Below are 144,179 nucleotides of genomic sequence, written 5' to 3' on the forward strand. Positions count from 1 at the left end.
AATTTTTGTTCATTTTTTTTATTAAATTGTCCTAAAATTATTCTTCTATTTTTTTTTAGATTACATTAATATATAAATTAATAATTATAATCCTATTTGATTTTATATTTTTTTAAGAAATCTCTTAAAATATTTCTAAATATTTAATAAAATTTAATATATTTAAAATAAATATAATAAAAAAATAATAATAAAATTTATATTTTTTAATACGTATAAAAAAATAAAATAAATAAAAATTATACAATGAAAATAGTAATTCTTTTTATTTTAATTAAAAATATTTAAAATGTATTAATATTTTTATAATTTATTTAAAATATTACTCTTGTAATTTATACAAAAATTTACTGTTTAATTAATGAATATTATTATTAACAAATTAATCGCTTGAATTTAAAAATTTATTAAAATACTTTTATTTTTTTATTAATAAAATAATATTTTAATATAATTTTATTTATTTTTATTATTAAAAATATAATAAAAATTTTAATTACTTTTTTATAAATTTTTTTATTTTTATTTAATAGAAAAAGAAAAGATTATTTTATTGACCAGTAAAAATAAAAGTATTTTAATAAAATTTTAAAAATATAAAAATTAATTTATTAATAATGATAATAATTATATTAAATAAAAAAATTTATTAAAAGTAAAATTGGTCAATGATAAAAAAATATTCCATGAATTTTTGAAAATATAAATATAACTTATTATTAGATATTTAAAATCAAATAATAAAACTTTCTAATATATATTATATAATATATAAAATAGTTTTTTTTTTTTTTTTAACAATCTCATCTACCTGTAATAATAATAATAATAATAATAATTATTTTCTCCTTCAGTAATCTAGAACAAAGAAGGAATTTAATTTATGAATAAAATTGAGTATTTTCAACGGTTCAAATTTAGGGACATTAGCTTTTTGGATTGAGTTTGAAGAAAAGTGTTTTGGATCTATTCGACCGGCAAACCCAAACCAACCATTTGTTCACTATTCTTCGCGGGTAAAATGCAGATGTGCCCACCAGCCATCGCCGGGCCATCTCCACCTCCACATCCACCGATACCTCCGCCCACTCTTTCTCTTTCAAAAATTTCGCTGTTCATGTACTTTCCGTTCTCCGTCTTATCTCCTCCCTCCCGATCACCCTAGAAAGCTATACCCAGCCTTATTCCACTCTCAATTCTCACAATTCCTCAAATGAACGCCTCTATTCTCTTTCTTACACCACCTCACAGTCACAGCAATCGTCTTTTCAGTTCCCAAAAACTCTTCTCCGTCCGTCAGTTCCGCCTCTACAGACGCCGTCGGATCAAACCTACTTCCACCAGAAACCTCACGGTTTACAATAACTTATTAGATCCCTTCCAGAACTTCCTCTCCCAGTCCCCCTCCTCGTTTTCTCTCAATCTTCTCGCTCCCGTTCTAGGCTTTGCCTCCGGTTTAACGCTATATCTATCGAAATTCAATTCCAGTGGATTATCGAGCACTTCTGACATCGGTGAATGGATTCTCTTCTCCAGCCCCACTCCGTTCAACCGTTTTGTATTTCTGCGTTGCCCTTCTATATCTTTTGTAGGGAGCGAGTTGTTAGAGGATGTGAATGAGAGGTTGGTAGAGCAGGATAGGCACTTTGTGAGACTGGACAGCGGGAGGATTCAGGTCAGAGAGTCTGGCTATGGTAGATTGGAGGAGAAATTGGAGTACCAGAGAGTCTGCGTTAGCACCGAGGATGGTGGAGTTATTTCGCTTGATTGGCCGGCGAATTTGGACTTGAGGGAGGAGCATGGGTTGGACACTACTGTGTTGCTTGTGCCGGGGACAACTGAAGGGAGCTTGGATGAGAGCATTAGGTCGTTTGTGTGTGAAGCACTTAGCCGCGGGTTTTTCCCGGTTGTCATGAATCCTAGAGGATGTGCAGGTTCACCACTCACTACTGCAAGGTATTGAAACTTTAACTTGTTATCTTCTGGTGCTATGTAGCTGCTTAAATTAATTCCAGTATGACTGGAGCTTCATGCTATTTTTGCATAAACAAACTACGGCTATGTTTTGGTTTAATTCCATCTCTTAAAATTTTATGAATTCAATTGAATTCCATGTTCGTGTATTTGATTTGGACAATGCAATTGGTTGTAACTAAAATCGATTCCTATCATAATTGGTGGATAAATTCCATAGAACTTACATAAATTTTTTTTGGACTGAAATGCCCATATCAAAATGAATTCCATAAAACTTACCGCTAAGGCACAAACTAGCTTTCTATTTATTTACTATTGTTACGACTAGCCAACTATATCAGATATATACATTTGTTTAATCTGAACTTTATAATATCTAAGCTTGTTATGTACTTTTTATGACATCTTTTATGTTGTTATACCAATATTATGAGACATGTAAATTTATTATATATTTATTACTGTTTGTCAGAGGGGTTTATATTTTTATTTATTGTTATAAATTTATTAGTACATTTTTTATAGTGGAAAATTAATTTTTTTTTGTGAAAAATTATATATATATATATATATATTTTAGATTTTACACATGAGGGTAGTTTAGGAAATGAAAGCAAATGAGTTTCAATTATAAAATTAAAACAAACATGAATTATATGCAATTCAATTGAATTTTGCCTTTTAAGTTGCATCAAACCAATTTCTGTCTAGAATTCAGTTAAATTCCTCAAAATTTTGTATAATAGAATTAAACTAAGCCCTATATACAACTTTCTGAACCTTAAGTCTTAAACAAGTTAGGGCTGGCAGAGTAAATCCATTTTGTCTATTCGGCTCTGTTTATTAAACCTTAGTAACTAAGTGTCCCATTCAGCTGAGCGGTTGGAAGTTTCTGGTCTTAATGATTGTGGTCATTTATATACATCCTCAAGAATTCATCATTGTGCAATGGGTAAAATGATTAGAGTCTTGGGTTGCATTCATAATACACAGGTTGGAGTACATTTGGCCAGTTTTGAAGGATTGGGCGGATATCCATATCACCCTCCTAGATCTTGCTTAAGGAGGAGCTGTATTTGGGTAACTGATAGTATGATTATTTCTGTGCTGGATTTTTTTTTTAAAATATAAATCCATGGGGGATGTGTCATTAATAGAAGGAAATACATTTTAAACTAAGATTCTCTGGATGAGAAACTTTTCTACCCCAGGTTTCTTTTAATTTCTATTCCAAGAAGAAGCTGATAGTAGGGCTTCTTAACAACTTCATTTATGTAGGTTATTTTCAGCTGCTGACAGCGATGATATCTCCACAGCTATACAGTTCATCAATAAAGCAAGGCCATGGACATCACTGATGAGTGTTGGCTGGGGATATGGTGCCAACATGTTGACTAAATATCTGGCAGAAGTTGGAGAGATGACACCTCTTATGGCTGCCACATGCATTAATAATCCTTTTGACTTAGAGGAGGCCACAACGTGCTCTCCTTATCACGATGCTTTGGATAAAAAACTCACTGGTGGACTTAAAGATATCCTGCGATCTAATAAGGTTAATGGTTTCTCTGAACCTTCACCATTTTAGAATGCAAGTATTTTTTTATATCATTGTTTGTTGGAAGAGAATGCTTTCCAACTTTGCAGCAATGTAATGCATTATATCGTATGTATCAATTCATGTCAGTCATTTTGTATGTATTTCTCTTTACTCTCTTTATGGTGGTAATTAGATTTATACTTGAGAATTTTATAGGAATTGTTTCAAGGGAAAGCAAAAGGGTTTCATGTGGAGAAGGCTTTAATGGCAAAATCTGTTCGTGATTTCGAAAAAGCCATATCTATGGTATCTTATGGTTTTGAGAAAATTGAAGAGTTCTATTCAAAATCTAGCACACGGGATGTTGTTGGAAATGTGAATATTCCTGTTCTCTTTATTCAGGTGCATGTTTTTTACTTCTGATACATTAAGCTTTGAATTCTGTATACAGTTTGTCTTTTAGTTCATGATCAGCCTTCTAATCATTTTCTGATTCTGTAAAAATTTCAGAATGATGATGGGACAGTGCCATTATTTTCCACTCCGCGCAGTTTGATTGCAGAAAATCCATTTACAAGTCTCCTTTTATGTTCTTGTTTGCCATCTGATATTGTTGGGAAGGGTAGAGCTGCTGTATCTTGGTGCCAGAATCTTACTATTGAGGTGACGAATTTGTCCTTTTCTTTTTTATCCTAGAATATTCATTTGTAGAGTCTGGAAATTCCTTATCTGCTGACCTGAGTTTGGAGGTTCTTGCCATGAAGTTGATCTTTCTGGAGTTGTCAATTCTGGATGCTTTGAATTAATGCACATTTATCATATGATAAGCTCATGTATTATGAGGACTCATGTTGAGGACTTCATAACATCAAATTTCTTTACTGATTTTAGAAAATCTATAGCTTGCTATAGATTTTCTTTATGTTGCTCTGAACTGTTAATTGTTATATTCTTAATTTTCAACATGGATGTGCTTTATTTTCCCCCCTGAAATGCTGGTTGTGCTAGTCATATCTGTTTGAATTGATGTGATTTTCCTTGATTCATAATTACTAAGAGAATGTGTTGTCCCTACAATTCAAGAGGTAATAGAAGACAGATCTCTTTAATTTATGGAATCACCAAGACATAATTTAGGAGTGAGTTTGGAACTATTTTTTTGTAGCTTTTGTCATAAATATGAAAGCTTATGTATTGTGAAGTAAGTGAAGTGAATGAAAGATGTAACCTTTGTGTTCTTTCCTCTGTTCCTCTGTTTCTTTTCATTTATCTTCTCTCTTTTTATTTTTTTCCTTTTTCTAAAACTTAACAATGATTTGACCTAAAAAGTATCCTTATGGTGTCTGATTTGCATGATCAATAAAGGAACACTGAAATCATTTCCTTCATCCTTCCTCTTCCTTTGGTTGAAGAATTTGACTTCTGACTACTATGCATGTTGTGCTTGTAGTGGCTATCGGCAGTAGAGCTTGGGCTATTGAAGGGTCGCCATCCTCTTTTAAAAGATGTAGATGTTAACTTCAACCCAATAACAAGTTTAACTCTTGTGGGAGGCAGGACATCAAACAAAGGTATCAAACTTGAGAAATTTTTAGATGTTGCTGCAAGTGATGCTAATAGGTACACCATAGGTCCCCTGAAAGAGAGGATTAAAGATAGTATTACTACTGTCCAATCAAGATCCAGACAAGATGCATATAGAAACTTTGAAATTAAAGAGAGATTGCAAGAAGTGGAAAATGGTGCATTTCAGCAGACCAGCTCAGTTGATGTAGAATTGGTCAAAGAGGAGGTAGCTGACACCGTAGATACTGGAAGTGGTCAAGTGCTACAAACAGCACAGGTGGTAATGAATATGCTTGATGTTACTATGCCTGGCATTCTGGAAGAAGAAGAAAAGAAGAAGGTAAAAGCAGTAACTTTGATCAGCTTTATTTATCCGTCTGTCTTTCAAAATAAGTATAAAAATAAGTATGTTATTGTAGAAGCTGACTTTTGTGTTTTATTCTTATGATGTATTAGTGTAGACTGAAGTTTGATTGGGCTTTATTGTCACTGCCATTTGCTGCAAATTGGATGGGGATTTTAATTTTTCATTCTTGCTAGAAATGTCAATAATATCTTTATTGTAGGTAACGTTGGCATTATGGAGAGATGGAAAATATATACCTTCTTCCTCTTCTTGTGCTTCTTGCCAAATGTTATTAAGAGCACTTGTTTTGGTTTACTGCTTCTATCAGTTGTTTTAGGCTTGCAATTTTGTGGTTTAAGGAACCTGTGAGACTCATCTGGGACCTATCTGCAGGTCTTGAGTGCTGTGGGTCAAGGAGAGACACTCATGAAAGCTTTGCAAGATGCTGTGCCAGAAGATGTTCGTGGAAAGCTTACAAGTTCTGTAACAGGAATTTTGCATGCTCAAAATGCAAACTTAAAACTTGATGGACTCCTTGGTAAAGTTCCTGCTGTGTCATCTGGGATTAAGTCAAAGATCCAGGAAAAGGCAGGAGGAACATTAAATGATGAACCTACATCTAATGATCCTCATTCCTCAGAGGAGATCAAAAAGCCTGATGACTTGGCAGATGTCTCTGATAACAATCAACCTGGGTCATACAAGTCTGTTACCGGGCTGGAATTAGGACATCGCTCTTCAGATAATTTGCATAACTTCAGTGATTTTGGGCAGCCTCAAACAGTGAACATTCAGCTAGGTGATACTTGTGATTATGTTAAGGATAAAAATGAGTCAGGAAATAATCATGAAAGTGACGATCTTGTCAAAGAAAAAACTATTTCATATTCTAACAGCAGTGAAAAGGGATTGGATACCAGCACCAAGCAAAGTGTTACTAGCCGCCCTGAAAATGCTGCTGGCACTGAGGAAGCAATTGTTGATGAGCTCAAGGTGGATGAGAATGGTGGAACACCTCAACTAGAAATGAAAAGGGAGATGCATACCCAGAAAAATGAAGAGAAAACCCCAAATTCTTCAACAGACCTAAGTAAGATGGCATCGGGAAACATGGTTGAAGAAGCACCTTCACCTGCGGTGTTGTCTCCTAACTCCCTACCAATGGAAAATGACAGCAATGATACTCAGAAGAGGGACAACATAGCAGTGCAGCCTGTTTCTGATCAAAATAAACCAATTATGTCTGATTCTAATTCCCCTGCATTCAATGTTGTTCAGGCTTTAGATGCCTTGACAGGGATGGATGATTCCACCCAAGTGGCGGTTAACAGTGTTTTTGGTGTCATAGAAGACATGATTTCTCAGTTGGAAGAGGAAAAAGATGACGAGAACCAAAACCAGGATAGAGATGAGGTTGAAGGTGAGACAGATGATTCTAGGTCCAGGAAAGAGAATGCCACTGGTGATAACATTGTAAAAATAAATGGCAAGAACGACTTAACCATGCAGCCTGGTATTTCACAGGATTCTGCTCCATGTAAGAAGAAAGCAACTGGCATCAACCCGCAGAATGTTGTGAGTGCAGGAAGGATAGAGGAAAAACTCACTGGGAATTCTGTTATTTATGGTGAGAATGTTACTGATGGTTACTGGGGGGTTACTTCCAGTAACCATAAATATAAGAAAGGAATAAAGAAGAATCAATTAGTTGGTGGCAATTTTTTGGCTGATTACGCTGATAGACAAGTAAATAGCATTCCATTATACATAACAGGAAATCCATATGGGGAATATATACAAAATGAGTACTTCCGCAAGTATCTTCTCTCAAAGATGCCAAATGATAAACCACTTGATTTAGATATGACTACTGCTCTGTTGCTTGACTATTTCCCAGAAGAAGGTCAGTGGAAACTCCTGGAGCAACCTGGAAATATTGGAGAATCTAGACATGATGTTAAAGCTCACAGTGTTGTTGACAGAAAAGATCGGGTTCATTCACCTGTAAATGTGAATGATACAGACAACATTATTGAACCATCATACATACTATTAGATGCCGAAAAACAACAGGAAACTGTTGGAGAATATAGCATTGTGAACAGTTCTAATGAAAATGTTGAAAATAGATTAGAAGAGGTGATGCAGTTGGTGAAACTTATTATAGTGGATGCTTTAAGGATTGAAATTGATCGCAAGCTGAGTGCAGACACCATGAAAGAAATGGAACCCACACTCACTAGTGATCTTGAGCAAGTGGCGAATGCAGTATCTTTGGCCATTGGACACGAAGGCAGTTTGTACTTGCAAGGCAAAGACTTAAGTATTGATGGTGCTTCTGAAAAATTTGGTACTCTTCAAGGAGAGCATATAGTAAGGGCCATTTCTTCAGCTGTTCTGAGCACGAGTTATCTGAGAAGAATTTTGCCAGTTGGTGTTGTTATAGGCTCTAGCTTAGCTGGTTTGAGAAAATATTTCAATGTAGGTACCAGGCCTGATAATGACCTGACATTGAATGGCCAAACAAAGATATCCAGGGAAGAAAGTCTAGATAAGCCTAGCATGAGGGAGGATGATCAGAAGCCTATTACCAGAATGGATCAAAATATTAGTATGAAGGGTACAAGGGGTAGAGAGGGGAAAGAAGCTGAATTGAAAAATAGGAAAAACGATAGTGTCATGGTTGGGGCTGTTACAGCTGCCCTTGGAGCATCTGCTTTACTGGTACAGCAACAGGTAATAATCTATTTTGATGCTTTGTTTCTGTTCTGGAGGCTTTTTGAATCCGTCTCTTGGTGATTATAATTGTGAGAAATAGAGGTTCATGCAAGAGGATATTAATTCTTTTCCTTGAAATGTATATGTTCATTTATCTAAATTACATACTCCGCCATTCTAAATTTGCCTGTGGGTTGTTCTTCATTAGCATACAAGTTTAGGATTTCTTTTCTAAGAATATTGCACTCCATTTTTTTGGATTACAATCAAATATAATGTTGGCAACAAAGTGGATGAGTATCGTTGATTTCATTACTTATCAAACATCAAATCTTAATTTCTTTGATATATTGTTCCTCTTTTTTATTTTTAATTTGATTTTTTTTCTGTTGTGCTTGTATTGAAATTTAGCAATAGAATGCCTGAAATGGCCATGCAACAAGCTTGTATGTGTGGATATGATAAACACCCCTAAAAGACTGATAAGATTTGATAGGGATAGGCTACCACATGCATACATATGGCATGCCCTTGTGTGTAAATCTTTACTAAGGTTTTGAAAGTTTTGTGTTTGTACATTGCAGTAATTTAACTACATGCACATTCTGATTTGCATCTGTCAAAAGAAGTAGAAGTATGACCTTTCTGATATATCATATGTGACCTCGAGTATAAAACAATATTAGCAATTTACTTCCAAATTTATGTGTCTCTGCTTGCACACATCTACACGTTGACCAACCCAATTAAATAACAGGTTGGTGTTAATACCCATTACCCCATGGAGGCCTTGAGCTCAGTTCAAACGCCAAAAAAACTGTTAGAAATGACCTTTTGGTTGGGGGTGAAAAGGGAGAGAGATTATTGAGTCATATCAAGGAGTGCTTCATATTGTCTGTCATATGGATATAACGAATACATAGTTCTCCTTCTGAATGTTACTTTGGGTACAGAAATGGCTTTTTCACTAAAATGTACCTCTTTTTAGCACTTTCCGTATTCATGCTTGTTGATTAATTGTTTCTCCTTTTCTTTCTCTGGTTTTCTTTTTTGATCCATATTGGTATATGTAACTATGAAGAGTCAATACCACGGCAAGGAAACTGAAGAAAGTTCTTTGAAGTCCTTGAATGAGAAAGTAGATGATGTGAAAGCAGTCGACAAGGTTGGTGAATCAATTTCTGAAAAAATGCAGAACAATGTAGTTGCAAGCCTTGCTGAGAAAGCCATGTCAGTTGCTGCTCCAGTAGTTCCTACGAACGAAGATGGTGAAGTGGATCAAGATAGGTCTTTAACTATACCATAAATTTTTTTTCATACTTAACTGGCATATTCAGTATTAATAAAATTAATATGTGTATGCCCATATCATTAGGCTGGTCGCAATGCTAGCTGACTTGGGACAAAAGGGTGGCTTGTTGAGGCTGGTTGGTAAAGCTGCTTTGCTTTGGGGTGGCTTACGTGGTGCTACAAGTTTGACTGACAAGCTTATCTCGTTTCTACGTATGGCTGAACGTCCCTTGTATCAGAGGTAATCTAAGCCCTTGAATGTTCTTCCCTGCAAGCTTTCCTCGTCTTCTTTCTCTTGCAGTTATTTGATTCTCCCTAATCCTGCCATTTGTCTCTACTATGGCTAGTTTAATAATTTAAGCAAAACTATGTTGAATATTAGGAAGTAAACATTATACTGAAATCTTTGGCAAAATACATCTGTATCTCGAAGAGTAATTAGTTGGCGAAATTTTAGTGATAGTCTTTGGAATTTCAAGATTCATTTTTTAGCTAGCTATCCCATTATTTTTCCGTATTTCTCTAGTTCTTAGCTTACTTTTGACTTGAACAAATTCATAAACCAACATATCCATAATTTGGTGTATTTCTGTTTGTGATCGTATTAATTTGACATGCCAGGTGGACTTCTATCCTATTTGAAATGATTCTTTTGCTAGAATTCAGTTCAAATGATCTTGTAATAAATTGTGTTTGGAATAAACATTAAAATGATTTTGTATCCTATAGTTTGGAATAAGTGAAAAATAAAATTTAGATGCTTGTTCTTGTCACTCGTTTTTACAAAGAAACAAATATAATTTAAGGAGCGCTATTTTGGATGTTCAATAAGAGACTTCATTAGATGAATTTAATTATTGCAAAATTATATCACTTTTGGCAGGAGTACTTTTTTTTTTTTTGATAAAAGAATTGAAGTCTAACAATTTTGAAGTTTCCAAACATGACAAGTGGTCAAATAGAATTGAATTTCTTTTTTTATTTTTTTTTATTTTTTGTATACTTTCCTAGCAAATATCATATTGAAATAATAAATAAATGATAATGACCTTTCATATTATTTATGACTTTTAATTTTTTTACATATATTTTTATCCTATAATTGCATTTGATGCTGTTGTGGGCCCTAGATGTGGGTTGGATTTGCAAACCAAGAAACAAGAAGGAAAGTTGGACAGCCACTCTGATACTCAAATTAGTTATAAAGGTGGTAAATAATATGGAAAACAACTAGAAATCTTAGAATAAAAACATACTTGATTATGGAGACATCAACTCCTTAAATATGCCGCTTTTAGGGACTTTGAGAACTATTAAGAATGTGATGTAAAATCTCATTAGGAGTGGGAAGTTCAATCCTATTAGAAATATCCTTCTGAAGTGGAGAGTTTGCTTTGTATTACTTCTCTCTCTCTCACCTTTGGATGAGAATTACAATGGCCAAGTGATAAGCGGTTGTCGAAGCCGTCAAAAATAAACCTATTATCAACCAACAAAATAAATTTGCAGATAGTGGCAATAGGGTCGAACCACAGGGATTTGACACTACGAATTTTCCTATTAATGACTTGGACAAGTAAATAACAAGTAATTAAAAGAGGGGGGTTTGATTTGATGAGTTAATATTAAATAGCAAGAGAAAGCAATAATTTAAAAAGATGAGAATTTCAATGGGAGAAGGATTCTAGTTGAAGCATGGATCTATTTCAGCTTGTTTAGAATTGATCATTGATCTTTTTAATACTCTTATCTATTTCAATAAGTTAGTTTAGGACGTGGAAGACGCTTCTCACAATCCAAATTCCTCCTTAGTTTTAGTTTGATTAGGAAACGTTCGCTACTCAAACTCTAGTTAACAAGTTGCCAAGGAACGTCCTTGGGGCTTTTAGCATCGAACAACTGTTAACTGCATTAGGACTTAGAGGAACCCAACTCTAACCTTGCCAACCGCGTGGTCAAGTTTAGATTATGCAACCGATTATATTTGTGTTTAAATAATCTAAGCAATTACGGACCTAAATTATTCAAACAATATATTACTCAAGCAATTTAAAAGCAACAGGCCTTAATTGATTCTAAAAGCAAAGTAATAATTATAGAAAGATCAAGTTGCATAAATATTGAAGGTAAATAAGAGTTTAATAATGGAGATTTAAATCTCCCAATTCATCACAAATCTGAAATTCACCAACTTCAACTAGAAAAGACTGGATTTAGCCACTCATGGTGGACAAAATCACAAAAGGAAGAAGAAAGAAAAGAAGAAGAAACTGCTGTATTTTCTGCAGAATTGCTGAAGATGAGATGCCCCTTTGCTGGTTTGGATGCTGCCCTTATATAGCTGGAGAATCCAATTCCAATTTGATTAGGGTTTTGAAATCTCAATTTGATTTGGTCTTCTTTGTAGTCTTTGATTCCTCTTTGGATTTTGTATTTGATTGAGAATGGAACTCTCTAAGTGAAGGCGTGGCTCTTGGGACTGATCTTATGGTGTTTGAAGTGGATTTGAACTTCTTTTCTTTGAATTTGGATTTTCTGCTCTTTTCCCGCTTCTGCTGTCAATTCCTGCTGTCAGTGTGATCGGGGCGGTGATTTGGCCAGATCGCTGCCCCGATCGCTTCCTGTGAATCAGTCCAGTTTTCAGCTTTCTGTTTCTGCTTGATTTGGGCAGTGATTTGGGCAAATCACTGACCCAATCACTTTTCTGTCATTTTCTGCACTTTTTCTTCAGTTTTCCAATTTCTTTCTTTTCTGTAAAAATAAAGTAAAAACCATAAATTAAGCTAAAAATTGTGTAAATAAGTAATAATAAATATAATAAAAATATGGCTAAATTATGCTTGATCACCAAGTTATGTCTCAAATGGAGTTGAACTTGAGCAGAAGTCTGAGTCATTGTCATGCCCAGATCAACTAAATGGTTTGAATCATGCGTAAGGTTCAAGCCTTAGGTTCTTGGACCTGTAAACGACTGACGTAAGGTCTTGAAATGATGCTAGTCATATCAACATTCACAAAATGAAACTAGAATGGTTCATCAAAATTGAACATGTGAAATGGGGAGAGGGGGAGGAAGGAGGGGGGAAGGACTCGGAGGACAAAGAGAGCATCAATTCTCCTCAACTTTTTTAAATCCGGCTCAGTCTTAGAACTAGCGAAGACAGAAGGTTGAAAATATAAAATTCAATCAGAGTCAAACAGATGTACTGTTCCTTTTGAATTCTTGTCAATAAAATATTAAATTTATGTTATGAATATTAATATGCTAAAATTAAATTAATATAAAATAAATTAATAAATATTTTATTTTATAAATTAATTTTAGTGCATTTGCTTGTAAACCAAAAATGTCCTTTTAATATTTAATTAACTTGTCTATTTTACCCTTAAATTTTTAGGATACAATTATTCCCCAAATTTTTGTATTCAAGTCACTGATAATGAACTTGTATTTGTTTAGAGTTTCTCTTTGGAGAAGTTGGACATCACCATTGCATTTAGAACGTCAACAAAATTTTGTCTTGTCGAGCGTTGCCACATATGGATAGCAGTAGATTGGGCTTTTGAACTTTTTAAGACTTGTTCATATTTAGAAAATATGTTGTTGTCCGATTTTGGTTTTAGTTGTTGGTTACTGTATACATTAACTTATTCATGCAAATCACTAATTAAGCATAAAATGCACATTAATAGATTTTTAAATATTTATATGATTATTAAAGTTTTAAAATATACTTTTTGGTAAAAATATATTTTCATATGGATTATTAAAAACTTATAAAGTTATATCGGTGTTACGGTCCTGCAAAATTGATCTAATTATGGGTCTGTGGGTTAAGGAATCAGGTGGAAGGGAAGGATAAGAATGGTAAAAATTTAATCAAATTCATTAGAGTATCTGGATCTCTTGAGTTGAGTACTAAAAAACTTTTGAAAATTTTTTAGCTGATGTTTATCAATCTGCTATCAACTTAAATGCAAGTTGGAGTTTTAACTACCTCCTTAAAAATAGAAACTTAAAATAGCATAATGGAGGCTAACCTCCTACAAATTAGAATTTGGAAATAACTAAACAAAATATGGAAATAACTAAATACCTAAACAGAACATGGTCTTTGTCACTACCCATTATTACGCATAAACTCATGATCTATGTCACAGTCAACTACTAAATAACTATCCACTGTTGCATCAGTGATGAATCTATTGAAGTAGTGGTTTGCTAACAATGGGTTTTAGTTTATATATGGGTAATGATAATTGGGTTTAGGATAGATTTTAATATGGTTAATGGTTTGGGATGATTTTGGGTATTCTAATGATAATCAGTCTTGTTAGGGTGATTTTTGTAGGTACTCTACCTATTGGCATTTCTATTGCTATGTGTTACCGTGGCTGGCACTAGCGGAGCCAGGTGGTGGCCAAGGAGGGCCATGGGTCCCCATAAAAATTTTAAATTTTTTAGGGATATTTAGGTAGTTTTACATAAAATCGAAAAAATTACCATTAAGCCCCTGTATGTTTGAGAAATTTATTAATTAGTCCTTATTTCAAAATTACTAAATTAAAATATTTTGTATTTTATAAAATCAAATTCCTTAGACATTTTATCAAATAAATCTTTAGTAGCCTTTAATACTTACACTTTTTAGTTCATGTAATTTTAACTATGCATATTATACTATTTAGTCCTCTCCATTTTCTATTCTTTTTCAATAAAAAAAATTATTTATTATCTTCAATATTTCAACTTCAAGTCATAAACTTTTTCTTAAATTATTTACTTATTATTTAATTTAATTTTATACATTGTTTTATTATTAAGAAATGATAATTTTTTGTTTATATTTTTTTTATTTGACTTAGTTGCTAATCTATTTATGTGATTGAATATTATATTTTAGCTTCCTAAACTTAGAGAAATAAATTTTAAATTTTTGAAAATAAAAGTGTTTTATGAGTAATGTTAGATGATTTAATGGGTTTCATGGACTATATAAAATTACAAAAATAAAATATAACTTTAATATCTAATAGGTAACAGAATTTAAATTTAAAAAATTTTAAATATGAATAAGTGTTTTTATGTCTAATAGATTAGACTATTCAAATTTAGGAAAAATAAAATTAAAAAAAAATGTTGTTTTTATGGGTAATGGGTTAGAATGTTTAAATTTAGGGAAATTTAATTTTAATAGTAAACAATAAATTAAATTATTATGTTATTTCAATAGTATTTTTTTTATGGATTTGCATGTCATAACTAAAGGAGAAAGAACTTTTTCTACAATAAATATTATAAAAAGTATGAGCTATTAAATTATTTATCGTCTACTTGCATTGAAAGATATACTTATATATATTGATAATGAAGTTATTATGAATATATTTCAACCAACGTAAAATGGATAAGAATCATGTATTTATTTCTATGCATTTTATTTTGTTTGATCATTTATTTGAACTGGCCCCCCAAGTTAAATTTGTGCATCCGCCGCTGCTGCCTGGTCATCATGTTTTGGCTGGATTCCACAAATCTCTGTTGTTAAGGTAACCTGGACCAGACATTAGCCTAATTCAAAGGTTTCCTTGTTGAACTGGCAGGTCCAGATTTGAAACAATGTTGTCTTTATTTGCTTGGGTCTTTCTTTTAGTGTGAGAAGGAAGTCTTAGAAGGAAGCTGCAGATATTGTCAACATCCCTTTCTGTTCTTTCTAGTGGATAAAAAGCATATTTATTGCCTATGGTTTACCTATTTGATATATGTTGCTTTTTGCTGTATCAGTCCATTAGTATTTGGAATATTTTTTTTACTGATTCTCTTCAATCATTATTTTTCCCGTAGGATTTTTGGGTTTGTTGGGATGGTGCTTGTTCTATGGTCACCGATCCTTGTACCGTTGCTTCCAACACTTGTGCGGAGCTGGACGACAAGCAACCCCTCCAGATTTGCTTACCTTGTTAGCATTATTGGACTTTATACAGCTGTTATGATACTTGTTATGCTATGGGGCAGAAGAATTCGTGGGTACGAAGATCCACTTGAGGAATATGGTTTGGATTTTATGAAACCACACAAGGTATGGTTGTAAACTATTCGTCAGATTCTTGTGTTTTTAGACGAGCTTAAAGTTGAAAATTTGGTAATTTGCTTAATGTCTCAGCAAGTTCTGCACTTGCCTGGCCAATGATAAGAGTAGCAGTTACTTACATTTTGTGAATGAAGAAGCAAGTTTATTACTCATTTTCAATGGCAATTATCTTTTTCCTACTATGGCAAGTTGCAAATTCTTAGCTGCAAAAGGGGGAACTTTCAGTTCACAGTTCTCTTCTTCTTTCTCCTTAATGGAGTTTAGTTTTGAAACTGGATGAATATTTTTGTGGTCCCTGTAGATTAGACAGTAGGTTATACTGCTGATTTTCTGAGCTCACTTGTTGCAGATAAAATTTTTTTTCATGGGATTGATTGGAGGAATCATGCTGGTTTTATCAATACAGTCTGTAAATGTTTTATTGGGCTGTGCAAGTTTCTCACGGCCTGCAAGTCTTCCTACATCTTCAGATGCCATTGCATGTCTCAAAGTATGTGGGCAAGTAATTATGCTGGCTGGTCGAGGAATTATTACAGCAACCGGTCTTGTGCTTGTTGAAGAACTGCTTTTCAGATCTTGGTTGCCTGAAGAAATTGCCACTGATCTTGGTTATCATCAAGGGATCATCATTTCAGGACTTGCATTTTCTCTTGTCCAGAGGTATCTTCGTCATTTACTATGTTGTAACATCATATAGCACCTTCCTTTTTCATATCTTTCCCTTTTGGCATATTTAGAGGCATATATTCTTCATTCCTCTTCAATTTTGGTTCCCATTTTCTTAACATCATTTTGGGTACTAGTAACTATTTGGATATTTGTTTAAACAAAAATCATTCTGCATTTTTGGTCATGAAGAACTACAGTAAATGTAGGGATGACAATTAAATGCATGGGCAAATTTGGTTCATGCTTATGATAGATTAAAAAGTTTCATTCTATGATTATTATTAATTATCAGCCGCTATGTCATATTTGTTTCTTCCAATTGATTTCAGGTCTCCCTTGGCAATACCAGGGCTTTGGCTTCTCTCTTTGGCTCTGGCTGGATTGCGTCAAAGAAGTGAAGGCAGCCTTTCCATTCCAATTGGTTTACATGCAGGGATCACGGCTTCAAGTTTTATTTTGCAAACAGGTGGATTTTTTACCTATAAACCCAACTATCCTCTCTGGATAACTGGTACTCACTCATTCCAACCTTTCAGTGGGGTAGTTGGCCTTGCATTTTCTGCATTACTAGCAATAGTTCTGTATCCAAGGGAGCCTCTAAAGAAAAAGAAGACCGTTAGAGAATAAACAGTGATTTTGTTAGTTAAGAGAAGCAGTGTTTAGGACAGTGCAGGTCGAACCGTTCGGCGTGGTGGCTTGCTTCAATTTGTACTCTCCAGTCTGCTATCATCAGGATGGCTTGGGGAAAATAAGAGAAAAAGGAGTTTGGGGTGGGGGTGTAGGGTTGTTGGGGAGGTGGCGGTGGTGGTGTTTTTTTTTTTTTTTTTGGTGGGGGGGAGGGGTGGGGGAGAGGAAAGGACGCACAAGCACATAAAGGAATTTAAGCGACTGTTGTGTTGGTGTTTCTAATCCACGAAATATGAAGTGAAATGGCTATGAATACACATTTAGTTTAGACAGAGAAGGGAAAAAAACAATGAAAGAAAAGAAAAAAAGAAGCGAAAAGAAAGGTCAACCGGTGTACATTGTTTAGTGGAAAAGGAAAAGTACGAAAGAGCTTCGGTGTAGAGATAGGTATAAAATCTCAACTCTGAGAAGGAGAGCTGAGAGAACACAGCATTTTTGCAAGTAGTAAAGTTAATTGTACGTATAAATTTTGACGCATGCCTTTCAATGCATAAAGTATACGAGAACCTCTGATGGTTGATTGTTTGCATACGCATCTTCCTCTGTATGCTATACACTTGTGCAATACATTTCATATGGCGCTCCTATAAAGCCTTGGGTAAATAAAGCACAATTAATGAGTTTGTATAATTTTTTTCTTTTTTTCTTTTGTTGTATTATTACCCCATTTTATATTAGCAGAAATGTATTCGATATGGTTTTCGAGCCTCTCTAGTGTTTAGATATTCATGGATTCTGTAATATTGTGAAGAAATTGATTCTGCACATTAAAAATCTGAAGAAATTTCCGACGTGATGAATTTCTTGTCAACCAAACCGCGTATGAGGTTTTGAAGAAAAGGTACTAGTCTCATCTAATACCCTCAATTTTGCGGGTGCATCCTTCAATTTTGGTTTATCTTTTTGTAAATCTTGCAGAAGCGGGTGCCAGCACTGAAGCTAGTGAGCCTTGAAAGTTTAATTCTCTTTATTCAACTGCAACCAAGAATTTATGCATTTAACTACTACAACTCTAAATCTCTTGTCCCCAGTTACAATAAGCTTTGTCATTTCCATTTTTATATCTTATATTTTTCTTTACTGGCTTCTCTTCTGTATGTTTCTGCATTCTTTTCCTTCAAATTCTTCTGTTTTTTTTTTAAAAAAAACATTTAATATTCTTGTACATGAGATGATCGTCAACAAAAGGAACACGTGATGCCATGATTAATCAGAGTGATAGGAAGCATCAAATAGCAGAGCGGAGGATATAATGCCAGGATTCTCCTGAACACAAACATAATCAGACACAACATACAAAACTTTGCTAGCAATGAGCAGCTACGTTGCTCTCCCTGGGAGACTGGGTATAACTGTAACATTTCGGAAAGTGTAACGCTCAGGCTATTAGGAAGAGGGAAACCATCTTGGAGCTCGTCGATCACACTTTTACAATCTGATTCAACCACCAACATGGAGAAGCATAAAATTGAGCTACACAAAGGCCGTTTTCCAGCCCAAAGGCTTCAGACACATCTCGACTCTAGTCTCCAATTACACATGATGATGCACAAGCCATAAGCTCACCACCATCATTTCGAAAAACAACATGAACCCGCCTTACCCTCAAAAACCCAAGTTCGTGTCGCTATTCATCTCAATAACCCCACGCGTTGGAGGGTGCCAATGAGACACATGACGACCTGAACAACTCCTGGAACCTGCCTTGCTGCCAGACCCAAGGAAATGAACTCTATCTATGAACATTAGGGGATTGCCAAAGCGACGCTGTGGACATTAAAAACACCCCTACATCCTTGTTCTTGTTGCACCAGATACTGTAACATGCAAGATTGAACATAATTAATCCTCGCCTAAAAACAGATGAGAGACTTCCAACCACCACTGTTTGAAGTCAAAAAAAGTTTTATGGTATATCTGCTCCAAATGTAGCAGCCTCCATAACTGTTGAATGGTACTAAAATCGCGAAACAGATGGAGAGTTTCAAGTTGATCACACAGTTGATACCTGTCATTCATTCCATCAACGGGCTGGTGTAGCAGCTCTAGACAACAAGATGCACATAGCGGCCTTTCACACAAATGTTACTGATGAAATAAAATAAAAGAAAAGCATTCATGACCCATAACCGATACCTAAATTATTAAATTGCTGTCACATTTTTTAAAAAAAATTTCAAAAATTACTCTTAATAAAAACACTCCTCTTCCGTTTCAGCACTGCACTTATTGTACCCCCCATTGAACCATAACATCATCTTACTTTTACTCTTTGGTTCTACAAATATACCTATACCATATTTGATTCTATAAATTTTAATTTAATAAAGAACGTAAAATATATTTAAAAAAATTAATATATATTTTAACATTTTAATAATTATATAAACTATGCAAATTCTATTTATTTAATTTATAATATCTGTAATAAATTAGACATTATTATAAACATATATAAAATAAATTAATTTATATGTATATACATAAGGAAACCCATGCATAAACTCTATTACTATTTATTTACGAGTAATCAATGACAAATTAATTCCTAAATCTAGACTATTGCCTACAAAACTAATCTATAAGGAGATTACTGACATGCTCACGTCTTATAAAATTGCTATCATCATCGTCATCATCAAAAGAATCACAACTCACTAGCGATGCTGTTGGTTAATTCAAGTCTTTATGACCAAAAAAAGGGCGGATTTTGATTTCCTGAGGCTCGTAAAATCCAACAGAGCATCTTCCCTTAGCAAGTAGCCTGCACTGCAAGCCTGTTTGTGCTGCCGCAGCTGCTTGATCCAAAACTTCCTTGTGAGACATTCAAAGAACAACTCATTTTTCCAACACAAGCCTGCAAATCCAAACATCATAACTTTACTAATACAACTAGTTAAAGAAAACGCAAGGCCTTGGCAGGTTTCGCTCACTACCTTCTGCGCTGCAGATAAGGAATCAGCAGAATCACAAGGACCTTTCTGATACGACCCGCAAGATCCAGTGGGGTTTCCAAAGCTTGCAAACTGAATTGCCGATATTTTCTGCCCTCCTTGGCATGACAATTCCAATGAATTCCCGTCGTATGCATTGCCACAGGCAGTCCCCACGGTGACCGTTTGGATCCCAACTTGTGAAGGGTTCCCACCAAATTCTTCGAACAAAACCAATGTGTTGTTCTTGTTCAGTAATGATCTTGGAATATGGTACCTGAACGTAGAAACGATGTGTTATATTGGATAAGATTCCTGCTGCAACAATCTCGTGATCCAATTACCATCTTTGAGTTGGATTTCCACAATTTTGCACGCATTTCTTTGCAGCATATGCTCCACGGTAATCACAAGTGTCGCTGCATTTGGCGTTAGCAGCTAGATAAGATGGCCAGAAACGACCGAGACTGTTCCCATTCACCCAGGCCATGCCTTGCAAGTCCACCACTACAGGGTCTGTTCCTGGAGGAGTCTGGAAGCTGGTCTACAACGTATTCAAATCCTTCAGTGTGACAAGTTTCCATCTAGTTTGATAGAATTCTCTAACTTGCTGTTCGAGAGATCATTAAAGTTTCCGAAAATACCTTGTACCATGTAAATGGTTGCCCACTTGGGAGATTATTTGACGGCCACTTGGTAGCTGAAACATCACCATGGTGAAATTTGTGGGCTTCACTATTCAATCCAACCCTTCTTCCAGAAATGAAGTCAAATGGACAACTAGTTATTTTAAGCTTATATGCTATGCTGAAACAATGTTTCCAAAATTTTTCCAATTTTCCAAGAATTTTTACCTTGTAAGACCAACTGTTTGATGACAAATTCATAACGTCACTTCCACTTCCGAGCAACTTAACAGGACCATTGATCCCAGTTGGTTGCAAATCAAAAAATGAACCATAGTTCTGCCCAGATAAAAACACTATTACTTGGAAAAAGAAACATATGGCCCATATTCTTAGAAAGTTAGCTTTGCTTCTATGTTCTAAAATCTTCCTTTGCTTTTTTCCTGTCTAATGATTAGGCAAATATTAAAATGAAAAGAAAAAAACTCGCCTTTAATCCAACAGTGGCACTGAGTAAAGAGATAATGTTACTCCCAGAATTGAATGTGGCAGCTTTATTGAACAGAAAATTGTAATGCCCTCCAGTGCCCCACTTGGAACCTGTCATTCAATTAGAATACTAATCAGAGGACAGTAATCTCAGAATGCATGAAATCACACTCGCTACAGAAGGAAATCGATCCTGGAAAATTGAGTATACCAATTAGCTTTCCATTCACAAATGCGTGGAGTACATGGCCTGATGTATTCACACTCAGATTTGCATTATTCCAGGACGTTCCATTTAGATTAACACTGAATTATCACCATTGATGAAGAAAACCAATTCCATTAGCTTCAAAAACAAGATGTCTTATATAAAATTTCATTTGTTAGTATAAACTTACGTAGTCATGTACCATAAGTAGTCACTAGCATCAAAAGTAGTTTCCTTCTGTTCAAGAAGCCTTGTCGTTTTGAACGTACCCTTTCCTTTAAGGGTATCATCCATGGGCTCTGCTGCCCATGACCAAGACAATGGATTTTTTGTACCATTACCACTGCTTGGTTTCTTTATCATTAGAGAGGTTTGTGTATTAACCTGTAAAGGATGCATTAGCATCTCAGAATTCATCTAATGATAGAGTTTAATTGATTTAACTTTTTTACTTTTACCTTTGCAGTGTTGAAAATCTATTTGCTGCAGTTTTGAAGAATGCTTACAGACCAAGCAGGAACAAAGTACTGGCCATCTTGTTTCAAGTCAATGTTTGCAGTCAGAATCTTTCGCCATTATCAAACTGAAATACTTTTTGAATCTTTTAACTTACATTAACATTGTTGGGGAACTGTGTGACTGAAGAATTACCACTAGTGAGAATTTTCTCCCCTGATTTAATTGCTGCATGGAGTTGCTTCAGATGTCCCCACTTGGGCTGGTTCAAATTCCCTGAAAGTTTCAGGATTCCATGAACAACAAACCAGGATGGAAATTACAGCAGAAACTTTGGATTTCAATTCTTGTATTACCATATTCATCAAGTGGGGCATCATAATCATACGAGGTTGTTATATAAGGACCTCCAGATGTGCGTCCAAAGTTAGTTCCTCCATGATACTATATTGAAGGGAAGCAAGAACATTACTTTTACACAAAAAACCAAGAAAAGACAAAGTCATCAGAGATGTATGGATTAACCATGTAATAATTTTGGAAAGACCCCATTGTACTGGAAAAAGCGAGCAACTGCAAATGCTGCATCTTCAGCAGTTCTACGAGGGTCTTGAGCACCCCAACTTTTGAACCTGAATTTCAAGCCCATTTCATTGCTTAGCTTATAAACTCTATGGAGGTATTGATATGAAAATAACATGAAGACAATAACACATACCATCCAATCCAGTTCTCAGTCCACATTTTGGGGCTGCTTGGATTGTTTGGAGTGAACTGGTCGCAGTAGTAACCATTGCATGTGTTGATCTGCAACAGAAAAAATTTGAGTTACTGATAGCATGTACGTAGGGGAAAAAAAAACCAGACATGGCGAATGAAATAGCAACAAATTACAATGGGTTTTGGAGCGTTGTTCTGCTGACACATAACCCAGGGGATTCCAACGTTAAGAGATTCAGCCATTTGTGCTCACCATTGAATGTAGGATTTCCCTGCTGCTTTATATGGTGCCATAATATTTCCATATTCGTTCTCTATCTGTTACACAAGGATACAAAATTCCAAGAAATTTATAAAATGAATGAGAAAAGAAAGAAAGAAAGAAAGAAAATGAAAGACTGGAAACCTGAGCAAATATGATAGGTCCCCCTTGTGATGCAAAGAGATTGGCAGCTTTGCACAGGTTCACAATCTTTGCAGTGAAAGTTTGCATCTCTTTCCGCATGTGATAAAAATTAAGAGTTTGAAATATATTTTACGACAATCTCTTGATATAATAAAAAGAGAGACGATACCAAAGTAAAGGAACCTTGTAAACAAGATTGTCTGTCCTTAATGCAATCCCTTTCATATTGTGTAGCCAGACAGGAAAACCTCTGACATCAGAAAAATTAAGCAGGAGCGATTTTTAGGACTCAATATTTCATGATTGTACGTAATTAATAATTACATTATTATTATTTGATTACTTTTGTTTAGTTGCCAAAAAAAATATTATGTTAATTTACCCACAATTCCATTCAGCACAAGCATATGGTCCAATTCGTAGAAAGCCATACATTCCAGCTTCTCCTTCTTGTACCAGATTGAAGAACTTCACCACGTCCAGGTTGCCAGAGAAATCGTACTAAGCCATACAAATATACTTTTTTAAAAAAAATTGTAAAAATGCTTTAGATAATTAATTTTCATGAACCCTTTAACTTGATGCTAGTCAGCCAAATTCTTTATATAGAGAGGTTTAAAACAAATATTAAAAAATTTCAAAATCTTCAAAACTAGGTTTATCAGTCGAGTGATACGTCAAGTGCTCGTAGGAGTGTATTGCTGAAAAGCAATAGAAACCTGTTTTCGGCGAGGCTCATGGAGATTCCAGAAGACGTATGTTTCAATAACATCAAGTCCACCATCTTTGGCCTTTTCTATTAAATCAGGCCACATCTGTGAACCACACAAACACATTTCATTGGTTAATCACCCAAATTACAAATCCACACCCTTTGATTCATCAATAATTACTGATTAATACGTAAAAGAAATTATAGAAAAATTATGCTTAAATACTAAAAATTGATATTATGATATCTACAAAGACATTCTTCATCTTTTATTTATTTATTTTTTATCTGATATTTAACGGCCTCTTGTTATAGTCACACTTGTTTTTGTTACTCAAATTCGAGTCTGTATGTATGGACGTGTCAGAGTCTCTCTCCACACTAGATAACCATTTAATTTTTTCGGCGCGCATATGGGCAGGGCTGCGAATTGATTGGACCAATTATTTTCCTTACATCATATCACCGGGCTGAATCACTTTCTATTGGATCTAGGCTCATGGTTGGGACTTATCCCGCATGTCTGAATTAAGACTTAAAATGTTGGATTAGTCAGCTGAATGAGAGCTTGATGAGTTTTAAGCCAATACTCTTCTTTTAATTTCAGTCTCATTCAGAATGGAAAAAGCACGATAGTTATAAAAAATAATGTGAAAAAAATATAGAAAAAAAGTTTAAATTAACCTCTGAAATTTTCAATAAAGTCAAAATAAATCCTATTCAATTTTTTTTCATAAATAAAAATCTCAAAATTTATTTCAGTCTAAATAAATTATGATTTAATAAAATATTATTTTAATAATATTTTTTATAATTTTAAATATCAAATTTATTTACTATTTTTAATAAAAATATTATTTTTGATGCATGCGACTACATTGGGTTGCTTACCTCATGTTTTGTCTTAAGTAGCTTGTTTTATTCAGTTTTTTTTTTCTAAAAAAATAATTAATTATGTAAAAAATAGTAATTTAGTTATTTATAATGATAAATATTTCTAACGAATTAAGTACAAAAAATTCATTGATGAATAGGATTAAATTTTATTATTTTCATAATTGGAGACTGCTGTCAATCATTTTCATTAAAATAATGTCATTATCATTGAAGATATCATTATAGATTTATTTTGTTAATTTAATCAATCTCTTGTTTTCATCTAAGTGGAAGGACGAAAATAAATACATAGAATATTAGAGAAGAATTTGTCAAATATTTCTCAACTAAATTAAATTAACACTTACCTGCTTTGTCTTCTTTTGCTCTATGACAATTAAAAACCAATTTAGCAATTTTTAATTAGGGATTATAAAAAAAATATATAATTAAACTAAAGCTTATAACATGTTTTTTCTTTAATAATAGGATTTTGTGAGATGTAATGTGTGTGGATACAGGCATTTTGCAGGCAAAATGAATAAGATCAAGCCATTCTGAGGGATTCTCCATGGAGATGTATTGCTGCTTATACAGGGTTTAAAGATGGCATTTTGTTCCGAACCGAAATAAATTAAATTTTTAAAAAAGACTGATGGAAGAATAAAATTGAATTTATTTAGTTATTTAATTATTATTTTAATTTTTTATTAAAATTTAAATTTTTCGTATATATATTTTTTAAAGTTTAATGGTATTATGATTTTAATGTACAGTTTCTATAAAATTTTATATATTTAAAATATAATTTAAAAATGTTATACAAGTATTAATTGTTTTTAAATATAAATAATTAAAACATTAAAATATATAAACTAAATAAATTTAGTATTATTTTGAATAATTTAAATTGAAATAAACTTAATATTAATTAACTAATTAAACACGTACAAATTTATATATTAATTTACAGTCTAATGAAAAGAACCAATCATGCTGTGCAACATATGCACCTGTCAATGGGACCCACCTTACTTTTGTTTTGTTTGGCTTGTGATTATTAGTTTTGTAACCTACAACATAGAGCAACATTCCCTTTTGTTCTTTTATCACTCAAAATTCCTTAAATGCCCCTAAATAATTGCCTTATCTTTATCTATCCTAATTATGATATGCCCCTTTTCCTGTACTAATAATTTCTCTCTCTTCTATTTGGTTTTGTTTATTAATAAATACCTAACGAAGATCATAATTTTTTTTTAAATAATAATTAAAAAAAAGTCTCGTATCTATACGTATTTTTCAGGAGATTTGGTTGCATAATTAAAAAATAAAAAATCAAATCATGATTTTTGCATCCAATCTTATATTTTATTAGCCGAAAAAAAGAATCTGCTTTTTCCAGGAAGATTATTTCCTCAAAAAGAATATTCTTCTAAATAGAAGGGAGATAAAAAAATAAAATTTATTAATAAATTTATATATACGTTTTAACAAAAATTTTAAAGTGAATGTTTTAAATATTAAAAAATATAAAAATATTTTATTTTTTTTTAAATAAATGGAAACGAAAAGGTTATAATTTTGTATAATACAGTAGTAGTTTTTATAAATAGAAAGTTATAATTATGTTTAAGTTAAGAATAAATAAATTTGATGTATAACGGCATGTGGTGATGGGCCCTGAATTTAATGGGGCTCACTCACTCAGCTGCTTGCTGGTCTCGGTAATAATTGCTGACTCCACTACGCACAAGATTTTGCCACGTATCCTTAACCTAGACGGTGGTAATCACTCTTGGAATCTTGATATGCTCATTGGTGGGCCACATCCCAATAAGAGATTACAATCATCAGATGTGGACGTGTTATAAAATGGACCCACTTGATAAGTGACACGATGAATTTTATGATTATTTAAAAAAAAAACTTAGAAATATTTAGGTTTAGCATTATATTAATTAATTTTTTAATTTTAAATTATTAAATAATTTTTATAATTTTAAAAAAATTATTCATAAATACAAATATAGAAAGATAATATTTATTGGTGTATTTCACGATAAAGATTATAATCTATTTATATATCAGAGACAATATTTAAATATAAAAAAATTAAATTTATAATTATAGAATTTTAAAAATTAAGTAACTGATTCATCCGTTAATATTTACTTTTCTATATTAACATATTTATTTCTTATAACTTATAACACTCCTCCTGAAATTGGAGTATAAATATTAATTATATCAAACTTGTTACATATATAATCTCTCGAGTTAATTTTTTGATTATCACATCACAATTTAGTAGATACCGAATTTGTGAACCCAATTTCTTTCAATAGTTAACATACCTACAAGATTTCACAAACGGCTTGTATCATAACTCGACATTCAAGTTTAACACTAGAACGGGAGACCACATTTTCTCAGCTCGGTAAAATACTTTATACACATCATAAATATAGAAAATACCAGAATATAGAAATTTCAAATACAGCATTAATTCTTTTACAAATTCACAATGATTAGTAGACTAATCACCTCATTATGAATAGAATTTCAAATTTGCAGAAATAAACGAGCATCATTCCTCATCCAATCTCTACGAGTTTATCAGTTGGAGAATCCTTGGTAAGATCATCCATTTCAATGTTTCGTAAATAAATACGGATAGACTTACTCCAATAAAAAAAATTAGATATATTTAATTTATGTTCCGTGATTTTAGTCATCACAATAATCGCATCAGTTACGATGGTTTTAATTTTAGTCATGAGAACAACCAATCCAAAACAATCAAAATAAACAAATGATCAGACGTTAACAGTACCTGATGAACAGTACTCGTGAACAGTACCTGGTGAACAGTACCCATGAACAATACTCGATGAACAGTTCCCGTAAACATTGCCCGATGAACAGACCCCTAAATCTCCAAATATTACCTTTTATGGTAACCCAAATGAATAGAGCCCCAAATCTCTAAATGTTACCTTTTATTAGTAATTCAAATGAACAAAATTTTAAATCTCTAAATGTTACTCTTTATGGGTAATCCAAATAAATAATGATGACCGCTGGATTTCTTCACCCCGGTCCGGGGCCTCGGCCACAACCTAAAGCCCACAAAGTAAAGGCCCACCTACTTGGTACTCAAAGCAGGCCCGGCTCATCCAACCTTCAAGGCCAGGCTCAACCAAGCTTCCTCACTTAGATCGACCCAGTCCGCGATCGCAGGCCCTTTCCTCTCTGGCCCAACTCTCAGCCCAACCCAGGATCCAGAATGATACTCACCAGACAGCCTGGCAGATCCGCTCGAACGTACGCACAAGGAGAATCAGAGGCCGTTACGCATGGGGTAGGCGCCTGATACCCTCCTACGCCCGAATCTGTATGGCAGAGACGCGTGGCCCAATCCTGGAGAGGCCTTTACACGTCACCAGCAAGCAAGATGAAATGGATAAAAGGGGAGTCTCCTCCTCAGAAAGTTTAAGTCTTATCTCTCAATACAAAAACCCTTGTAAAATCCTACTCTATTGGATCTCAGATCATCAATTGGCGCCGTCTGTGGGAAACGACAGAGATCTTTTCATCACCGGAGTTTTCACTCTTAAAGAAACCCACTGAGATCCATGATGGCTAATCACCAAGAAAGTAACCTTAACGTCCCAAATGACCTAAGCTCTGCCCAAGAGGGGCAATAATTCTCCTTTTCTAGTCCTACGACATTAAACAACCAAACACCTGTTCCTCTTAATCACTCGCCAAGTTTGGCAGGGAATACTCCCGCTGTCACCTTGTCTAACCAAGATCTTCAAAACATGGCTTTCCAGTTACAGAATACAGCCCACTGGTTGGGGCAGATAATGCAACAGAGAGGCCTCAACACCCCAGCAAATACACTCCCGGTTGTAGAGGAACCTTATACCAATGACCCCCGACCTGCAACTGACCGTCTTCAAACCAGCAGCTGCGATACTGAAGAAAGAGGAAGAAGAGCCGGCGAAGAGGAAGGACCGGAGGCCCGAATCCATGGGAGGAGGGCGAGAGAGATGATAGAAAATGAGGAGGTGGATAACTATTCCGCCGAAATAACCGGGTGGACGGGAACTGAAGCAGAGGAGGAGGAGTACCACCTGGAGAAAAAACTCAGCCCAGAAGATGAGAAGGTAGACCAAAAGTTGAAGAAACTGAGAGAACAGCTCCTCGCCGAGCTAGGTAAGAAAGACCAAAGCCAAACCTCTTTGCCTACTTCTTTCCGTTTCTCCAAGTGGGTGCAGCAAGAGACTGTCCCTAAGAAGTTTATGATGCCATCAATGGCGGCTTATGATGGAACTGGTAACCCGAGGGAGCACGTCATGAACTATAAGACCTTCATGGAGTTGCAAACTCTATCTGATGCCTTAATGTGTAAAGTATTCCCAACGACGCTCTCGGGACCAGCGCGGGCGTGGTTCAATAGCCTTGAGGCCGGAAGTATCAGGAGTTTCGGAGACCTAGCCATTCGCTTCATCAGTCGATTCATAGCCGGGGTGCCAGCGGAGAGGAAGACGAGCTATTTGGAGACAGTAAGGCAGAGAGAGGGTGAATCACTCAGAGAGTATGTCGCTCGTTTCAATACGGAGGCCCTGCAGATTCCCGATGAAGTGTACATACAATAGGTCCATACACCTGCTTTTAATAAAACTAACACGATATTGCAGGTAGAACAAAACCCAACTTGGATGACCCCATACCTGAGATACTTGGAAAAGGGCGAGCTCCCCGAAGATAAAGATGAAGCCAGAAAGATAGCAGCTCGTGCCGCTAACTACCAAGCAATAAGGGGGACCTTATACAGAAAAGGAAAATCCAGTCCATGGCTCCGATGTGTGATCCCGGAAGAGGCTACAAAGGTAATGGAAGAGATACATAGAGGCCTATGTGGAGCCCACGAGGGAGCAGGAACATTAGCCAACAAAGTATTCAGGCAAGGATACTATTGGCCCACTGTTAAAAAAGAAGCAGAAGAGTTTGTCCGGAAGTGCGACGTATGTCAGAGATTTGCTAATGCCATCAGAACCCCTGCCACTCCTCAAGCAAGCATATCCAGTCCATGGCCTTTCTCACAATGGGGAATCGATATCCTGGGACCGTTCCCCAAGACTACGGGGCAAAGGAAATTCGTAGTGGTGGCTGTAGAATACTTTTCAAAATGGCCAGAGGCAGAAGCAATAGCCACAATCACAGCTCGCAAGATGATAGATTTCGTGTGGGGGCATATCATCTGTAGATTCGGCATACCTAGAGTGCTTATCTCAGATAATGGCAGACAATTTGACTGCAGTACCTTCAGAGCCTTCACGACGAACATGGGCATATGGCACAAATTCTCCTCTGTGGGCCATCCTCAAACTAATGGCCAAACAGAAGTCACTAACAGAGCTATCCTCCAAGGGTTAAAGAAATGGCTAGATGGCGCAAAGGAGAATTGGGCTGAAGAACTCAACAGTATCCTGTGGGCACTCCGAACCACTCCCAGAGCACCCACTAAAGAAACACCCTTTGCACTTGCTTATGGCACAGAGGCCGTAGTCCCAGTTGAGTTGCAGATTCCCACTCACCGAGTCCAATTCGTTAGTGAGAACACTAATGGGGGCAAGTTAAGAAGCAACCTAGATGCTCTTGAAGAAGTTAGGGAAGAAGCCCAAATCCGAACTGCTGCTTATCAACAACGGGCAACACGATATTACAACCAAAAGGTTAGAGAGAGAAGCTTGAAAGTGGGAGACCTAGCCTTAAGAAACCTAGAAGCTACAGGGAAAAGAGGGGCCGCAGGCAAGTTAGCACCGACCTGGGAGGGTCCATTCAGGGTGACAAAAGTGGTCAAGCCAGGGGTATACCGGATCGAAGATATGCAAGGAAACCCTGAGCACCACGCTTGGAACATCCAGCACTTAAAGAGGTATTTCCCTTAATATATTTGTAAAGAAAAACATTGTATTCTGACACACATGAGTGAATAAAATTGTTTATACAATGTGATTATCTTTGTGAATAATACTCCTCCGTGAAAAAGAACGAACAGGGCTCAGAGAGACCCCTTGAAAAACAAGACCTCAGTTAGACACAAAACCATTTGAGATGACGAAGCGACAGTAAGGCCAATGTGCCTGAATATTGCGCAAAACCTCAAGGAGGTACAAAAACGATCAGGATCCCGTAAGATCTCTTGAAGCAAAAAGCAGCCGGCGGGGCCCCGAGGTCACCCCGGAACAAAAACGACCAGGATCCCGTAAGATCTCCTGAAGCAAAAAGCAGCCGGCGGGGCCCCGAGGTCACCCCGGAACAAAAACGACCAGGATCCCGTAAGATCTCCTAAAGCAAAAAGCAGCCGGCGGGGCCCCGAGGTCACCCCGGAACAAAAACGACCAGGATCCTGTAAGATCTCCTAAAGTAAAAACCAACCGGCGGGGCCCCGAGGTTACTCCGGAACAAAAACGACCAGGATCCCGTAAGATCTCCTGAAGCAAAAAGCAGCCGGCGGGGCCCCAAGGTCACCCCGGAACAAAAATGGCCGGTGAGGACCTTAAAGGACCTCCCGGAGCATGAAGACCGGGATCCCCTGAGAACTCCCGGGTAACCAAACAAGGCCAGGACCCCCTAAGAACTCCCGGAAAAACAAAACAAGAACGGTCGGTGAAGGTCCCAAAAACCTCCCGAAGTGAAAATTTCTCATATCATATGCAGGGACAACTTATAAAAATACTGTTCCAACCTCACAAAAAAGAAGGGCTCAAGGCTATCAAGGAAAAATCAGATTCCGACCTCCCGAAGAGGTTCCGACCTCCTGAAGAGGTTCGGGGCATAACAACTAAAAAACGCCGACCTCGAAATGACTGCTAATACTTAAAGCCTGGGTAAGAAGAAAAGGCCAAGCTCCCAGTTCGGATAGTCCTGTACCCTAACGCTCGAAGTATAAAGGCCGAGCGAAAAGCCGAGCTCCCTCTATAAAAAGGCTCATAAACAAAGAAACCAGCAGGAAGATAAATGAAGGTAAAAAGGCTATACTCAAAGCCCAAATCAGTTTGTCTAGAACAGACATCCGAAGTCACAACCAAAAAGAAAGGGTTAAAAACAGAAAAACAGACATCTTAGTCGCTATTCAAAGATATGAGACTTGATCTCTCAGACAATTAGCTAAGAACTGAGCTCACAACTTAAGACTGATTCAGTGGGGAAAAAGCTTATGAATGAGAATACGTAGTATAAATATTACAAGTATGAAAAGCAGAGATAAATATGAAGAACAAGAATAGTTCAAGGAAAAAGGAATCAAAGTTTCATTAAAATAGCTGTTACAATCTATTTTTCGGACGAAGTGGAAGGAAAAATAGTCCTCAAAGGACTCACATCTGTGAGAACATCCTCGCCTACACTATCTTTATTTACAACTACATCTGGAGGAAGCACGGCCTCCTTTGGATCAGGCCTCTCAACATTAACAACAGGGGCAATCTGTGACCCTAGGTGGGGGTCCTCCTTCTCAGAATTGGGGCCATCTCCCTCTGACCCAAGAACTTCCTCGTCCTCCCCCTCCGGCTCGGATTCTTCTGAAGAAGACACAGATGGCCGGCCAGCGACGCGAATCCCCTCTGGGCATAGGGAAATCATCTTCCCCATATAACACCGGCTCGCCATCCGAGTCCACTTCGGGCTTACGAAGCTTTTTCAAAGGAATATCAGGAGCGCGTCTAGCTTCCCTTAAACCACGATTGTAACCGGTTACGTACATACGGAAGGCTTTCTTAAAAATAGCCGACCCCATCTCAGCGGAAGCTTTATATTCATCAAGATGTGCTTCACAAGCCTCAGCTACAAACGCCTTCAATTCAGAAGAATCCTTGTAGTCCTGAAGGTGAACCTCACAGGCCTGCTCGATCTTCCTCTTCAGTTCATCAGACTCCTGGTACTCCGCTATACATTGCTCACGCTCTAGCTGAGCCCTGTCTTCAACATGTTTTACTACCTTGAGCAGGGCTGAATACTTACGTTCCAAGGTCCTGACTTCATGGTTGAGCTGTTGGTGGCGAAGGTTGAACTCTTCAGCTGACGAAGCCAGGTCCCTGATACGATCAGAGCTCGTACTCAACTCCCGCTCAAGGACCTCCACCCGAGCTAGGGCCCCTTCCTTCTGAGCTTTCACCTCCTTCAGGTGAACCTGCAGTCCTTCAGAATCAGCCTTTAAGGCCTCATATTGACGCTGGACCTCAGTTCTCTGGCTCACAGCCTCATCTCTCTCTCGAAGGGCCCCCGTCATAGAGGACAGCTGCTTTAAAACTTCTGCACAATGAGCCTCCACGGCAGCTGCTCTCTCATCAGACTCCTTGAGAACCTTGCGAGTATGAGACAGCTCTGCTTCTAAAGACTTGGTGTGCTCTGCTGTCTCAGCCGCCTTCTCCTCAGCCTTTTCAATGACCTCCAGCGCAGAGTGCAACTCTACCTGGAGGGACTGGGTATGCTCCCGAGCTGCTGCAAGGTTACCCCTGGCGTCACTAGTTGCAGACAAATTTTCATCTAGACGTGCCTCTTCAATCCGACGGTCTACAGACTCCCGAAAGGAGCGATCACGAACATCCACCTCCATAAAGAGGCCCGTCACCTAGTACGGAATAACAATCATCAAGAAAAAGAAATAAAGCAAACTAAAATAGAAGTGGAAAAGTAATTTACCATCAGAAGCATCTCCCTAATCGTCGATCCGAGCTCCTCATGAGAGCGAGACCGAAAGGACGCTTGTTCCTTGGTATAACTGGCTAAGAGACCAGTCAGGGCAAGAAGACGCGGATCTGAGGCCTCGGAAATTCCGCCGAACATTCGCTCTCTAAGAAGTTCGGCAACAGCACTGGCCGGAGATTCAGAGGTAATGTCCAACGCGTTTAGAGCGTTGTCAGAAGAAGACAACAAAGGCACAGCAGAAACACCTTTCTCCTTCCCAATGGGAGGAAGAGCTGGAGAAGATCCTGTGGCGGCCCTGGATTTCTTCCGAACAGGAGATGGGGAAGATGTTCCAGAAGGGGCTGGGCGCTTATCCCCGGTCTTTAGTGGAATGCCTTCAGATCCCTCAGGCCCAGTCCCCACAGAGGCATGGGCATCTTGGGTAGGAACATCTGGGATTTGGTCCTCTATGAGGATGATCTCCATCCCTGTCCCAGAGGCCTCCTTGTCTTCAGTAACGGGGGACTTAGATTTTCCCCCTGACACCCCTTCAGGAGAATGGACAAGACCCGACTCCACTTGTTCAACGACTTGGGTCTGCTCCACAATGGCTAGGGAGGTTTCCCTCGCGCCCTCCGAGGAAGCTGGAGTAGATTTAGACCCTTCAGCGGGCTTAAGAGTTGAGCTCGATCCACCACGGCTAGATGGCCGACATGATTTGGTGCCGTGAGAGCTTGGTTTAGAAGCTCGAGAAGAAGCTTTGGCAGGAGGTTGGCTAACCTTTTTGGAGGAAACAGCTTGAACCACCTCCGCAGCAGCCTCAGACACCGAACGCCCAGCCGAAAAAGCGTCGAAAACTGCGTGCATATTATCCCGAGACAGGACAAAGTTCTTGGGGAACTTGATTTCATCCATTTTAACCTCAGAAGCTGCAAAAAACACGAAATTATAAAGAGTCAGCATACTTTCTGATATCATGAGCAAAGAAGAAACAGAATCGCTAGACAAAGCAATATACCCGTGTCCCGGATATCCCTAAGATTGGACACGAACATACACTTCTCGACGTCATACTTCCTTTCAACGGAAGTCAGTCGAAGCAACCCCACCTGCTCAATAAGGCTCAATTGGGGCAGCTCGTTGCAACCCGGATGGACCTCCTCCCAACTTAGATCCACCTCCCACGATCGGGCGGACTCTAATTTCAGCTCCGCCACAAGGAAATTCTCTACCCATCCCTTTATGGAATCCTTGTAGCCCGTGAAAAGAGACAACCCACTACGGGGGGAAAAGTAATAAAAATTCTGAACCGCCCTAACCAGACGGAAAAAAGTGACAAACAGACACGTTGTGGGGGTAAAACCCCAACTCAGGCAGATAGACTCAAAACAGGACAGAAACAAAATAGAATTTGGGGATAACATCCGAGGGGTTACCCCGAAGTACTCGAAAACCTCAATAAAGAAAGGGGTAAAAGGAAACGGTAGACCGAAATCCCTCTGTTTGAGAAAGAACACTATACAGCGACCCCTTTGGGGATCCATCAAACCAGGAGGAGGAGGGTTAGGAAGGACTATCCTTTCGTTTTGAAAAGGCGCTCGAATAAGATACAGAGGAGTATCTAAGAGCCTTTGGGAAATGTGCTTAGTTATGTTGGAAGAAGTAATATGCGACCTAAGATTAAATACATCGGGGAGCTTTGGACCTTCCATGGAAGAACAAAAAAGCGTACCTGAAAATGCAATAGGGTGAAAAAAGTAGAAGGAGTTGCAGGACAACAGAAAGCAGAAGAGAGCTAGTTTCTTCAGAAGACAGAACGAAGTCGAAATGAAAGGCAATAATGAGACGGAACGTTGATCTGAATAGTTTTGTCTTGGAACGGTGCGATCATTAATTACTCTCGAAGTTTCCCCTCTCAACGGTTAGATAATAACCGGCAAGAAGGTAAAGGGGCAAAAAGATGATCGCTGGGCTTATCCACATCCATCAAGAGCCAGGTCCACGATGACAGCCCATCATTCAAAAGCCCATTCGCCGTTTACATAATACAAGCCCAACTCGTCCGAACCTTAAAGACAGGGCTCTACCCGGATTTCCCAGTTAGTGCAACTTAACTTACAAAAATTTACCACTTCACCACCCCTATGGTAAATACCGAGGAAATAAAGGGGCAAGTCATGAAAAGGCTAAAAAATACAAGCAGATAGGAGCATGATAAAGGTCAGACCTGCTCACCACTTAAAAAGTTATAAGATTTGACTTATCGTTATTAAACAAAGGCTACGAGATCGGAAAGAAGCGATGAGGGCACTTCGGAATTATACAGAGCTGAGGGCTCAGAGTCCAACTCATGAATAAAAGACAAAGCTCACAGGTCGATTAGTCCAACCCGGGAAACATAACTTGAGAGCTCAGTTGGCTAAGGAGACTCAAAGCTCAATTCATCGAGTAAAGACAGAGCTCACAGGTCGGATATTCTAGTTCGGAAAAAGTTAACCGAAAGCTCAGTTGGCTAAGTGAGTCCGGAGCTCAGCTCATCGATTAAAAGCAAGAGCTCACGAATATGGTCAGTCCAGCTCGGGAAAAGCAAAACAAAATTTAGTTGGATAAAACTACGAAAAAAGCAGTCTCAGTACTTCACCCATGACAAAGGAAGAACAGCTCAAGTATGAATGAAAAACAAGAATTTCATTAAAAGAAAAGTTTCATTACAGCGCATTACAAATACCCACATTACAGAACAAAAAGCTATCCTTAGAGGATTTACATGACCAGATACATCGTCTGCGTTTACATCACTATCACCTATCATTATCCTAGTTTTCGATACAGAGGAACTCTTGAATACGGGAAACGAGCTCGGTAGGTCGGCCGAACCCTGCTTCGTTATTATAGGAGAACTGAATAAGTTGATTCCCATAAGCATTTCTCACTGTTCCCCTATGGACAAACATTCGGTTGCCCAAGTGTGATGCGCGATACATACGAACAAGCTCAGATATTATATGTTGTTCGTATGTCACGCATGAAAAACATAAGTTTTCGAGTTACGGCTTCAAGAAGATCACATAACATATATTCGAAGGCATCGACGGAAGCTTGACTGAGTGCAGCAGATCTTAGCCCCTCATAATACAAGTACTCCACACCAAAGGGGACAATAAATTGATCATTTTCGCCACCTCCATTTATATCAAAAGAAGACAACATGGACATCGGGGAAATTTCCCTCTCGAAGGAAGGCAAAGTTAGAATAAACCCTTCAACAGCCCAGAACCTCTTTGGAGACCGGACAACAAGCAGAGGAGGAGGCCGGCCAGACGACCTGGGTAAAGTAGTTTCAGCAACTTGCCGAATGGTCCCACCCATCGACCGCCCTACCAGAAGGATCTCCAAAGCAACGTTCAAACTCCTTAGAGGTAACCTCAAATTCTCAAGAATTTTGAACTGACTCATCTTTATCTCAGGTACTGTAGAAAAGTTCCAAAACAGAGATAAGTTAGAATTATTTTCTAGCAAGATGACAAATGCAAGATTAAAGCAAACCTCCGGGGCAACAAAGCAATGTAACCTTAAGCTCACCTCTATCCATTTGAAAAAGGCGTCAAATGGACCATTCGCAGATAAAACAAGAATCTCTCGCTCCAACAGAGGGTTTGAGAATGAGGAAGAGCTAGCACTGATATATATACTCAGAGCCTAAGGCCTTAGCACAAGGCAGAGTTATGCTAGACTCTAAGCTAACGATGTCCGAATCTTAAAAGACATTCATGGAAGAGGAAAGAAAAGGCATGACCAGACGATGGTGACAGGAAAGCAAAGATAGTAGAGAACACGGAGAATAGAGAAAAGCCAGAAAGGGGAAAGAGCAGATAGGATTCAAAAACTGAGCAATGACAAAAAGATGAAAGGGTGTTATGAAGGCATCTGAACACGAACAGGCGCGGTCATAATGGTTCTCGGTATTCACCCCTCGGCAGTTGGAGCAATAACTACCGAGAAGGTGAAGGGGCAATTGATGACCGCTGGATTTCTTCACCCCGGTCTGGGGCCTCGGCCACAACCTAAAGCCCACAAAGTAAATGCCCACCTACTTGGTACTCAAAGCAGGCCCGGTTCATCCAACCTTCAAGGCCGGGCTCGACCAAGCTTCCTCACTTAGATCGACCCAGTCCGCGATCGCAGGCCCTTTCCTCTCTGGCCCAACTGTCAGCCCAACCCAGGATCCATAATGATACTCACCAGACAGCCTGGCATATCCGCTCGAACCTACGCACAAGGAGAATCAGAGGCCGTTACGCATAGGGCAGACGCCTAATACCCTCGTACGCCCGAATCTGTATGGCAGAGACGCGTGGCCCAATCCTGAAGAGGCCTTTACACGTCACCAGCAAGCAAGATGAAATGGATAAAAGGGGAGTCCCCTCCTCATAAAGTTTAAGTCTTATCTCTCAATACAAAAACCCTTGTAAAACCCTACTCTATTGGATCTCAGATCATCAAATAGAGTCATAATTTTCTAAATGTTATCATTTATTGATAACTCAAATGAATAGAACCTAAGTCTGTCTTGGGTGATACTCTGATACCATATAAAATAATAATATTTGTTATATTTCACAATAGAAATTACAACTTATTTATAAATAAGAGACGGTATTTAAACAATGAGAAAAATCATCCACCAATCAATATTTACTTCATATATTAACATATTTATTTTTATACTTATAACATGTATAAATTACCTGTAACAGCTAATTTATACAAAGTTTACTTTGAAAATATAAATTTATGATAAATGATAAAGCTACTTTTAATTTATAATAATGAATTAAACATAATTGATAATTTAATCTTTTTAGGCGATCAATAATCATGTAACTCCAAAAACCTGTGGGCTAGGTCCACCAACTCCATAATATAATGGAGAAGACTCGAGAGTTTAAGATATAATATCATTTGCAGAGAGAGATTTGCACTATATCTCCAATTTTCTCTCAAAATTTTCTTGCAGAGCTATGCTTAGTAAAAGAACTCATCCCATGATAGGAAGATTATCGGAACTATTGGTTCCCAGCAACCGTGCCGGATTCTTGGACGTTTCCACTAGTCCAAGAACTCCACTGGATTACAGAATTCAATCCCCTAGAGGTCTAAAGAATTATGATCTTGGTGGGGTTGGATTGGGCATCGTCGCTGCTCTTGAGAAGTCTAGCAGTGACGCAGGCGGCCGCGAAGTTTTGGCAAAATATGGAATTTGCAGCCCAAATATGAGTCGGTCGGATCCTATTCCTCTTAATTCTGGTAAGAGATGCGACTGTCGTTTTAAGCAAACGGAGATGGAAAGCTTGGAAGATTATACTTACGTCACAAGTTATGGACCTGATAAATCATTGACGAAGGTGTATTATGATGACGGACAAAAAGGGCACGACAGAATTGGGGTCTTTTCCACGGCGAAAGAACCGCCGGCGAGATTTGTCGATGAGGCTGCCTTGTACGGAAGCTCAGATTTTCTCAGTTCATGTCACTTGTGCAGGAAAGGACTCCATGGGAAAGACATTTACATGTACAGGTACAATTCAAGTTTGTGTTTTTTCTTGCTTATCTTGAAATTTTGGTTATATCATAATTACCAAGCAAAGATTTGGTTAAGAAATGATGGGTTTTTTCAATTTCTTGATTTGGAATAAACCCAGAAATGTGGAATTGAATTTGGAAATTTTTTTTGCATTGAATTGTTACAGGGGAGAGAAAGCATTCTGCAGCAACGAGTGTCGATCGAGACAAATCATGATAGACGAGCGTAAAGAACAGTGCAGATCAGAGGTTGCAAGATCTGCAGATGTTTCAAGCTCAAGAAGCCCTATCTTCTCAACTGGAATTCTTGCAATTTAGACTTGATACATAAAACATATGTTCATCATCCACTGCTTATAACTCCAACAAAATTATATGATTTTGAAAAGGATTTTTCTTTTTTTTTTAACAGAAATTCTGGAAGAGTTTATGCTGTAACCAAAATTATGAAGCTGAAGCTGCAAATTAGATATAACTTTTTTTTTCCTTGTTCTGTTGTTATTTGATTAAGTGTGATATTAAAATGTTAAAAAAATATCTTGGGCTGATGAATTCTGATATTTCAGACCAACTTATGACAAAAAAAAAAAAAAAAAAAAAAAAAAAAAAAACACCACAAAATTTTTCATGAGAAAACCAAAAAAAAACTGAGAATATTCTGTATCGGTCTACTACCAACTCACAAGAGAGCAGGACCAGTATATGGTAGAGGGAAAACGCCTGAAGATATTAATCAGCGGCTATTTAATTATTTTTTTTGAATTTTATAATTTCTATTAATATTCAGACAAAACTTAACAGTTTCTATTAATCAACGGCTATTTAATTATATATTTTCTTTATAACGTATCTCCAAGTATTTTCTTTTAACGTTTCATGTTTTGAAGTTGGGTATATTAGGAGACTTATGACTTATTAGCTTGATTCATTGAATTGTTTTATTTTTTAACAAAATTTTTTGTTTTTGAAAAATAAATAAATAACCCTAAAGTTTAATGAAACAAGCCAAACAGTAATATGTTTTTTGAAAAAAGAAAAGGGGTGGGGACATCATGCACTTGCTTGTGGATCCTAAAGCACAAGCAATTAAGCTTGTACTACAGACACATCTTATAGCCTAAAATGAACGCACAAAGTACTACAATTTTTCTGAGAAAAAAAAGTAGTACTTCATTTTTTTCTTTTGGGGGAGAAAAGTACAACATTGTTTTACTTTTGAGAAAAAAACAAAACAAAAAAAAAAAGAGTACAACAATATTTTGTGATTAGATTAGTAATTCCATACTAAAAATTCATTCTTACTCTTCACTCCATAGAATGGAAAAGGTGAACTCCCTTTATTTGATATCACATACAATCTCTTTCAGCTTTGTTCCGATGAAAGGCAATGGCAATTGTGCTGCCAACGTCAAAATATGCTTTGGGTAATATAATCCCTTCATAACAGTTTCATTTTATACCCACCTAGAATTTCAATCATTTATCTTCGATTCAAAAAAATATATATATATTTTTTAAAGAGAAATGATATTATATTAAAAAATATATGATACTTTATAAATTAATTTTAAAAGAGAGTGATTTCCAATGATCCATAGATTAATTATACACAAAAGAATAATTTGTTTTATAGATGTGGAGAACATCGACATTAATAATGTTATAGTAGAAAAAATAAATAGTTGTATTTAAATTTATTAATAAACTATTAAAAGGAGTAATCTGAATGTTTGCATTATTGATGGTTTTATATTTAAAAAGCTTACTTTCTAACATAGTTGTATCACAAAATCCCATCCAACTCATATCGCATAGTCCACATCCATGCTCTACTAGTGAGTGACCTTTAACTTTATCCTTGCTTTATTTGGTTTTACTTCCCCACTTCATCCATCTTTTCTTTTTTATTTTCCCAATAGATAGACGACATGTTCATTTAAAAAGAAAAACTACTTGGATTTTTAGGTGTTCATTTTTTCTAATTGTAGATTATATGTTTACGTGTTTATTTAAATCTTACTGACAGTTGGCAATTAAAGGCTTTTGCGCCCGACATATTTGAAAGCTGGATACGTTTCAGCCTTATACTTGTGCCACAAAAGTACCAACTGGACCGTATCTAGAGCTATAAAGGTTTGAAGCGAGTTGTACCCAAAATACATATCTTTAAAAAATAGAAATTACAGATAGCGATTCTCTGTAAATCCCAACTTTAATTAATAGGAGAGATTTAGTTATTCTGCATAAAGTTGCCCACCACGAAATTTTATAGATGATTGTCGCATGACACGGGCTTCATGTTTCGCGTCCTATAAGCCAGCTGATTCAAACCTAAACAAAGCAGGAGCTTAGAATTCGACACCCACCATACTAAGCTTGCAGCAGATGACTAATAGCCCTAACAACCATCTTAAAACCACCACCTATGGTTAGGAAATGCATTCCATCGACTATGTGATTGCATCTAGAGAGGGAAAAAAAGAAATTCATACCTTCCCGAAGAAAGTCTTAATGTTAGGTTGTAATGACAAAAACATTATGCATACACATTCTAGGCGCATATGTAGCATAATACAGGACAACTACTTGGCAGAATAACCACCATAAAATATAAAATTAAAAACAAAAATAAAAATTAAAAATCCTATAAGGTTCAACGGAGATTTTGGCAACAGTGTCCTAGTGGTAATACATAAGCTGCTGGGTTGTTGCGACATTTTGAAACATGCCATCATATATTGCCTGACTCGTTCCAACAGCACCCATTCCCATCACCGCCTGCTTAAGGGCATGCTGACCTTGTGGATGCATAATGGCTTGTGCACCAGCCATTTTGCTCAATGCCATCTGCCGTTCATAGGCCGCAAGGTCAGCTGCTGAAAGACCTGGCATATGTGCAACAGCTGGTGGGGGAAGAGGGGTAGAGCTAGTTCCTGGTAGAGTGGGCTTGCTACCCCAAGAGCACTGCATCATAAAAAGATTTAGAGCACTTGAGCCATGAACATGCTCAAAAAAATTTCAACTCAAACAACATAATGCCCACCTTGCACGTATCAACATTGCCATATGAAAGTTTCTAAAAAGGGCTATATCACTATATGATCAAAGCATATGATTATTTGATCTAAAAAATAGGAAAAAAAAAACCCAAAATACCTAGTCTCACCATTATGGGCATGTCAAGCACCACATATACTCGGACAACACTACTTGGTTCTCTTAATCATTCAATCAAATATCTTGCTTAGTTATAAAGACTATTTTTAGCCTACCGTGACCAAAAGGTAAGATCTACAACTTAGAAAAATAATCAAAACCCATTAATAAGGACGTACCACAAGTACCCATCCAAAAAGTAATTACCTTAATTGGTTTCCCATAGAGAATACGAGCATTTCCCATCTTAATAGCAAGAGCTGCTTCAGCATGTGCACTGTATCTCACAAACCCAAATCCTTTATCACGTTGCACGCGCACATCTTCAATAGTTCCTGCACCAAGTGCATGGAAAACCCGATGAAGGTCCACAGACGTAACCTGCAGATTTATTTGTCAGTGAGAAATTACCCAATAACCTCAACTTTTGTCTACAGAAGAATCAAAACCACTAACATAATTACCAGATATCGTTTCCATTACAAAAGACACTTGAATCAGTAAACCATCTAGACAAAATTTTCTCAAGATGAGAGAAATTCATCTCACCACCAGAACATTGTGGTGGAGGATTACTATTTTCATCTAAACACCACCCAGTTGTGATGCCAAATACCATTGCACCGAGCAAACATTGACCTTTCACATGGGAGCATAGCTACAAGTCTGTGAAATGGTTTCTTAATGCTAGCTGGGGTGAATGTGAGATCCCAAGGTGATCAACCCATATTGAATAATGAACTGAGCAATAGCATTGAAATACAAATTAAATATTCCCTTTATCCAGGTACATTTACGATGGTCCAAAACAAGAGTATATTGTATAAACTATAAAAATTGCATAAACTAATGGACTATGTGGCTACTAGATGCAAGTTGGAGAGAATTCCTTGCCTCAGGAGCCAGATTGCCAACATAAACAGTGGTATACTGAATATTGTTCTCCGGCACATCATCAGTCTTTTCTTGACTTTCTTCTGCATTGAGCAAGAGTATTATGTAAGCTCTAGTAGGTCAATGAGATACACGAGCAATACAGTAACAGCAAAGTGATACCAACAAGCATGAAAACTGACGAGAAACGTGACCAAATGGAAGAATATTTTAATACAAATCTCCAAACCTAGCATCTGCATTATATCATTTACAATATATGTTTCATATTGCACATTACAAAAGAACATTATTCTGTTGCAAATAGCTATCCACAAGGCAGAAAGAAGTCAGGCTCAAAACTGATATCAAGAATAGGAAGGAACACAAAGTAGTAATATAGATCCCAAATCAGGCGATATTTCATCCTTCCAGTTGAAAATAAAATTTAGTCACATGATGAGCATTCGAAATACTTAGCCCTCAAAGTATAACAACATAAAACGTCCACTTATGAGAAGCTTCAGGAATCAGAGTACACAAGTCAACAATTGACATCAACTAGAAGAACTTAAAGTCACATGATGATCAATAAGCTCACCTGATGTTCCATTGGTTAGATCTACAACACTCTTGGCATCAGAACTCTGCCTGTCATCATTAGAACTAGCACCTTTTGTCGCCCAGTTACAACGAATTTGTCTGCTTCCGAGCCACTTCCCTGTAATATCATATTTACAGAACACAATTACAAATGACAAAGTGAACAAAAATGTCACCTACATGCAAACAAAAAGACACAACGCATTCAAGTACCAATAAGTAGATATTATAGTTCATGATAAGAAATTGCAAGACCCCCATAAGATAAATCTCTCACATGCTCATAGCAACGCCATGCATGTAAAACATACTTAAAGAAGAATTAAGGAGAACCTCAACACAGATTCCCATTCTATCTAAAATTCAACCAACTATTGTGATAAAGCAGTCGACAATAGGATACTGTAATATACTCCCACTGTAGCACCACCACCACAAAATGCACAATCTCAAATGCCGATATGACAAATGAAAAATACATACTGCAAGAGAACAAGAATGGTAATTAAACAGCATCAAAGCAATGAAACTTAACATACCATTCAAATCATTTATTGCACTTTGAGCATCCTGAACACGAAAAAACATATAAATAAGAATCCAACATGAAACTGGAGAAGAGCAAGTACTTATAAAAGAATAGACCATAAGCTAAGAGCAAAGCAATTAAGTACCTGCTGACTTCTGAAAGAAACAAATCCAAAACCCCTTGAGCGTCCGGTCTTCTGGTCCCACATAACCCTTGCATCCCTGTAACCAATATACAAATGAAATTACCTCCAAATTAGTTTGAATTGCCAAAATAGATATAGGCATTCATAGAAAAAGATGACCACCAGCACAAAACGAGAAAGGGAACTTACGAACAACTACGATAGACAGAAAAGCATGCATACAATGTGGCATCTGTAACTTCAGGGCTTAGATCACCAACAAAAACATTGAAATGACCTACAGGCCAACAAGTAAACGGTACAAAAATAAGAAAGAATTCACAGCATCAGAAGTGATCACTTCCAAGATCATAAGCAATTAATCACTCAAAGCATCAAAAAAAAAAATGTGATCACTTTAAATTTCCAACACAAAATAAACAATATACAGTTCAATCCATTTACATACCTGTTGTATCCTCTCTTTGACTGCTAGCATAAGCCCAATTGACTTTAATTGGTTGTCCAAACCTATAAAATATTAACCAATTAGGAAAAAGGAGGGGCATGCTTCAATCAAAATTTAGTTACAATTATAACTCACAGATGCCTTCCATTAAGGGTCACAATGGCAAGTGCAGCTGATCTGCGATCAAAGTAATCAACAAAACCATATGATGACTGCATAGAGAAGAAAAAGGAGTGACTATAGCCATCATCAGAGTTGATTAGACAAAATAATAGTGAAGTAACTTATGCTGGAAAATTATTGCAAGGACAAGATAAAGATTCTTCTAGAGTATCCATTATAGCTCGAGAGGGTATGGATTACTATTGACCATCGGACCAAATAAGAGGTCATTAAGGCGCCATTTATTTCACATAAAAATTAGGGGTGAGCAGTTTTCAGTTTAAACTGAAAAACTGAACCAAAATTTTTGGGGTTCGGTAATTTGGTCTTTTTGGTTTAGTTCAGTTCGTAATTAACCAAAATCAGAGGGAAAAACTGAACTGACCGATCATATATATATATACTATCTTAATGAGAAGCCTAGAATTCCTCTGCCGCCCCACAATCATTTCTTTCCCCAAATCTTCGTTCTCTCCCTCTCAACAATCAACACCCATTTATGCTTCTCTTTTCATCTTTCGATTCAACCTTCCTCCTCCCTCAGATTCTCTTCTTCTTCTTCTTCTTCTTGAATCATTGCTCCACAAATCCATTTGGCCGACGACATCTCGTATCTACTTATGCACATGCAAGGTGTGAAGAAGGAACCATAGACCAATGATTCTCTAGCTGATAACCTATTGTGAGTCACCTCCAGTGCATTCTCTTGCACATTGCAATTGATTCTTGTATTCTCTCTATGCTTTATATTTTTTAATTTCTTGGATTAAATCTATAGTTGTTAATTGTTGAATGAATCTATATTATGGGTTTATGCTTAATTTGTTTTTTTTGGGGGATTGATCTTCAAGCTGTTGATTGTTAACCAATCTGAGATTTAGCTAGATTTGATTTAGTCATTTTTCTCTCTTTTCTATTTGTAATTAAGTTTTTTTTTCAGTTGGTTTGAAATTGTTATTGATGAAAGTGTTACTGTAATTAACTATTACTGTTTGTTATTGATGAAATTATCATCAATGAAGTTTTTTTTTTCTATTTTTAATTGAGTATTACTGTAATTTTGTTTTGGAAGCGTTGGGGAAGGGAATCAGGGATAAGTTGAAAAGGAAGAGATTTGACAAGAGTCAGTTCTTACTTCTCCGAACCAAATCGATTGTATTTTTCAATTCATTTTGATTCGGATTTTCTCTAATTTCGATTCGATTTCGGTTATACTTTTTTATGAATTTGGTTTTTCGAATTCAGTTTGGTTCAAAACCAAACCGAACCGACAAAATGTTCACTCTTGCATAAATGTTCCTACTTGGGACACTTCACAAATTAGAATTAGTCAACAATTAATATTTCTCCACTTTGTTTTGTCAAAAGAACAAAATTTGACAAACTAAGAGACTAACATGAACTCATCATTCATTTACCAAATGCCGGTAGTCATCCTCGGCCAACACCAGCCACCAATCACGAGAGGACCACAATTTACCATTGTCTTTATTGTTTTCCTCATATTTAACCATCAACTGAAAAATATTAGTTTCTTAAACATCTTAACATTTTCATAGCTTCACATACATACCGAAAGAAACAAAATAATTAACAAAGTACTCCAAAGCCCAAACACCAAAAAATTAATTTGCAATTGATTCTCAGTATAAACAAGAGTAAATTATTTTCTCAAAAGTATGTTTTCCTCATACAACATTTACCAGACAAGTTATTTTTTGGGAAACAACAGAAGCCTACGATTATTACCATAGAAACTATGCTTCTCTTTCCTAATCAACTTAATCAAAAAAAAAAAAAAAAAAAAAACAATTTACTAGTGCAACATTTTAATAGAAGTTATTTTTAGGGAAACAAAAGAATTCTAAGATTGTTGCCATACAATCTAACCTTCTCTTTCCTAATCAACTTAAATCCTTCGATGGGTCCAGTGTTTGAGAAAACCTCTTGAAGAAGGGGTTCTGTAGCCTGAGGGTGGATATTACCCACATACCTGCAGTTAAAGAAGAGTAGGGGGAAGAAAAAGAAAGAAAGAAAACAGCATCCCATCAATATAAACAGCACCGCTAAAAAATCTACCATACATAGAAAGCGTACATAATACATCATATAACATAAATAGAACAATAGAACTACAAGGACAAAAAAAGAGCAAACTGCACAGTAATGCCAATAAAAACATAAAAGTAGTAATAACCTATAGAGAGAATAACCTTTCCATCATTAGGTGCTGTTTATTCAGGGAAAATCATTTATCTACGAAAAATGTATTCCCTATGTTACTTGGACTCAGATACAAGTGGCAAAAACTGGTGCTAAGGCCACTGATTACAAATGATCTTGTTTGTAACATTGTCATAAAGTTACAAAGGGAGGAATAAACAGAGCTAAGCAGCATTTGGTTGGGGGGCATCAAAATGCTTCCATGTGCAAAAAGTGTCCAGCATGTATGTGAAGAACTACAAGAGCATATGCAGAAAAAGGTTGCAAGAAAGGAACTAGATAAAAAGTTTGGTGATGATGAATACGAAGATGAAATTGTTGGAGTTGCAAATGCAAAAGTCTCACACAAAGGAAGTAATAAAGTTCCAAATGCAAGCAAGAAGCCAAAGATAAAGGGTCCTATAGATGTGTATTTTTCTCAAGATGCAGAAAAGGCTATAAGAAATAGAAAAATTCAAAACTGAAGCAAACTACCATAACTGCAGCATGTATTTTAGGAATTGCGAGAAAAGGAATGCAAGGATATAACTCGATGGATGTATGGTGCTGCAATTCCTTTCAATGCTCCCAATCCCAACTACCCTATTTTTCAAGTGATGCTGGAATCTGTTGGGCAATTTGGCATTGTTTTAAAGGCACCTAGTTATCATGAATTGAGGGTTACCTTGTTGAATAAAGAAGTAGCTAATGTGAATAGTGGTGTGCGTTGGAGAAGCAAATGTGGATAAAGTGATGACTAATAATGCTAGCAATTGTATGCTTGTAGGTAACTTTAATTTTAATACTATAGCTATAGTTTAAATTTTATTTCAAGTAAAGAAAGCATTTTAATGCTATAATATTATATTTGTTTTGTTCATAAGGAAGATGTTAGAAATTAAGCATCCACATTTCTATTGGACTCCTTGTGCTGCTAACTGTGTTGATTTGATTCTAGAGGATATTGGAAATATAGCTAAGTTTCACAATACAATTAAAAGAGCAGTAGCATTGAGTAGCTACATTTATGTTCGTTCGAGGGTGGTGAACATGTTACGGCGATTCACTAGTGAAAGGGAATTAATTAGGCCTGCTATCACAACATCATTTTTCACTCTTCAACACATGCATAAGAACAAGACTAATTTGAGGAAGACACTCACTTCAGAGGAATGGACAAGAAGTGGGCAAAAGAGGCATTGCGCAAGAAAGTATGTGGTTTTGTTATGATGCCTAGCTTTTGGAATAATGTTGTTTAAGTCTTGAAGATATTTGGCCCACTAGTCTGTGTCCTAAGATTAGTTGACGGAGAGAAAAGGCCCTCCATGGGATATATATATTAAGCGATGGATAGGACTAAGGAGGCAATTGCAAAAACATTTGGTGAAAATGAAGACAAATACAAGGAAATCTTTGAGATCATAGACAAAAGGAGGGAAAGTCAACTCCATCAACCTTTGCATGCAAAGGGGTATTACTTGAATCCAGAATATTTTTATTCAAATAAAAATATTGAGCAAGATGAAGAAGTGATGACTAGTTCATACCAAGTCATGCAAAGGTTGACTCCAACCCAAGAAAAGCAAGATTAAGTCATGAAGCAATAGCTTTTGTATCAAAATGGTGAAGGTATATTTGGGATGCCTATACCAACTAGGAATTGGACATTGATTGCTCCAGGTAAAATAATTTCAATCATAAACATTTTATTTTTTTTAAGTAGAATGTTAATAGATGTACTGTGTTATCAATAGCTGAATGGTGGAAGGCCTACGGAGCTTCAACTCCAAATTTGAGAAATTTTGCTATTAAAGTACTTAGCCTTACATGTAGTGCATCTAGCTCTGAGCAAAATTGAAGCATCTTTGAGCATGTAAGATAAAAACATATTGTTTTATTTTACCCTTAATTTGTTATTTTTTATGAACTAAAATTATTATATTTGCAGGTTCATAGTAAAAAGAAAAATAGACTAGCTCAACAACGATTGAATGATTTGGTGTTTGTGAAGTATAATCGATCATTGAAGCGCAAATATGATGCACGTAGACGTGTTGACCCTATCTCATTGAAAGAGATAGATGATAGTAATGAATGGTTGATGGGTCAAATGCAAGAAGAGCTAAATAGAGATGAGCTTGTTTTTAAAGATGACAATTTGACATGGAATATGGTTGGAGAAGCTACTGGAGCATATGAGGATGCCTACAACACTAGGACAGGGAAAAGAAGAAGTGTTGCATCTTACCTGCTTCAAAAGAATCAAAACCTACACCAAAGGAGAAAGGAAAAGCATATGCCAGTCCCACTAGTTTGAGAATTTGTACTCCTTTATACCAAAGAAAGGAGGAATATGAGGATGAATATGAAGAAAATGTGGAATTGGAAGAGAAGCATCAAGAGGATGAAGCTATTGAAGATGATGAAGAAGATTTTGATGATATTCTTGATTTAGATAGAGAGTAGTTTTTTCTTTTGGTTTTTGATTAGTACCTAGCAGCGTCTTAAACTAAACACTAGTGTGGTTATGTTTTGAAAGTTTGATAAATATTACGTTCAAGATTAGAATTGTGCTTTGTGACACACTAAATATTAGCTTTTTAACCCATCAATGGTTTTTTTTTATCTTATTTGTAATGTAAAATTATGTTATTTGATGATTATTTAGTATTGTGAACTTGTAATACCATACATATTATGTTATTTGAAGTTTTGGTATGTATGTGTGTGTGTATATATATATATATATATATGTATGTATGTATATTTGCACCTCAGCTTCGCTCAAGCGTGCGCCTGAGCTAGTTTCCAAGACCTCTTGGGGCCTTGGGTCCGCCTTGAGGAGCCTTTAACAACTATGACATGAATATGTCACTCTAAGTGTCCAAGTGCTCGAATATGTGTTGGATACATATTCCATGTCATATTCCATGAAGTGCCATGGTGACACAGATATGGCAAGGGAAAATAAAGAGTTGGAGTATCAAAATGTAATCCAAGGAAAATAATTTGAGAAAATAAATCAATTTCTGTAGTTTAGTTGCAATATTGAAAAATAAAGAGAAATTTCGTTCTACTCTTTCGACTATAAAAACTTCATGTTGTTACTATTTTATTGTTCTTATTGAAAAAGTTACATAAAACAGTGAAGTGAGGTGGCTGCCACCAGTTGCCAGTGACCAGTGATGGCTGCTGGTAGTCAAGGATGATTGGTGGTGGCTGGTAAACCAATGGGCAACATTCCTGTCATGCATTATAAATTTCTGCACATTTTAATGATCCTGTAAGAGTTCAAAATGACATCCTTCATTGAAAATATAAAATCATTTTCCTTAAAATGGATTAGTTCTTCCTTCAGCTAGGAAAATATTTCCATTAACCAAATTTTCTAAAAGATGGAAAATATTTTACATGAATAAACGGAGTCTTAGCATGGCAAATTCACTTGGTTCAGGAATCAACACTAGAACAAGCAAAACAAATTAAGGGGCCAAAAAAGGCTACAACACTCACACACTGCGGCATGAACTTGAGTCAAAGCCAGGAGGTAGATTTCCGCTCAAGATAGGCTCTATCTGCAAAAAGAAATACAAAAATAAAACAAACAAACAAAAAAACCACAACTGAAATCACTAGCAACAAGGCAGCTAAGTACACAGCTCACTATTTACATTTATCAGTTTAACCATGCCACCAGTCAAGCATCACCTAGAAATCACTAGATAAACATTGATTCCCAAAAGGTCATCAGCAACTTCATAGAGTCACAATCAAATCAATACCCTTACAATTATGACTAACTGACATTAACATAAGTACTAGGGAGATGCAATTTATATGGCTAGTATGAAAAAAGGGATGGACAAAGAAAAATAAACCACTTAAAGTATCCACTTAAAATGAACAAGAATGAACAGCCAAAAAAAAAAACTCCTTTTGATTTTATATATCTCAATTAACTTTAGCAACATAATCCAAGAGGTCTTAATTTCAGATTAAATAAAAAAAAAGCTAAACCTGATCACAAGTGATAACTAAAAAATTAAACGATAGCATAGAAATCTCAGAATCAAAGCACAAAATATTTCAAGAAAAGGAGAAGGAATAAAGCGAACCTGAGGCGCAGCTAGGAGAGTAGGATGGGGGTACTGCATCACGGTCTGTTGCTTCAGCCTCTGATGCTGCATCATCTAACACTGAAAGATAAAATTACAGAGACCAAAAAGACGGTTTGGCGTTGGCAGTGATGATTAGGAAAAAAAAATTAGGGTTAGGGTTTCAGGGAGAGGGAGGGAAAGAGAAAGAAATTAAAATTGGAAAAAAAAAATTAAAAAGAAAAAGGAAAATAAAAAGAAAAAAAAGAGAAAAGGAAAAAGAAAAAAACCCTCGAAGAGGAGGGGAAGCTTGAGAAACGATTGAGGAAAAGAGAGACTCCTAAGGAGACGACGATAGCGCCAAGCTCATCTTTATAGATGGTCCTCCAGATTAAAAAGAAGCTTCAGAGATATTATTAAATACAATCGGGACCATTATATTATGGTGTTTCTACATGCAGAAACCAATATCACCATTTGGGCCAGTCGACCAGATAGGAGTGAGACGACTGCTCCTAAACCCTAATTGGTGGGCTTTATGTTAAATCGAAGCCCAGGGTTCAGTTCACATATGATATCAGACTGCTCCATTTGCCCACAAATGAAGCCCTAGCCCAATATCAAATTCAAGAGTAGCACCACCGCCCACCACCCAATAGTAGCACTACCTATTTTCCATAAAATTTATTTTTATTACTACGATCAAAATTAATTTTTAAAACCATGAGATTATGAGATTTAAGAAGCTTATATCATAATATAAAATTTTGAAATTTTTAATCTATAAATATGTAATAATAAAATATATAAATTTTACTTTGTAATAAAAAATCTTAAATTTTATTTAATATAAAATCTCAATTTTCACCAAAAAGAATAAATTTTTAGGTTGTTTTATTAACGTAACATTTATTAAATTAAAAAATATATATTTACTCTCTCCTTGTCTAATATTTAATTAATATTTTAAAAATTTTAAATAAAAAATAATATAAAAATTATATATGAGAGATAATATAATTTAAATAGAAGTTAAAGAAATTTTATTATACAAAATAAAATATATATACCTTACTGTTATAAATACTAAATTGGTGTGTGATGGATGTAGATTATCCCTCTTGTAAAATATGCTTTTTTTTGAAAGAAAAAGTTTTTATATTTTATGTTAAATTAAAATAATATTTGACTTATGAATTATAATTTTAAACTAATTTATTTATTTTAAAAGTTTTTAGAACTTATAAATTATGCTTATAGAATATTAAGAAAAGAAAAGAAAGCTTTTTATTTTAGTGGATATAAGATAGTTTGATAAGTGTGTATAAAAAATTATACTAAATTTTTATTTTCCTATATTAATTTTTAATAAAATATTTTTCTATAAATTATTTATCTATATAAATTGAAAATTTTTAGAATATATTTTTATTAAATTATAGTGAAAATAGTTAATACACTATACTATTTAAAAAATAATTTAATAAAAAAAATATTTATCAAATGTAGCTAACCAACTATTTATAAATACTTTAACTAAATTATAATTTCTTAAAATTTTAAATAATTATAAATTCAAATTAGTTTATAAATATACCGTAGTTATAATTTAACTGATCAGATGCATCTGTAGGTAGATGGGTAAATAAAAAATAAATTAAACAATGAAAATTGACATATAGGTATTTAATTCATGGAGGAAAGAAAAGTTTAGCTAAATTCATTAAAAAAACGTTATGACATGGACAAAAATTAATTATCTAATAATTCACTAAACTCACTTTTGGAAATTAAGTAGATTGATAGCCAAGTGTGGAGTTGGTGGGCATTCATATTTGGAATAGTTTAAGAGTCAAATTATTTAGGTGAATGGGTAAGTGGCGATGCAAATGCTTAATAATAATAATAATAATTTAATTTGACAAGGATAGTAATATTCAAACGGTGGAATGCTATCTCAAGAAGTTCCTCAAGACCATGGGACTCCATGGAAGAAGATGATCAATTGTTGCGTAGTAATAGGAAGCGGAAGGAGTTGGAAGGGGAGATACAAGAAGATGGGTCTCATAGTGAGGTAAAAGTGGTGGCTCAGCAGGTTCGTTCTTTTAAAGACACTCTTATGAGACAGAAGTGGTGGCTCAACAGGTTCGTTCTTTTAAAGACACCCTTATGAGACAGGTAGAGTCAGGTGATTCTCACAAGGAGGGTGATGGAGATTTGTCCTCATCAATTCTAGTGGGGAGGAGAGAGATGGTGAGGATGCGTGCCCTACCATTTGTTTAGCTAAGGAGGAAAGAAGTCGGCTGCATAAAACCTAGGAGGGTGATGGAGATTTTTCTCTGATGAGGAGGATTCTAGTGGGGAGGAGAGTGATGGTGAGGATGCGTGCCCTACCATTTGTTTAGCTAAGGAGGAAAGAGAGGAAAGAACTCGGCTGCATAAAACCTAGAGATTGACTTTGACAATCAAACTTCTAGGTAAATCTATTGGATATAACTATTTAGTTAGATGGTTGAAGGAGATCTGGAAGCCTTTGGCAAGGATTGATGTGATTGCTATGGATAATGGGTATTTTTTAGTCAAATTCCTCAGTAAGAAGGATTTAAATCAAGCATTGCTTGAAGGCCCATGGATGATTGCGGACCACTATCTCATTGTCAGGAGATGGTGTCCAAATTTTGATCCTTTCAACGAGAAAATTGAAAGTCTTACTGATAATCTGAGATCCAGAGAAATAGGGTTTTTATAATGGGCTCTGTAAAATTTAGAAAAAGCTTAACTCTAGAAGAGAGTATTCCTCCTTTTATAGGTTTCTTTTTGTCTGCTAGTGACGTGCTAAAAGAACGAGTACCAGTAGACCATCTGTCCCTGCCACGCTGATACAGACGTACGTGGGAATCAAATCTCTGCCCCATGCGTAACGACCTCTGATTCTCCCTAGGCACGGATGGGCGGGTCTGCAAGATGAACGGATGGATCTTACTCTGGGTTCCTGGTTGGGCCGGCCAGGCTGGGCCGGGTGAAGGGAACAAGATTGGGCTGAAGAGGGGCTCCCCTACGGAACTGGAGAATGGGCCATCCCGGTTGAGGCGCGTCAGGAGGGAGCCCGTCCTTACCATTTGAATAAACCAGACCTTATCCATACTAAGGGCTCTAAGATGTCCGAGTAATGGGCCGATATCGTGGGCCTCGTCTCTGATTCGGACGAAGAAATCTTGCGGTCATCAATTGCCCCTTTACCCTCTCGGCAGTTATTATCTGACTGTCGAGGGGGTAAATATCGAGGACCATCATGACCACGCCGCCCAAGGACAGTTTCTTCTAAGACGCTTGGACGCCCTTCTGTCTTGTTACCGTTTCGAATTTTGAACTCTTTCTGCCTTCTTGAAGCATTTGCCATCTTTGATTCCTTACGCCACTCGCCCACTTCGTCTTATAGCTTCGGCCATTGTTAAGGTACGCTTCTCTTCTTCACTCCCCATGGATAGCCCCAAAATTCCTGATGTTCTCCGGGTTAAGTCTAACATTATCCCATCTTCCTTAAAAACTTTTTTTCTCGGGAGTATTTGGATACTCCCCTTTTTCGCATTCGCGCTCCTCTCCCATACGAAAGGATCGTTCTTCCTGATCCTCCTCCCTCTGGCTTAATTGATCCTCAGGAGGGTCTTAGCTTGGTATTCTTCGCTAAACAGAGGGAGTATGGTTTAACCTTTCCTTTTTCGCCTTTCTTTACCCAGGTTTTCCAACATTATCGTATAACTCCTCGGATGTTGGTCTCCAATTCCATCTTGTTCATGTCCTCTTTTGAATCTGTGTGTCTGAGTTGGGGATTTACACCCACGGTGTCTTTGTTTATGTCTTTCTTTCGATTGGTCAGGGGAATCCAAAATTTTTATTACTTTTCCCCTCGTGGAAAGCTTTCAATTTTCACGGGTCACAAAGACTCAATAAAGGGCTGGATGGAGGGCTTTGCAGTAGTGGAGCTTAAAAGGGAGTCCGGACTTGTCTGGGACTTAGAGCTCTCATGGGAGGATGTTCCACTGGACTGCAATGACCTATCCCAGCTAAGCCTCACCGAGCAGGTCGGGTATATTCGACTGACTTCTGTCGAAATGAAGTATGATGTCGAGAAGTGTATGTTTATTTCTAATCTCCATGATATCAAAGACGTGGGTACTTGACTCTTCTCAGTAGCGCTGCTCTGTTTTAGATTTGTGTGACTGTCTACCTGATTTTGTGTTGATTTTTGAATTTTTACAGCTTCCCAGGTGAAGATGGATCAAATTAAGCCCCCTAAGAATTTTTGTCTGTCCCGAGAAAGCATGAACGCTGCGCTGGACGTTCTGCGTGCAAGGGGACGCGTTTCCGAGGCTACCGAGGAAGTAGCTCGGGTCATTGCTTCTACCACAATGAGCCGACCTCCCAGGTTGACCTCCAAGAGTACTAGACCTTCCAAGCCCTCCCGGAGCGGCCAAGGGAGCTCGGCTCCTTTCCCTTTTCAGGCCTTCGGGCCTCGAAGAACTGACAATATACATGCTGCTGGGGATTCGGAGGTTGCTGCCAAATTGGCTGAAGGTCCTGGACTCGTGAGGACAGACGATCTTCATTCTTCTGCCGATGTTTCTGTGGAGCTTTTGGAAATTGTCCCCATTGATGAGGGGGGCCTTGAGGACAAAGATGAGGCGAATTCGAAAGGACAAGGTGCCCAAACAAATCCTTCCGAGGTCGTCACAGCAAAGGAGGCTGTAGCAGAGCGTACAGAGGTGGCCCCCCCCACAGGGGTCGATGGTTGTTCCTCAAGGCGTGGCCAAAGAGATCGGGAGCAAGCGTCCTTCTCCTGCCGAAGAACTCAGCCCGGCCCCCTCTTTGAAGAAAGCCCGAACCTCCGGGAATCCTGCCCCTCCCTTGCCCCCTTTGGAGAAAGCGAAGACTTCTGTGGTGCCTCTGTTATCTGTCCCGAATAATAATATTTTGAATGCAGAAGACATCACGCATCAGTCTCCGGCAGGTGTCGTGGCAGAGATTTTGCGAGAGCGAATGTTTGGAGGAACCACAGATGCTTCAGACTCTCGGCTACTGGCCTTGACTGGCCATTTGGCGGGCTTTACACGAGAGCAAGCAACCTTCCGTTCCTTACCACGAGAGGAGCTCAGAGAGAAGATCAGGGAGATGCTCCTGATGGTAAATTGCCTCTTTTGCTCTTACTTTGATTCTATTAATTCCTTTATCCTTATGGACGTTTTCTCTTCGCATTAGGCACTGGGCCTTTCCATGGAAGTAGATGCTCGTGACCTCTCTCTACGAGAGTCTATCGACCGTAGGATTGAGGAGGCTCGTCTAGATGAGAACCTATCTGCAACCGCTGATGTCCGGGGCAACCTCGCTGCAGCCCGAGAGCATACTGCGTCTCTCCAGACGGAATTGTATGCCGCTCATGAGGCCCTAAAGAGGGCCGACGGAAAGGTAGCCGATGCAGAGGAGTATGCCAAGTCCATGGAGGCAGAGTTGTTTAACACCCGAAGACTTCTTGAGGAATCTAATGAGAGGGCAGCTGCAGTTGAGGCTCGTTGTGAAGGGGTTTTGAAGCAGCTGTCTTCTGCAGCGGAGGGCCTTCGCGAGAGGGATGAGGCCATAAGTCAGAAGGAGGAGATTCAACGTCAGCTGGAGCAGCTGAAGGTAAGATTGGACTCCACCTTGGCTCTGAAGGACGAGGCCGTAGCCCGCGTCGTTATTTTGAGGCAAGAGCTGAGTGGGCAAGCTGATAGCATCAAGGATTTAACTTCGGCGACAGAAGAGCTTAAACTTCAGAATCAGCAACTGTGCCAACAAGTCACGGACCTATAGACGAGGTGCTCAGCCCTGTCTGAAGAGGCCAAATTAGCCGAGGATAAGGTCCGGTTGGAGATTGAAAAGCATTTGAAGGAGTATAAGGAGTCTCCTGAATTGAAGGAGGAGATCCAGCAGGCCTGTGAGAAGCGACTTGCAGAGTATAAAGCTTCGGATGAGATGAAAAAGGCCATATGGTATAAGGGTCTCCGCATGTTCGTCTCCGGCTTCAACCGAGGTTTAAGAGAGGCCAGCCATAATCCATCTGTCCCTCTGACCATACTTCGAGCTAAGGAAGAGGACTCTGATGGCGAGATCGTGGCCTACGGGGAGGATGATATGCCTTTGCCTAAAGGGACTTCTCTTGCTAAAGTTGGGCCTTCTGAGGCAGGATCCGAGCTGAACACAGAGGGTGCGGAGGTCCTCAACCCTGAGGTAGGCGTCGCCGAGCCTCAGAAGGAAGGTATAGGACTAGGAGAGGGAGGTGCTGAACCTCAAGGACTAGAGATCGTTCCTTTTGTAAATGCCGGGGTGTCTGAGCGGGAGGAGGTCGGACCTCCCTCGGGTAGCAATGTAGACAGTGTAATCGTAGATAGGGTAGATGGGGTGAGGGATAATATGGATACTAATGTAACTGAGGGTGATGCCCCTAAGCATGTGAGTCCTTTGAGGACAATCTTTCCTTCCGAAGAGTAGAAATATACTGTAACTGTTTTGCCTTTTAATGATATTTTAGTTTTCCAAGTGCATGGATGCTTTGAGTTATTTTACTTGTTATTCCTTTATTCATGAGAATCTCCTCCTTCGGGGACATTCTCTCTGCAGGCCTTTTCCGGGCTAAACTAGCCTTATGCGTGAGCTCGGTTTTCAATGGCGGGTTGAATTTTCCACAGGCCTTTATGGTCTTATTTGTGACTTCCTTATGACAGTAGATCTGATCATACACTTCTTAGGGGAATAAGCAGGGCTGACTTTCTGCTCTGAACTCGGTTCTACTGTGGACCGAGGTTGGGACCTTGTCTGGCCGAGTCATGGGATTTTCCTTCGGCTTCATGAGGCTTTGTATCTTTCTATTTGTGTGTCAGAGCTTCCGAGCTCGTTTATGAATTTAATCCACAAGCGAGAGCAGTTTGTTGCTACTTGGGAGTTGTTGCTGTCTCTCAGGTCCCACTGCCTTTTCGGCATTTGTTTTAGAAGGGGCAAGGGAGTAAACCCTTGAAGTTTCTATATTCCTCAGGTCAACACTTCAAGTTTAGAGTATGCTGACACGTCCTTGACGATGTGAATGGGCCGGGCCTTGGTGATGGAGAATGCTTAAAGGCTTCTAAGTAATGGCCAGGCGTCATGGGCCAGGGCCCTGTTCAAGGCGGGGGAACCCAGTGGTCATCATCGATTGCCCCTCTACCTTCCTGTTAATTATTATCTGACTGTGCAGGTTTCGAGAATCATTATGACCGCGTCTGTTCACGTTCAGCTTTCCCCATAAATTCTTTTCATCTTATTATTGCCTCACTTTTCGAATTTTCTCTACTCCTTTCTATCTTCAGCTTTCTCTTGTTCTTCGTGTGTGTTGTCATTTCTATTTTCTCATCTTTTTCCTGCGGGATGTGCAGTCTTTCTCTTTTCGTGAATAGCTTTTAAGAATTCTGCTGCCGTTGGCCTAACGTCTAGCATCACCCTGCTCAGAATTACAGCTTTACTTTTTGGGATATATACGCTGGTATCCTTCCCTTACCTCCTAGAGTTCTTTAGTAATTCAGATTGGCTTTGCCATTGAGGATCTCTAGTCTCATCTTCCCCATGTCTTTTTTTCGTACTGTTTACCCAAGCGAGTCTTTCATGTCTTCAAGGTGTCCCTTCGGTGTTCCACAAGAGGTTGAATTTGTATTATGCAGATCGTCAGGCCGGCCCCCTCCCCTTGCTTCCTTTGGAAAGGAGGAGAAGACTTTCGTGGTGCTAACATTCACTTGTTCCATTGCTCTTCAGAATATTTCCCCGATTTTCTGGTGTTGCCTTCACTTGTTCCATTGCCCTTCAGAATACCTTGCTGGTTTTTTGTTGGCGCTTCGGGCAGGTGAACGGGTAGTGGTGCCGATCTCCCTGGGACTTTAACTCGAAGACTTATTTTTTCATGAGATCGGCATATAATATCTGAGCTCGTTCGTATGTATCGTGAATCACACCTCAAGACGGAGCTCAGCCAGCTTACGAAATTGATTTTCCGAACTATAAGATTTTCTCTAAATCGAAAGCTAATATAGTGGGGTAGGCGATAGTGATGTAAACGTAGATGATGATTTATCTGGGCATGTAAATCCCTTAAGGATAGCCTTTTATCCCGTAGTGTTGGTGTTTGTGACATGCTGTAATGTGTTTTTCTTTTAATGAAATTTTTACTTTGCGTTCATACTCGAACTGTCTTTTCCTTACCATAAATGAAGTACTTAGATTGCTTGCTCCGTAACTTTTTCCGAAGGATCTGTTGTATTGCTTTCTCCTTCTTGTCCCTTTAATCGTTCAGAGCTAGAGTTCATTCAATGGACTGAGCTTTTGACTTACTTTTTCCCGAGCTGGACTAGTCGTATTCTTGAGCTCTGTCGTAATGATGGACAAGTTTGATCTTTCTGCCTTTAGCCTTGTTTTGACAGGAACTGGAGCCGAGGTTTTATCTATTTCGTGCCATTAAATTTTCCTCGGGTTGCCCCCTTTACTGCCTCAATGTTTATTATATGAAGATTGAGGGAGTAAATCTCCATATGTCCCTTATACTTGCACAATTTTGGTTTAGGCGATTTTACTCCACCATTTTGTTTGTGAGCTCGGATGTCTGATCCTTCTTGGGATGGTTCTTTGTCAGTCGGTGCAACTTAGTCTGTATGCTCCACTGGGAAGGGAGTTCGGCCTTTGTCGGTTGCCCTATGTCCGAGTGTTCTCCATTGCAGTTTTATCCGAGCTGGGGGCTCAGTCCTTGGTTCTTTGCTCAGGCTATTATGCCTATAGCCCATGATGCTTCCTATGCCCTTGAGTGTTGTCCGGGCTCTTTGCGGTTTGAACTTCTCGAGGTCGATGCCGCATATGATGTTCTTTGGTTGAACTTTTTCACCCTTCCGAGCTCATTTTTGAGGTCGGCATGGTGTTGTGGCGCTCTTGGTGTTCTTTATTTTTCTGGGAGATCTTCGGGATCCCGGTCTTCTCTGTTTTTCCGAGAGGTCTTGGGGGATCCCGGTCTTCTTTGTTTTCCTGGAAGATCTTGGAGATCCAGGTCTTCTTGATTTTCCCGGGAGATCTTGGGGATCCCGGTCTTCTTTATTTTTCCCGGGAGATCTTGGGGATCCCGGTCTTCTTCATTTTTCCCGGGAGATCTTGGGGATCCCGGTCTTCTTTGTTTTCCTGGGAGATCTTGGGGATCCCGGTCTTCTTTGTTTTCCCGGGAGTTCTTGGGGATCCCGGTCTTCTTTGTTTTCCCGGGAGATCTTGGGGATCCCGGTCTTCTTTGTTATCCCGGGAGATCTTGGGGATCCCGGTCTTCTTTGTTTTTCCAGGAGATCTTGGGGATCCCGGTCTTCTTGGTTTTGCCGGGAGATCTTGGGGATCCCGGTCTTCTTTGTTCTCCCGGGAGATCTTAGGGATCCCGGTCTGTTTTTTTTTTTTTTTTTTTTGCAAGTAGCGATGTGAATTTATAGTAAAAGAAAGAGATTGGATCATAACAGCGTCTATTTTATTGCTTTGCTTTGAGATACAATCTATCTTTTATACTTAATAGTACTTCAAGGAAAATACCTTTTAAGATGCTGAATATTCCAGGCGTGAGGTTCAGGGTTTCCTTGCATATTCTCAATTCGATACACTCCTGGTTTGACCACTTTAGCTATTCTGAATGGGCCTTCCCAGGTCGGTGCTAGCTTTCCAATTGCCGCTCTTTTTCCCGTAGCCTCTAGATTTCTTAGGGCCAAATCTCCTACCTTCAGGCTTCTTTCTCTAACCCTTTGATTATAGTAATGAACAGCTCTTTGCTGATACGCGGCAGTTCGAACTTAAGCTTCCTCCCTGACTTCCTCAAGAGCATCCAGGTTGCTTCTTAACTTGTCTTCGTTGGTGCTTTCACTGCTGAACTGAACTCGATGTGTAGGAACTTGTAGCTCGACTGGGACTACGGCCTCAGTACCGAATGCGAGTGCAAAAGGCGTTTCCTTAGTGGATGTTCTGGGGGTAGTTCGCAGTGCCCATAGGATGCTGTTGAGCTCTTCTGCCCAATTTGCTTTTGCCCCATCCAGTCGTTTTTTCAATCCTTGGAGGATGGCTCGATTGGTAACCTCGGTCTGGCCATTGGTTTGAGGATGAGCCACTGAGGAGAATTTATGCCATATTCCCATGTTTGCCGTAAACGCTCGGAAAGTGCTGCAATCAAACTGCCTGCCATTATCTGAGATAAGTACCCTTGGTATGCCAAATCTGCAGATAATATGCCCCCATACGAAGTCTATCATCTGTCGAGCCGTGATCGTGGGTACTGCTGCTGCCTCCGGCCATTTTGAGAAGTATTCCACAGCCACCACCACGAACTTTTTCTGCCCCGTGGTTTTGGGAAAAGGTCCCAGGATGTCTATTCCCCATTGTGAGAATGGCCATGGACTGGATATGCTGGACTGAGGAACGGCCGGGACATTGATGGCATTGGCAAACCTCTGACATACATCGCACCTGCTGACGAACTCTTTTGCTTCTTTTTTTACAGTGGGCCAGTAATATCCTTGCCTGAATATCTTATTGGCCAATGTTCCCGCTCCTTCATAAACTTCGCACGTTCCTCTATGTATTTCCTCCATCACCTTTAATGCCTCTTCCGGACTCACGCACCAGAGCCACGGGCTAGATTTTCCTCTTTGATATAGGGTCCCCCGTACCGCCTGGTAGTTAGCTGCTCGGGCGGCTATTCTCCTTGCTTCTTCCTTGTTTTCGGGGAGCTTTCCTTTCTCTAAATATTTCAGGTACGGGGTCATCCAAGTCTGGGTTTGTTCTGCCTGCAAAACCATGTTTGTTTTACTAAAAGCAGGTGTATTGACGTGTTGTATGTATACCTCATCGGGGAGCTGTTCTAATTCTTCTTTGGTTAACCGACTGAGCAAGTCTGCTTCTTCATTTTCTTCTCGAGGTATTCTTTGAAATTTGACAACAACTCCTCGATCCGTGAGCTCGGCATCTATTGCTTTCACCTTTGCTAGGTAATTCTGCATGGTTGGATCCCTGGCTTGATATGCCCCAGTTACTTGATTGATTACTAGTTGTGAGTCACTATTCACCTCGAGGTCAGTTGCTCCCACTTCTAGTGCGACCAGCATTCCGTTTATTAGGGCTTTATACTCTGTTATATTATTGGAGGCTTTGAATCCCAAACGTAGGGCGTAGCAAACCTTGAACTCTCCGGGCCCCTTAAGCATTATTCCAGCGCCGCTGCCTCCAGCGCTTGAAGCCCCATCTACATATAACTTCCAACTGAAGTTCCGGGAGAATTCTTCCTTTCTTTCTTTCCTCAACGTTTCTGAGGATGATTCTCCTTGTTTCTCATCGAATGTGCACTCCGCTATGAAGTCAGCGAGGGCCTGAGACTTTATAGCTGTCCGAGGTTGATACTCTAGGCAATAAGGACCGATCTCCACAAACCAAGCTAACATCCGACCTGAAGTCTCCGGCCTTTGTAAGATCTTCTTCAGGGGTTGATCTGTCATGACAACTCCTTGGTGGCTTTCCAGGTAAACCCTAAACTTCCGGACTGCCAGCAGTAGAGCATACGCTATCTTTTCAATATTCAGATATCTAACCTCGGCATCTTTGAGCACCTTGCTGACATAGAACACAGGCTTCTGCTCTCCTTCTTCCACCCTTACCAGTACGGCGCTAACTGCCTGCTCGGAGGCTGCCAGGTATATCAGAAGTTCCTCACCTTCTATGGGACTACTGAGCACATGAGGCGAGCTGAGATAACTTTTGAGTTCTTTGAAGGCTTCACGACAATCTTCTGTCCATTCGAAGTTTGGCACTTTCCTTAACTTTCTGAAGAACGGTAGACACTTTTCTGCCGACCGTGACATGAATCGATTGAGTGCCACTACTCTCCCGGTCAGTTTCTGGATGTCCCTTACACAGGTTGGTTCTGCCATATTCAGTATAGCTTCTACTTTTTCCGGGTTGGGCTCGATGCCTTTCCCACTTACCATGTATCCCAGGAATTTCCCTCCTCTGATGAAGAAAGCGCACTTTGCGGGATTCAGCTTCATTCTGTACTGATCTAATACCCCAAATACCTCCTTCAAATCTGCCATATGCTGTTGGAAAGTTAGGCTTTTTACCACCATATCATCCACATATACTTCGACGTTTCTGCCAATTTGATTCTTGAAGATTTTATTCATCAGTCTTTGGTAGGTTGCCCCAGCGTTTTTCAGCCCGAAAGGCATAGCTCTGTAACAGTAAGTCCCATCCTCAGTTATGAATGAGGTCTTCTCTTCATCCGACCTGTACATTGGGATTTGATGATAACCAGACATTGCATCCAAAGATGACATGTAATCAAAACCGGCCGTAGAGTCGACCATTTTATTAATATCAGGGAGGGGATAACAATCTTTAGGGCAGGCCTTATTTAGATCAGTAAAGTCTATGCACATCCTATATTTGCCATTGGCTTTTTTGACTAATACAGGATTGGCCAGCCACTGTGGGTACATAACTTCTCTAATAAAGCCTGCCTCCTCTAATTTCTGTACTTCCTCCTTGGTGGCCTGTTGCTTCTCCCTTCCTACTACCCTCTTTTTCTGCTTTACCGGTTTGGCCTCAGGGAGAACATTCAATCTATGGGTCATCACCTCGGGGTCAATTCCAGGCATGTCCGAAGGCTTCCAGGCGAAGCTTGATGCATGACCTCGAATCAAGGACATCACCTCGGCTTTCTGCTCCTTAGTGAGGCCGGCGTTGAGACTGAAGGCTTTGTCTGTTTCTGTTTCTGACAAGGAGAAAGTCTCCAGTTCTCCCACCGGCTCTGTCCTGGCCTCCGTTTTCTCATCTCGGACCTCCAGGACTTCTGAATCCATCCTTTCCTCTGCTGAGCTCGGCTCCGCTATGGTAGCCAAGTACACTGCCCTTGCTTCCTCTTGACTTCCCCGAACTGTACCCACTCCTGCTTCTGTGGGGAACTTCATTGCTAAGTATCTGATACTGGTGACAGCCTCAAAATCAAACAGCACAGGTCTTCCCAGGATCGCGTTGTAGCTCAGAGGGAGTTTAGCTACCAGAAACACTGCATAATGGGTGCGAGTCCTAGGGGCTTCTCCCAGAGTAAGGGGTAGCTTTACCTTTCCTTCCACCGTTACTGGCGTTCCTCCTATCCCTTTAATCGGGGCCTGGTCTCGGCTTAATTGTTCTTCAGGAATACCCATCTGCTGGTAGACTCGGTAAGGCAGCAGATTCACTTTGCTTCCATCGTCCACTAGGACCTTCTTTACCTTATAGTTGTGGATGATGGCCTCGATGACGAGGGCATCATTATGGGGCATCTGAATGTCCCGAGCGTCTTCCAAAGAGAAAGAGATGGTTGTTGAAGAGTGTTCAACGACTTGCATGACCTCGGAGCTACTGTTTCCTTCTTCTCTGCTCCTCTTTTTTCCCCTTCGGCTCATCCGACCCCCCGTGCCTCCTACAATCATATGGATGGTTCCGCTGGACCCATCATTTGCGGGGTTAGCTCCCGCTCTTCGCGGCGTTTGGACTGTCGGAGTTGGCGGAGGCCTCTGCCCTTCCGGCTTCTTCACAAAGTTCTTGAGGTGACCCCTCTTTATTAACCTCTCGATCTCGGCAATCAACTAAAAACAGTTATTGGTATCGTGGCCGTGAGTGCGATGGTACTGACAGTACTTGTCAGGATTTCGTTGGTCTGCCTCAGCTCTTAGGGGCCTGGGCCACTGTAAGAACTCCTTATCTTGTACGGCTATAAGTACCTCGGCCCTTGAGGCATTGAGCGGGGTCAGCTTCTCCGGGACCCAGGAGGGCCGTGATCTTTGTACTGGATCCTGAGAAGGGAGGGGTCTTTGATCTCTGCGCTCCCAAGGCTGTTTATAGGGCTCAGGCCTTCTACCGTGCTTTCTCTCGTGTTTCTCTAGCCTCTTTTCCTCCGGTACTTTTCCTTTATCCGACAGTCCCCTAGCAAACCTGCTTGTTACCAAGGCATCGTCCTGCCTTATGTATTTTTCGGCCCGCTTCATCAACTCAGCCAGGGAGGTCGGAGGCTTCTTACTTAACGAGCCGAAGAACTCGGCGGAGGTTGTCCCCTTCTGCATGGCCTCTACTGCCCTTCCTTCGTCGAGTTCGGGGATCTGGAGAGCTTCTGTATTGAAACGAGCGACATATTCCCTGAGTGACTCTTCTCTCCTTTGCCTGATTGTTTTCAAGTAGCTTGTTTTCCTATAGGCGGGAACACCAGCAATGAAGCGGCTGATGAAGCGAGTGGCCAAGTCTCCGAAACTGTTGATGCTCCCAGCCTCCAGGTTATTAAACCATGCTCTTGCTGGGCCTGATAACGTCGTTGGGAATACCTTGCACATTAAAGCATCCGATAAAGTTTGTAGCTCCATGAAGGTCTTGTAGTTAAGGACATGTTCTCAGGGGTTCCCAGTTCCATCGTAGGCAGCCAGAGGTGGCATCATAAACTTCTTAGGCACGGTCTCCTATTGCACCCATTTCGAGAAAGGAGAAGAGGCAGGTAGGAGAGTTTAGTTCTGTTCCTTCGTTCTCAGCTCGACCAGAAGCTGCTCTTTCAGCCTTTGTAGCTTTTGATCTACGCTATCCTCCTCTTGCCTGGGTCTCTTTTCTAGGCAATATTCCTCCCCCTCTGCTTCACCTCCTGTTTCCCTGGTGGTTCCGGCAGAATAGCTGTTGGCTTCGTCATTTTCTATCATCTCCCTTACCCTTCTCCCATGAACTCTAGCCTCTGGTTCTTCGTCTCCCCCGATTCTCCTCTCTCTTTCTCCAATGTCACGGCTGTCGGTTTGAAGGCGATCATGGGTTGGTCGGGGCTCATTTGAACGAGGTTCTTCTACCACCGGATGTGCATTCACGGGGGTGTCAAGGCCCCTTTGCTGCATTATCTGCCCCAACCAGTGGGTGGTGCTTTGTAGCTGGAATGCGATAGTTTGGAGGTCCTGGTTGGACAAGGCCACTGCGAGCGCGTTCCCTGTCAAGCTTGGCGAAGGGTTGAAAGAAATGGGTGGTTGGTTATTGGTAGTCATAGGACTGGAAAAAGAGAACTGCTGTCCTTCTTGGGCAGAGTTCAGGTCGTTGTGGGTGCTATTGTTTTCAGTGGGGTTAGCCATTGTGGATCTCAGTGGGTTTTGCAAGAATGAAAACTCCGGTGATGGAAAGATCAACCTCGTTTCCCACAGACGGCGCCAATTGATGATCTGAGATCCAGAGAAATAGGGTTTTTACAATGGGCTCTGTAAAATTTAGAAAAAGATTAACCCTAGAAGAGAGTATTCCTCCTTTTATAGGTTTCTTTTTGTCTGCTAGTGACGTGCCAAAAGAACGAGTACCAGTAGACCATCTGTCCCTGCCACGCTGATACAGACGTACGTGGGAATCAAATCTCTGCCCCATGCGTAACGACCTCTGATTCTCCCTGGGCACGGATGGGCGGGTCTGCAAGATGAACGGATGGGTCTTACTCTGGTTCCTGGTTGGGCCGGCCAGGCTGGGCCGGGTGAAGGGAACAAGATTGGGCTGAAGAGGGGCTCCCCTACGGAACTGGAGAATGGGCCATCCCGGTTGAGGCGCGTCAGGAGGGAGCCCGTCCTTACCATTTGAATAAACCAGACCTTATCCATACTAAGGGCTCTAAGATGTCCGAGTAATGGGCCGATATCGTGGGCCTCGTCTCTGATTCGGACGAAGAAATCTTGCGGTCATCACTTACTGTTTGGATACGGTTCCTTTGTCTACCAATAGAATATTATGATGAAGGGTTCTTGATGAAGGTGGGGGCGAAGATGGTAAAACCGATCAGGGTAAACATGAACACTAGTTTAGTTAACAGGGGACATTATGCACGTATGTGTGTAGAAGCTGATATGTCAAAACCTTTGTTATCTAAATTTCGTCTCAGACGTAGGGTTCGTAGAATTAAATACGACGGTCTGCATTTGGTGTGTTTTGGTTGTGGTAAATATTGGCATGTCAATGTCAGGCTCTTGAAAGGGATAAGGCTGATGATGGTGTTAATGGTGAGAGGGAAGTGCCTATCCAACCAGGAGGTGGTGCTAATCGGAGTAGAGATATTTCGGAGAATCAAATCGTGAATCCAGCGATAACCGAGTATTATGGGGATTGGATGTTGGTTAGGAAAGAGAGAAGGAGGAGTTCGAAACCTACATGGAAACCTCCAGCTGCCCAAGGGAGAAATTCAAACTGCAATAGTAGGGATAATGTCCCTCGGGATCGTAATCCTGGTAGTAGTCGGTTTCAAATTTTGGAAGATCTTGGTGAGAAGTCGTCTCCTGGATAAGTCCCATGTAGCAAATGTAAGGAATACAATAGTAATTTCTGCTAAAGGGGAAGAAATAAAGGGAACAGGAAATGATATCTCTGGGCTTAATAAGCAAGGTAATAAACAAGGGAGTGGAGGGCCATCAAAGCGTAATGGGCCTGGGATTTCTATTGGTTATGCTTACAATAATGCACCTGTTAGATGTAGTAGTTTTAATAAAAATATACAAGGGGCAAGCTCTTCGAGACAGGCGGCTACAGAACAAGAGCATGTTGTTGTTCTTGGAGGAATGGCGAATGCTGTGGAGAACAGAATAGTGATTTCGAAGGGGGATCAGTAAATAGGGTTGGTGGTATTACCTATATACCTAAGAACAATGGGAACAGTTTAATGTTCCATCCAAATCCCCACCTACTATTCCTAACGTTGATAATAATTCCCTTTCTGACAGTTTGGTAGCTGAAACTCAGAATGGCGATGTTATCATGACTGCTACCCAAACTTTTGTTGAGGAATTTCATGACTGCTGCCCAAACTTTTGTTGAGGAATTTGCAAAGTTGGATAACTAGTATATGGAACTGGTTTCGGATGTGCAAGTAGCGGCTTTGGGCGGGAGAGTGGATAATAATTGATGTGTGCGGTGTAGACGAGTTTTACTATAACACCTTAATTTTAGGATTTTTTAATGATAGTTACAACTTGGAATTGTCGAGGATCTATTTCTTCTAAATTTAGTCAAGCTTTCTTTCAGTACAAGAAGCTTTATAAGTCAGATATTTTTTATTTGCTGGAGACTAAGGTTAGCGGAGATAATACCAACCAAATTTGTAGAAAGTTGGGGTATGATAATTGGATAAGAGTGGAGGCTGTTGGGTACAATGGTGGTATTTGGATTATGTGGACGAAGAATTTTTTCAGGTTACAACTTGTTTTTTCACATCCACAATTTGTTACATGTAATTGTTGAAGACAATAGGAGGGACTTTTTGATTAGCTTTGTGTATGTTAGTCCACGGATTGGTTCACGGAGAATGTTATGGCCTTATGGGAGGATCTTAATGTTTCATCGAATGAGAGAAGATGGCTTATAGTGGGGGATTTTAATTCCCTTTTGACTGCTGAGGAGCAATGTGGTTACAACTCTTTTAATGCGGCTGGCTCACGTGATTTTCAGAATTCGTTATCTACTTCTGAGCTAGTTGATCTTGGTTATGAGGGAACCACTTTTACTTGGTGCAGAGGTAGAGGGTATAATAATTTAAAAATGGCTCGTTTGGATCGGGCTTTATGTTCGACGAATTGGAGGATGGCTTTTTCGGAGGCTAAGGTCATTCGTCCAGTGCGTCTCCATTCAGATCATATTCCAGTAATAATAGATATGAGACCACATAAGTCTACTCCAAAGTTGGGATTCCGTTTTCAACTTGCTTGGATTCCTCACAAAGGCTTTAGTGATGAGGTTAAGCATAATTGGCAGAAGGGAGTTTCGATTATTGAGGCAGCAAAGGGAATAGGGGGGAGCTTATCAGAATGGAATAGAAATGTGTTTGGTAACATTTTTGCTGAGAAAAAAAGATTATTAAAAAGGTTGAAAGGTGTTCATAGGGTATTGGCATTAAGGAGGCAATCCAATTTATTTAAATTGGAGTTTAATTTGAGGCAAAAGTTGGAAAATATTTTAATACAAGAAGAGATGTATTGGTTTCAAATGGCAAGAGAGGATTCGATTGTTTCAGGGGAACAGAATACTAAATTTTATCATTTAGCAACCACAGTTAAGAAGAAAGCTTATGTTTATTCCCAGTTGAAGAATACAGAAGGAGATTGGGTTGAAGATAAGGAGCAACTGAAGAATATGACTAGAATATTCTTTGAGAAGTTGTATACCAGGGAAGGGGTTTTTAATTTGGACGTTTGGATAAGGATTTTGGTCCTCAGCTATCTTGTGAGAAGGTCCTTGAATTAGATAGGTCGTTTACTGCAGAGGATATCTTCAAGGCGTTATCGAATATGGCACCTAACAAAGCTTCGGGTCCTGATGGTTTTCAGGCGGTCTTTTTATCAGAAGATGTGGGATACAGTGGGGCTGGTTGTATCTAAATTTGTGTTGCATGTGTTACTGGGCAATCCAATTCCGTCAGTTATTAATGAAACATTATTGGTTTTACTACCTAAGGTGAGTAACCCAAAGCTGATTTCACAGTTTAGACCCATAAGTTTATATAATGTGTTGTACAAGCTTATTACGAAGACTATGGTAAATCGGATGAAGAAGGTTTTGTCATCTTTAATTAGGTCGGAACAGAGCAGTTTCGTTCCGAGAAGACAAATTATGGATAACGTGGTAGTGTATTAAGAGACTCTCCATTCTATGAAACTGGTTAAGGGAGCTAAAGGATATATGGCCATCAAAATTGACTTGGAGAAAGCTTATGATAGAGTGAATTAGGATTTCATTGCATGGCTTTTAACTGATATGGGTTTTTCTCAGAGATAGGTGGAGAATATTTCTAATTGTATTCAATCAGCTTCTATGTCAATTTTATGGAATGGGGAAAAGTTAGATGCTTTCGATTCTTTGAGGGGTATCAGACAAGGAGGTGCATTGTCCCCGTATTTATTTGTAATGTGTGTGAAATATTTGGCGTCATTAATTAGAAAATCAGTTCATAATGGGGGGTGGAAGCCAATACCGTTATCTAGAAGGGAACCTTCGATTTCGCATCTAATGTTTGCGGACGATATGTTCTCTTTGCAAAAGCTGCAACAAGCCAAATGAAAGAGATTTTGGAAATTTTGAATTTGTTCTGTGATGTTTCTGGGCAGCGGGTGAATAAGGCAAAGTTATGCATTTTTTTCTCGCATAATGGGGAGGAGGATGTAGTTCGAGAGATCAGTACTATGGTGGGAATGTCAATCTCTTCGGATCTTGGTCGGCATCTTGGAGTCCCATCTATTCACAATAGAGTGGAGGCTTCTACATATGGATACATCCTGGACAAGATAAAGTCAAGGTTGGAAGGATGGAGAGCGAAACATCTCTCCATGGCAGGAAGAGTTACTATGGTGCAATCAGTTCTGAGTGCCATTCCAATTTATCCTATGCAATGTGTTATCTTGCCACAAGCTTTGTGTAATTAGATGGCAAAGGTGTGCAGAGATTTTATTTGGCATGGATGCGATAATCAAAAGCATGTCCATTTAATTAAGTGGGAAACAGTTCAAAAAAAAGAAATTAAATGGTGGTTTGGGGATAAGGAATTTGTCACAAATGAATAGAGCTTTGGTTGGGAAACTGACTTGGAGAGCTTTTTTGGATCCTGATCAATTTTGGGCCAAATGTCTCATTAATAAATACCAGTCTGGAAGTTTTTCTTGGCTGGTTCGAAATAGACAGAGCTCTTCGTCAATATGAAAAGCTTTTAGGCTTGGTGCGGAGGTGGTTTCAGCTGGTCTTACGAAGGATACTAGGGATGGGCGGGACACAGTTTTGGACTGAGAGTGGTTGCTGGATGGAGTTTTACTGCATCATAGCCTGATTCATCATGAATTACTTGATTTAAATGCTTTGGTAAGAAGTTTCTGGATATCTAGCACTGGATGGGATTGGGACCGGTTGAATGCACTAGTGTCGGCTCATGTATTGGAGGTTTTACAACCCTTTTGTTTGTCTGAAGCTGTTGGAGATTTCGATGCTAGGTTATGGAAGCATACGAAGTCAGATCTTTACTTTGTGAAATTAGGTTATGAATCTCTTAATAATCTAGATGAACAAGAGGATATCCGATGGAAAAGAGTTTGGAAGCTAAAGGTTACGAAACGCATGAGGATTTTTCTATGGGAAGTTGTTCATAGAAAAATCCCATAGAAAAATCTTATGCAATGCCGAAAGAAAACGAAGAGGATTCACAACTGTGGATAGCTATGCGGTTTGTCAAGTTGCGCCTGAAACAATACTCCATTTGCTTTGAGATTGTGAACAAGCTAAATGGGTTTGGACTGAGTTACGAGGACCAACACTTACGGCTACTTTTCTGAACCAATTTTGCATTAAGAGGTAGATGTTTCAAAATTTACAATCCCAAGGTAACTATGTGCATGGTGTTGCATGGGAGGTTCTGTTTGCTACTACGATTTGGTGGTTGTGGAAATGCTGGAACAATAAGGTTTTCAGAAATGAAGATTTAAACGCTTCCGTAACAAATGATTGGTATATTAAGAGAGCAATGGAGATCCAGACGCGTGGGGCTGGCAGTGATCAGGTGGAGGAGGGTAATATTGGGAGGAGATATATTTTTGTTGGATGGGAAAAACCACCGATTGGATGAATTGCAGTGAGTACTGACGGAGCGGTGAAAGGATGTCCTGGTCAGGCTTCATGTGTAGGTGTGTTTCGGGATTGCCATGGTCAATGGTTAGGAGAATTCAAGATGTTTGGTAATATACACAGTGTAGTTTTAATAATATAAAATATTTAAATATTAAATTTGATTTTATTTAAAACAGATTGATTCATTTAAATTTTATTATCTTAATAAGATTGAAGAATAATAAGAGAAAAATTTAATTTGTACTCCACATTTTAATATCAAACATGACCAAAATTAAATTCATAAAAACATAAAAAATAGAGTTATACTTGAATTCTAATTTCCAGATGAATTGTGTTATAAATCACGTTATGGATATAAATATACTTGACGAACAGAAATCAACTTTAAATTTAAAAATCAAATAGATAATTCTTATTTGCCAAACTGTATTCGATTTTGATTTCACTACTTGCAATCTGACTCTAAGGTTGTCATGAAGCAGTTAGGAATGCATGGATTAAGTCTTTTAGTCTCCAAAATTTGGTCTGGAGTTGTAATCAATTGCTTGGACGAGAATGGAAAGTGGTGGTGAAGAATGTGTACAGAGAAGGAAATTTTGTTGCAGATTGTTTGGCAAAGGAGGTTGCTATGGAGCCTCTTGAATCGTTGGGTACATGAATCTTCTGCTATGATTCGTCAGTTTCTGGATGCTGATATTATGGGTGCGATTTGGCCGAGGAATGTGTAATATGGGTTAAATCCCTCCTATTTTACACTTAAAAAATAATTTAATTTGATTTAATGTAGTGGCTTAAAAATATAAAAATTTCATATGATAGATCAAATTTATTATTTATACTTTAATTTTTATATAAAAAATAATTTATAATATAATTTTTTAGATTTAGTAAAACTCTTAGCCCATATTTTTAGTAGTGAATAATTTACTCTTGAATTTTTATTTTAGTAACAAAGTAGTTTTTTTATTAAATTTATTATTAATTAATTTTTAATAAAATAAGTTAATTCAAAATAAAAAATTAAATTATTATAAATAGTAAAACTATAATAATTAAATTATTATAAATTATTAAAATAACAAAATAAATTATTATGAAATATAAAATTCAAATAATTTAATTATTATGATAAGATAAAAATTGAACAATCATGCTATTTAAAAAATAAACAAGAAAAGAAATTAATATATAAAAAGTGTGATTTATCAATTTAACTATGATGATTAAATTTTTTTTAATTTTTTATAAATTTTTCAAAACAGAATATATTATAAGAATATTATATATTTATATAATTAAAAAAATTATAAAAAATAAAATAATTTTCAACAAAAATTGTTTCGGAGACTCTGCCTTTGAATTTTGCCTTTGAATTTCACTTTTGGGTGGGCTTCACTCTTCACACCCTGTCAATTTAGCGCAAATAAGATATGATATATGATGCATAATATATTATTATATTTCATATTTTACTATAATATAATAATGAATTTTTATAAAAAAAATTTTTATAAAAAATTATTTTATTAAAAATTATTTTTTTATTAAAATAATAGTTATTAAACTATGGTTTTATTAAATTGTATAAATTATTTATAAAAGAAATAAAAGTGAAAAGGTCAAACAAAGTGGATGGTGGGTAGAGACTGTAGGGTTGGGTTGATATTCTATTTGATTGAAAATATATGGCCTCACCCGCCATTGTGTTTTTCTTAATTAAATTAATCCAATGGCTACTTCCGCGTTATTCATGTGATCCAATGGCTATTTCCGCGTTATTCATGTGTGCGCTTTTTATTTTTAATTTATCATCTGGTGGGTTTTTTTTTAATTGGAAAAAAGGTATTTATGCAGCATTTTCAATTGCAAGATTTTTGTTTTCTCTCTCACAAGTTTCCATCGGATTCCATTTTTTTGGTTGATTGCAAGATTTTTGTTCTCTCTGACAAGTTTCCATCCGATTCATTTTCTTGTTGAAAAAGTAAAATAACTGCCAATCAATTTTTTCTTTACTATATTAAAAATCATTATTAAATTTGAACTTAATTGAAATTATATTATTTATACTAATAATTAAATGTCAAATATTAGTTATCTTGTGTACCGCAAGTCCCCTTGTTTTTCAAAATTTAATTGTCAAATAGCTGGACCCAATTTGATAATCATGTAGACCTATATGACCGCATCAGAATAATTATCATTATGAAAGTATCACTTGATAAAGACTAAATAATGCGTTTAGCCCAATTATAAATAGATAATTAAATTCTAAAAAGTTTCAAATTCAATATTTCAATCCTTTTTCAGATATTTTTATCATTTTGAGATAATATCAATTTTCCAATCAAACAAATATCATTTTTCTCATTAAATTGCCATGTTAAAAATGTTTAAGCACGTTTCATGAGAAATTCCTGTAAAATAATTACAGATGACGATTCATGCACCCAAAAGAGAGTTGATTAGTAGATTGAAATTATCTTCTAGCCGCTGAGCTCCTTCTTTTTGTCCAGAAAAAAAAAAAAAATAATTACATGAATGAACTAATAGTAAGACCGGTAAAAAGTTAGGTCTACGGTGGCATGAGAAAAGCCTAGGCTTAAAACAACCATTAGGAAACAGCAGGATTCAACCCGCTACAAAAACAAGATATAAAGTGCCTAAATTACAGAAACTAAAAATCTATAGCAATTGGTGCTACTGCAAAGATTGACCAGCCAGGCCTAGCCATGACTTGCTTTCAGCTGGTTTTGATGAAGAGGCTGATAAACCAACTGTTTGATAAGGAGCTCTTGCACTTGCAGTGATCCTGTAATAACGCCAATATACAAAATAAGTAACAAATTCAGTGATCTATATAAAAGTGGGTAACAACTTGTTATATTGACATGCACTACTTTATTTGGCAAGAGATCTGGAGACAGGGAAACATAATAGATAAATTTCAATTGTATGCTAGCTGATTTATATCATAGTTAGTTCAGAATATGCATAACAAAACTTCAAACAAAAAAATTGCAGTTTTTCTTTGTTTGGGTTCTTTAAATGATATTTGTTATTTTTAATGAAGCTTACCTGTCTTTCCTCTTCTCCAAGAACCGGTGAAGGGAAGCTCTCCTTGCAATGGGTAGATCTGGAATTGATGAAACAAATGCCTTTGGTTAGAAACTTGGTAAATTGAAACAAATAAATATTCGATCATTTTGTTTGATTAATGCATGGGAAACAGAATGGACAGAGGGATTACCACTTCCAATGGATCGAGAAGGAGGTTGCACACGCTCCTGAATCAAGTTATTGCCAAAATTAGGAATAGCATTCGAGCTAGGAGGAACTGGATTGGTGGATTCAACAGGAGCTTTAACAACATTAGGGTCACCCTCAGGATGACTCTTGACAGAATCAGAAGGAAACCCCGTGAGGCTCTGGGAGCTTCCCTTGCTAGCTAAGAGCATGACCTCCTTAGCTTTATCAGCTGGAAAATCATTGAACACGATTACTTGTCCAGCATAGAAAATAGTCATTGGAGCAGTTTGAGGCTCTGGGGTTGCAGCCTTGTTGATACTGGAAAAAGATAAACAAAAATATAAATCAGCCAAAACAAAAAATAAAAAAACTGATGATTGAAATCCATGCATGGACATAAAGGGTTAAATCAGCTTACCTCGAGTCAAGACTCTTCTGCACATCTTCCTTGGGAGCAGAAGGAGCAAAGCCAGCTTGTTGAGGGAACAAATCCATGGATCTAACATTAGTCCGAGCAGTAGCCATGTTTCTGCTGCAAACATCAACTTGTTTCTCATTCATTGGAAACAAATTCATGGTTGTTGACGCCTGACGCAACTCTGGTGTGCCTGAAAAATATGGATACAATCACCAACGAAGCATCAGATCTCATAAGTTCTGGGTTACAACAAGATTCTAGCTATTCATGTATAAAAAATCTTATTTTGGAAAGCTAAAAAGTCTATTAATTAAGAACAGACACATGCTATATATTCCCCTTCTTGCAAATGAACTGTTCAAAAAATTTGAGTTGTTTAAGAAGACCAGAAAGTGCAATTTCTTAGAATTGAATTGAAATAACCATTAAGCAGGAACAAGTCAATTACAATTGAGATTATTTTTGGATCTAACAAGTAGACAAAAGATTTGAAGAAAAGAATAACTGGCATCATTATTTGAAGATCTAAACTGAAGTCCCTAGACATAATCCCTGTCAAGTAGCAGAATCATCAAATTATTTTCCTTTGAGAAGCAAAAGAAAGCGCGAATGCAAAAAGCTTGGTTAATCTAAATATATTTTTTTTTTTTGGAATTAGAAGAATGACTGAAATGATTAGCAGTTTTCTCCCTTCCAAAATTTTTCATCTCCAAATCTTTTTCCTCAAAAAATTCAGAATTCAAATAAATACGCACCATTTCCATTTCCTTCACCGCTGCATGGCATCCCAAGGCTGAGATCTCCAAGACTACCTTTCTCCTTGATGTATTGACTCAACAGACTACACGTCTGCGAAAAACTGGACGCCTTCCGGGCAGCAAACTCAACGAATTCCGGCGAGCCAGCCATATTTCTCCTTCGCAAAAAGGAAGATCTTAAGCAAACAGATCCAAAAAGCTAGATAACTAATCGAAATCCAATAGACTTGGTTCTCCCTGTGCCTGGACTCTGCAAGAGGAGAGAGAGAAAGAGAGGAGAGGCTTATCTTTTTGTTAGAAGTTGAATGATTGAGTTAAAGAAGCACGAGGAATATATGGGCTTTTAAGCTTGTTCGCAGCAGCTTCGCCGGGGTTGCTGGTTGAATAGTTCTAAATTTATTTTTTATTGTTATCATTATTTTTATTATTTTAAGCACGTGTTCTTTGCTTTTCTGTGAACGGCAATTTTTGAATATAATAAAATTCTTGGATGCACCGCACTCGATTAATAAAATATCAGTAATTAATTATAATTTAAATAGACTTGACAATAATTTTAAATAAAATTAAGAGAAAATTATTATTTAATTTTATATTATAAAAATATTTATTAATTAATTTTTTATTTTTAAAAATTAATAAAATATATTTAACATTTAAAAAATTTATTAATTAATTAATTTTAATTATTAAATATTTTATTATTTAATTTTTATAATTGAAAAAATTATTTATTTCTTTTAAATTTATAAAATTTTTTATTAATCATTAATTCTATACTGTAAATATTTTAATTTTTTTAAAAAATTTAATTATTAAAATTAATAAAAAAATATTAAAAAATAATATAATTTATTTTTAAAAATAAAAAAATCAATTAATAAATTTATTCATACTATAAAAATTAAATAATAAATTATTTTAAAATTAATTTCATCGTAATTTTAGTTAGATAAATTTGTTTATAACAGTAATTTCAATAGTATTGTAACCGGATAGAATATTTATAAAAATTAAATTATTTAAATTTAAATTTGATTTATATTGATAATGATAAATCTGATTTTTTTTTTTTACTCTTCTTGCTCCATTATATGGATCCATTATATGAGTCTCTTAATGTTCAATTTGATAAAAGGACATGCAAAATAAGAAAAGATGGTCAGGAGTCTACCGGAGATGTCCCGGTGGAGACCCTCCAACGTTCAAGTCAGATTCATAAATTAATTTAGTCGAGATAGGCCAGAGTTGCAGAGAAAAGTAAAGTAAAAACATGGAGCCTCAGCTACAAGCAGGAAGGAGAGGAAGGAAAAAGAACTCCCATTTTTACCTGCCCCTCATCTTCCTACTATTGTGCTATATGTCTATGTCACTCAGTCCCGTATATATGGACGTGTCAGACCCCCTCTCCACGCCAGACGGCCATTTAATTTTCCTGGCGCATGTGCGGGCAGGGCTGCGAAGTGACTAAACCAGCTCCTCTCCCTCACATCACATCATCGGGTTGGGCTTCTTCCTACTGGGTCTAGGCTCGTGGGTAACCCATCCGGCCCGACGTGTCTGGGTCGAGGCCTGAGATGCTGAGCTGGTCAGCCTAAGGAGGGTTTGATGGGATTTGGGCCACTATTCTCCTCTTGGGCCCGGCCTCGCTCAGGGTAGAGGAAGCTCGGCGGTCATCAATTGCCCCTTTACCTCATCGACAGTTATTACATGAGTGGCGAGGGGGTAAATCTTTAAACTCTATATATGACCGCGTGGCCCGAGAACTGCTCCTGTCAAAAGCGTCCTTTCCTTGCCTTTTTATTTCTTTGTCTTTCTACTTTGATGTTTGAATGTATGGCGATCTAGAGATGTTTATTTGATGATGAATGATATTTCACCTCGGCCTGTACCTCATTATTATTTTTTACTCAAACTGTCTTCTGGCTTTGTCAATTTTACTTAATTGATGGACCAGGCTACCTCTACTAGGACTTTGCTAGTTGAACTGACCTGGGCTAAGAGCTCGGAGTCTGGCTAAGCTTCTGACTTACGAGTTTTTCTTATTCTCATGAGGGCATTTCTGTTTTTGGCTCATGACCTCGTCAGTGCTGCGAGCTCGGATATATAATACCTAGAGGAATGTCTTATTTTCATGAGTGCCCCACTTTAGATGATCTTAAATCTTGTTCTTGTTATGAGCTCGGACATCTTGTCCCTCTGGATGTAACCTTCTGGCGGTCAGTGCGGTCTGAGCTATGTGCTCCATTGGGATAGGGAGCTTGGCCTTTTGTCGTCTTCCTCTTCCTGGGTCATATTTGCTAAGTGTTTGTTTACTGTGGGTTAATCCGAGCTGTGAGCACGGCCCTTTGCTTTCGTTTATCCTTTTGTGCATTTCGCATTGGCGAGTCTTTTCATATAGGGAGCTCGGCTCTCTGTTGTTTCTTCTACACTTAGCTTTATTCAACTTGATTATTTACTTGTTGTGAGTCTGTCCGTGTCGCGAGTTCGGGAGCTCCGATTTTTGTTCTTTGCTTAGGCTTTTATGCCTATAGCCCGTGATGCTGCTTGTGCTATGAGCTCGAGAGTTCGGGATTTCGTTTTCTTTACTTTGGTGCTCCGAGCTCTTTTGTGAAGTCGAACTTAATTTCTTACTTTCTTATCTAGCCTTTCACAAGCTATGTTTCAGTCTGACTGCTTGTTTGTTCGGCTTTAACTTTTCTTTTACAGGCTTATAGCCTTGTCGATACAAACATAAGGCCCCTCCAAGCTTCTGAGGAGATCAACCCAGGATTGAAGAGGTTGGACTATCTGTTTTGGGTTTGACCATATTGGGGTTCGATTCTTTTGTATCCAATGAGTTAAGACTTTCCACTGCCCCTTCCAATCATTCAGAATGGTCCATTTGGCCTTTTACATTGCTCTTGTCCCCTTGATTCTTTATCTGAGCATTTGGTCCTTGAGTATGTTTTGGTTGTTTGGGTTTTTTGCCCCTGAGTGCTTTCCGAGCTGTCTTCCCTCAAGCATTTTGCGAGCTCTTTGATGCTTAGACCTTTCTCTAGGCTAGCCGAGCTGGTTTAGCACTAGCAGTCAATTCTCAAGGTCAGTGCCTCCTATGATTGCCCCTGGTCCTTTATTTGGTTCTCTATATTGGTATGCATTTTGCTTAGGATTCGCCTCGCCTTAATTTAGTCTGCCTATTGGATTTACCAGTACCAAGCTCATTTTCTTGAGATCAGCATGGTGCTTTGGCGCTTTGGCGTCGTGAGCCTTGCATTGGCCTTTAGTAGGTCGCATTGCTACATGATACAGGCATTGTGGCGCCTTAGTTTAATTTCGTTATATGTTGGCTATTTTGCGAGATCGAGGTCTTATTAGCCTGTAATCCAAGCTCTTTCGAGAGGTCAGATTCAGATTTTTTATTTCTCTTCCAGCACCCTCTTGAGGTCAGCATGGCGCTTTAGCGCTTTTGGCTATTGTGTGAGATCAAAGTCTCTTTACCTTTTGACCTGAGCTCCTTTGGAAGGTCGGAGTTTAACTTTTCATTTATGGTCCAGTGCCCCAATCTCTTTTGTGAGGTCGGAGCTGTGTTCTTATGAGTTGTTTTTGCGTGTTGTCATCATATGCCGCTGTTTGTTGTGAGCATACAGTATTTTATATTTTTTTAATAAAAGGCGAAAGAATAGTTCCCTTCATCTTCTCAACTCGGTTTTGTGGTGTTGGCGATCATTTTCCAAGACCAGTCACCTACCTCACTGAGAGCTTGCTCAAGATTCAGGCTCTTAGGCTTTACTGTCGCTTCCAGGCTCTTTAGCCTTGCATGGGATTCAAGCTCATTGGCCTTACTGTCGCTTCGTCATCTCAGCCGGTTTTATAGTGCCGGGGGTCATTTTCCGAGGCCGGTCACCTACCTCACTGAGGTCTTGCGCAAGATTCAGGCTCTTAGGCCTTACTATTGCTTCCAGGCTCTCTAGCCTTGCATGGGATTCAGGCTCATTGGCTTTACTGTCGCTTCGTCATCTCAGCCGATTTTGTGGTGCCGAGGGTCATTTTCCAAGGCTGGTCACCTACCTCACTGAGGTCTTGCACAAGATTCAGGCTTTTAGGCCTTACTGTCGCTTCCAGGCTCTCTAGCCTTGCATGGGATTCAGGCTCATTGGCCTTACTATTGCTTCGTCATCTCAGCCGATTTTGTGGTGCAGGGGTCATTTTTCGAGGCCGGTCACCTACCTCACTGAGGTCTTGCGCAATATTCAGGCTCTTAGGCCTTACTGTCGCTTCTAGGCTTTCTAGCCTTGCATGGGATTCAGGCTTATTGGTCTTACTATCGCTTCGTCATCTTAGCCGGTTTTGTGGTGCCGGGGGTCATTTTTTGAGGCCGGTCACCTACCTCACTGAGGTCTTGCGCAAGATTCAGGCTCTTAGACCTTACTGTCGCTTCGAGGCTCTCTAGCCTTGCATAGGATTCAGGCTCATTGGCCTTACTATCGCTTCGTCATCTCAGCCGGTTTTGTGGTGTCAGGGGTCATTTTCCAAGGCCGGTCACCTACCTCACTGAGGTCTTCACTCAGGATTCAGAATTTTTTCTGCAAAATAAGAGCTTGCACAGAGCGTATATAACATGGATGCTCGTTGTTAATTCAATAATATTCATCAATAAATAATATGTCACACATATTACTTAGTTTCATATTTTAGATGGATGTAAATATTAGCTCTAACTAACAATATTAACTCATACAATTTAGAGATTCAATAAGTAATATTTTGCATGTGTAAATTTCTCTAAAATTTTGCAATCTATAAAATACATGATCTTTTTTTTAGGAATGTTTGTGCTAACATTAATAATAAAATTCTCATGACAATACTTGAATTTTAGTGTTATGTAAGCAATTATCAAGATATTTAACCACAAAGAAGTATACTTTAATTAAATTTAGCATTATTATTTACATGCAAAGCATATCTTTTAATAATCTATGAAATCATTTGTATTCAATAATAATTAATAAAAAATAATTGCCAGTAACTAAAGACGGTTTTGAAATTCTAAAGCAAAATAATAAGCATACACAGCAAGAGACAATTTTAAACCGTTGGAGTCTTTTCATCTGAGCTCTTCCACCAATCTATTTTTCATCATTTGTTGTGCAGTCCGACCTCGCCTATTTGTTGTCCAGTCATAGAGCTGTCCAATCTATCCAATCTGCTTCATTTTTTCTCATAGATCTTTTTTTTTACTTTATTTTATTTTTTATTTATTAATTTTCTCTCTAATTTACTAACTTGGGACTCTATAGCTGACCTGCCCATCTAACCTTTACAACATATATACGGCCGACCTCACAATTTCAACAAATATATACATCACTTATTTTATTTTATTTATTTATTTATTTATTCTTTCTATAGAAAATATTAAAATTTTATACTCATAAATAAGTATTTCGATCTGAAGTTTCATTTCACCAGGTTTCGAAGAACAAGTTAGTAGTAATAATTTTCAATAAATATTAAAATAAACTATCTAAAAGACTATCAAAATATTTCTAAACATAATGAATTTTTCTTTTCAGCTGGGCTATTGTAAACCTCCAACTTCCTTTTTGTATAAACTTTCATACCTTTATGTGGATCTCAATGGGTGAATTTAGAAATTTTAGAGATAGAAAAAATCTCTTTCTTTCCCACAGACGGCGTCAATTGATAAATCTGATTTTCCTCTTACTCCATGATGGATCTGATTTTCTTCTTGCTCCATCATATGGGTCCATCATATGAGTCTCTCAATATTCGATTTGATGAAAGGACCTGCAAAATAAGGAAAAATGGTCAGGGGTCTACCGGGGATGCCCCGGTGGAGACCCTCCGACGTTCAAGTCAGATTCATGAACTAATTTAGTCGAGATAGGTCAGAGTTGCAGAGAAAAGTAAAGTAAAAACATGGAGCCCCAGCTAGAAGCAGGAAGGAGAGGAAGGAAAAAGAAGGCCCCCATTTTTACCTGCCCCTCCTCTTCGTGCTATTGTTCTATCTGTCTATGTCACTCAGTCCCATACGTATGGACGTGTCAGACCCCCTCTCCACGCCAGACAGCTATTTAATTCCCTTGACGCGCGTGCGGGCAGGGCTGCGAAGTGACTGAACCAGCTCCTCCCCCTCATATCACATCACCGGGCTGGGCTTCTTCCTGCTAGGTCTGGGCTCGCGGGTAACCCATCCGGCCCGGCTTGTCTAGGTCGAGATCGAGATGCTGAGCTGGTCAGCCTAAGGAGGGCTTGATGGGCTTTGGACCACTGTTCTTCTCTTGGGCCCAGCCTTGCCCAGAGTAGAGGAAGTCCGGCGGTCATCAGATAATATTTGAATTTATCTGAATTCGACTAAACATTAATTAAAATTATACAAATTTATTTCAAATTTAATTATTATTACTCAAATAAAAATGAAATAATTTAATTTTATATATTTTAATTAATAATTTATATAAAAAATATTTTTCATTAATAATTTTTTATTAAAAATTTAATATTCTTAAAAAATATAAAAATTATAAATATTACTATAAAATATATATTTTTATATTAAATTAATTATTTAAATAATAAATTCAGATAAATAAAATTTAAATTTAATTAAATTTACAATAAATATTATTTTTTAAATTTAAATTATTTTAAACTCAATTATAACTATTTAAAATTTTTTATTAAAGTTGAATGATATTAGATACCAAAAATACTTTGACCGGCTGGTATCCTAAACTTGCATGCGGAAATTACTTGGGCAGTGGGCCACTTAGTGTTTGTATAGGGTCATACAATTATCCCAATCCTGGATTGGGATTGGCTCAATACCAGTTATCTCGCTCCCCACTTTATGTAATCTGTTTTAATAATAAAGTAATCTTTTTCGCTTTGCCTTTCACGATAAAATAAGTATCGACTTTTTTTCTTAATATCTTTTTTAAACATTTTTCAGATAAAATTTCATTATCAATCTCATTGCATTATGAGAGGTTAGCTGCAATTTTTCCCCCCCTTGCATTGCACATAGATTATATAATTTTTTAATTGTTATTATTTTAAAAATTTTATAGTAGAATATACGTTTTCTGTTAATTAAAGTTTAAAATACTTTGTTATTACTACTACTGATAATAATAATAATAACTTTGTTTACCTAAAATGTTTTTAACCAATTTCTTTCAGAAAAAATAGTCTTTTTAAAAAATTTACCATTTGACCTTTAATATTATGTTTGGCAATTTTTTTAAAAGAAAATAAAGAGTAGAAAATAAAGAAGAAAAAAAAAGAAAAAAAAAGTTAATTTTCAGCCTGCTTCGATGATAAAAAAAAAAAAAAAGTAAAAAGTTGCTATTTTAAAATAGTAAAATATCTATTTCACCTTTGTTTGTTGTGATAATTAAAATAAATAATTATACAATTAAAATAAAGTAATTTTAATTATTTACTTTTTCTCCAATTTAGAGAGAAAGTTGTTGGTAAGTCCCACAATTTATTTTTTTAACTTATTTTCCTCTCTTTATATTCCTTTTATCCAATTAAGTGTTAGATAAATAAGTTTATTTTTCTTTCTAATTTCTTTTTCCTTTTATTTTCCGTCAAACTAGATATAGTGTAAGTTTAATGAAATAATCCGTTGATCGTTTTATTTCTTAAGTTATGTTTCCAACAAAACTAAAATTTCTTTATACTGATCCTAAAAAAAAAAAGAAAAATAATTAAAAAAATCCAAAATTTTTAACCCAAAATAAATGCCATATATCTCTTTCACCTACTCAAGCAAGAATGAACAAAAGATTAAAGCCCTTGAAACCCTCTCTCTATTCACCTCATCAAGTTCACACCTATTTTAGAACAGAGAAATTTTTGTATTTTCCTCTAAAAATCATAAAATTTTCTTCTCTGAGCCTTTAGTAATGGCAATCGCAGCTCACCCACCACTCCAAGGATATAATCCTATTTTGATTAATTCCAAGTTGGCCATTATCATAACTGCTCGAAATTTATTAATTTATAGTTTCAAACCAATCAATCGTCGATCGAATATTATTTAAAAAAAATTAATAAACTGTTCTTCTACTAAAAGAATAAAACATTTGTATTTATATGTATTATGATCTCATATTCTTTACGATTAAAAGTCAGATATTAGCGGCACAAGTGATTAAGAGCTAGATGTATACAGTGAGTATAACATGGCGAATAATCATCAATAAGCAAAGCCATTTTCTCCTTCTGTACAATATCTAGAACCCATCCTAGTGCTTGCCTTGATCATCATTTGCTCAAACCAACTTTCGTGTATAAATGACCCACATGCATTTAAGAAGAGAAAAAGAGGAAATGGGGATGTTGAGTAGTTGAAGGAGAATGTGATATGTTGAGAGACAGTTATAAATGTGTCCAAGATATCTTTTGAATTCTTAACCAAATGCAAAAGAAGAGAAATAGATGAAGTGGTTGGTACCTATTAGCAATCACTCTGATGCTCAAATCAATATATTTAGAGTTTAGGACGAGTTTTGAATGTGCTTATAAATTACATAACTTTGAAATGTCGATTTCTCATTTCTTTTATATTATAAAAAGATAAAATTACTATCTATTTTCTATGGAATTGGAACGGCCAGTTAGTGGATAATGAATTCTATGTTTATAGGGATTTCACAATGATAACCTGTGGGCTTCGAACACCCAAAGCTGCGACCAGGTCTATGGCAGAAAGGCCAGACCTGACTCCTGTGACAGCCCAACACGTTAAGTCTTTCTCAGGAGGTTGGCCCAAGGTTCATACCAACGGCCTAATTGAATAAGAACTAAGCCCAACAGAGAAGGACTCGTTCCGGTCGATCAGCTAAGCCTATGAAACAACAAATCTCATATATTCGGAATCATGCTAAAGTGGACGCCGAAAGGAATTAAATAAGCCGTCTGACGATAGAGGGTAGGATCGTACACCCGTACGTACAGACCTTCATAATAACATCACAGGGTACTGTAGCAGGGTGGCGGTTACACGTCACAAAACGACAAAAGAAAAAGGGAATAAAAGGATATATCGAGAAAATAGAAAAAAAAAAAAAGCTAACACACACATATTCTAACCTGACCCTCTTTTTGATCTCAGACAAACCGACTCAAAGGAGCACATGATGAGGATAGAATTTAGGAATAACATGCGAAGGGTCACTCTGAAATGATTAAAAACCTCGATGAAAAAAGGGGATGAAGGGGAAGGTCAACCCAAAATCGCGTTGCTTAATAAAGAAAACTAAGTTGCGACCCTGCTGAGGGTCTATCAAGCCCGTCGGAGTCGGGTTGGGAAGGACAATCCTCTCATTGTGAAGAGGAGCCCTAATCCTATAAATGGAGGTATCAATGTATTTGCTGGAGAAAAAATTAGAAAGGGAAGAATGAATGGTAGAGAATATCAAACCCACGACGTCAAGAATTCTAACGGAAGTCATGAGAAGAATGAGACATACCTCAAAGTAAAATTTGCAGAGGAGAAGAAAGACAGATAAACAAAAGCAGAGCAAGAGGAAGAGTCTAGAGCAAAACTAAAAGTGCAAATTTGAAATGGTTAGAGGCGGATAAAAGATGTTCTAGCAAAAGCATACCTAGAGCCGCGCACTAATAATTGACACTCCAGGATTTACCCCTCATTAATAATGGAATAATTAATGAGCGGGCAAAAGGGCACATGATAACCTGTGGGCCTCGAACACCCAAAGCCGTGACCAGGCCCACAGCAAAAAGGCCAGGCCTGACCCCTGTGATAGCCCAACACGTTGATTCCTTTTCAAGAGGTCGGCCCAAGACTCATACCAACGAGCCTAACTAGATAGGACCTGAGCCTAACAGAGAGAGACTCGGTCCGGTCGATCAGCTAAGCCCACGAAGCAATAGATCCCACACATTCGAGATCATGCTAAAGTGGACGCCGAAAGAAATTAAATAAGCTGCCTGATGGTAGAGGGTAGGACTGTACACCCGTACATACAGACCTTCATGATAACAACACATCGTATTGTAGTAGGGTGGCGGTTACATGTCACAAAATGATAAAAGGAAAAGGGAATAAAAGGATACGTAGAGAAAATAGAAAAAAAAAAAGGCTAACACACACATACCCTAACCTGACCCTCTTTTGGATCTCAAATCATCAATTGACGCCATCTATGGGGACGAAGGGGATCTTTTTATTACCGGAGTTTTCATCCTTATAATACACATTGAGATCCACATGGCCAACCATGGCGAAATCTATATCGAAAACACCCCAAACAACTTGGGTTCCACCCATGAAGGTCCACAGTTTTCATTCTCCAGCCCTACAGTCCCATTAAACCAACCACCTGTATTGCTTAATCCCTCACCGAGCTCGGTAGGGAACGTGTCTAGAACTACCCTATCTGACCAAGATGTAACAGCCCGGGAACCGAACTGCTACCGGCACTAGGATCCAGATCGACTTAAGGTCGCCGGGACCCGTAGTAAGCCTGCTGTACTGTCTGCGTACCTGTGACATCCCATACATGATCATACATTTTCTGTCAAACCATTAAAACTTTTCTTTTCTCCAGGGCTTAACCTGTGCATGCACTATTTCTGATCTATCAACTCATAATGTTAAGCCTGGTTTTCTCATATTCATAACAATAAAAGAAAACATACATAAACTGATCATGTGTCTACAACAAGGGATTACAACTCTTATAAGTCAAGCACAACGCTATACACTATACATTATCTCATTACATGTACATGTCCACACTAGCTATTACATAACTCTTCTTCTTGCAAACCCTGCTGGACTCCCTCTGGACTCTGAACCTGCAAACCTGGGGGATAGGGGAGAGGGATGAGCTATACAAGCCCAATTCCAAACTTGCTATTTTTGCTCAAAACCTTCAAAACACACCAAAACTCTTAAAACCCTTGAAAGATTTGGTGAAAAACATGAAAAACATGAAAGTCAACTTGGGAGAGGCTTGAACTCACCTCTGGCTGCAAGTGGAGGAGAAATATCCTCCTTCCACCGACCCTTGGCCCTTTTATAGGTGGCTGGCCAGACCACCTTCGGCAGCCGAACGTGAATCCGAAACCATGCAATGTTCGGCGGCCGAAAGTGACCTTCGGCGGCCGAACCTTTGCATTTCTCCCTTATTGCTTTTCTTTCAAAACTCATTTCCTTACACACTTGAAAACATTCAAAACTCTTAAAACACACATGAAAACATATGTCTTACTCTTCTCGAGGGTTCCGACACCCGAGATTCCACCAGACGACAGGAATTCCGAGGCCGGATTCGAGCCGGGTATTACACAAGAGCTACAAAACATGGCTCTCCAACTACAAAACACTGCCCATTGGTTAGGATAAATATTACAGCAAAGAGGACTCAATACCCCATTGAAGGGTGGCAACGTTAATAAACCTCAGTCTACCTTGAACCACCAAGTTTCTCAGCAAAGCCACAGGAAGACAGGCGAAAAAGATAGAGAGGCTTACAGAAAAAATGAGTCCACAGTTAGAGCAAGGAGTCAAGTAGTAAGAGAGCTTATTGAAAACGAAGAAGTTGAAAGCTATTCCTTCTAGCCAATGCGAGGATCAAGAAGTGAAGAGCTGGGAGGAGGCTACTGCCTGGAGAAGCGGCCGAGAAGGGAAGAGGCGAAAGATATGAGTGTAAATCATTTTAATATTTTTAATAAGCTAATCTTCCAATCGGTTAATATGAGTGTAAATATTGATGAAGGAAGATAAAATCTTTTTATTTTTAACCTTTCTTCTGCATCTTATTAAAGGTTTCATAATCAATCCAATAATTAACAAGGAGACCTTAAAGATGGAGGAAAATGTTACACTGATATTAAATAGTGAGAATTTTAAAGAATCGAGAAAAAAAAATAGATTAAACTCGAAATTACAAGTATATTTAGCAAATAGAGAATGCTATAACTTTTATAAAGTGTCACGCTTAATGTTCTTATAGAAAATGAAACAATATCTTATGCGGTTCAAACTAGTAAAAAGAGTGATGAAAGAAAGGATTGTTGCAATTGCATGTGATGAGAAAGATATTGACAATAATGCTTTGAATGTGAATGATGATAAGAATAAGGTAAAGAATCCATCACAATTCTGCCTACCTTTATATATATATATATATATATATATATATTAAAATAATAAACAGTTTGACATGATTAACAAAATAAAAAGGAGTGAGCAAAGCTAGTTAAGAGAAGAAAGTGAAAGTCAAAAATATCAGTAATAGAAGAAAGCAAAGTTGAAAGTGAAGATGAAACTATATGATAGTATCTAACTTAGAGATGAGAGAAAATTAATTAAAAAATAATTAGTTCTGATAATTATTTTTTAATAATAAATTTATTGTGAAATGGACTGTGGTTTAATTATAATTTATCATGTTCAAACATTTGAAAGTTTTATAAGGATAATTGCATAAATTAAAAAATTAATTTCACTAAAGTAAAAATTTTATAGTTCAAATGAAATATATATGAGGAAGGTTCAATAGAAGAAAGGGAAAAGGAAGAAGTGCGAGAGCAGAAAAAGGGGAAGCGGTATTAGCATCGTTCAAAGAATAAGATTTCTCCGGCGAGTTATTCTATGAACTCTCCGTATTAGTGCTTTTTTTATGAATTTTTCGTTGAATGTAAAATTTATTTTATTGTGAAGGAAAATTTTTAACATATAAATGCGAGAAACAACAATTTCGCTGATCTTTATAAAATTTAATATGACCGGTTGCAATGGAAGATGGGTATAATCGATCCATGAAAGTTTTTGAAGAGTTATTCTTTCTTTGCTGAATTAGTTAGGTCGTTTGTATCTTGATTTAACCCTTTTGAACTTTATAAAAATGCAATTAATGCTGCATCAAAAAGATGAAATTTATATATTTAAAATAATATTAGGTATTTTTGGGTTTAGATAAATTAATTCAGAAATTTTAATTGGAGAATATTTTGAAAGCAAGAGTTTTGAAGTAGACGGTGGGACAATGTTTGTTAATAAAACAAAAAGGGACAAGTGGCATGTGCAGGTTCCAAGGACGAATGACAAATAGAAACGTGGAAGTTGGTAGTAGATTGGCAATTGAGAGTGGGAAATGCTCCCATTGGCTGCATGACTATAAAATAGTTTTGTTATTCAGAATCAGGACATTCTCGTGCTTCCGCATTCGAATCCCGTGTTTGTGCTTGTCTTCTTTTGGTATTTTGATACTTCCCATGCTTCCCTCTTTATTTATTTATTACTTTTTCTTTTCCATTATTAAATAATACTTTCTCTATTTTCTAAGATAATTAAATAAACTTTATTTATAAACATAAGATTACGATGAGAACTCCTCTTTCTTTCTTTCTTTTTTCAAAGAAAAAACTCTTACCCTCTATCTGGATATTTTTTAGTGAAAAAAAAAATTGAAAATTAAGAAAGTAAAATAAAAATAGGAAAAAAAAACATAAATTTCTCTCATTATTTAGATGTTAGGATAAAAATAAATGAATAAAGTAATTTTTTTAAATCACAAAATATTTATAATTCTAAATATAATTTTAAAAATAAAAAAGATAACTATGTTTTTCAACATTTTCTATTCAATTTAAAAAAAAAATTAATTTATTATTTTCTATTTTATCTTATATTTTTTGGATCAAAATAAAATAAGAGAATATATTAATTTTAATTTTTATTATACTACTTTATAGTTATGTATTATTTCAAATGTACATTAGGCTCAATATAATTTTTTTAAATTAAAAAAAATAAAATTATATATAAATTTATCAAGAGAGAATACACATTTAATTATTTAATCAAATCAGATTATACACAATATTGAAATCAAATTAAACTACGTAAAATTTTAATTAAAAGATTCGATAAATCAAATTTAATTAGACTAATTTTATTTAAAATTTTTATTTTTAATTTTAATTTTAAATCGAATCCATTAAATTTTCACCCTAATTTGCAACCAATTTATTATATAATTATACTCAATTTTTATTTTAAAAAATAATGCATTCTTTTAATTTTTGACAATATATGGACATGAATTTTTTTTAGTGATGTGTATAAATGGTAAATATTTAGTTAAATATTTTATATTAATAATTGGAAGTTAGCTGATTATTTTTAGATTTATTGGAATTTATTTTGTATATGATTATTAAATTTTTAAGATATTATATTATAAAAATATAATGGGATTGTTTGGACAATTGAACTAATAAAATAAATGTTTAATGTTAATTTCAACATTATATTTATTAGAAAAGTTTAATTTATTCATTTTAATTTTTCCTAAATTATTAAAAAAGATTCGATGCACAATTCAACATAAAAATCAAAAAATTAAGTTTCTTATTAAGTTAAACTAAGAAATTTAGGTTTTGAATTAAATTTATTGATTTAAATGAAAAAAATAAGAAGCACAATTTTATAATTTATAACTTTAATTTTTAGACTAATAATCAAATTTAAATTGAAAAACTTTAGAATTAACTAAAAATTGATAATAAAATAAATCGAAAACTATCCAATAAGCACAGGAGTGAAAATGACAATTTAGGCGTGAAATAAAGTCATAGTTGGAGTTTTCGATTTTCACATGTTTCGCAATTTAATCAATGGAAATGAGATTTTTAAACCCTAGCATTGACTTTCAGCCATTAGCTGTCACGCATCTATTATTTATTTTAAATTAAAAAAAGTTAGGGATTGATATCCTACGTCATATTTACCATTATCATTATAAATAATATAAATTTATTAAAAAATAATATTTTTATTCTGTGTAGAGTAATTTTTTTTTCTAAATTTATCTTAAATTATTATTAAAATATTAAAATAAAATTAAAGAAAAATTTAGTACAAAATATAAAGTTTACGTTAAATTAAACTTAAATAAAAACTTTTTAAATTGATTTGAAAAAAAAGAAAGGTGAAAATGCAATGCAGCTGTAAAATAAAGTCATAGTTGGTATTCGATTTTCACATGTTTGGTAATGTTATCAATAGAAATGAGATTTTTATATTTTAGCATTGACTTTCAGTCACCAGTTGCCATGTGTCTATCATACGCCATAGTTACCATTATCATGACGTAATCAATATAATATTTACAAAAAATTATTAATATTTTGTGGATAAATATTTGCTTTTAAAAAAATTGAAAAATAAAAAAATAATAATGAGTTATCGAGTCGTGGACACTGCTTTTATTCGTATTGAATTAATTTATTAATATTTTTAATAAATATTAAAGTAAAGTGAGCCTTTTTAAAGCAAAATTTTATAATTTATATTTTTTTATTTAAGTGGAGAAGGAAATTTTTTAAAATATTTAAATGTTTTAAAGAATTTTTTAAATTAATTTAATAAAATGAAAAAATAAAAAATTTAGCCTAATGACTAAAACATTTGACTCCAAAAGCGAAAAAGATAAATCCTCCTGTATCAAATTTAAATCATAATTTTTTAAATATAAATTCAAAATAGGGAAAATGCATATTTATATTTTTAAACTTTTAAAATATTAATAATATATTTTATTATTTGTAAATAATATGATTTTTTAATTTTAATATAAGATAGTATGACCTGTTGACATGTTTTTTAAAAACTTAAATATTTATTTAATTTTATTATTAACCATCAATAAATTAATAATAATTTACTCAATATAAAAATTTTAAAAATAAGACTTCATTTATTTGAAGAAAATAATTTATATTCAATAAACATTTTATATAAAAAATATTTTTTAAAGAGAATAATTTATTTTTTAATGTTTAGTTTTAATTTAAAAATTAAATATAATATATTAATAAATTTATGTATAAAAATTTTAATAAAATTTTCAAAATATAGAAAATAATTTAAAAAAATTATTTTTTTAAAATAATTTAATTTTTTTCTTTCATCAATAAAATGTTTTTTATTAATTAATTCTTTTAAGTGTCTTAAATACCAAAAACATAGTTTATTTTTAAAAAAATTATGCAAAATAAATAAAATCTAAAACTTATTGTATATTTTCCACATTCAAAAAATTATTTGTTTAAATTTAAGTTAGTTTAAAAATATTATAGAAAACATACGTTACATCCGGATTGAGATTGTAATATTATATTAATTTTATTTTTACATAATTTAAATATCATGTGATGTGTTTAAATACTATGTCCAAGTATTTTATTTTACAGCAGACTCTTGAAAATACTGAAACTTGGAAATGTGCTTCAGGAGTGGGCCATATTATTTTTAGATCGTCCACAACCTTCATTTCTTGGTCCTCTCCTGCTATAGGATGGTGCAGTTAAGGGTTGTCCAGAACCTGCAGGTTGTGCTGAGATTTTTAGAGATAGTAATGGTGATTGGATTTTTGACTATCAATCTGTCTTGGTTACTTGTACAGCAATTGAAGCTGAGCTTTGGGGCATTCTTCTGGGCCTTCGGGCAGCGTGGGATAGAGGATGGAAATTTATGCAACCGGGTTAGGAATTTAGCTTCTGAGATTACGACTTTGGTGGGTTATGTGTGGGAAGTTAATTTCAAGAATATCTTTCGCGAGGCTAATTCTGCTTAGCAAAATCGTCAGTTGGAGGCTCCATTGGGATGCAAATTTTGAAAATGCCTTCTGTAAAAACTCGTTATTACTTGCAAGCTGATATTGTTGGGGTTATATGGCATCGTTGCTTTGCTTAAGGGCTTAATACCCTCCTTACTATATATATAAAAAAAAATCATGTGATGTGTTTAAAATTTATACAGTTATAAAATTTTTGTTATATACTTGCTCTGTCATGTAATTTTTATTTTTTTTATTATATTAAAATTATTATTTATTTTTTATTATATTATTATAATATATAAATTAAATTATTATAATTTAATTTATTTTAAAAATAACTTTAATTAATTATTATTATATTTTTTAATATTTAATAAAATTTAATATATTTAAAATAAATATAATTAAAAAATTTATAAAAAATTATTTTTTAGTATATATAAAAAAATAAAAATTATGGGAACTTTAAGAAACCTCTTATTGTTTTAAAAAGCCTCACCTCAAACAAAAGCCAAAGAAAAGGGTGTGAAACCGCGTGGAAAACGAGGAGGGATGCAAAAGCAGGTGGGTGAGGCTGATAGGCACGAGCACGGTGCACATGCAAAGCGTCAACATATTTTTAAAAAACTAATACGTGGCAGAAAATAAAAGGGTAGTTGTAGGGAATATGATTCTCTTGAAGGTGACGTAAGAATGTCCTCGATAATCCTTCGCTAAAAAGCAAAAAGAAAAACAGAGATGACACCGCTTGTGGTAGTAGCTATCTGTTGTGGACATCAGAGACTGAGCTCTTATTTGGTTTAAAATAATATATTTCTTAGGAAATTCAATTTTCAAAAAATATAATTATTAAAAAGTTACAAGATAATCTAAAATCATTTGAGTTTGGGGTTTAATTTTAGTTTAAATTTAAAATATAATTTTCTTGATTAAGTGGAATAGAATTTGAATTTTATGTATGGAATATTAATTAATTAAATATTTTTATAGATAAATATATATATATATATATATATATATATATATATATATATATATTATGATAATTTTAAATATTTATAGAGGTCATGTTATTAATTGACAATACAAAATTAAATAGGTTCATTACTATTTGGATAGTAACAATTAGATATTAAAATGATGGAGTCATTTAATCTGAATTAAATCAGATTTAAAATGTATTCTGAGACATTAACAAATTTTAATTAGATTTGAGTTTGGATAGATAAATTTTCATAGATATTCTAATTGTTATCATCCTTAATTAATATATTCAATGACTTGATCTCCTCTTCTCTTTTATTTTTTTTGGATAGAAATAGAAACTTTTTAAGTTTTTTTCCTTTTCTTTTTTATGTGCTAGGTTACTGTCTTTGCCATCTTTACATGTGGCAATCCTTTATTTCTGTGGACACTAACGATTATCTTCTTTGCTGCACAAAAAAGTGGGCTTTTCATTTTATATTTTTTCCGGATGAGTTTGTGATAAATAACTAATCAAAAATAAATAGTCTTATTAAAATTTTTAAATATTGAAAAATTGAATTTCTAAAAGGTAAGAAAGGTTATTTATAATAGAAACAAAATCCTAATATGTAAAATTATGAAAATATCCAAAGAAATAATTAAATTATAAAATTAATTCCCTAAATGATAGAATTTTCATATCGAATTTTGTAACAGGCTTATGGCCCTCGTCACACTTTTGAAAATCGTGCCTCTCAAAATTCTCTTTTCAAAAAATTATTGTGGGTCTCCATCGGACGTCGATAGTAAATGTTAGGTACTGTCAAGTCTACCGTAAAGTCTAAAATTAGTTGCTCCATGTCAATTTGTGTTAATAAATAAATTTTTATTAGTTTTGAGTACATTTATGTGCATAGAAGAAGGTTTATGTTTGTATGTTTTTGTATTGTGTTTTATATTATTCTTCTATTTATTTGAGCCGTTGCATGTAGGTGTTTCCAACAAATTATTTAAAAATCAAGTTTTCCATAGGTGATGGAAGAAGGTTGGGCTCTGCCAAGTGACTTTTGCTATAGGAGCATAGAAGGAGGATTTTTTTTTTTTTTTTTAAAGTTGGACTGAGTTTTTGCTTATGTCGGTTTGGGTCTTGATTTTTTTTTTTTTTATTGTTTTTGCTGTTTTGGGTTTTTCTATTTTGGTATAGGTGTAATCTTTGAATTTAGTTCCTTCCTTAACAAGGCAAATACTATTGAATTTAAGCTTGGCTCATTTACGTGACAAGCCTCAAAATTGAGCTCGAACTCAACTCGTTTAAAAAATGAGCGAAGCTTAGTCGAATTTTTATCGATCTGAGCTCGGTCGAACTTTTATCAAGCCGAGCTCGGCCGAACTTTTATTGAGCCGAGCTCGGCCAAACTTTTATCGAGCCGAGTTTGGTCGAACTTTTATCGAATCGAGTCTCGAATAGCTCACGAATAGTTTGGTTTATTTAGATTCAAGGAATAAAATGAAATTGATTAAATGGTATTTTCTAGAAATATATTCTAAGTTTGATTCTGGTGAATATATTATAATTGTGATGGAGACATTGCGCATGTTTTATAATGAATACGTAGATACTCAAAAAGTAAAAAATATTAGATTAGAAATTAGTAGTAGTAAAACTCAAAAAAAAAGATCTAGTTCTACTATAAGTGAAAAATAAAAAATCAGAGGAAGAGCACAATTTTATAGTTATATTAGGAACATTCGATAGTGTGATTGAACAAGCGAAATATGAATTAGATGTGTATTTGAAAGAAAATGTTTATATTTATCAAGATGATTCTAACTTTGATGCTTTAGAATGGTAGAAGATGAACAACATAAAATTTAGAATATTATCAAAAATGGCTCGTGACATACTATCAATTCCTATAACAACTGTTGCTTCAGAATCTGTTTTTAATATTGAAGATAGAATTATCGATTCATATAAAGCATCATTGGGAGCAGAAACTATTGAAAGATTTTATTTTATTAAATTATATTGGCTTGTTTCAACTGTTGGAAGTTGGAATCAACTTTATTCATTTGATATTAAACTTTGTACGTAATTTTATTATGTTGTTGAATTTATATTTTTTTATGTTATTTTTGTTATAAATTGTATTATGTAATTTTTTTATGTGCTTATTCTCTTTTTCAATATTATTTATGTTAATAATGATTAAAATATCGTTAAAGTGAAATTATTAATTCGAGTCTGAACTCGAGTTTGAGTTTAAACTCTAGCTCGAGCCGAACTTTTTAATTTTGAGTTCGAACTTAAACTTTATTAACGAGTTTTTTAATCGAATTTTTCGAATTCAAACTCGAATTAGACTTATTATTATATTGAACGAGTTTTTCACGATTCAAACTCGAACCGAGCTCAAGTCAAATATCATAACTCAATCTCGAGCTTCTAAAATTTTTCAGTAAACGAGTTTGAGCTTTACAAAATTCGATTTGATTCGGTTTAATTACACCCCTAGTCATAATTTATTTTTAAGATATTCTTTATATTTAAACAGTGAAAAACTAAAAAAGAAAATAAAACTTTTACATATTAAACATTTTACATTTTTTTTTGTCGAAATTAAACATTTTACAGTATTATAAAGGAGACAAAAATCAATAAAAGTTTTGATATACACCAAAAATAGCAGCCAATAATTTTCACCCTGTTTTATAGGGTTGCAATCAACCAATAAAAATAAATTTAAAAAAATTGTTGGTAAAGTTTTTTCATAAATAAATTATGGTTTGCAAAACAAACCAAAAAATTTTGGTGTTTGTGTAATAGTATATAGTGAATTAAATTAAATCACTATGATTTTAGATGTTGATCGATGTGAATCACAAAAACATGTATACAAATTTTGGTGCCGAAGGATTTTATGAATTTAAAATATGAAATTGAGGGATTTGTTAAATTCTTGAATATTGTTAAATTCTTTTAGAAGAAAAAGAAAAAGATTCATGGTTAGACTTAAAATGGAAAATATCTTAAATATATCTAGATTTTCATACAATGATTATATATGTTGTATGAAGAAAATTGTAAACCAAGATCATATTCTATTTTTAAATAGAGGAAAAAAATGTTAAATTGATTAATAGCTTTTTTTATAACTTTAATGGCAAAAAAAAAAAAAATTTAAATAAATAAAGAGATAATAAAGAAAAAAAGTAATAAATAAGAAAATTTAGTTTGAAAAAGAAAATAATTATTTATCTTTTCTAACTATTTTTTTTCTCTAAACTAACTTTTTTTATCTATTATTTTTTATTTATTCTTTTAGGTTCTATCATTTTCGTTATTGTTAAAATTGCAAAAAAAGTCTTTGACCAATTTGGAATTTTGTTCTTTATCGATACCTTATCTAAAGATGTGACTATTGATTTCCTGAGTGTAATTGTTTTCATAACCCTTTAATATTAAAATTTTGGGATATAAATATAAATTTTTTAAAAAATTTAGATTATTTTGTTCAATAAACTAAAAACATTAGAATATAAATCTGAATCCATAAAAATGTTTGGATTATTTTAGCCAATAAATAAAAAATATAAATTAAAAATATAAAAGTAGAATGATTTAGTGGCAATATCAAATTTTAGTCAAAATTAATATGAGTTTGTGGATAAAATTATGATAAATTTTAAAGGTTTGATTTAATTGTAAAAAATTAAAAATTTAGAATATAAACGTGATTTGATCAAAATGTTTAGATTATTTGAGTTAATTGACTTTAAATATATAGTTGCTCTGATACCACTGTAGTTACTTGATATTTAAACTCTGATTTTCGGTGAGCGACATAACAGAAACAAAATAAAAAAAAAGTTTTGACAATTTTTTTCGGTGTGGATTTTTAAAACCTTAACAATGCCTTTAGAATCACAAAATATCTCAACTATCTCTTATTTGAATCTGAGTTCTTCTATTAGTCCCTTTAATCAGATTTTCTTTTTAATAGCTTCCGTCAATAGTTGAAAATATTACGACATTTCTACTAACAATGAATATATGTCCTGACACCGACCTTCTTTTATTCAAATCAGTTGCATAATCAGAATCACAAAGTGATCCGTTTCTAATTTGCTTATGAACTTACTGATACTCCAACTGAATAAGTCAAATCAGGCATCTTTCCAATTACCCTAAAATATCTTAGTTTGCTGCCTTCGTAAATGACGCTTCAGGAAGTCTCCAGAGAAATAAAATCCATTTGAAATCTTCATGGAGAAACGGAACACTACAGGAATCTACCCCATGTTGCGAAGTGATTTTCACGCTGAACGTGTTTCATCTCGTGCTCTTTTTTATTTTTGCTTAGCAGGGCTTCCGGCCTTCAATATTACTAAGATTTATATTATTAGTATTTAGTGTAATTAGATATTATATAACACAAATTATATGGAGTATTTTATAAGTTGGATGTATATGTTATTTTTATTATTGAAAATTTCAATTTTCTCATATCCATAAAAATAAATTTATTTAAAAATACATGTATTTTCCAATCCCATAAAAACAAATTTATAATTATTATCAATTTATTATATACATATAATAAATATAGCTAAAAACACTATAAATTATGGTATCTTTCTTGATAATCACCCTTATTACTAAGTTATTCGTTAAAGTAATAAATTTTATGTTTTATGTTAGTCATTTAAATAGGGTATATAATATTTTAAGAGTGATGTGATGGTGTTTCTTTTTTGAATTTGAACGCTGAAAATAGACTATTTTTAAAAATTAGAAAGAAGCATTTTTTTTCCTTTTAACGAATATATTCGACACAGTAGATTTTAGATATCAAATAGTTTATATTAAAAACATAAAATATATGATGATTTAAAAAAAAATTATATTTTTTAGCCAATAAAAACTTAAAATTTACTTTAAAATAACTATTGAAATAATAAAAAAATTATTTTTAATTATAAAATACTAAAATAAGTATTAATATTAATTAAACAAACTTAAAATAAAAATATTAGAGCAAAAATATTAAAATGTGAACACCAAATTAAATTATAAAATATAATATTTTACTATTAAAAAAAAATTATTAAATCACAAATTATTTAAATTTAAAAATAAAATTTATATTCTATTTAATAAAAAAGTCAAATTAAACGTATAGATAATAACAAGGTAATCCATTGCGGTGGTATAAATAGAAAATGGTCTGTGAGGTGTCAAAATCAAACAACTATCACAATTCAATTGTAGGATACAAGGCACGTTATTGTTTTGGTCACATCATTTGTTGAAGGCCTTCCCTTTATTTATTTTTAACATAATTTCCTTGAAATATCAATTATCAATTATTATAATATAACTATTGCATATATAATATTTGTAATTTATTTTTTTTCACACAATAACAAATTTAATTAATTTGATTAAAAATACAAATAATGTGACATGGAAAATGGGAAACTTTTTGAGAATGACTTGTGAGCACAGGACATAGACTTAGTACTGAGAATGGGGAGAAATTGTTGGATGGAGACAGAAAGAGAGATTATGTCCTTAGCCTGAGGATGCCTTAAAATCAGTTCTAATGGTTCTGATTTTGCTAGGAACAACCAGAATCTAATCTGAATTCCATTTGTGGTCCAAAAGCTGGTGCATATCTTTGGAGCTCATGTCTATTTTTGAATCACCTCAATCACACACACTCCACTAAAGATTTTTCAATTAATAAAACTGATGAATGCGTTCAATAGTCTTAATCACATGCATTAAGGAGTTGACAGAAGGTTGATGTTGGGTTTACGAAACCTAAAATGGTCTTCAAATCGTGCTTGGCTACCCATTACTTAATCAATAATTTTTAGGCTAATGATGATAATGATGAATTGATGATCACATCAATATGATCTATGTTTGAAGGAGGGTGACTTTGTTAATAGCAAATTTTACAAGACACTCAATGTATTACTTATAAAATTTAGTTTTCTCTTAAATTACAGAAAATGGATTCCATCCTTTGTAAATAAAATAGCATGAACACAAGATGCACTGAATAATTTCCCTATTTTAATGAACAAATGTGATTTGTTCAATTTCATTAAAGCTTTGTGTACACCCTTATAAAAAAAGATTAGTTTTTTCCTTGAACTATGGAAGATGAATTTCATAAAGGAGCATATACACTGAATAATATCTCCAATTTAATGCACAAACGCCACTTGTCCAATTGCATTACGGCTTTGATCATTTGAAAGAAGCGGCTCCATGAAAGGAATCGACAACTCTCGAGTGAAGTGTTCCGTGATAACAATCGTAGATGGGCTTCATGGTTTTCAGATGTAGCAAAGGGTGCCCAGAACCTTTAAATGAAAGTATTCTACCGTATAAAATGAGGCAGGTTCAACTAATGTCACTGAATTGTATCTGGAAACTTCAATTTCAACATTGACAAGTAGCTTTGCACCAATGTATAGGGGATTTGTCAAGTGTAGAAGAAGAGCTATAAATTTTTGCATCCTTATGGAACAACAGAGAACTTTCTGTACATATACAACTCTATTGAGAAAAGGGAAAAAGAAAAAAAATTGATAACACTTTGGCTGAAAAAGCATAAGAACGAGATTAATCACTCCAAGGTGATTTATCCATCTTCTCATATAGACATGTTTAACAAACTGACCTGATAAAGCTACGCGCAAGAGATTGAGAACACAACGTGTCGTCAAAAATCATAGTCTACATTTGTCAAGTTCCGGGAGACGGCAAGCTTAATGGGTCGTTCTTGCTCATCATAATGATCAAGATTCTCACATGGGGCAGGAAAGGTGGTACCTATTACACGACCTTGAACAAAGGAACACTGGAATATATGCTTCTTCTTGTATGTTATTCCCACTGACATATCCCGAAAAGTCACATTCCTAACCGGAATTTCTTCACTCCCATGTATCCGTACAGGGACACGGACTCCTTGACCATGGACCCCAGTGAAGCTTATGTCCTCAAGTTTTGGAACTGCCTTAGGATCATAACCTTGATCAGGGTGTTCATTGTAATCTGTCTTGATAATAATTCCAACTCGGACATTGTCAAATGTTAGATTTCGGTAGGTTATACGTCGAACGTATCCACCTCTTCCAGGGGCTGTCTTAATCCTAACTGCACGCCTTGAGCTCCACACATGGAGGTTTTCCACAGTGACATTTGATACACCGCCTGACATCTCACTGCCAATGGATACTCCAGCACTGTTTCAAAATTTAACCAAGGTGATCTCACTAACAATTTAAAGAGTGAAGACATGCAGTTACTGCATGCCAAGAGAAAGTTCATGACAAGTCCACATGCATCATACTGCAGTCATCAATCAAAAAATACTGAGGTTTCTGGATTAGTCTTTTCTTTAATCAAAGCTCCTTTTTTCTTTTATGACCAGGTTTCTGCTTATGTTCACTATTCCAAAATCCATGGCCAAAACACACAGGTTAAACACAAGCAGCCCTATCATCATAGCCCAAATAAGTAGCAGTTTCCTATTGTATCAGGTTATGTTTGCATTATGAAACAATATTTCACTGTTTTTGGGGATGAAATTACCTTCAAGACAATTGACATGCAAGTTTTAATGAAATCAAGTTTTTTAAAATAATTTAACAGCAAGCTAAGCTAACCTGATTACAAAGAGACATAATAAGAAAATCTGGCACACATAGAGAGATAACTAGTTCATAATATTCTAGACTTATCAAAGCTATTGTCTACTAGTCCTCCTCCAGATAGATTTTCAGCTAATGGTTCACATAATAACATTAAATTGTTCTGAATTGGTTCATAAACCAATAATTCAGCCAATTATATCAGGGTGATGAATAAGTATATTACATCTTATATCATAAACAATCTTCTTTTGAACGTTTGCTGTATAAAATTGGCTTCATGCATTACATGCACGTCCAAAGGTCAAGACAAAACCAACAATAAACAAAAGATTCAATAATGTATTGCTTGCAGTGAATATGTTCAGAGGCCATGCAAGCAAACAATTACAAAATAGTCTTTCCACTGACAGAAAGGGAAAAAGAAAACATTCACCAAGTTGTAAGAAAATTATAAAAGAAATTTCACCTGACCATAGAGCGAACCACAAGGTTACGGATGAGGATATTCATTGAAGGTCGACCATATGCAATTCCATACTGATCCCAGCCACTCTTTATTGCAATTCCATCATCCCCCACACTTATGTAACAGTTTTCAATTACCATATCCTCACATGAATCTGTTAAATGCCCAAAATTTATATTCAGGATGGAAAGAAGAAATCACTAGCTAACTTCATAGCAAAACCAAGTAGTAATGGTATCGTATGTCACAGTAAGAGGTCTTTGGCTGGGCGTCTTGATGCACAAATTAAGGTATTAATAGCTTATACCTATTAAGTATAGAAGAAAGAACAACAAAAAGAAAAGGTGTAATGAGGGCAAATATAATATTAAGAGGAAAGCAATTTTCTTACATTCAAGAACAAAGTCAACTTAGAAACAATAAACCAAAGCTGTAGGGAAAAAGAAAGGTAAATGAACTTATTTTCCAAAATCAAAATTTTGAGCTCCAAGCAAACTCTCCTAATAAAATACATCAAGATCAAACTCTCCTAATTTTGACCATTAGGCCTTATTCAATTGGTAGTGCATTCTTAAAAGGATTTTATACAAAATGATAGAAATTAAGATAAATTCAGAAGCTGAGAATCTATAAAGAAGAAGTTGATGTTTTGGCACATGGACTGCTATGTGGAGAGAAAAATGCACTGGTAAAATACATACCAGGATCAATTCCATCAGTATTTGGGGCTTCATATATGGGTGCCAAAATTGTAACATCTCTTACAGTTACATTCTTGCAGTCATATGGATGGAGTGTCCAAAATGGGGAATCCCTCAATGTTATATTAGTGATCAGAATGTCACTTGACCACATAATCTGCACAAGAGGCCCTCTTGTGTGGTTGAGAAGCTTTTGACGATACTTTTTCCACCATGTTTGACCCTGTCCATTAATGGTACCATTATGTCCTGTTAATCAGTAAAAAAACAAAAATTAGCATCAGAACCAATCAACAATAATTTTTGTTTTTGAGAATAAATGAGCTCAGAAAACTAAACACTTAATTTCATGGATGAAAAAAAAAAACAGAGAAAAAAAATAACTTGGTCGGCTCCCCACAAATATAGCAATTTAATTTTTACACAATAAGTCTTCATGATTATACCCCCAAAGATTAAAAAACTTTTTTTTTTGTTTGTTTTCTGTTTTATTTTTTTACCAACATTCTATGGACTTCTCTAATAGTTGCACCTTATTTACATAATTACTACAATATTCATGAGCCACTTTTTAACACAGGTGTAAGGGAATTTACTTGTTACTTTCTCTTTGATAATTTTTCCAAAAGTTGTGGAAACTAGTAATTACTTAATTCAATATACCACTGGGAAGTCTTCCTTATTTGTATCTCTTGGATAATAGATATCTTTAGAAAAGATTTTAAACTAAATATACCCCCCCCCCCCCCCCCCCCCAAACCAAAAAAAAAAAAAACACTTAGACCAATACAATTCTTGAGTTTGGTATGCCCAAGACCAAGTATATCTGTAAACCAATGCAAGTGTATACAATGTCAGTCACTTTCCATGTTAAGGACATTGACAATAAATATCAGAACAACTAATACAAGTCAATTCACTATGAAACAATGGAAAATGAATTAACTGGCCTGTTATTACAACATCTTTGAGATTTTGACCATGGATTAAACTCCCATACCGAGGTCCTGGATGCTCTCTCCCATATCCATATGAAGGCAATGGAGGCATTAGCGGCCAATACTTCTCATCCTGTTTAACATTACAGAATAGAGCATTTAGAAGAAAGCAGAAACTTTGATTCACAAGAAAAAAAAAAGAATAATTGCTTGAAGAAGTTGAATTGATATTGTTGAAGCAAGTCACTAAATAGATACAGAAAGAGTTTAAATAGGTAATTTATGTTGACACAAGTCATGGACATGATAATCTGCCCAAGTTTTGAATTACGTATGCAGACTATCTGGTAGTTTCTTGGTCAACAACCTCATATTACTTGTTTATATTTCAAAAAAATTTAAATTTCATTCACATATCTATGGTTAAACATCTTCTCAGGGATGCTGATGGATTTAATAGTTAAATAAGGAATATGTTTCTCAGTAACTAAACTTATGGTTACACCTCTCTCTCTATGCTTCAAAGTAATTAAACTTACTGTTACACCTCTCTCTCTCTCTCTCTGCGTGTGTGTGTGTGTGTGTGTGTGTGTGTGTGTGTTGTGTGTCCTAAACCAAACACAATAATGCATAGATATGTTACAAGAATTTATTAATATCAGTTCCTATCGCCATCTCTCTCTCTCTCTCTCTCTCTCTTTCACTAGGCAAGACATCCCCCACTTAACCCTTCTTATTTAAGTACTTGGCTTTTATTATGCCACCCAAACGAACATCAACAAAATATACAATACTACTTGAGGAAAATATTACATTCCCAGGTTCATGTCGAAGAAAGCTCAGCAAACATCACAGGAAGCATCCAAGTGACCATTGAGAAATTTCAACAAATGCATAGAAGACCACCCTTTTACATGTCACAAATACTTGGAAAGTATGCTTTGTAGGTCAAACTAATCCAGTAATCTTGAGTCTTGACATGCTGCTTACAGCGCATTTAATTATTTACACGAGGAAACTTGTTACTAATGGGTAAAATTCATAGAGGGGAAGAAAAATGGCACAAACTTTCTGGTTCTTACAAGTGCCAAATTGAAAACATCAGCACTTTCAAAATCTCTGGCGGCTTCACTAACTTTACCCAAGTCTGAAGCTTGTATCAGCCTCTTTAATGTTTCATCATGTTGGATTTAGTTTCCAACCTTTTCATTTGAAAGTAATTCTTTGAATAAGTTTTCAACAGTCAAACATTTCCTTAATCCTGTCAATCATTGATACCCTTGGGAATCACAATCCAATAAGTTTGGCATTTTCCAAACAACTTACACCAGCAACCTAAATGCACGCAACTTAAACCCTCCAGAAATGGAAGGGAGCGGAAATAAAGACGACATTATATTAAATTTATACTAAAGGATTTAACAAACCAGTACCCAGAGGCGCCAGACACAGAACACTAACCTCAATTCCAAGTACAACACCATCCTCAGCAAGAAACAAAGTCATATGACTAGTGAGATTAAAGGGGGCCGTGAGCCACCTCCCTGGAGGAACGTTCAGCTGCCCTCCCCCTTTCTTCCCCAGCTTGGAAATCGCCAAAACAGCCCTCTCAAAAGCCTCAGTATTCAAAGTGATCCCATCGCCCACTCCGCCAAAATCCGTCAAATTAAAAACCACAGGTCTCAGCCTGGGAATCGGCCTCATAGGCACCCGCCAGAACACTGTGAACCCACTACCGACGATGTTCCGCTGCCACACGAACACCGAGGCAAATGCAGTGATCCATAAGACTGTGAAAAGGGTTTTGTGCGAAGACAAAAACGCTGGTACCCTCCGCTTGAATTCCAGTCTGTGGTATTGGAACCGCCCTAGTGGAGGCCTCTCAATCATCGTTAATTGGACGCAGAAGTTGCCACTTTCTTCCTTTTTGGAGTGGTTTGCTGGTACTTTGGTTCAGTGAGAGATCTTGAAGGTGGATCTAAAGAGCTAGATTTTTGCTTTATTTGGTGTGTTGTTAACAATCAAATTAAACTGATGAATAATTATTGTTGAGGAATAAGTATGTTTGAAGCCAAAGTAGCTCCAGGCAAATATTTTTTTCATTTTAAAGATTTACAAGTTCTTTCTATAATAAAAATAAATAAAATTTTCATTATTATGGAAAAGAATGTATAATACTGACATTATTTTCTCTTTTTAAATAAATTTTTTTATCAATTAAAATTTCAATTTTTGGATTTGGTTTCATCTATTAAACAACTAACGCATTCCAATTTTTAACAAGCGAATTTTCTGGTCATTCTTTGTAATGGTTAGTGAATCATAAATCATGTTATTTAATACAGCTCTAAAATTGTCTTAGTTTAAAAAATAATTAATATTCTCTAGCTCAGGCTGGTGACGGTGCTCCTTGTGTGGTATTTCCGAATGCAATAGGCCTGGAAACAGGCATGGCATAATCGGTTTGTCATTAGCGGATGAACATATGCTCTCCCACAAGGAAACCTCAGTAAACGTAAGCCATCACAATCACATAGTTGAGATCACATGTCAAGACAAGCAATAGCAGTGTCCCATATTTCGTATTGAAGTTCTTACACGGACTTAGCCCATTAAAACTTTGTCGGTTTCTTTTTAAAACATTTAATATGTTCTCCTACAAATGGAAGTGTTGAGAACGGACTAGAAATCAAGAAGTATACGTGAGATGTACCTTGAAATTAAAGAAAAGGGTAGATATAAAAATTAAAAAAAAAAAGAATCATTTTATACATAATTGGACCATCTGTAATCATTCCTGTATTTATTCATGAAGAATATGCAGACATTTCATTTCAGTGCATCCAATCAGAAGCATATATATCTCTGCATAATGTTGGCTTAAATCTAAAAATGGATAAAAATATATGATTGTTTTTCTTTATATATCAGGAACTGGACAATTAAGAAACAACAATGCATCTGTAATACCATCTATCTTCACAGCTTGCCAGACCAAATTTAATTATATCTCCAACACTATATCTGCAATTCAAAAAAGGTGACAATAAATATCAGATAATAACTAATTGTAAATTTAATAAGAAATTTCTGCATGAATGAATCCATTGGCCTCACTTACATTCAGAATCTGTCTTGACCCATTTACTTCCATTATCATCCTTGTAATTTATGTCATCCTCACCCTTGATAGACCTGGGCTTGTGTTTATTCTCCAAATATTTCTTGGTAGTAGATGAATTTGAACTTGGATTCTGGGGATATATCTTCTTGTGAAGTATTGCCCTCAACATCTGTTTACAAGTCCAGTTATGTGAGTCAGAAAATTAACCTATGCGTATAGAATCAGGCCTATATGGACCTACAGTATAAATATGTGATGGGCTTATATGAAATTTTATATATTTACACAATGCTCTATGAGCATCCGATCTAGGTAAGTATTTTCCTGAGTTTACGTGTATCTACCTTTTCCATTCTAGACTCTGGAACTTGATCTCTTAGGCTAAGAGTAGGTGCAAATCCACCTCTGCAAATAAGCATCTTCTTGAGAAGAAATGACAAGGACTTTTTGTTAATGGCACAGCCTGTATTATCCGCACTACAAATTCCTTTCCCTCTGCCAAGAATTGCTGTGGTGCTGCCTTGAAGATGGCAGTGATCTTTGTCATCTTCTTCCGAGCTGGGATTGCCATTGACAAACTTATCTAATGCGAGCTTCTCGGTATTTGATTCTGCTTCATCAGATGTTGACCCATATTGTTTATTGAATAACAAGTTTAGCTCATCTTGAAGTTTTTCAACTTCTTCAAGTGTAAGTTGCAGATCTTGAGATAGATTTTCTTGAACATAGTTAGGCTTGGAATCTCCTTTCGTGCTATCATTTCCAAATGTTCCGATTGCCAGCAATCCATGAGGCCAATCACTGAATTCTTGGTTCCGAGGTTCATGCTGTGTAATATGGTCTGTTCAAGACAAAGAATCAGTCTTCGTGCTCACAAGAATTTAAGACATGAAAAGAAGGCCAAAGAGGCTTACGATTAACAGAAATAGAATTATGTTTCTTGGCTGCATGTCTGCCACTGAGTTTCTTTTGCATCCAACCGAATATCTGCAGTTATTGGAGACATAATTAATAAAATAATTAACTAATAATCCTCAATTGAAAATGTAAAAAAAGACAAAGAGGACAGTCATTTCTCTTAATTACCTTCATTAAGAGAAGTCTTGTATTTAGATTTAAGAGCCGAGACAGAGATGGTGGGCAGTGGGCTTTGTAGACAACCTGTGTTGTTTCTGTATACAAATCCCAGAAGCCAGTCAGAACTTCGCTGCATTGTGTTATATAGAGTTAAGGCTTTGATAAATTCCATAGACAAGCTGGTAAGTGCCAATTCTCCATTGGTTCAAGTTCCCAAAATACTTGACTTTGCGACCTTTTTATCTCTCTCCCACGTACCTTTCCCTCTCGTCTATTTGTCACCTTTGCTACAACTGCTTCGAATGTCTTTTTCCTTCTATTTTTCTTGCATGCATTTTCTTATATGTTTACATTACAAACTCCTTCATGTCCATACAGTATGGTCCATTTTATTTCCATCTCAACCTTTTTTGGTTGAAAATACTAATAGCTAATCAAATTTTATAGAAACACATGACAAACCACTGAAAAAACTACCGTATAAATAGTTATGAATTGTCATTTCAAATAGAATAATTTATATGAAATCACCATTCTAAACTTAAAATTTATTAGGTTTCCTACTTGGAAGACTAATCCAGTCAAATAAGCTATTTTCATTCTTCATGCCAATATATCCAATAGAAATACTTAGCCGCAAATATCTTCCATATCACTGTAGAAGACCAACTGAAGCCTTACACAACCCCAGCTTTCCAGCATCGACACTTTTAGTCAATATGTCTATTGGATTCTTAGTACCTTTAATTTTCTTCAAACACATTTCACCTTCTTCTATCAGACTACAAGTAAAATGGTACCTACGTCGGATATGTTTTGCTCTGAAGTGATACAATGGGTTCTTCACCAAATGTATAACACTCTGACTATCAGTGAAAAGAACCTTCTCAAGTTTCTTCTTGTCCAACTCTTCCAAATAATCAGTCAACTACATCATCTCCTTACCAACTTCATTAATTGCAATATATTCAGCCTATGTAGATGACATAGACATACACTTTTGAAATTTAGACATTCAACTCACTACTGTTTCATTTATAATGTAGACATACCCAAATGTGCTTTTGCTTATATCCACATTTCTACTAAGATCAGCATAAACAAGACCTTCTAATATTACCTTACCATTCCCATAACAAAGTGATATACTAGTTGTTCCTTTCAAGTATCTCAGAAGCCACTTCACAGCTTCTCAATACTCTTTCCTTAGATCTGACATATATATGCTCACAGCTCCTACTGCATGTGATATATCAGGTCTAGTGCATACCATAGCATACATCAAACTCCCAATTGCAGAAGCATAAGGTACTTTTGCCATGTGATCACGCTCCATAGATGTCTTGGGTGATTGCTTCTTTGACAATTTGAGATGGTTAGCCAAAGGCATACTCCTAGGATTAAAACCATCAACTCTGAACTTGAACAACACCTTCTAAATGTATTGCTTCTAGAACAAATTTAGAATTCCAGCAGACCATTCCCGGAAAATCCTCATCCCTAGAATCTGCTTTGCTGCATCCAAATCTTTCATCTCAAACTTTAATAACAGTCTCCCTTTAAGATTATTGATCTCCTCCATACTTGATCCTACAATTAATATATCATCCACGTACAAGAGTAAAATAACAAAGAAGTCAGTAGACTTCTTAATATAACAATACATATTCTTTTCACTCTTATAAAAACTGTTTCAGCACATTAAAGAGTCAAACTTCTTATACAACTGTCTTGGAGTCTGCTTCAACCCATACAAACTCCTCTTGAGCTTGCACACTATGTGTTCCTTATCAGGAACCTCATATCCTTGTAGTTGCTGCATATAGATCTCTTCCTCCAGATCCCCATGTAAAAATGTTGTTTTTACATCCATCTACTCAAGGTGCAAATTTTCTGCTGCGATAATACTCAGCAAAATTCTGATTGTGATTAGCTTCACAACAGGAGAGAATATTTCAGTGTAATCAATACATTTTCTTTGTGAATACCCCTTGACCACCAATTGAGCCTTGAATCTAATTTTACTATCAGTTTCATTCTTGATCCTGTAAACCCACTTGTTCAACAAAGCTTTCTTCCTTGCAGGCAACTCAATTAATTCCCAAGTGTCATTCTTCTCAAGTGACCATATCTTATCATTCATAGCTTACTCCCACTTGATTATATTCTTCACATGCAAAACCTCATCAAAAGATTCTGGTTCCCCTCCATCAGTCAACATCAAATAATACAGGAAAGGTGAATATCTTTCTGGTGACTTGGTAGCTCTGGAAGATCTCCTCAACACTGGTGCATGTGTGATTGGCTGCTATTTTAGTTCTGCAACAATATTTTCTGGATTATCCTGTGGTCTTACTGCAACATCACTAGGTGAAATTTCCTGCAACTTAACCTCAACTCCCACTTCTTCTGCATCTTTAGATTGCACCCCATATTGGTCCTTCTACAGAACATCCTCATTAAATGTCACATCACAGTATCTCAAGATCTTCCTGTTTTTATCATCCCAAGATCTTCCATGACTTTCTCCCACTTGATTGAATCCTTCACCTGCAAAACCTCATCAAAGGATTCTGGTTTCCCTCCATCAGTCAACAGCAAATAATACAGAAAAGGTGAATATCTTTTTGGTGACTTGATATCTTTGGTAGATCTTCTCAACACTGGTGCAGGTATGACTGGCTGCTATTTTGGTTTTGCAACAATATTTTCTGGATTCTCCTATGGTCTTACTGCAACATCACTAGGTGAAATTTCCTACAACTCAATCTCAGCTCCCACTTTTTCTGCATCTTTAGATTGCACCCCAGATTGATCCTTATACAGAATATTCTTATCAAATGTCACATCATAGTGTCTCAAAATCTTTCTGTTTTTATCATCCTAAAATCTATACCCAAACTGATACGAATCATACCTAATGAAATAACACTTCAAAGCTTTTGCATCAAGCTTGTCTCTCTTTTATGGATCAATGTGAACATAGGCAGCACACCAAAAGGTCTGCTGATGAATAAACTTGACCTCTTTACCCGATCAAACTTCTTTTGGAATCTTGAAACCCAAAGGATGTGAAGGTTCTCTGTTTATCAAATATGCTGTTGTACTCACTGCATCTGCCCAAAATATTTTTGGCAGCCCAACATGTAGTCTCATGCTTCTTGCTCACTTATTTAACATTCTAATCATCCTTTCAGCAATCCCATTCTATCTTACCATGCCAGGAATTGTCCTTGTGCACTTAATTCCCTCATTAGCACAAAACTTCTTGAATTTTATAGAATCATACTCTCCTCCATTATCAGACCTTAAGCATTTGATTTTCAACCCAGTATGATTTTCAACTTCGGCCTTCTATCTCTTAAAAGTGACAAAAACATCTAATTTGTGTTTCAAAAAGTAAATCCATATCCCCCTACTGAAGTCATTAATGAAGGTAACATATTATCTCAAACCACCAAGAGAGAAAATTGGGGATGGTCCTTACACGTCTGTATGTACTAGTTCTAACCATTCTGCCTTTGGTTCTCTGATAGCCTTTGTGAAACTGACCCGTTTTTGCTTTCCTAGGACACAACTCTCACATAAACGCTTATCAACAGATTTCAACCCTTGTAGATACCCTTTCGAAACTAGCATCTTCATCCCCTTCTCGCTCATGTTTCTAAGTCTGTGGCGCCTGTTGTGCCACAGACTTGAGCTTGATGTATTATCAATCGCAGCAACCATGTTCGAACACCCTGCAATAATGTATAAAATTTTAGATTTTGTGCCTTGTGCTATCATCATAACTCCTTTCATAATTTTTCAGGAACTCTCCCCAAACACTATTCTATAACCTGTATTGTCTAGTTGGCCAATAGAGATTAGATTCTTTTTCAAGTGAAGAATATATTTGACATCCCGTAGCTTCCACTTAACCCCACATGAGGTTTGGATACATACATCCCCCTTTTCAGCAATCTAATCTCCAAGGCTTTATTATCAGCAAGATACACTTTTCCATAATTTCCAGACTTGAAATTATGGAATAACTGTATGCTCGGAGAAGAATAGAATGATGCTCTCGAATCAAGTATCCATAAGTCAATCGAACTGTCCACACTAAGAATTAAAGCAACACCAATATCATCTGCAGAATATATAGAATCATCATCTTCATAAGACTTGTTTTTTTGGCCTTTTTTCTTCTTAAGTTTAAGGTAGTCATTCTTAAAGTGTCCCTTTTTACCACAAACCCCAATAAACAACCTCGTTTCTGCCATGAGATTTCCTCCGCCCCTTTGACTTCGATCGACCATGTTTACTATGGCCTCCTTTCACCTTGGTCCTGCATTTACCCTCGACACCGAGTGCATTACCAGAAAAATCCCTGATTTCCTTTTTTTGAATGCTCTCGCTCATAACAACATCCCGGATTTCATCAAACTTTAACTTTACAGATCCACGTGAACTGTTAATTTCGAAAACAACAGTATCCCACGACTTAGGTAGAGAGGATAATAAAATTAGGGCTCTTATCTCATCATCAAAATTAATCTTGACAGAGCTTAATTGACTGATGATCATATTAAATTCGTTAATATAATCCGTGACAGATCCACTTTCAAACATCTTCAAATTAAACAAACGACACATCAGATATACCTTGTTAATGGCCGACGGTTTCTCATACATGTTCGCCAAAGCTGTCAGCAATCCTGCAGTCATCGTCTCCTTAACGATATTGAAGGCAACGTTTCTCGCCAATATCAAACGGATCAACCCTAGTGCCTTCCGATCCTTTAAATCTCAAACATCATGTTTCATAGTTTCTGGTTTCTCCCCTGACAAGGGTTCATGGAGGTTATTTTGATACAGACAATTTTCAATCTGCATCTTCCATAAATCAAAATTTGTTCCATCGAACTTCTCAATTCGAACCTTCGGACTTTTCATCATTTTTACAGATTGTTGTGATATGAACTAAAAAATCTCTGATACCGGTTATTGAGAATCAAACAATCACATAATCTAAAAATAAGTACGAAAAAAAAATTAACACAGATTTAACATGACTCATCAATTTAGCTACATCCACGGCGGTTAAGATTTTTTTATTTCTCTATGAGTTTTGGAACAGAATACACTAGGAGAATATTATATATTTATATACTCAGAAAAAATACAAAAAAATAAAATAGCTCTCACCAGTTGAGTCCGCAACAGTGGAGCATGGTGTACAGTTCATAATATATTACTAGGGTCCATATTTTAATATTAGGGATTTGATAAATAAATTAATCATTTAATATTTAATATATAATAATATAAATAATATTAGAAGGAAGGGAATATTTAAGGTAACAAGTGAACAGAAAATAAACTTAAATAAATCTAAGTGAGAAACTATATCAAGTTTGGTAACTTTCTTTATGGGTGTTCCACTGAAACAAAAATTAACTAGACCTTCTTGAATAGGTATGAGTATTTTTCTAGTAGAACGAACCACTAAAAATCTTATCTTTTCTTGGAAATTAGCATAGACAGATTAGACTAGGCCACCCCGACATCCGAAAAACAGAGTAGTTAAAGACCAAGGATGAAATGTAATAATATTAAAAACTGAAAAAGGTGAAGAGCCAGCCTGCAGAGAAGGGAGATAATAGACCATGTTCCCGTGGGATTGTCCCTTACTAACCGGACCACCGGCCACCTCTCTCACCACTGCCACTACGACACCACCACACTAATAAATTATTATAGCTGTGAAGAGAAAATCTGTGGCTCCTGATATAGTTTGAGCCCACAAGAACCCTCTTCTTCTGCTTGTGAATACATAGTTAGCTACATATACATCAACCTTCTCCTTTTTCTTTCCCTGCTCAAGAGATCGATCCTTTATAATAATAAATCTATCAATATTATTATTGGCCTTGATGTTTTCCAGAAGATGAAATAAGATGGCGAAGTTCATTTTCTCTTAATCAAAAGTTTTGAATTCGAATATAAGTATGGAGTAATCTAAATTAATTGAAAAGGGAAAGATTCGAGGTACTGCTTCATTCAATTCCAATGAATTCTTGAACTTAATTCCTGTAAGAATATTACTAACCTGCAAGATTTGCAGTCCTTTGTAAGCAATTCAGCTTTGGAATTGGAACTAAAAGATTCTGCTGAAAAATGAATTAGATTTCAAACAGCTAAAAAAAAGAGCTTTGTAACATTTAAGGGTGACAAAAATCCTGAATCTAGTAGTTCACAAACGTGATATCTAGTATGCTTAACAATAAGATCTACCGGTTTACGATCTTTTATTAATGTGTTAAATGAAAAAATAAAAATATATATAAAACGATAGAATTTCATAGAGAAATAAAAATATATATAAAACGGTAGAATTTCATAGAGAAATAAAAATATATATAAAACGGTAGAATTTCATAGAGAAATAAAAATATATTTAAAATAATACGATTTTTTTTAATTTCAAATTTGAAAAAATATTTGAATTTAAATTAATCGGAAAGGTGAATTTTGAAATTAAATAGAAAAAAAATACAAATCCCTAAATTGGGGATCATGGAATTCATACTAGAACTAGCAAATCCCAATTGTCAAGATGATATAGTAATACATTAAAACAAATATCTTGGTAACTGTTGTAGCCTAAATTTCAGAACCAATAACATAATACGTAAATCTTGTTAAGAGCTCCACAAATTTTATAACAAAATGAGCATAACGATTCTTAAAATAAATAATTTTCTATAAAATTTAATATAAATGTTGAATCCTACCATGTTCTTCAGGTATTGCACTTTATATATTCACCAAGAAAAATATGAAAAGGAAAATCAATAAAATGAATAAAATAGTGAATAATTAAATCTTCCCATAACTGAATCGCCTCGCCTGCATGGTTACATGGGAGTACCAAAGGTGGCATGTGAAGTTGTCAATCACGTGGGTTAATGGCCACGTCACCACAAGCACGACAAGTGGGTTCATGCAAATTATTTGAGCACTTGTACTTATGAAGATTGGAATATTGGATTGGACAAGACCAACACGTGTCTCTAAGGGCTTGGTCTGACCACGACAAATTTTTCTTGCTCTTGCCTCCACACCTCGCAATTTGCTTCTTTTTTATAAATAAATTATATTACTGTGGGAACAGCCAACACTTCTCGCTTGAATAATTTCAATTATATATAATTCAATTATTTTTAAATTATATACATATGCATATATATATATGTAAATATATTTGTAGTTTGAATAGTAATTCTAATTATTAGCTCATACATATTATATGTTGAATTTTTTTGTTGAATATAATAACTCTATGTAATATCAACCATTACTTTTTTTTTTTATTTTAACTTAAAATTGACAAATTTTTTTAAAAATAATTGAATATATATCACTAATGAAATTAGTAAATATCTTCTTTTTAATTCAAGTATTTTTTACATCCCTTTTGCAGTCCACATAACATAAATTTTATAGCTGTGCTTTTTACCAATGCCCTAATTAATAAGGTATAAACAAATTCACTTTTGGTGATTCTATCTTTCGTTTAAAATTTATTTTTTTAAATCAATAAATTTAATTAATAATTTTAATTTTAAAAAATTTATAATAATTTTTCTAAAATATGCTTTAGATGGTTATGTTTTTTTTTCCGTGTATTAATATTAAATTCTTTTAAATTAATAAAAATACATATAAAAAATAAATATTAATGTTATCTTGAAAGTATTAAAAGTGACAAATCATATAAAATATAAAAGAATTCATAATTATGATAAGACTTCAAATTGTTCAAAAATAATAGCGTTGAGTTTATCGATCTTTTACTTTAGGATGAGTCGATTTTCTTTGTTTGATAGAGTAAGGGGAAGGGAAAAGATATAACTCTCAGCGGTAAAATATTACTTTGACGTGGTAGAAGTCATCCATTCGAATCTGATTATCCCTAAATCTAATGTTAATTTTTTTATTTTAATTTATTTTTCGCCGTCATAATCAAATATATAAAGGGATTCGAAAATAGTAATTGAAATCCATTTAAAGATAATTGGGTCATAAAAATATGAAATTGTGATTAATTATATGCTAATTTGAGCTTCATTTCACAAATGTGGTCCTTTGACATTCTTGTATACAGAGAAACCCTCAGGGTAAATTCTCAAAGATCAAATCGTAGGTAACAGAAACCAATACATCCGTACATGTAAAATCTAATTACTTCTCTTTAGTTACTAATGAGGTAGCTAGGGTGGTCCCAAATACTTGGAGAAAACATTCTTTTCAAGCTTAATAAGGTAGCTAGGGTGGTCCCAAGTACTTGGAGAAAACATTCGTTTATCAAACTTAATAATCCCAACTCAACTGTACGTACGTCCAGTTCCATAATTCAAGAAGATTTAGATCTTATTTTGCCAAAATTGTAATTTCTAATGTCCATGTAATTATCTCATACTAATTTCAAAAGCATATAGAAGAGCTCTATTCGATTTCTTTCAATCTATTAACCGGAAAATAAGACGCTACTCTAACTCATTTTTTTTCTTATATATATATAAAAAAATCCTCCAGATAAAGATCTTCATGGGAACAGTAGAATTTAAAGTTGTTTTAAATAGCTAGATCCATGTGATATGCTTGGAAAATAGAAATGGTGGCATTGGCTAGCTAATGCTCATCGAGATGCGAGACAAAGGATGGCATCGGCGTACGAGAAACAACTTCTACAACCAAGAAAAACCTATGAAATTTCATTGCAGACAACCATGTGAATACGTCTCCAGAGCAACTGTTTACTGGTCTTCATTTTAGGGTTTCAAGGTTTTGGTCTATTCCGTATTTAGAAACCTCCAGCGAACTTTTACGTAAATGGAAATTAACTCACATTACCTCGGCACAATACCTTGCACTCGTATCCTTAGAAATGGGCACCACACCCCGTAAATCAGCAGTGGCTAAAGGGCTTAAATACCTAGCTACATGACAAGTGACCATTGGAAATTCCACTATTGATTTCCTGTAGACGAGATTTAAAATTTCCTTTCCATCCTCCTTGTAATATATTATTTTAATCTTATAATTGTATTTAACATTAAAAATATCTAATTTAAAGTACATGTGAAATCTTGTCTCTTATGTGTCTCATTTGTTAAAAGTAGCTTCAGATAATGGTCCGCTAATAATGCTGGAAGCATTTGGAGTTTAGAATAGTGATGTTAGAAGATATAAGTACTTCCACATTGAAAAAAATGTGGATTTCACATCATAGGTGTGCAGAGGTGATTCGTTCATATCTTGATGTGAAGGCATGTTGTCTAATAATGACTTGATGGGTAGGTTGGAGTTGTGTGCTACTCGTATGAAGCATTGAAATATTGTTGCTTTTGGGCATGTTGGTTGAAAGATTGTACAATGCATGGGTGCTATAGATAGATTGCAAAGGGAACCGAGGAATGAGGGTAATATTCAGGCTCTAAGAAGCAAGCAGAAGTGTTTCGGTAGTTTTCTTGAGGAAGTCATGTGAAGGGAAAAATCAAGGACAACATGGTCGATAAGGACACTCATCTTTTTCACCATAAGGCTTAGATTGTAAATGTGGACATCTCATAATCCCCTTTACAAATGGTTCGGGTGTTCGGAAGAAAGGAGAGGAGAAAACTACTCAGGTGATGGAAGGTTGTATTATCATAAGAACAGGAATTTGTTCTCCAAAAGAGAGTTGAGCTGGTATAGACCACGTGTATTTATTTTAGAATTTTCCTTCTTCTGCTGAGGTGTCTTGATTGTATTGGTAGTGTGCAATAGTTAGTTATAAGTTTGTTTCTTTTCTGATTTATATTTCTTGTATAAATACAATTTTATTCTCAGCTATTTAGATATAACATTTTCCTTTCTTCTTGTTTGGCTGTTTTCTACTGTCATTCTTGTTATGGTATCAAAGTTGCATTAATTTTTTCAATCTTCTTCAATCCTTCTTGTTCATCTTTCTTTATTTTCTTTGCAGTCATGGCATCAGCCTCAAACCAAATACCTGATTATGTTAACAATTCAACAAATTTATATTTCCTTCACCCAAATGAAAATTCAAGATTAGAACTTGTTTCCCTTGTTCTTTCTGGACCTAATTATCATTCCAAGTCTAGAGCCATGAAAATGGCATTATAATCCAAAAATGAAGTAAAATTCATTGATGGTAGCTTAAAGATGCCAAAGCATACTAATCCAATGTTTGCAGTTTGAGAAAGATGTAACAATATGGTTTTGTCCCGGATTACCATATCTCTGTCTCAGCCAATTGCTAAAAGTATTATTGGATAGACATTGCAGCAGATGTTTGGAAAGACCTTCAAGATCGTTTTTCTCAAGGTGATATATTTCGAATTTTAGATCTCTAAGAGGAGATGTATAGTTTCAAACAAGGAGACTTATCTGTTACTGATTATCTTACTCGTATGAAACTTTTGTGGGATGAACTTGACAATTTTAGGCCTATACCACAGTGTACTTATGCTAACCCATGTAAATGTGATGCTCTTACTACTATGAGAACTTATAGACAAAATCAGGTTTTTAAAAGGTCTTAATGATCAATTCAGTTATGTAAGGTCTCAGATTATGCTCATAGACCCTCTTCCATCTATCAATAAGGTGTTTTCTCTTGTTGTGCAACAAGAGAGACAACTATTTCTTGGTGTTGTACCAGAACCTACAGCTCTTGTTACAAAGTTGTATCCAAAGACTTTCCAGAAGTCTTCCTATGGACAAGGAAATAATTTCTCTTCACCTCAAGCTAATAAGAGATTTAATGTGTATAACGCCATTAAGGAGTGTATCTACTGTGGCAAGCCAAGACATACAGAAGAAACTTGCTATAGGAAGCATAGTTTTCCACTTGGTTTCAAATTCAGAAATAATTCTAATGGATCTAGCATTAATAATGCTTGTGTTGAGAATGTTGTATCTTCTGTTGAGACTAATAAAATGCAGGGTGGCCTTGAGAATTCTGGGTTTAATTTTACTTTAGAGCAGTATCAACGTTTGCTTGCTTTAATTCAACTAGACAAACAAGAATCACATTCCACAAATCAAATTAGCTCAATCATAGATCATAATTCTCTTCATCTCCCCATCTCTTCTCTTAATTCTTTAGGTGATTCTTATTTTTTTTTTTGCTCATTACAGTCTAATATATGGATTGTAGACACTGGAGCTACTGATGATGTTTGTTTTTCCTTTAATCTTTTCCTCACATACAAGAAAATTAAATTCATAAATGTTAACTTGCCAAATGGTGTTACTGTACCTGCAGATATGTCTGGTAAAATTTATTTCTCTAATTCCTTCACTCTTTCTGATGTTTTGCTCATACCTCAATTCACTTTCAATCTTATTTCTGTTACTAAACTAACCTCATCTCTTCATTGTTACTTTACCTTTTATCATGATAAATGCCTCATTTAGGAGAACAATACTTCAAAGAGGATTGGTTTAGCTGAAGCAAGAAATGGTCTCTATCTCCTAGTGGATCCTGCAACCTCATCAACTCCCATCATTCCTACAGTATTGACATCTCCTCATTGTCCTTCTTATACTAAGTTTGATATATGGCATTTTAGATTAGGGCATCCTTTTATGTCTATTATGAATGTCATACAAAATAAATACTCTTTTGTCACTTCTTCCAATAATAAAATTTGTGACATATGCCGTTTTGCTAAACAAAGGAAGTTACCTTTTCCTATCAGTTATTCTAGAACTTCTACTATCTTTGATCTTATTCATATTGATATTTGGGGTCATTTTAAGGTTATGTCCATACATGGTTATACGTTTTTTTTACAGTGGTGGATGATTATTCCAGACACACTTGATGAAACACAAATTAGAAGCAAGTGTCCATCTCGTTGAAACACAATTTTCTCTCAAAATCAAGTCTATCAGAAGTGACAATGGAGTAGAATTTAATATGCCTCAGTTTTATGCTTCAAAAGAAATTATTCACCAAACAAGTTATGTAAAAACACCTCAACAAAGCTCAATAGTTGAAAGAAAGCATCATCAACACATTCTCAATGTAGTTAGAGCCTTATTATTTCAAACCCAATTACCAAGAATGTTTTGGTCCTATGTTGTCATCCATTCAGCTTTCTTGATTAACTGCCCACACCTATACTTCACCAAAAGTCACCATATGAGGTTCTTTATCATGTCATTCCTGACCTTTCTTTTCTGTCACTATGTTTTGCTACCATAATAACAGCTTCTAGGATAAAATTTGACCCTAGAGCAAGAAGGTGTATCTTTTTGGATTACAAAAATGGGACAAAGGGTTTGTTCTTTTTTATCTTTCCACCAGAGAAGTCTTTATCTCTCGAAATATATTGTTTTCCATGAATCTACTTTTCCCTATGGTCATCACACTGTTTCTGTTTCTCCAAATCATTCCATTCTTCTCCCCTAAGATAATACTATTACTGATTTTTCATTTCTTTCAGATTATTTAGCTTCCTTACCTTTTTAGAATTCTGAAATCACAATTTCTTCTCAACCAACTATTTCTTGTCCTGCTAGGCATTCTACTAGACTTAAGAGACAACCCATTTATTTGCAGGACTACCACTGCAACTTACTGAGATCAGCTCAGCTATTCCAAAGACATGTATCCTTTATCCCATTTCTCAAGTTCTTACATATGAGCATTTATCACCATCACATAGAAACTTTATTCTTTCTACTTCCATTGTGACTGAGCCAAAATCATATTCACAAGCTGTTAAAATTGATTGTTGGAAAGAATGTTGCTCTGGAGCAAAATAAAACTTGGAAGCTTATTGATTTACCTCTAGGAAAGGTGCCCATTGGTAGCAAATGGGTCTACAAAGTGAAATTCAAAGCAGATGGTACTATAAAAAGGTATAAGGCAAGGCTTGTTGTTAAGGTTAATGCTTGCTTTGGCTACTGCAAATAATTGGAATCTCCAACAGTTAAATGTAAATAATGCTTTCTTGCATGGGGACCTTAATGAAGAAGTGTATATGGTTTTGCTCCCAAGTTTTCAAGCTGATGTTCCAAATAAAGTCTGTAAATTTCATACGTCCTTATATGGTTTCAAACAAGCTAGTAAGTAGTGGTTCTCCAAGTTACCCACTGCTTTATTGACCATAGGATACGCTCAAAGTAAATAAGATTATTCTCTCTTTACCAGAAAAACAACTACTCCCTTTACTGCTTTATTGATATATGTTGATGATATAATTCTAGCAGGAGACAGCATGGCAGAATTAACTCAGTCAAGACCTTTCTTGATGAATCCTTTAAGATTAAGTACCTAAGGGAACTCAAATTCTTTCTAGGCTTGGAGATTGCAATATCTTCTAAAGGAATTGTGCTTAATCAGAGAAAATATGCCTTGAGCATTCTCTCTGATGCAGGATATCTTGCATCCAAGCCAATCAGAACTCCTATGAAGACTGCCACCAAGTTACAGCAAAATAAAGGTGTTCCCCTTCCTGATTCAACACCATATAGGAGATTGGTTGGTGGGTTATTGTATCTTACCACTACTAAACCACACTTGAGTTTTGTTGTAGAATAATTAAGCCAGTACCTTGCTCAACCCACTGACATTCATCTTCAAGCTACTCATAGAGTTTTGAGATATCTCAAAGGATGTCCAAGAATTGGCTTATTTTTTCCTTCTCACTCTGCCTTGCAATTGAAGGGATTTTGTGATTCTGATTGGGTTGGCTACATTGATGCCAGAAGATCAATGACTGTTTTTTATGTATTTCATGGCTCAACTTTAATTTTCTAGAAATCTAAAAAACAACATACTGTGTCTAAATCCTTTTCTGAAGCTGAATATAGAGCTTTAGCTTTTATTACTTGTGAAATTCAGTAGCTCACCTATCTCTCAAATGATTTTCAGGTCTCATTTATATCTCCAGCCCTAGTATATTGTGATAATTAAAGTGTTTTGTACATTGTTGCTAATCCCCCCTTTCATGAAAGAACAAGGCACATTGAGTTGAATTGCCATATTGTTCGAGAGAAGATGCAAAATGGTCTTTTTATACTTTTACCAATTCCTGCTGCAGCACAACTGGCAGATCTTTTGACAAAGCCCTTATCCCTTTATCCTTTGTCCACTCTTAAGTTAAAGTTAGGAATGCTTGATATACATTCTCCAGCTTGCGTGGGGGAGGGGGGTATCACAAGAACCAGAATCTGTTCCTTAAGAGAGAGTTGAGCTGGCATAGATCACATGTATTTATTCTAGAATTTTCCTCCTTCTGCTAAGGTCTCTTGGCTGTATTGGTAGTGAGCAATAGTTAGTTAGAAGTTTCTTTCTTTTCTGTTTTACATTTCTTGTATAAATACAATTGTATTCTCAGCTATTTAGATATAACATTTTCCTTTCTTATTGTTTGGTTGTTTTCTACTGTCATTCTTGTTATGTATTACAAACTATAGGAAGAAATACAAGAATAAGGAGTGAGAAGTTTCTAGACTCTTCTAAATCTATTGATAGTAGGTTTTGGATATTTTCAAAGGAATAAGGAAGTAGTTATCAAAGAGACTGGCTTGGTTATTTGTAGATGTCTTGAATTGTTTCAAGGAGGCATTAGGGTTCTTGGGTTTCTTGCTTTCAATTAATTGCTCTTATAATCTTGCTACTTTTATTGCCTGGGAGAGGGAATATGGCTTCAATATCCACACAGTTAGCTTTTTGTCATCTTTCAATCTCCCCATAAAACTGGAAAGGAAGATGTTTCCCATTAAATTCTGGCATGAGCCTTTATAATCTCACCCTTAAATCCTTAAATTTACTTTGATAATCTTCAACAGACTCATCCTGTCTCAATTTGTTAAATTTCTCTTTTACATCATCTATCCCAAACTTCTGCTTTATCAAATTTCTCCCAAGAATACATAGACCACCTTTATTCCAGTTATGGAACTAAGTATTTGATTTATCCATTAAAAAAATACAAGTAATATCCAATCTCTTGATCATTAGGAATCTTATACACTTCAAAGTATTTAACATGCTGTCCCAACTATAGTCTAAACTCACTACCATGGAATATTACTGAGTCAATCTTGGGTAGAATTTGTTGCATTCCTTGTAGATGCGCTACATAGGTTGTTTATTAATATAGTTGCTAGTATTAGATAAGAGAACTCATTTTTTTCACCATAAAAGATCTCAATTCTTTTAAGATTACATTGTTGTCCCATGATTTTTTCTCTTTCTTCTCTCTTGAAATCATTTAGCTTATTATTATTCTTTTGTGTTGCCTCTTGCCGGTTCCTTACTTGTTCTCAGGGGTAAGCATTCAATTGATTCAATTTTAAACAAAATTGAAATACAATATATAAAAAACTAAGTTGTCTAAAAATCACAACTAAACCAAAGTGATGTACAATTAACTAAATTAAACTGAATTGATAAATATCGGTTTGGTTGAATAAAAATCAAAATTATTCAGGAACTTTATTCTCAAATCTATTCTCAGTTATTCAATCCTATAGATTTTCTTTGCAATAAGTTCTCAAAGACAAGTTAAAGACACAACAAATACAATTATATGTGAAAAAGAAATTATGAACGATTAATCTACTTTAGCACCTCAATAGAATTACATAAATCAATAAATCTCAAAACACTTCAATAAATTGAGCCTTTTATGATGAAAAATTAGTGAGAAAAAAATCACCACTAAAAATACATTAAAATTTATAGTATATTGACAAAATTTCACCATTAAATATCAAACATTGCCACTAAAACTTCTACTGTTGATTATAAAGGAAATCGTCTATTGTAGGCTAATAGTCAGAGTAGCCAAGAGGATGAAATGAATATGCATAAAAATGTATGGTGCATTCCAATTTATAATTCTCATAAACTAATTAATTGCAGTCGATTGAATGAGACATGTATGCAGAAATAATATATGAACATAGAATCCTCATCTCCTGAAATTTGCCACATTTGCACATCTGATCCATTATTTTAACCACCTATTTTTACTTACCCTAAGTAATAATAATTTTACATACCATTGTTTGACTATTTAATCTTTTCACCTGATATTGCTTTATTTCTATTAGTACAAAGAATTTGACCACAAGTCTCAGTGAAAATAAACCCTTTTTTTTTTGTTGCTCAAAAAATGTGGTTCGTTGTGTATCAAAATGATAAATACACTGAAAGAAAATTTTATTCACCATTATTGTTATAAGCAATATTGAAATTCTTTCATCATGTTATTAAGAGATTCAGACATATTTGTTATCATCATGCCATATATTTTTCCACTATTATCTAATATAGTCTATTTCTCTAAATTTATATTCATTGCCCAATCATACATTTTGGGGTGTACCTCACAAATCTTATTCATAACCTCGTAGAACTTCTTTCTTTGATTTTGATTTGCTCATAAAAATAATGATTTAGTTAAATTAAAATTATGTTTACAACAACATATTAGATTATTTCATTGTAGCATTCTTAAAGATGAAACACTCACCTGTTTTATACAACGATTCTTTTATCGTAGCATTTTTAAATGTCTTGTTGTAATTACTCAATACATATCGGAGCGGTAATGATGATGCCTAGTTGAATGCTGATACCAATTCTTTTGCATTGCCTTAGAATTCCAATATAGCGATATAAAATTACACACAGATCCTTTCTATTCGTTACAAATATCCTAATACAATTAATAAACTATGATCAATTATTCTTATCTCCTTATCAACAACGGTAAAAGTTAGAGGAAAAAGATAATTATTCCTATCAAGACCTATTACATACAATATACACCTTGTATATTTTCCATACAAGAATGTTCCATTGATTGAGATTTTAGGTTAAAAATATTTAAATCCCTTGATGAATTGCTTAAATGCTCAAAACATAAGATCAAATATATGATGCATTGGGTATAATCTTTCATTTATCCAATGTAGATTGTCCTCAACCATGTATATTATTTCATAATTGAAATGATGGAGAGTTGTCATTAATCTACATAACCGACTATAGGATCCATCCTATCCTCTATAAAATTTTGCAATTATCTTCTGTTTTTTCTTCTATATGTATTTGATAAGATGGCTCATATTTAAATTTATGTTAAACTTTCGCTTGTAAGGCTATTATTTTAATATCAGGCTACTACTAAATTAATGCAAAAAAAATGGAAAAAATGAAATTTTCATCCATCTAATTGTTTTTTGGATATTTGAGAATTTGTCCAAGTGTGTGGTTTATTATACCTGATGATTTTTCACATATATTCACATTTTTTCTTAATACTCGAAAGCCCCATGCACAACCACTGGCTTCTTTAAACTTTATAGAATATATTCTACTCCTCATTTCATCATAGTAAAATTGATTATAGTGTTTAAGATGATATTCTTTTGCGGTTGTAGCCATTGTATCTCTTAAAAAAAATCATTCCAATAAAAAACTCTTTGAATGGATTCAAAAATAACAACCTTCTAGTTTATTATAGGGATTTACTCTTAGTAAATTAAAATCAATTTCTGAGTATGGTGGAGGATGAATAATAGGCAAAATAGAATTTGAAAAGTGCATGTTATGATATTGACGCACACTCAAAGGATCCTCCTCGCCATCATCATCATCATTCTCAGTACACATCCATAAATTATCGTCACTATCTTCATCCTCAGCTATGCCCTCCAATTCAACATTATCAATATTATTCGATGCCCTTCCAATATTATCAGACAAATTATAATCATCGACTTTTTCATTCTATCCTTCATATTGCTCATCATTTATTTCATTAGCTACCACATCCAACATTGGTGGATTACAAAAATGATAAAGGGTTTATATAGCTAGCTAAAAAATATTAGATAATTTGGGTTAATCATTTTGAATCAAGTGAAAAATGGATTTAAAAGTTATTTAGATTAGTTTTAGTCGGGCCAATACGATTAATACTAAAACTACCCTAGGTCAAAAAAATTATGTGGGTCTAGTAGATCTACAAGGAAAGAGTCGTCCGTGAGACGAGGTGGAGCCGTCCGAGTTACTAGTAAATTATAATACCAAGGGTCCAATTTCGGCTTAGCAATTGTACTCGATTAAGTATAGTACAATAGAGTTGCAATAAGGATGTCGCAAAATTGAGCTGGAGAAAATTATCACGTCCCACATCAGTAGGTTACAGAAATGATAAAGGGTTTATATAGCTAGTTTAAAAACTACTAGATAACTTGGATTTATATTTTTAGATCAAGTGAAAAATAAGTTCAAAAGTTATTTAGGTCAGTTTTAGCCAAGCTGCTACATTAGCAATTCCTGAGAGACTAACACTAACATCCTCATTAGTCGTATTAACACCATAAATTATTTTAAAATATAGTTCAATGCTATTCATACCACCAATGTCACATATGTAATTAAACATACAGAATATATTATAGTCACTCCAAATTTCTATACACTCAAATTTTAATAATTCATCTTTAATTGTAGATTTTCTAAAATTAATTGTCTTTATATATTTATTATTGTCAGCTAATTTGATTACATGAGTAATTTTCTTACTAGTGGATTAAAATTTATTCTTTTATCAATTAGAACAACATTTGAAACACTTCCATCGTAATCATATCCATATGTTTAAAACATTTCCATCCCAACTAATAGTAGTATACACAGGAATTGTCATTTTCTAATAAGAAATAATGGAATATATATCTTTATATAATATTGGATGAATGCTAAATAAAGTTTCACTACTTTTTTTGAATATTTTGTAAGCTAATTTCATTTAAATGAGTGCCAAATTGTAGTAATTTTAAATCATGAATGAATAAATTACAATAAATTTTTACAATAAAAGGAATATATGCAAGAATTATTTTTTATAATTTTTAACATAAAAATTAACCAAAGTAAATAAACCGTGAATTTAAAATTTCAGTATAAACTTGCATTATAGATGAATTAATAGTTTTGGCCTCTTCACCATTTGAAAGGTTATTAGATGCTAAGATAATGTTTCTGTTGCCATAATTTTAGCCTTTCCATTGATTTGTTTCCTCTCATATTTGACTGATTTGGGACCACATGCTATTATTTCATCATCATCTTCTTCGACCCTGACTTTGTCTTTTGGAGCAAACACGTTCCTCTTTTTTGCGAATTCTACCCTTCTATCTTTCCTTCTTCGGGTAAATTTTCTCAAAGCTCCTTCCTTAATTAACATTTTAATTTCGTCTTTCAAGTTTCAATACTCATCCGTAGTGTGCTATAGTTATTGTGGATATGATAGAATTTGCTTTTATCTCTTTCTTTTGCTCTGTCGGGGTTCATTCTTCTGGGGTATTTGGTAGGCTCATAATTCTTTTAGATCCATATGAGGACATAGGATCTACTTTCAGTCAAGGGGATGTAGTTCTAGAATCTCTCTCTTCTCCTATCTCCTGGTAATCCCCTTCCATTTGAAAGTCTTTTCTTATCCCTTATTTCAGCTTTCTGAGTTTGCTTTTCATCATCCAAGCAGATATATATTTGGGCCCTCTCTATCAATTGGTAATAGTTTCTAACTAAATTTTTTATAAATAATTTCACGAATCTCATGTTTCGACATCCCTTATTGATTGGTTCGTGAGTTGTTTCATAGTTCAAGCTATCCACTTGAATTGTTTCCATATAAAATCTAGGGTAAACTGTAATTTAGTCCCTCTGGTTTAGTGAAATGTAATCTTTCGTCCCTCTGTTTTAAAAAACCTTCAATTTAGTCACTGTGATTTTTAAAATCTATCAACATAACTTCTAAGGGATTCAATCTCCCCTTGTCTCACTTTCTACAAGTCTGAAGATGGCTTATTAGGAGGGATATATGTAATAAACTATTGCTTGAAAGTATAGGCTAACACCTTAAAGTCATGAATAGAATTGGCTAAAGGTGCTGGTACCACTTTTGCACTGAATCCGTGAGGGTGGAGGGAAATACCCGATAAAGGATCATGTCATTAACATTCTGGAGGAGCATGGTTGTATAGAAATTGGCCAAGTGACTCAATGGCTTTGTCTTTCATACTTATCTTAAGGAATATAACTTGAATTTAGGAGGAAAAGCTTTAGCTAGTATTTCAAGAGAGAGAGGAGAAACATCTCCAATTCTAAAATCATAATCTAATTTCTCCTTTTAGATTTTTTTGACAACATCCATTAGCCTCGCATCCAACTGCCTTTGATCACTCCTTCCATCTCTCAGCTTTTTGTCGACCTGTCCCAAGTGTCATTCCTATTCTCTTCCGTGTGATTATGCTGGCTCCCTTGCAGAATGCTATCCCTTTTTTGTTTCTTCAGGAGTTTCGTCAACATCCTCAACTTCTCTAGGAGCTACTCTCGGGTCAATAACTCATCTTTGAGAGGATTTTTCATACTTGTGAGATTTCTATTATTGCTTACTTTAGTGGTACCATTGTCATTGATAAGCGGTTGTCGAAGCCGTCAAAAATAAACCTATTAAACAATCAACAATAAACTTATAGATAGTGGCAATAGGGTCGAACCACAGGGAATTGACATCAATGATTTTCCTAATAATGACTAGGTCAAATAAATAACAAGTAATTAAAAGAGGGGGGTTTTGAATTGATGGATTAACACTAAATAACAAAAGAAAGCAATAATTTAAAGATGAGTAAATCAATAAGAGAAAAGCTTCTAGTTGAAGTATGGATCTATTTCGGATCGTTTAGAATTGATCATTGATTCTTTAATACTCCTATTTATCTCAATAAATTAGTTTAGGATATGGAAGACGCTTCTCACAATCCAAATTCCTCCTTAGTTCTAGTTTGATTAGGAAACGTTCGCTAATCAAACACTAGTTCACAAGTTACCAAGGAACGTCCTTGGGGCCTTTGGCATCGAACAACTGTTAACTGCATTAAGACTTAGAGAAACCTAATTCTAACCTTGCCAACCACGTGGTCAAGTTTAGATCATGCAACTTGATTAAATTTGTGTTCAAATAATATAAGCAATTACGGACTTAACTCATTCAAACAATTTGTTACTTAAGCAATTTAAAAGCAATGGGCCCTTATTGATTCTAAAAGCAAAGCAACAATTATGGAAAGATCAAATTGCATAAATATTGAAAATAAATAGAAGTTTAACAATGGAGATTTAAATCTCCCAATTCATCACAAAATCTAAAATTCACCAACTTCAACTAGAAAAGAAGGAAATTAGCCACTCATGGTGGACTAAATACACAAAAGATGAAAAGAAAGGAAAGACAGAAGCTGCAGAGTTTTTGGCGAGGGGAGAAGATGCTGAGTAGCTGATCAGAAGATGCCCCTTGCTGGTTTGGAGGTTGCTCTTTTATAGCTGAAGAATTCCATTCTTCTAGGGTTTTGAAATCCCTTTTTAATTTGGCTTGTGATTCCTCTTTTGATGTTGAATTTAATTGCAACTGGAATTCCTTAAGTGAGAAACTCTTTCGTGGCTCTTGGAATTGTTTTGGTAGTGATTGAGTTGGATTTGGACTTCTGAAAACTCAAAATTCGGTTTCCTGAACAATTTCCCGCTCTGCTGTATTTTCTGCTGTCATTGTGATCGGGGCAGTGATTTGGGCAAATCACTGGTCCTATCACTTTTTGCAAGTCTGTGTTATCTCTGCTAGTGATTTGGGCAGTTTCTACGAGTGATTTGACCAGTTTCTACGAGTGATTTGGGCAAATCACTGACCCTATCACTTCTGTCTGTTGCCTCCAGGTTTCTGCTTCAGCTTGATTTGGGCAGTGATTTGGGCAAATCACTGACCCAATCACTTTTCTGTCATTTTCTGCACTTTTTCTCCATTTTTCCAATTTCTTTCTTTTCTGTAAAAACAAGGTAAAAACCATAAATTAAGCTAAATAATGTGTAAATAAACAATAATAAAGATCATAAAAATGTGGCTAAATTATGCTTGATCAAATACCCCCACACCTAGCTTTTTGCTTGTCCTCAAGCAACAAATAACTTAGTCAATCAAGCTCCTTTTTCTTTTGAGCCTAAGTACCACTTAATCAGCCCCCCCTAGACTCCTAAATTGAAGTATCACAGTATAGAATACATGCACCAAGGTTGTTCTTCTCTTTTCCTTGTTTCCCCTTACCTATCATGGTCAAAGGAAAGGTTTTTGATTCATTCATGCTTATTCTCTTTGTATAAGCTCAATGCAACCTCTAAGAGTGACTTGCCCTTCTTTGAGCATTTTATTTTATTTTATTCAGCAGCACTTTTTTTATTCTTGCCTGAAAAAGTCACTAACCTTTTTACGCGAAGGTGCATATTGGTGATACCCACCCCCGGTTACTCAGTTAGTCACTTGTTCGAGTGGCTACTAGCTCTGTTCATAGCTTATTTGGCCATAGGAACAGGTTTTATGATTTGTGCTTTGTGCTGATTTTTCTTTTTCTTTTCTTTTCATGACAGTTTGGGCAAATCACCTCATAGGGAGTTACACTAACTTTTTATTTGCATGTATTTATATTTTTATTTCCCTTGACCAATACAAATTTAGAGATTCAATTCAAGAAAAGAACTTCCAAAGTGAAGGTAGCACACTATAATTGATTCAATTTAGGCTTAAAGGGGTGGAAAATCAATGGGGTCATGAGATAGGAAGCTCTTTTAACCTTGTTATCTATGCTGAGTAGAGCAAAAGCTAAGTCAAAATTCTGTGTGTGTGTGTGCAAAAAGTGAAAAAATGTGTGAAAAAATTTTGGTGTGTGTTTATGGGGCAAAAAGATGCAAAAAGAAACAAAAAGAAAGCAAAAAGATAATGTAAACGGAAAAAATATAACCTAAACCTAACAGTAAATACCCCCACACCTATCCCAAACATTGTCCTCAATGTTTAATCATAAATATGAAAAAATTAATAAGGAGAAGGAAAGGGACTGCCTGAGATGTGGGTGATTTGAGCAGGTGATTTGGGCAAATCACCCGGCCAAATCACTGGCTGTCATGGTCTGTGGGCAGAAAGTGTTGAACCAGCAGCTGCAACATGCTTTCCATGTGCTGCATCCTGTCTTGAGCCTCTACCGAATGGTCTTGAAGTGCCTTTTATGTCCTCCAAGGTCCACCCAATTGCCTTCTTGTGCTTCTTTAACACATCAAGGAGCTTTTCTTCTTCCTCTTGGCTGAGCTGGTTGGAAATAATTACTGGAAGTGTATTTCCAGCCTCCAAGTATGCATATTTGAGGTGGCTGAGCAAGGGCTTCAGATCTGGTGTATCTGCTGTCTGCTGGTTTTCTGTCTGCTTGCTGTCTGATTTGCCCAGTGATTTGGGCAAATCACTGGTCAAATCACTTTCTGTTAAGTCTGTCTGCTCACTGATTTGGGCAGATTGTCTGGGTGATTTGGGCAGATCGCTGGGCAAATCACCTGTAACCAGCTGTGAACAGTACTCCATCTAGTCTGTCTTGGTGTTGCTGTCCACTTCTTCTCTCCTGCAAAGACCTTCATAAAGTAAGTTTTCTTGATCAAAATAAAAAATTTCTTGACTTAAATCATCAATTATATCAAGGCCATAAACGGGAGAAACATCATTGGAGAATTTCATGGCATCATAAACATTAAATTTTATAATTTCCCCTTCAAACTCCATGGTCAATGTGCCATCATGCACATCAATTTTTGTTCTTGCTGTGCTCAAGAATGGTCTCCCAAGTAGGATGTCAGAGGTGATTTTGCCCTTATCCTCCTCCATGTCAATCACATAAAAATCTGCTGGGAAGACTAGTTGGTCAACTTGTACCAACACATCTTCTAGCACTCCCTTGGGATGGACGATGGATCGGTCAGCCAATTGGATCACAATGCTGGTGCCCTTGAGTGTACCTGCATTCAACAAGTTAAAAATGGAAAGGGGCATGACATTTATTGAGGCTCCAAGGTCACACATGGCCTTCTTTATTCCCACATTGCCTATTTTGCATGAAACCGCGAACATTCCTCTATCCTTGCATTTGGTGGGAAGTTTCCTTTGAATGACAGCTGAGACACACTCCTTCATACTTACCTTTTCATGTTCAACAAGTTTCCTCCTATTGGTGCATAGCTCTTTGAGAAATTTAGCATACCTTGGTATTTGTTTGATAGCATCAAGTAGAGGTATATTGATTTCCACCTTGCGGAGTGTCTCAAGGATCTCTTTCTCCTCTTTTTCTTTTTGAGATCTTGCAAATCTTTTGGGAAAGGGAGGAGGTACCTTGAATTTCTCTGCTGGTTGCTGTTTCTGCCCTTGACTGGGTTCTGCCTGATCTGGTGATTTGGGCAAATCGTTTGGTGATTTGGGCAAATCACTGCTCTGATCACTTTCTGGCAGATTTTCCTCTATGGCCTGTTTTTGCAATTTTTCAACCCCATTGTCTTGCAACTCTTTTCCACTCCTCAATGTGATGGCACTAACATTTTGTCTTGGATTTATCTCAGTTTGGGACGGTAGCTTCCCTTGAGACTCAAATTTGCTCATTGAAGTGGCCATTTGGCTCACTTGTTTCTCAAGACTTTGCACAGTATTTGCTAAATTCTTCACAATCTCTTCAAGAGGTGCATTGGGGTTCTGAGGTGCAGCTTGAGCTTGATTCCTTTGCTGGTAGCTTGGATATTGATTTCCCCTTGCATAGCTGAAATTTGGATGGTCCCTCCAACCTGGATTATATTGCAGATCTCTTTGGTAGTCATGGTAGTGGTCTGTCCTAGCATAGCCATAGCTCAGATTGTCTCCCCAACCTGTATTGTATGTGTCAAGGTAGGGATTATATCTTGGCTGTCCATAGAATCCTTCAAATGCATGTGCTTGTTGAAGTTGTTGAACTTGTCGAGCTTGACCATAATTTCTCACAATAGAGGTTAGTTCAGAAATTTGAGAAGAGAGAAAAGACATACTTACCGTAGCCATGCTTGTAAGGTCTTGGCAGTGTGTTCAATTTCTGGATAGTAAAGAAGAGCTTCTTTACGATCAGCCCTGATCATAAAAGGAAAATACGTTAGTTTAAATCAATTCCCCGGCAACGGCGCCAATTTTTGATAAGTGGTTGTCGAAGCCGTCAAAAATAAACCTATTAAACAATCAACAATAAACTTGTAGATAGTGGCAATAGGGTCGAACCACAGGGAATTGACACCAATGATTTTCCTAATAATGACTAGGTCAAGTAAATAACAAGTAATTAAAAGAGGGGGGTTTTGAATTGATGGATTAACACTAAATAACAAAAGAAAGCAATAATTTAAAGATGAGTAAATCAATAAGAGAAAAGCTTCTAGTTGAAGTATGGATCTATTTCGGATCGTTTAGAATTGATCATTGATTCTTTAATACTCCTATTTATCTCAATAAATTAGTTTAGGATATGTAAGACGCTTCTCACAATCCAAATTCCTCCTTAGTTCTAGTTTGATTAGGAAACGTTCGCTAATCAAACACTAGTTAACAAGTTGCCAAGGAACGTCCTTGGGGCCTTTGGCATCGAACAACTGTTAACTGCATTAAGACTTAGAGAAACCTAATTCTAACCTTGCCAACCGCGTGTTCAAGTTTAGATCATGTAACTTGATTAAATTTGTATTCAAATAATATAGGCAATTACGGACTTAACTCATTCAAACAATTTGTTACTTAAGCAATTTAAAAGCAATGGGCCCTTATTGATTCTAAAAGCAAAGCAACAATTATGGAAAGATCAAATTGCATAAATATTGAAAATAAATAGAAGTTTAACAATGGAGATTTAAATCTCCCAATTCATCACAAAATCTGAAATTCACCAACTTCAACTAGAAAAGAAGGAAATTAGCCACTCATGGTGGACTAAATACACAAAAGATGAAAAGAAAGGAAAGACAGAAGCTGCAGAGTTTTTGGCGAGGGGAGAAGATGCTGAGTAGCTTATCAGAAGATGCCCCTTGCTGGTTTGGAGGTTGCTCTTTTATAGCTGAAGAATTTCATCCTTCTAGGGTTTTGAAATCCCTTTTTAATTTGGCTTGTGATTCCTCTTTTGATGTTGAATTTAATTGCAACTGGAATTCCTTAAGTGAGAAACTCTTTCGTGGCTCTTGGAATTGTTTTGGTAGTGATTGAGTTGGATTTGGACTTCTGAAAACTCAAAATTCGGTTTCCTGAACAATTTCCTGCTCTGCTGTATTTTCTGCTGTCATTGTGATCGGGGCAGTGATTTGGGCAAATCACTGGTCCAATCACTTTCTGCAAGTCTGTGCTATCTCTGCTAGTGATCTGGGCAGTTTCTGCGAGTGATTTGACCAGTTTCTACGAGTGATTTGGGCAAATCACTGACCCTATCACTTCTGTCTGTTGCCTCCAGGTTTCTGCTTCAGCTTGATTTGGGCAGTGATTTGGGCAAATCACTGACCCAATCACTTTTCTGTCATTTTCTGCACTTTTTCTCCATTTTTCCAATTTCTTCCTTTTCTGTAAAAACAAGGTAAAAACCATAAATTAAGCTAAATAATGTGTAAATAAACAATAATAAAGATCATAAAAATGTGGCTAAATTATGCTTATCAGTCATCTACATCATGATTAGGATTGATAGGATCAGGAGCCATTGAAGGAAATAACTGAGGCAGTTAATCATAGAATTTGTATTCATATGAGAAGTTGAAGGACTTTCCCATAGACGACACCAATGATGCCGCACTAGCTCCTTCTTCAGGTTCAAATATGCAAAACAAAAAAATACTAGATAGTTTGGTGGATAAAACCTCTAAAACTTAAATTAGTTAAAGGTTTAAGGGTGTATTTAGTAAAAGGGTAAATAATGAGATAGATCACGTACTTGGAGGTTACCCGTATACATAGCTCGTCAGAAATCTTATCCTAATAAAATTTGGTATCTATTATTGAATCCTAATAGACCAAAGATTCCATATTTGAATCTTAATCATGATTTTGTCTACAATAGTACTCAAGATAGTCTAGGGTATTTGGGTTAGGGTCTCTTTTGTTTGGATTTTCAGACCCGGTCCATTCCTTAATAGGTATTATGTTAATATCAATTAACATTTATTATGTCGTCTCTTCATTTAAGCATTTGTGAGAACCTATCATGTTGAAAAAGCTAAAAAAAGGATCTGATTCTTTGAAAGCCATTCCAATTCCATGCTTGGGTCCAAGGTTTTGATCCTGCATTATGTTCCTCCTATCATCCGCTGGTTCCCAATACACTGTTTTATCTTCAAGTGCATTAGAGGGGAGAAGAGTTCCTGTAAAAAAAAAAAAAATTAAAAAAAAAAGAATGGCATTAGGAAGAAAATCCTTCATCAGATTCCCATTCCAATCTCATGTGTTGATTGCATACTCTCCCACATGGTGACAAAGACAACATAGAGACTTCTTGAGTTGCCACAGTAAACATTTAGCAACAAGAAAGAGATCTAAAATCCCATTTCCAATAGACCACTTTACTGCTAACTTAAGTTCGAGGGTCCTCGAGATATATAGCTTTTGCAATGTTAAAATATATTTTAGAGATTTACGACAGACATTTTTTTTATAAATCAGGTCTATATAGGTCTGTAATATAAATAAAAATAGGATTTTATATGAATTCTATTATCATTCTAGTTACACTATGAATCTATGTAAATTCAATTTAAATAAATTTTTTTTCAAATAAAATATAAACACAACGTATTCTATTTTATGCGTATATTTATGTTTTAAAATGATAAATTTAAAAAATTTAGGTGTATTTATAATAACAAATATTTAATAGATTAACGGTAAAAAGTAGACATATTTTAGCTAATTGCTTTTATAAAGCACACTTGAATTATCATTTAAGATTTAATGCGGTTATTAATAACAATATATCATTTTTTTTTGAAATGGTAATAACAATATATCATATATCACACCTTTAAGCTATTTTATATTTATATAATGATCTTTAGCCATAAAAAAATATATAAAATTATTAAAGATTAAGCGTATTATGTAATATAATATTAATAGATAATTTATTATGTTTATAATTAAAATTATTTGATAAAGATAGAAGAAACAAAGATAGTACTAATTTATATATATAGTCCACAGCTATCTCACCAATATGTGTGGTTTTCGAGAGATGAATGTTAAAGCCTTAATTTTTCCATCGTCTATCTTCTTCCAACCCTATCTTCTTCTTTCTCTTCTCTTCTTCTCTCCTAGATGGCCGGCAAAACTGACTTTCATCCAGCCTTTGCTGTCGACAATGTCAAAATTTTCATTTTGAGATGGAAAAAGGACAGTATTCCTCGTGGGCTAAACTTTTTAAAATTCATTATCGTGCATACAAGGTGATTGACTATATAATTCAACCGAAGCTGTCTGACAAAGGCAAGGAACAAGTAGCTGAAATCGATCCTGAGTTATGGTCCCCATTAGACGCCATAGTTCTTCAATGGATTTATGGCACGATCTCTAATGATCTTCTTATCACCATCCTCGAGCTGGATAAAACTGCACACCAAGCTTGGGAACGTTTGAAAAATATTTTTCAAGATAACAAACATTCTCGTGCTGTTTATCTGGAAAATCAATTTTCAAATATTTCTGCTTGTTGTCAGAAACTTAAGATGCTTGCTGATCAACTTTCAAACATTGGTGCACCGGTTTCAAATCAAAAGTTAGTTCTTCAGTTAATTGCGGGATTGAATGAGAATTACGATGGTGCTGCTACTTTCATTCAACATAGTGATCCATTGCCTCTGTTTTATGAGGCACATTCAAGGCTTATCCTTGAGGAAACCCGCAAAGCTAAGCAAACAGCCACAGCCTCTTAACACTGCTGGAATTGCTCTTCTTACTGCTGGTAATTTGAATGACAATTCTATTTCTGGTGGTAGCTCTGATTATGGTTCAAGTAATCAAAACAACCACAGCAATAATAGACAGAAACGAGGTCAGTCTCAAAATAATAATAAAAGAAAGAGCAATAAATAGAGGTCTTGGTTATTGAATGGCAATGATTGAGGGGGACAACGTAATATTGTCTTTTTTTTCTTGTATAAAAAGATTTGGCAGTTTTATTTTAATAGACAAATAATACTAGTATAGAGTATTGAAAACTTCTATTCAATAATTTTTCAAGGAATAATTCATCCATTTTAATTTAGACAACCAAATAAATATTTTGTTAAAAAGAAATCGGAAATTTATATAGAAAAAACTAATAAAAAAGGTAAATTAAGTAGAAAGAGCCATTGGTGAATTTTGATAAGAAACTCATGGTCGCTGCTCAAATAAAATTTTTTAGAGAAAAAAAATGGAGTAAAAAGAAAGAAAGAAGAAATATATATGCAAGAGGAGGAAAAAGGAAATTCCATAAACGAGGTAGGCAAAAAACCAACGGGAAAAATGAAAATTGTATACAATGAAATTAATGGAAGTATTGGGGTCAGTATGCAATACATAAAAATCAAAGTCCTTTATCATAGTTTACCTTTATCCCTGGGCAAAGTCCACTTGTCCTAAATATAACTTATGAAGGCCGAAGCCAAGCAACGTGTCGACTGGAAAAGCTAACAGCTAAGCTATATAAAAGACCCGCGTAGCGAACTGGATCTTCTCAGCTAGGGTTTCAGAATCAGGGAACTGAAAACTGATGAGTGCTAAGAAACTGAAGATTGTCGAATTGGGCGTTTACGATTTATAGCATTTGGTCATCTTGTTTCAGGTTTTGATTAAGTAAATTGATATTAGTCATCAGTTGAAGTTTAGAGATCGGCAGAGATTGATGGCATCAACTGATATCTCAGCCTATAAAGATACCTATGGTTATTTGCATCAACAAGCTGTTATTATTGGAGGAATCTTTGCAACTGTAGCAGTAGGGCTCTCTATTTTCCTCATTTGCCAGCATCTCAGATCATACACCAATCCTGCGGTTTGCTTTTTACCCGAATAATGCTCTAGTTAGTTCTTTCTTTTTCGGTTGAATTACTAATTAGTAATAGGAAATTTCATGATTTTGTAGATTAAATTGTATCCTCATTCAAATCTTGAATTCACTATTTCCAGGAACAAAAATGGATCGTCGCAATTATTTTCATGGTTCCTGTGTATGCCACCGAGTCAGTAAGGTTCTATGTCTTCATACTTAAAAAGTTTCACCACTTCTATGTTTACTGAATTTTGCTAAGACTGATTTTCTTTTTTTTTTAAAAAAAAAAAAATCTCAAATCTGAGTATTGGAAAATTATTTCTGAAATCAAGTTGTTTTTAGCCATGTAAACAAGATGATGGATAACATCACCCGTCAGAGTGGTGGCATTACTCATCGCCTCTTTGATTGATGGAATAGATCCGACCCTATACTATTCTTAGAAGCTAAATAAGCTTGTTTATAGGCTAACTTAAAGTTCAAATACGTCTTAACATATTAAAGTTTTAAAAAATGTTTGGGCTGCAATTCTTATCTTTTTATTTTTATTTTAATTAAAAATAGTATATAAGTTTTAATATTTAAAAATTACAGAAATAGTATTTTACTATTAAAAAATTAATATTTTAGTATGTTATTACTGTAAAGTGTAGGTCCAGATTTAGACTTATTTCCACCGTCAATTCACGCTGTAAGTGGTGGTATTACTTGTCAAACTTTGGACCGCATCAAAATCTCATAAAAAATAAAAGTACCTTTTAAATATAAAAGAAAAAAAAATTACTGAGAGGAGGTGCTAACGCACACCCACAGTTTGTAAAAGAAAATACCACCACTCTTAAGTGTTGGTGTTATCAAATTCTCCGACTCTCCTGCAAGGAGTTACTTTTTATTTCTAATGACTATACTTACGCTCAAAGAGGCAGTTAGCGGTGCCACCACTATAATTGGCCATACTGTCCATCACCATGATTATGTGTACAATAACACCCTGATTGGGAAGTAATTTTCCAACAATAATTTTTATTTTTTAAAGGTCAAATACATGCTTACACCCCTATTAATCCATTGAACACCTAAACTAAAATCAAAGCCTATTAACTCATTAATAACAATTGAGCACAATAACTATATGGTCATCGGTGATTTGTTAAAAAGAAAACGAAAAGGTAGTCTTATTGCATTAATATTTCTGACTTGCTAAATTTTCATATAAAATGACAAAGTTATTTTCTTTTTATTGAGGGTAACTTTGTCATTTATTACGATTGATTTTTTTTTGTAAATAAATTAACTTATGTTTAATCGTTATGATTTTTATGACTTTAGGTGTTCAGTAGATTGCAAGTTTTGTTCAAGTGTTCAATGGGTTATTTTTCAAATAGTGCAAGGTGTAAGAATGTATTTAGCCCCCTTTTTATATTTAGTTTTGGCAAAATTTTCCTACATATGGGTTGTTCTCAATGGTGTTAATTTAGCAATTGTGTTCCTAGCATTTTCTACAAGCAATGTCATTTTCATTTCTTGATCATTAGTTGTTTGTGGTTTTGCAGATTATTGCATTGTGGAATTCTCGACTGTCTCTTATGTGTGACACACTAAGAAATTGCTATGAAGCATTTGCCTTGTATGCGTTTGGGAGCTATTTGGTTGCTTGTCTGGGTAAGCTGTATAAGTGCGAGTAGCATTCATTCTATCTGCTGGGGTACAATTTTGCCAGTTCCTGTGTGTTGATGGCCCTGCAGGAATTCAACATTACTTCAAGCACTTGCATAGAACTTTATATATTCAAGAAACTATGGAATACAATCTGTATCAACACCTCAAATTGAACCTTCAGATTCTTGACACTCAAATTCTCTATGAAAGTGTTGAATTATGTCTGTGTGATATTATTTGGTCAGAATGGCATGTGAGCTTGTCTTATACCAAGCTGTTATGCTAGGTGGGGAAAAGAGAGTCATAGAGTTTCTTGAAAATGAAAAACAAAAATGGCTCAACCAGCCTTTGCTAGAAGGATCACATGAGAATCAAGGTCTACATCAAAGATCCTTTATCAACTTTTTCTGCCGGCCATATGTTATTGGAAGCGATGTTTTAACAATAGAAAAATTCGGTCTAGTACAATATGTAAGCCAAAGCGATCGACTTTTCCACATACATAATGTTTCTTTATGACCTTTTAGTTTTTATTTCAATTTTAATAACTTTTGGTTAGTTCAGATGATTCTCAAGACTTTGTGTGCATTCTTGGCATTCTTGTTGGAGCTATTCGGTGTTTATGGTGATGGAGAATTCAAGTGGTACTATGGGTGTGCACTTCATTGGTGCTCTTTTCTCCTTCCTAGTAAAGTCTTCTTGTTGTTGAACTACCTATACTACTTTATCTTGAAAAGAAATGCCTGCTATTTCTCAGTTTAAGCCAAATGTTGTGAAGCCCCACTTTTGGAGGGTTGTCTTGTTGGAAGATGAGAAATATTTGTGCATAATTTTTCTAACATCAACTGATAACTCACTCTGGAACCTTGCAGATATCCATACATAACAATAGTACTGAACTTCAGTCAAATGTGGGCATTATATTGTCTTGTGCAGTTCTATAGCGTAATGCATGAAAGGCTTTATCCAATAAAGCCACTTGCAAAATTCGTAAGCTTTAAGGCGATTGTGTTTGCTACCTGGTGGCAAGGTGTGGGCATTGCTTTGCTGTGTTCTTTTGGAGTTCTGCCTAATGAGGGAAGATTTCAGACAGGGTTGCAAGATTTTTTGATTTGTATAGAAGTAAGTTGTTATGGTTTTGCAAACTGATATATTTACAATTGACAGCTATACTTTGAGGTGCATTTTAGTTGTTCTAGGCTATGTTTGTTATTGCTATTGGGAATGCCATTGAGAAAAACACCTCCTTGAATATATTATTAATGGGTATTAAAAGTTGCTTTAAAATTAATTTGATATGTTTTTAGTTTTTAAGAACTCGTTTTTGGACTTCTCAATCTCAATATGAACGTGCATTAGTAATAAATATATAAAGTGTAGGTAGCAAAGATCATAGTGGTTCAGGTATAAAATTTCAATAGCATATAGAATTTTGATTGGTTCCTTTGCTTACTTTATCTGATAAGATTCACAACTTTTTAGTTAGCTCTTTCAAAGATGACTGTTACCTTTTAGAGGAAATAGATGGATGGCCTATATGCTGAGCTTGGTTATTATTGAAAAGCTTCACATCTGCTATGGATGATGATATCAATTTTGAGGGGATGAAACTTCAAATTTAAGAATGGAATTTTTTCGCCCGGAACATTCATTTTTAAACCGTGATTGCTCGAGATGTATCATAATGCTTGTTTGCTTAACCACAATTATGTGTATTTCTACTTGGCAGATGGCCATTGCAGCTGTTGCCCATGTGTTTGTGTTTTCAGCAGAACCCTACCATTTTGTTCCAGCTTCTGATCCAGGAAGGATCACTACTAGAACAACCAAAGAAGAACTGAAGTTGGAGGAAGATGATGAGGCGAATCGAGCTATGCTTGAAAAGAAAGAAACTCGGGAGGCTTCTGGAACAAGCGTGACTGAGAGTGTTCAGGACATTTTTCTTAAAGGCGGTCAATGCGTAAGCCTCCAAAACTAATAATGTTGTAATCTAACTTGAATGTGGGAGATTTCAATTTCTATGGATTTATACTCGTTTTTATACTTTTGGAAACAGGTTGTCAAAGATGTTGTGTTGACGATAAATCAAGCAATAGGACCTGTAGAGAAGGGTGTGACGAAGATCCAGGAGACCTTTCACCGGAGATCAGGATGTTCAGAAGATGAAGAAGATTCAAAGTGAAAAGTGGAAGAACAGGTAGAAGAAAATTTTCCTGAAAAGAAAGTCATGTCCTGAAGGACGTGAAAGAAGTGGGGAAACAACTGAAAGAAACTAAAAAGAAAAGAATGGTTAACTGTAAAGGCATATAGAAACGCAATTAGAGAGGACCACAACTGACATCGTTATAGAGGTGCAAGATTTGGAGATCAATCTTTCTTATACAACTTTCATTGCATGAGCCATTATTAACTCGCTCTTTCCATCTCGCAATTGTTAATATGATAATATGGCATAGGTATAAACTATCGCGGAAGGGTATGAGATGCATGAGCAGAGGAATGATTTGGTTAGTAAAAATATTTGAGGCGAGTTTCTAGTTTCCTTCACCTTCACAACAACAACAACAAAGTTGTGAACAGCACTCCAAGCAGCCAAAACATGCAAGAGCGGTGCAGAGCTGTGTTAATGCTATTGCACATTGGTCGTTCATCTTGGAGCAACACTGGATGCAGCACATACAACAGCATTTACTAAACATCCGTCCGCAACAATTTGAAGCTGCCTTAATGAGTTCAGCTGCCTCAGACAACTTTGTTTCAACTCCATGAGGAATGTTTTCTGCAGTTGCAGTCACATTGCCAAAGCCAACACTAAGGTTTTGTAGCAATATTCTTCTCCGGCCTTGAGAATCAGTCTTTGGAGAATCAGTCTTGTGTGGTAGCTATTTACAACAATTTTAAAAGAAGTCAGAAGTGTTGTCGTATATCGGTTGCGATTTATAAGGAACTTCCTGCAATTTGTATCAGAGTAATGCAGAAAATATATTTGCAAGGGCCGGCACTTACCATGTGCGCTCTAGGTGATTCATTGGCTTGGTTTCCTCTCTGACTCTCAAGAAATGCCAGACGAGTATATTCGGAAACGATACCTGTATTTATGCTCATTTTGGCGACCTATAAGCACGAGGAAATAACATCAGCAGCTTCCCGAATATAAGATATGTAAACTTATAACCATGATATGATCAGCAGTGTTTTGAACAAATTAGCAAAGCAGAACGATAAATGTTAAGCCTTCACAGGAGCTGGATAAAGAATTCTAAAACATCAAATGAAGCTTATAATTGATCAGGATCACCAATTATGGGTTGCAGTTAAAGCTTGTACTCTTCATAGCTGACATTGCCCAAAACAGTTAGATAGATCATTCTCTATTCCCACCATTTTTGCCCACTCCGTAATACACATAGAACAAGAAATCTCAGCAACAAACCTTCTCCTCAAGCTGTTTGTTTTCTGAAAACCATGCCTGGGCTGTGAGTAGATCGATCTGTTGCTTTGCAGAAATCTGTTACAGAAGATAAAGAGTATGCGTAATATACTGCTGAAAAGATCCTTGCTAAGATAAGGTAAAATATGGGAAAAGGGAGTAAATATAAATGACCAAGAATGAATGAAATATGAACAGAAAACAAACCCTTTATGCAATTACATAGGTGATAAACAACTAGATAGAATCAGAAGCTATAAATAAGAGTATGAGCAACAGTCGACTTATCCAATCAAAGCCTAGAAGTAAAATGGGTACGATAAATATACCATCACCATCACTCAGCCAAGAATGACAAACAGGAGGCAAAATTGTGACATTGGCAGGCCAAAGTTAGAGCCAGCAGTGGCTATGCAACATTTTTCTATCTATCCATCCATCCACCTCTAAAATAAATTCACCTAATAATGAGAAGCGGCAATTTAACTTCCTTTTTTTTTGTTTGTCCATTTTGGCCCCCATTTTATCATTAACACTAATGAATAGGTAACTCTTTAATTTTTCACAAAAAATGTGGTTTTTGAATAATAAACATGTATGTTTTAATCTTTTATAATAATTAATATGCAAAAATTAAATAAAATTTAGTTGTCTTGTTATGACCACTAATTTATATGTCGCTTTTTAGTTTCTTAATACTTAACATAAGAAAACTTAAAAAAAATTGATACATGTCTATATTTGTGAATCATACTTACAACAATATAAATTTGATTATTAATAATAATTAAGATGTACAAGTTAAATAAAATTCATAAGTTTTAGTAAATACAGCCTTTTTATTTTATTCATATTTAATATAAAATTTAAATAATATACATCAAAAATAAAATTTATCAGTCTTACTAAATTAATAATAAAATTGTTATCACTAATCACTCATTAATATAGCTATTCAATTTTCTAAATCTTAACATAACATCAATATAAATCTATATCTACAATTCTACATAAATATTATAAAATTGAATTATTAAATATGATCACATCATAATAGAAAGATGAAAAGGCTTACAACGAAATAAAATGAAAATAATTAATAAATATAGTTATGACATATAGAAAACTTGAATACGGAGTAATATTACTGTTGAAAAATAATTATTTTAAAACTATTCCTCGATGTTAAATCTCAAAATTTATAATTAAAAAGAATTGGAAATGACGAATCAGAGAACACAAATTTTTACAAAGTATTTTCTTTAAAATTTAAACTCGTTTACAACTTTAACATTTTTCTAAATTTATTCATTTTTTTATTTTTTTAACAATTTTTTAAAATTAAAAAAGCCTGCATGTCATAGTTGCTGCATAATTGAAAAAATGTAATATCATCACATGTACTATGGTCGACACAGTGATATAACGTAATAGACGAGAAGCGTAAGTCCAATGAAGACAAGCTTGCAAGTTAGAGCCTTACCCTATCAAGTGGCATGTCGTTTGCTTTTTGTATCTTCAAGTCTACAACAAAATTACTCAGATCTCCTAAAACACCTTTAGCTTCAACAGTTTCAGGAAAGCTTCCTCGATATCTTCCAGAGATAATCAACAGGCTTTCGGATGAAAGGTCTGG

At 35.6% G+C, this 144,179-nt stretch overlaps 10 protein-coding genes, 1 long non-coding RNA gene and 1 pseudogene across 21 annotated transcripts in view; 6 read left to right on the plus strand and 6 right to left on the minus strand.

Annotated features, from left to right (window-relative positions):
• The first annotated feature begins 965 nt into the window (after positions 1–965).
• Positions 966–17,701, plus strand: LOC110604171. Of its 6 annotated transcripts, none has more exons than XM_043952160.1 (12): positions 966–1,956; positions 3,256–3,532; positions 3,734–3,919; positions 4,028–4,180; positions 4,968–5,088; positions 5,149–5,423; positions 5,823–8,165; positions 9,229–9,434; positions 9,523–9,678; positions 15,283–15,517; positions 15,879–16,189; positions 16,528–17,701. In XM_043952160.1, exons 1-12 carry the CDS (start codon positions 1,214–1,216, stop codon positions 16,823–16,825), a joined length of 5,304 nt encoding a protein of 1,767 aa, XP_043808095.1. In that variant the 5' UTR covers positions 966–1,213; the 3' UTR covers positions 16,826–17,701. The 6 variants fall into 6 exon arrangements, with proteins under 6 accessions (XP_043808095.1, XP_021597987.1, XP_043808098.1 ...); XM_043952161.1 differs by adding an exon at positions 2,971–3,057 and having other exon boundaries at positions 1,821–1,956; positions 4,968–5,423; XM_043952164.1 differs by adding an exon at positions 2,971–3,057 and having other exon boundaries at positions 1,821–1,956; positions 3,294–3,532; positions 4,968–5,423.
• Positions 17,702–19,586: 1,885 nt separating this feature from the next.
• LOC110603292 lies at positions 19,587–33,881 on the minus strand (annotated as a pseudogene).
• A 4,078-nt stretch (positions 33,882–37,959) lies between these two features.
• On the plus strand, positions 37,960–39,085 carry LOC110603892 (FCS-Like Zinc finger 13). The gene is made up of 2 exons (XM_021741881.2): positions 37,960–38,592; positions 38,765–39,085. The coding sequence occupies exons 1-2, from the start codon at positions 38,036–38,038 to the stop codon at positions 38,913–38,915; spliced, it is 708 nt and encodes a 235-aa protein (XP_021597573.1). The 5' UTR covers positions 37,960–38,035; the 3' UTR covers positions 38,916–39,085.
• A 92-nt stretch (positions 39,086–39,177) lies between these two features.
• On the plus strand, positions 39,178–41,251 carry LOC122722143. The gene is made up of 2 exons (XR_006349058.1): positions 39,178–40,021; positions 40,624–41,251. It is a non-coding gene; the product is annotated as an uncharacterized LOC122722143 (long non-coding RNA).
• Positions 41,063–51,172, minus strand: LOC110603893 (oligouridylate-binding protein 1). Its single transcript, XM_021741882.2, has 12 exons — positions 50,831–51,172; positions 50,229–50,290; positions 46,404–46,506; positions 44,487–44,563; positions 44,352–44,413; positions 44,093–44,180; positions 43,904–43,979; positions 43,769–43,799; positions 43,228–43,347; positions 42,648–42,730; positions 41,961–42,134; positions 41,063–41,561 (listed from the first exon to the last, which is right to left on the minus strand). Exons 1-12 carry the CDS (start codon positions 50,903–50,905, stop codon positions 41,277–41,279), a joined length of 1,236 nt encoding a protein of 411 aa, XP_021597574.1. The 5' UTR covers positions 50,906–51,172; the 3' UTR covers positions 41,063–41,276.
• A 17,031-nt stretch (positions 51,173–68,203) lies between these two features.
• Positions 68,204–71,035, plus strand: LOC110603293. Its single transcript, XM_021740989.1, has 4 exons — positions 68,204–69,120; positions 69,217–69,343; positions 69,994–70,181; positions 70,747–71,035. Exons 1-4 carry the CDS (start codon positions 68,204–68,206, stop codon positions 71,033–71,035), a joined length of 1,521 nt encoding a protein of 506 aa, XP_021596681.1.
• A 2,907-nt stretch (positions 71,036–73,942) lies between these two features.
• On the minus strand, positions 73,943–76,246 carry LOC110604210 (protein TIFY 10A). The gene is made up of 5 exons (XM_021742347.1): positions 75,920–76,246; positions 75,165–75,354; positions 74,748–75,064; positions 74,576–74,633; positions 73,943–74,309 (listed from the first exon to the last, which is right to left on the minus strand). The coding sequence occupies exons 1-5, from the start codon at positions 76,071–76,073 to the stop codon at positions 74,198–74,200; spliced, it is 831 nt and encodes a 276-aa protein (XP_021598039.1). The 5' UTR covers positions 76,074–76,246; the 3' UTR covers positions 73,943–74,197.
• A 23,760-nt stretch (positions 76,247–100,006) lies between these two features.
• LOC110603022 (probable polygalacturonase) lies at positions 100,007–105,381 on the minus strand. Its single transcript, XM_021740665.2, has 5 exons — positions 104,745–105,381; positions 103,296–103,416; positions 102,346–102,594; positions 101,645–101,798; positions 100,007–100,767 (listed from the first exon to the last, which is right to left on the minus strand). The coding sequence occupies exons 1-5, from the start codon at positions 105,171–105,173 to the stop codon at positions 100,242–100,244; spliced, it is 1,479 nt and encodes a 492-aa protein (XP_021596357.1). The 5' UTR covers positions 105,174–105,381; the 3' UTR covers positions 100,007–100,241.
• Positions 105,382–106,070: 689 nt separating this feature from the next.
• Positions 106,071–107,579, minus strand: LOC110602868 (protein DEEPER ROOTING 1). The gene is made up of 5 exons (XM_021740453.2): positions 107,494–107,579; positions 107,322–107,394; positions 106,752–107,248; positions 106,405–106,576; positions 106,071–106,307 (listed from the first exon to the last, which is right to left on the minus strand). Exons 1-5 carry the CDS (start codon positions 107,497–107,499, stop codon positions 106,288–106,290), a joined length of 768 nt encoding a protein of 255 aa, XP_021596145.1. The 5' UTR covers positions 107,500–107,579; the 3' UTR covers positions 106,071–106,287.
• Positions 107,580–135,805: 28,226 nt separating this feature from the next.
• Positions 135,806–136,354, plus strand: LOC110603294. Its single transcript, XM_021740990.1, has one exon. The coding sequence runs from the start codon at positions 135,806–135,808 to the stop codon at positions 136,352–136,354; it is 549 nt and encodes a 182-aa protein (XP_021596682.1).
• Positions 136,355–137,055: 701 nt separating this feature from the next.
• On the plus strand, positions 137,056–142,414 carry LOC110603814 (protein LAZ1 homolog 2). Of its 6 annotated transcripts, none has more exons than XM_021741742.2 (9): positions 137,056–137,247; positions 137,330–137,485; positions 137,592–137,653; positions 139,008–139,116; positions 139,400–139,584; positions 139,678–139,766; positions 139,986–140,235; positions 140,843–141,073; positions 141,170–142,414. In XM_021741742.2, exons 3-9 carry the CDS (start codon positions 137,600–137,602, stop codon positions 141,293–141,295), a joined length of 1,044 nt encoding a protein of 347 aa, XP_021597434.1. In that variant the 5' UTR covers positions 137,056–137,247; positions 137,330–137,485; positions 137,592–137,599; the 3' UTR covers positions 141,296–142,414. The 6 variants fall into 6 exon arrangements, with proteins under 6 accessions (XP_021597434.1, XP_043807592.1, XP_021597432.1 ...); XM_043951657.1 differs by having other exon boundaries at positions 137,057–137,247; positions 137,330–137,457; XM_021741739.2 differs by having other exon boundaries at positions 137,058–137,457; positions 137,592–137,648.
• The window catches only part of LOC110603813 (inter-alpha-trypsin inhibitor heavy chain H3), a 6,790-nt gene continuing 4,083 nt past the window's right edge, over positions 141,473–144,179 (minus strand). Inside the window, exons 10-13 of the mRNA XM_021741738.2 lie at positions 144,027–144,179; positions 142,547–142,621; positions 142,120–142,227; positions 141,473–141,995 (exon numbers count right to left, since the gene is read on the minus strand). The exon at positions 144,027–144,179 is cut by the window's right edge and continues 18 nt beyond it. Of these exons, the coding sequence (XP_021597430.1) occupies positions 141,648–141,995; positions 142,120–142,227; positions 142,547–142,621; positions 144,027–144,179 (684 nt within the window). The 3' untranslated portion in view covers positions 141,473–141,647. The remainder of the gene's footprint in view (positions 141,996–142,119; positions 142,228–142,546; positions 142,622–144,026) is intronic.

This window comes from Manihot esculenta, chromosome 16 (assembly GCF_001659605.2).
Source record: "Manihot esculenta cultivar AM560-2 chromosome 16, M.esculenta_v8, whole genome shotgun sequence".
Taxonomy (NCBI): domain Eukaryota; kingdom Viridiplantae; phylum Streptophyta; class Magnoliopsida; order Malpighiales; family Euphorbiaceae; genus Manihot; species Manihot esculenta.

Bases quoted from the DNA above. Each gene is read 5' to 3' on its own strand.
- LOC110603892 (XM_021741881.2), top strand. From the start codon at position 38,036: ATGCTTAGTAAAAGAACTCATCCCATGATAGGAAGATTATCGGAACTA. The intron at 38,593-38,764 runs GTACAATTCAAG...GAATTGTTACAG, and splicing joins AAAGACATTTACATGTACAG to GGGAGAGAAAGCATTCTGCA.
- LOC110603814 (XM_021741739.2), top strand. From the start codon at position 137,308: ATGGCATCAACTGATATCTCAGCCTATAAAGATACCTATGGTTATTTG. The intron at 139,117-139,399 runs GTAAGCTGTATA...CTGTTATGCTAG, and splicing joins CTATTTGGTTGCTTGTCTGG to GTGGGGAAAAGAGAGTCATA. The intron at 141,074-141,169 runs GTAAGCCTCCAA...TTTTGGAAACAG, and splicing joins TTCTTAAAGGCGGTCAATGC to GTTGTCAAAGATGTTGTGTT.
- LOC110604210 (XM_021742347.1), bottom strand. From the start codon at position 76,073: ATGGCTGGCTCGCCGGAATTCGTTGAGTTTGCTGCCCGGAAGGCGTCC. The intron at 74,634-74,747 runs GTAATCCCTCTG...CATCAATTCCAG, and splicing joins TTCTCGATCCATTGGAAGTG to ATCTACCCATTGCAAGGAGA. The intron at 74,310-74,575 runs GTAAGCTTCATT...GCGTTATTACAG, and splicing joins TTGGAGAAGAGGAAAGACAG to GATCACTGCAAGTGCAAGAG.
- LOC110604171 (XM_021742295.2), top strand. From the start codon at position 1,214: ATGAACGCCTCTATTCTCTTTCTTACACCACCTCACAGTCACAGCAAT. The intron at 3,533-3,733 runs GTTAATGGTTTC...AGAATTTTATAG, and splicing joins ATATCCTGCGATCTAATAAG to GAATTGTTTCAAGGGAAAGC. The intron at 9,679-15,282 runs GTAATCTAAGCC...TTTTTCCCGTAG, and splicing joins GAACGTCCCTTGTATCAGAG to GATTTTTGGGTTTGTTGGGA.
- LOC110603022 (XM_021740665.2), bottom strand. From the start codon at position 105,173: ATGATTGAGAGGCCTCCACTAGGGCGGTTCCAATACCACAGACTGGAA. The intron at 102,595-103,295 runs GCCAGTTAATTC...ACTGATTAACAG, and splicing joins CAAAGATGTTGTAATAACAG to GACATAATGGTACCATTAAT. The intron at 101,799-102,345 runs GTATGTATTTTA...GGCATTTAACAG, and splicing joins TACTGATGGAATTGATCCTG to ATTCATGTGAGGATATGGTA.
- LOC110603294 (XM_021740990.1), top strand. From the start codon at position 135,806: ATGGAAAAAGGACAGTATTCCTCGTGGGCTAAACTTTTTAAAATTCAT.
- LOC110603293 (XM_021740989.1), top strand. From the start codon at position 68,204: ATGGCCTTATGGGAGGATCTTAATGTTTCATCGAATGAGAGAAGATGG. The intron at 69,121-69,216 runs GTCCTTGAATTA...GATGGTTTTCAG, and splicing joins CTCAGCTATCTTGTGAGAAG to GCGGTCTTTTTATCAGAAGA. The intron at 69,344-69,993 runs GTGAGTAACCCA...GTTTCTGGGCAG, and splicing joins TATTGGTTTTACTACCTAAG to CGGGTGAATAAGGCAAAGTT.
- LOC110603893 (XM_021741882.2), bottom strand. From the start codon at position 50,905: ATGATGCAGCATCAGAGGCTGAAGCAACAGACCGTGATGCAGTACCCC. The intron at 44,414-44,486 runs GTGAGTTATAAT...AATATTTTATAG, and splicing joins ACCCTTAATGGAAGGCATCT to GTTTGGACAACCAATTAAAG. The intron at 42,135-42,647 runs GCAAGGAATTCT...ATAAATCTGCAG, and splicing joins TTGGCAATCTGGCTCCTGAG to GTTACGTCTGTGGACCTTCA.
- LOC110602868 (XM_021740453.2), bottom strand. The intron at 106,577-106,751 runs GTAGATACACGT...ACTTGTAAACAG, and splicing joins CAGAGTCTAGAATGGAAAAG to ATGTTGAGGGCAATACTTCA. The intron at 106,308-106,404 runs GTAAGTGAGGCC...TTTGAATTGCAG, and splicing joins GGTCAAGACAGATTCTGAAT to ATATAGTGTTGGAGATATAA.